Source organism: Schistocerca gregaria, chromosome 4 (genome assembly GCF_023897955.1).
Source record: "Schistocerca gregaria isolate iqSchGreg1 chromosome 4, iqSchGreg1.2, whole genome shotgun sequence".
NCBI classification, from domain to species: Eukaryota; Metazoa; Arthropoda; class Insecta; order Orthoptera; family Acrididae; genus Schistocerca; species Schistocerca gregaria.
This window is the reverse complement of record NC_064923.1, coordinates 481,610,714-481,754,892: the sequence shown is the minus strand read 5'-3', so window position 1 is coordinate 481,754,892 and position 144,179 is coordinate 481,610,714. Positions and strand designations below refer to the sequence as shown.

General features: G+C 42.4%; 1 protein-coding gene and 1 non-coding gene across 5 annotated transcripts; both read left to right on the top strand.

Moving 5' to 3' along the window:
* The first annotated feature begins 45,058 nt into the window (after positions 1-45,058).
* Positions 45,059-116,430, top strand: LOC126267149 (insulin-like growth factor-binding protein complex acid labile subunit). Of its 4 annotated transcripts, XM_049972083.1 has the most exons (6): positions 45,060-45,129; positions 49,442-49,566; positions 68,198-68,344; positions 81,601-81,973; positions 91,171-92,526; positions 112,433-116,430. In XM_049972083.1, exons 4-6 carry the CDS (start codon positions 81,650-81,652, stop codon positions 113,111-113,113), a joined length of 2,361 nt encoding a protein of 786 aa, XP_049828040.1. In that variant the 5' UTR covers positions 45,060-45,129; positions 49,442-49,566; positions 68,198-68,344; positions 81,601-81,649; the 3' UTR covers positions 113,114-116,430. The 4 variants fall into 4 exon arrangements, with proteins under 4 accessions (XP_049828039.1, XP_049828040.1, XP_049828041.1 ...); XM_049972084.1 differs by lacking the exon at positions 49,442-49,566 and having other exon boundaries at positions 45,061-45,129; XM_049972081.1 differs by lacking the exon at positions 68,198-68,344 and having other exon boundaries at positions 45,076-45,129.
* Trnas-cga (transfer RNA serine (anticodon CGA)) lies at positions 77,958-78,032 on the top strand. Its single transcript has one exon. It is a non-coding gene; the product is annotated as a tRNA-Ser (tRNA).
* Positions 116,431-144,179: the final 27,749 nt, after the last annotated feature.

Sequence of the window (144,179 nt, the reverse complement as noted above, 5' to 3'; positions counted from 1 at the left end):
CAGAAAACCACCTTTAGATTTAAAAAATGTCATTGACAGTTACATAAAGTATTATTTGAGTTTTGACATCACATGTCGCGTGCGTCCTCTGCTAACATCGGACGTTAACCTAGTCTCGGGGAGGCTACTCCTTTTACTTATTTCGCTGTCGTGTCTTAATTTTTATTGCGTTGCTTGCCTTGTTTTCGTGACTCCTTGAAAAGGTTTTCGACACCCTGTTAATTTTTGCTCTTAAAGTTCTCCTACAAGGGAGGCGAAATATCTGACCGCAAAAAGATGTTAACGTTTTATAATACATGGAAAGTATATGTACTACGTATAAATAAGAATGTAAATAAAACCACGATATAATTAAAATAATTTCAACAGTAAGAAGACCTGAATTAGTTGACAAGAAAAATAATTTTCAATGTCTTTGGTCCGTAGCAAGAAACCAATATGCGAAATATGAAATAAAAAGACGCTATTTACTACTTTCTAAACGTTGTTTGATGTGCAATAGGGAAATGTGGTTCTCCCTTGAGCAAACACGTTTTTTCTTGTTTTATTAGTCACAGATGTTCATTGTGCATAAAAACTTTGTACAGTGTTCAACTGATAATAGATAAAAACTACTGAAAATGGGGAAACGTCTCCGAAACATATATGGGCATTACAACAAGAAAAAATGCGTTTGCTCAAGACAGAAATACATTTCTTTGTTACATATTAGGAAGAAAACGCGGATAAGGAACGAGCTTACACCACAAAATGATTTTCTGATGTGTTTGCAGGAATGTAATTCCTCAAGCAAAGAAATTCATATGTACTGAAATGTTTGGGTGACGCTGTTCCTAGTATTTCAGACCTCAGGAGTGTAGAGAACTTACTATACTACCTTCGACGAGAATATCCCTACAAGTTTTGCTTTGGTCAATAACAAACTATATTATCATTGCTTGCTCCTACATTTTGTTACTATACTTCGATTTTTTTTTTGTAAAAAGCGTGGTCCTTCATAACCTTAGATTAACCATTCAGGTGCCAAACCGTAAACATGCTCTTAAACTGAAAACACTATCTAATGAGCATACATAACTTGACATCTGTTAGTATATTATGTGCGTTCAATAAGTAATGGAACACATTTTTCATACAGTATGTTGGTGTTATTCAGGATTCCAATACACAGCATTATTCCTCACTTTTTTGGCTACAGAACCCTATTTTTCAACATGATCTCCGCTCAACGCGACGGCCTTATGCCACCATTCCGGGAGTATCTGTTCGCCCACATGGTCTTACTCGACTGATTGACGTTTGAGCCAACGCCTTGCTGCATCAATAACGTCCTCGCCATCCTCGTACTGCTTCTCGCGTAGTGTATCCTACATTGAGCCAAACAGATGGAAGTTGGAAGGTGCGATATCCAGGCTGTAGGGTGGGTAAGGAGGAACAGACCAGTGAAGTTTTCTGAACGCCTCTTGGACGACTGATAGCTGAGCTCTATAATTGGTAAATCACAATCGCTGAGTACACCCACTTTCCTAATGGAAGGACGAGTTCGTTTTCATTGTAGTGGCGACGAACACGCTGAAGTAGTTTCCTCAATATCCTGACTGTGGTACATACACTTCAGAATTGATCGTTGCATCATGAGGGAGGACATCAGACAGAATTAACCCTTTGAGTCCCAGAGGACGGTCGCCATGGGTTTACTGGCTGATGGTGCAGGTTTGAACGTTTTCTTCGGAGGAGAGGTTGTGTAGCGGCACTCTCTGGATTGCTGTTTTGTTTCCGCATCGAAGTAATAAACCGACGTTGCAACACCTGTGACGATGTTCGACAGAATATGGTCACGATCAGCCTCGCAACGCGCAAGCAGTTACGCACAGGTGGTCATTCGTTGCTCTTTATGGTCTCTTGTTAGGCGGTGAGGAACACAGCGGACACACACCTTTGAATACCCCAACTGGTGACGTATCTGTTAGCATATACAACAGAGACGTCCCGATGTGCAGGTAGATGTTTGACTGTCATCCGTCGATTACCACGATTGAGAGAGTCCGCACATTCCCCACATTGCAGCAGTCACAGGCGTGTGCGGCCGGCCGACAGCCGGGCGGTATGAGAGGCTTGGGCGACCTTGTTGCGATGATGAGAGACGCCTCGCCCATCGTATCACCGTGCTTTTGTTAAATTCCAAACTTCCGTGGAAATTCTGCAAGCGCCCATGAATATCTGCGATCCTCTCGTTTTCCGCCAAAAGAAACTCAGTGAGAGCTCTCTGCTTGTAACGCACCTCCGCGACAGACGCCATTTTCAAGGGTACACATACGGCCGCCACCTATCGGAACTTCATGAAACTATAGGGGCTGAAGCGGGAACATTCCACGATGTCGCACAAAAAATTTCGCAATATTTCAATCGTAATCGGCAGAGAAAGAAACTGTGTTATATTAGTTATAGAACGCCAATCGTAGTAAGAGATTTAATGGCCAGATGCTTAGGCCCTGCAACAGATTCTTACCTTGCAACGAATACTTGGATGCATTACAAAAATGAGGAAGTGGATGATGGGCTCTAATAAATTACTGCCAGCAGCTTGCCTTCTCATATTGTTAATTAAGCTTCTGTAGCAAATTGCTTATTTTTCCTCTGTCTAAAATACTAACCACCTTTCACGCGGTAGTAGAAAGCGTTACAATGCGACTTTTTACCAAATACATTTTTCATTTAAAAAGTGAGGAAAAGCTTCAGTGAAATATTTATAAATGAACAGGAAAATTTTCTGAAACTATATTCAGCCCTTTTAATGACTCAAAACAAAACCCCAATTAACATGAACCAAAAACAAAAGAAGTTCAATTGTGTGTGAAATCTTATGGGACTTAACTGATAAGGTCATCAGTCCCTAAGCTTACACACTACTTAATCTAAATTATCCTAAGGACAAACACACACCGCCATACCCGAGCGAAGACTCGAACTTCCGCCGGGACCAGCCGCACAGTCCATGACTGCAGCGCCTAAGACTGCTCGGCTAATCCCGCGCGGCTAATATGAACCATTACTCTTTCTCAACTTTGTCCTCCTCAGCATCGTCATACACCACAATATTTAGATTACGTAAGATTTACTCCCTACATTCCTAAAGAAATACCTTTTAACTGGTCATGGTGAAGGAAAGCTAATTATAATACTGAATATATGGATGATAATTTTCCCTGTACACCACCAACACGTAGATATTGTTAAACAAAATGAAATCTTTATTCTGCAACGATTATTCGGCTAGCGCTTGCAGCAAAATAAACTCAATGTGGATTAAAATTTTTTTCAAATGAGTCATCTCTCTATACAACTATATCAAATCAAAAGCATTCAAATGTAAAAAAAGGGTGACGTTTTTCATGATATACACATCTTTCATAACTATTTCTCCTAATATGTACACCTTTCAGGTAAGGAGCTTGTACGTGAACTAAAAAAGGTCCCAATCTCGAGTCCCGGAACGGACACAGTTTTAATCTGCCAGGAACTTTCATCAAACAAGAAACCTCCAAAATGACTGTTAGCTTTGACATTCTCACGTGGATGTTCCGGCATAGGAAATTTCTGAAGGCTTCTGACGTGAGAAAAAAACGAGGTGTTAATTATGGGCTAAAGGACTTCCGAGGAAAAGAAATATAGCACGAATATTCTCTTATCAAATGTCTGTTCTTTCTGCAGGTAAAATTTCCATATTTGTCCAAATATCACTCTTTATTAGACTACAAATGTAAAGAATACATATTTTAGCGTGTCCGATTTTGATAAATTTAATGCCAGTCACATTTTTGTTATTGTTCTTTACATAATGAGTTTTAGGATACGTCTACAGTCCTCGTGTCATTAAACGTCGCACTGGAGCCATTAATTTCTTCAAATTTAATTTATTGCTCCAGTGGGATCAAACAATTAATAAAGTCGCTGAATACTGTTATTCAGAACGTTTGCTGTTTTTTAAATTTCCTTCCGTAGTCATCACAATGCCTCCAAGCGCAAACTTTCTACACATACCATTCCAGATATCCAAGCGAGGAGATTCCTTAGTTACGTAAATGTTCACTCAGAAGAAAGATTCATGAAACTTCAGACAGACTGGATACCTCTACCGTAATCGTTACTTGCGTTCCGGTTTCAGGAGTGGTCCGCCATTCCAAAAAAGATTACCGACTTTCTCAATGTGAAGGTTAGCTTACTTTTCCGAAAGGTCTCGTCGCGGCATTTTTCAAAGCGACACTAATAAAAATTTTCAGCTTAGCACAGAGTTGTGCTGATTTCAATGAAATTTTAGGTTGACTGTTGCGTGTTGTAATGTGCAGTTCATTCCGTGGACTAGTTTGCTCACAGGATTTTTTAAAGCAGTCATTTGCGCTTCATTAAAATTGATAAACTGAATTCGAGGCTACCATAAACTGAGTTGTGCTCTATGGTTGTGTAAAGTTGCTGTGCTCCTTCAGTCTCAATAAGTTGCAAAATGTTATGTGAGTCAATCTTCACTCTCAAGTATGTAAGGGAAAGGGGTTCAAAGCTACAGCCACAAATGAAATTATAGGTAAAGTGAGCGATATTGCTTTGTACAGTCACTGAATGAAGATGAAAAATGGTTCAAATGGCTCTGAGCACTAATGGACTTAACATCTGAGGTCATCAGTCCCCCAGAACTTAGAACTGCTTAAACCTAACTAACCTGGACATCACATACATCCATGCCCGAGGCAGGATTCGAACCTGCGACCGAAGCTGTCGCGCGGTTCCAGACTGTAGCGCCTAGAACCGCTCGGCCACTCCGGCCGGCTGGATATATTCGGATCTCTGTTTTGTCTATAGTTTCTGCCCTTGATATCTCCCTAACACCATGGCAATTGTTTCCTGAAATCATAACACGTGTCCTCTCAACCTCTTCATTCAGCTAGTTTCTATATATTCCTTTCCTAGCAGATTCTACAGAGGGCCTCTTCATTTCTTATAATGTCAGACCACTTAATTATCGACATTCTTCTGTAACACAAAATTTCTGCATTTCTATTCTCTTCTCCCGATTTCCCACAGTCCATTATTCACTTCTATACAATGCTCTGCTCCAGTCGTACATACTTGGGATTTTTTTTCCACAAATTAAGTCGTAACTCTGATGCAAGTAGTCTTCTCTCAGGAATGCCCTATTTTCCTCCTCTATTCTGCTTCTTATATTCTCCTAACCTCTTCCGTCCAAGGTAACAATTCAATCGCTTCTTCCCCCGGTAGCTGAGTGTTCAGCGGAATATTAATCCAAAGGGCCCAGGTTCGATTCCCGGCTGGGTCGGAAATTTTCTCCGCTCAGGGACTGGGTGTTGTGTTGTCCTAATCATCATAATTTCATCCCCATCGACGCGCAAGTCACCGAAGTGAAGTGCAATCGAAAGACTTACACCAGGCGAACGGTCTACCCGACGGGAGGACCTCGAAACACGACATTATCATTATTATTATTCTGCCATATGGTCCGAAATACAGCATTGATGTTACATTAGCAGCTAATCTCACTTCTGCTGCACTTCGTTGCTTTCGTCTTTCTGTGGTTTCCTCGCAGTTCATATTCTCTGTTCATCAGACTGCTCATTCCATTAATCAGGTCTTGTTATTCTTTCTCACTTTCACCGAGAACACCAATGTCGTCATCGAATCTTGTCACAGATGTCTTTTCACATTTAGTTTTAAGCCTGATACTAAACCTTTGTTTTATTTTCGTCATTGCTTTCTCGACGTACAAGCTGAATCGCAGGAAAGGAAGATTGCATCCTCATCTTACACCTCTTTTAATCAGGCTACATCTCTCTTGAACTTACATAGTTACTATTCTCAGTTGGTTCTCGTATAATATATTGTATATTACCTTCTTTCTTTGTATTATACACTTACGCTAAATGTAAACGAAACTGTCACACTATGAAGATCTTGACTGAACACAACCAAACAGATACTCTTACAGTGTTTATGCCTCTGTGATATATTATTCAAAATTTCATCTTTGTACAAGCTTATTTTCAGTGTTTTCATGAGAGAAAACACCTATTCCTACAGATGGAGAGGAGCATGAGTCGTTGATGGCTGTAATGTGTCTGACGTTACTGAAAATTCTCAAGAGGAGATCGCAAGACACACCCAGTCGACGTGAACCAGAAGCTTATAGCCATATTTCGGGTACTGATTGAGGTCGAATCATTGGCATAAGTTAAACGGGAGTACCATTAACGACAGAATACGCACACTGTTGACTGTTGTAGAATGACAACAGAACGACTGGTGACGAGATGGACGATAGTGTGGCCAGAAGAGTAGGTACTGTTCCTTACAGAGGGTCTGCATCACGGTTAGATATTAGGGCACGATGCTGCGGTGCCTGTGTTGTTATTAAAAACAATGCCATGTTCTCTGCGGCGACTACAGTCGTTATCAAACACATAAATACATGTAATGTAATCACAGTTGCGAATACAAAGAACCACCAGCTGCATAAGGGAAGCTTTACGCTAAAAGCCGCCTTAACTGCTTTGGCTATCCGTGCACGACTCACATCTAGACCCAGACTTCCGTACGTCGTCGTTCCTGCGTCACAGCCTGTACTCGTACACAAATTATGTGATTCCCGTGTGGGGGAGGACACTTTCAATTGAAATTCGCTGCCTTGTAAGGGTGGATAAATTATATGCACAAACGGCAGAAGCATCGTTGCATCGTTCTCCTTAACAACAAAGGCACCGCTGTATTGAAGTTATCCCCAGATACCAGACAATGACTTACAATTAAAAATATCCTTCCCTACAGAGTAGTTATACGTGTCTACGTGTACAGGTTGTGATGCAGGAACGATGAAGTATGGAAGTCGGAGTATGAATGTGAGTCATGCGAGGATAGCCACGGCGATTAAGGCGATTAAGAGGAAAATACGGGTTCGAGTACCGCTCCGGCAAAGATTTTCATTGTCGTCATTCTTTTAGACAGCTGACAGTTGTTCGATTTCGCAACTGCGAAGTAGATTGTGGGATTGTTCGAGTCGCTCTGACGGTTACACGAATGACACCAGCAGGAATCGGGGCAGAGGTTATAGGCAAAGTATCACAACAAGCCGCCGGGAAGCCATTTTTAGAGTCTAGGTAGAGCTCTCAAGTTGCAGAGTGTCGCTAACCATTGACACAATACTACAGACAACAGCAGACATCAAGATCTAACGCCAGGATGGACTGGGACATTGAATAGCATTCTGTCGCGGCCGGCGATGTCTCTCTTTTGTTCCCGGTTGTGATGCAGCCACGTAAATTTCACTTCTTCTTATACTTCAGCTGTGTACCGTGCAGCCATCTCCTGCGTAAGCCGGGTGACTGACTCTTCAACACAGTTTCCGTCCCTCAGGCCCGAGGATCGCGCCAGTGAGCATGTGGCTACAGATACACAAGACGCCAGAGATGTTGATCGGCAACAAAGAGCAACAACATATGCATGAAATAAGATCTTTGGCTGGCCGGTCGATACACACAGTGAAATCGATGTATCACTGCGCGCTGCGCTGTTGCGTCGTCTTCGTGTGTTTGTTACAGAAAGTGCCAGATTCCATGATTTGTCCAAGCTAAGCCCACCATCTCTGGGACAAATCACGGAATCCGGCACTTTCTGCTATAAACTAGCAAAGACGTTGTAACGGTGCAGCCCGTAGTGATACATCGATTTCACCGTTTGGATCAACCGTGCAGCCTTACATCTGGTTTCATGCTTACGTCTCTGACGCCTTGTGCATCCGTGGGCGCAAGGGCAGTTGCGCGTCCCGCGGGTGCTGGTGCGTTTGTCACTCGCATCACTCTGAAGATGGCTGGAAGGTATACAGCCGAAAGATCGGGAGAAGGAGTGAAATTTATGCGTCTGCACTCCGTAAATTTTATGGAACAATCATTGCGCAGCGAAAATATGAAAATGCACAGACCCTCTTTTGATTGTAACAGTCAGATACGAGCTGAAGTGCCTGTAAACGTGCTGGTGAAAGGACATGAAAGGGCAATTCTCGCGTCCCATACATCTTCAAGTCATCAAAGGCGCCCATATCATTGTTTGTAGAACGGGAGGGAGAGAGGGGCCAGACTTGGCAGTTTGGAGTATTTTTAATATTTTGGAAGACGAATGGCGACTTGTAAGTGGCCATGAAAATATTCAAATATTCCCGTAAGAGGTGGTGTAGTGGGGAGCGGGGGGCCATCATCAGTTATCACTGAAACAACCGGTTGTTATTTACATCAGGTTTCTTATCCCCACATATGTTTAAAACAAGAAAACCATTTAAAATAAGCGGTTTCTGAAATAACCGATTTTCGTTTTCGTATGCCTACTATTTCGAGTAATAAACGTGGAAATCGAGCAAAGATTGAAAAATGTTTACTCACTAAAATTTCAAGACGTATAGAATCAAAATATTAAATGAAATACTCAAATAAAAGAAAACTTATTCTGTCCAGTCTTAGCTGCTTTTTTCGAAAAGTCGTAACTGCTCGAATACTACGAATAGTCATCAGTAATCCGCTACTGATTTCTACTTTTTGAAACAATGCTCAAAAAGGGTGAATACTGAAGACTATTTTTCGTGTTATTTTGTCCGTTTTCAAGGGCTACAAGCAGAGAAAGCTATATTTTGTAGGCACAGAAGCAGGTCAGCTACTTGCTACTTTTATTGTCTACTATAAATTATTGCTAACGTTTTAATTCATCACTGTTTCCATAGAATCTTTCCTCTTTCAGTACTCCATGGAAATGGCAGACAAATCTTTAAAAATGAAAGCATTGTTCTTCACTGCTACGACACTTCCAGGCTAGGGTTTGTGCCATTCTGCAATACAACAGATGTCCGACAACGACAGCGAAGTGCAACTCTTGCACACTGCCACATGCACCTTAAGCCACGACACACGGCAGCACGGGAATTATTGTCTCACCAATGCTGTACCAATTCTTACGTCATGAGTTTGTTGCCCGTTTCTGTCAGCATTGTTATTCAAATAGCACAGAGCGCTTTTCCCATTTACTACAAGCGCAGTATTTTACACCAAAGCAAACTTTACAAATAAATATTATTTATTTAAAAAAAGGGTTATTAGCATACGAAAGATTTTAGTAGCGCTTCTATGTCAAACCGATATTTCGTTTTTTTACTCGTTTACTACCGAAAATAAAAAACACCCCTATGACCGAGACCAAAAAAATACCGAAAAATTCCATTTATTCAGAAGTAAAATACCGGTGTGGATTTAACCAGTCAATCATTGTGTGGAGAGTTACTGGATATGACAACAGAAGCGATTTGGGAATTTATTGATGGGAGGCTGAATGCATTCCAGAATGTGGCAACAATGGTAAACCCTGCTAGTACATCCTTTATTTATTCTATCGTTAGTTACACGTAAAGGTAACGTTACGCTTTCAACAACGCTTATCTCAAAAATACATTTGTACGGACATTGTGTCCGCATCTTCAGTAATATAATGCTTATTTCGACAGACTCCACCCTTTGTACCAGGAACACACGAGCCCGTGCAATTTCGGACAGCATTTGCTAGCCAAGACTATGACTCTGATTGTTCCCCGGGTTTAATTCCCAGTGTCAGTGTCTAAATCAAGATTTTCCTTCGTCAGTTGCAACCGGCAAGTTGCTTTCTGAAATGAGTATCTGCAACTAATTCTTAGCCAAATTGCACCCTGTTCAACGACGGTGTTCTGAACTGGAAATTAAATATTGAAAAATGGAGAAATAACCTGATTAGGTTTCACGAGATCCTAATTCCTGAGGTTCAGTTTACCTATCGTTGGATGTCTGTAACAAAAATTGATTGTCAGTCAGCAAATTTTCGGTTAATAGAGCAGTGACTTATAGATAAGACACCACCGTGGTTACTGATACCAAAAGCTTACCACATAAATTTTATTTCTGTGGTGGTCCACAGCCTCGAAATATTTTACAAATGAAAACATTGTTCTTTCTAGGCGGTTTTTAAATGTTCTTTATTATTTTGTGCTATTAGTTAATTTCTACTCTCAGTGGTCTTCAAACATCTGGAATTGAAACATACCAACTTAGAAGAGAATAACATTGTATGAAAGGTTAAACATATTGCATTAACCTAACCACATTATAATGTGACAACTACATCAACTTATGCACATCACTTTCTGCAGTGTGTAACTATTGGATTTGTCTTACACATATCTAGCCACAAGCCATAAATCACAAATACATGCGGACAGAATGCAGATCATGATGCTACAACATCACATGTCACACGATGTTAACTGTAACTATGAGTAATGCAGCCTAAAAACTACAAACAGCTTTTATGATATTGTCATAGATACACTTTCAGCTAACATCGCAAATGTTGTATCTACGAATCCTACATATTCGGTTAACTGGACAAACAATCATACAACACGTTTTAATGAGTTTTATTAGAACAATATGAATACAAATACTTACTTTGATCTGAGAATTCTTGTAGTCTGTTATACATAATTATCCACAAGTACAATTGCTCACATGTGCCACAAGCAAAGGGCGACATACAAAACAATTAGGCTTCTTCAGAATAGACAAACACAAGTAACACTTCTGGTGCTAGCGACCACTACTAACAACTGTCTGTCAACTGAACTGTGGTGACAGCTGATCTCTAACTCAGCTACGTAGAGATTTCTAGTGAAGAGGTTAATGCGGCGGCTAATGATGTGGCTGACCTTGAAGCTGCTATCAAAGAGGCTGCAGCCAATCGGATGCTGCGCTTATGTCTTCACCTAGGGGCCACTACTGTTGCGTTGTCATCCTGGAAGCCGTACAAGGGTAGATGCAGGATCTGAGGCGTCTTGTCACTGCCACCCGACTCCCCCCCCCCCTGTCGGAGGTTCGATTCCCCCTCGGCCATGGGTGTCTGTGTCGTCCTTAGTGTAAATTAGTTTAAGTTAGATTATGTAGTGCGTAGGCTTAGAGACCGATGACCTCAGCACTTTGGTCCCGTAAGACCTTACAACAAATTTCCAAATTTCATCCTGGAGGAAGGTCCCTCAGCATGAGATTGGCTGATTTCTTTCCACAGCCTTCTCTTCTCTGTCGTTCTCAAGTGGTGTGCCGACGGTGACTTTATGCCGTAAAAGCAAATTTTAAATAGCAATGTGGAAGACGTAAATTACATGATTTGCTGATGTACCAGATTTACATCTATATGGATACTCTGAAAATCACACCTAAATGCCTGGGAAAGGTCATCGAATCACATTCTCAATAATTCTTTATTATTCCAATCTCGAACAGCGAGCGGAAAAAACGATCAGTAATTCATAATGTTCTAACACAATATATGTTCCCAAAATCTTGCTGCATATCGACGTAAATGACATGGGCCTGTAATTTTTTGCATTACTCCTTCTGCCTTTCTTAGTAAGTAATCAAAGATGGAAGGATATATAAACAAACGTATTATAACTTTTGTTTAGTACATTCGAAGTAATTTCTAAACTAACTTAAAATTTCATTCAAAGAGATACACTCCATTTTTTTGTTGTTGGCGTACTGTACTATTATATATATATTACACTACTGAAATTTTCCAGAGTGCAGCACTACTTGAAAACAATAATTTAATGAAGTATTTTAAGGTTAAAAAGCCTATACATAATAATACATATCGGCATGATCCAACATATTTGTTAGTTATTAGTTACAATAAAAGTATGTGCACTACATTTTATTTATGAAACAAGTGTGTTACAGGTTAAAACATATGATAATTTCACAATGAGTCCAAGAGTGAAATTATAATAAATGTAAATTTATATCATCCATGCAGAAGAAGCAAAATTTCCTTACATGGGACATTCTATATTTGTATGCGGCTATATGTTTCCCTTGTATTTCTCCAAAAAGTGTTAAACAGAGATTGTAACTACCAAAGTATGTGACAACAGAAGGATAGAAAGAAAGAAAATGCCTGCAAGTAGACACAATCAACAGTCATTGCATAATACACTACTGAACACACAAAGATGCCATAACGTTCCTCTCAAGCCATGTAAAGCAAGTTACATGGTAACGCAGAAACTTACTTGAAGGAAGAACTGATGGTAACCAAGTAGAATAGTTAGGAAATCACTGGCAAAAATTATTCAATAACAAGCATCGAGTGAAAGTATGAGCTAATACACACTACTTGAGAGAAACAAGGCGTCAGTTAAGGTAACATTCAACAACTTTTTTAAAACAGAAGGTACCAAAAAACAAAAATTGTTTCTTTAAAGTGTATGGCAAAAACATTTTTCATCTGTCAGACGACATAAAAAACAAAACAGACGGCAAACAAACGGCGCCAGCAATAAGAAGTGTGGGAAAACAATGCTCGTTCCACCATGTACTTCATGACACAAATGTATACTATGTTGTCATAGTACAATACATCCTTTAAAAACTTTAGGGTTCCTTTCAGTTTAAATCTAAAATACCGAGAAAAGATGGCATTGAAAAATAAACTGAGTATCAGTAACACCGAAAGGCTTGAACCAAAGTTTACAAGGCTGCATGAATTTAAAAAATCGTGAAATGTAATATTTTCAAAACAAATTTTAAAAATTCAGAATAGACGTTTCGTTTTTCATATCCGTTTATCATGATCAGAAGGAGATCTCAATTGCAGAAGCTTGAAAATAACGCAAAATCGAAATTAGCTAATTACATACGTTAAATAAAGAACATTACTATACAGTCTACAATGGACCATGTTTTCATTTTTAGCTTGCTGCATAACCTTAAAAAAAAAAGGACGTTCAAAGTTTTTTTTAGTTAGGGTTATGCTGAGAGCTAATTTTTTTTTTTCGTGTGCTAGACAGTGAAGTTAATTTTTGTTTTTAATCCGTGCTAGGAGGAAAGAGTCCAAAAACCGCAAAGACGATAGGATATGAGGTAGAGAGAGGTATATCTCGTGCTACACATAATCGTGTTTGTCTTTCTCCAGCTGGTAATTTGTTGCTTTATTGATTTAGATAACAAAAGAAAGACATAAAAGTGTGAATAGAGGTACGCAGTACACTTTTCTCTCGACATTCTGTTTCGCGCTGCCTTGAGTTTGCCTTATCGGCAGTAGCAGGAAGCGTGTGTTGGGTCGTGAAACCGTGGCGGAAGTGGATGCGCGTATGTCAGCCATGATATTCTTTGTCTTCAACTGGCTGTTTACCAGAATGATGAGGCAAACGGGTATTTTTAATATGTCCCATCCTTCTCTCAGCTCTGTATACATCTGAAAGATGCAGATAATTTGAATTTGGAATCAGTTACTCAAAATTAAGTAAAAAAAAGACTGTAAAGTAGATGAAACGTAACAAATCGTGTGGACCGGCAGACATTCCTTTTGGTTTAGTGAAATATATACAGAGCAATTCGTGGGAAGTGTTGGCATGTTTCTTTAATAAACTGGTAATTAATGGTGAAGCGCTTTCAAAGGATTGTAATGTATTTGTCATGAGTTCCATTCACAAAACAGGAAATAGGCAGGACTGTAACAATTACAATGGCATCAGTGTAACCAGCACGACAGGATGGCTCTATAGTCGGATTCTGAGAAAGAGAGCTGAAGCAGAAATTGTAGACATCGGGAAGCAGAGTGAGTTCAGAGCAGGCAGATCATGTAATAAATATCTATTCTCCCAACGATACTCGACAGAAAAGATATCTGAAAGAAATTTGGAAACACATTTAGTGTTCATCGACCTCGAGAAAGCCTATGACAATGTCTCATTAGAGACGTTCACGGAAGAATAAGTGTAGGATCTCTCATCTACAAATCCTGGGCGAGGGATTCGTGTGAAATTATTCTAAACGTCTTCTATGGAACCGGAGTAAGTAGATAGTCATCTGTGAGTACATCGTCTTAGATTTACTAATAATTATCAGATCAGAAACATACAATATCTGTAGGAAAGGGAATCAGTTATCACAACACCATTGTAGCACCAATGGCTGCAGGAGTTAAAAACAGTGAAGAAAAATTAGTAGTATTGATTATTACGTGACAGACATACATCTACGGAGTAAGGTTTGTAGGCGTGAGAAAGACACATCGCTCTTAACGGGACAAAATGGAGAGACGTGCAAGTAATTTTGGAAGGGTCTCGATGGAGAGCCGTTACTCTTTCCAGTACACGCGTACTTTAAAATTTCAGACTGCAATACCTTTAAAACTATACTAGATATTTACAAACTGTCTTTAATATGTGGTAAGATAACTCAAAAAGTTTGCTTACCTTATTCATACACATCAAATTTTTCACCCATAATGGCTCGGATAATGTCTAGTCGGAATTCAAATTGTCTCCGCGTATGATTCACGATGTCCTCCGTGATCCGTTCATACGCACTGCGAACCCGTACCTTCAGATCCTGTATGTCTCCAACCTTTGTTCGGTACACCAGATACTTTACAAAACCCCACAGGAAGAAGAATAGTGGTATGAGGTCAGAAGATCGTGGTGGCCATCGAATTGAACCATCTCGTCCAGTAAATCTATCCGGAAACTTTTCATGTAGGAATTGACGGACATTTAGGGACCGATAGGTTAGTGCCCCATACTGTTGGAATAAAACACAAGGTTACAGGAGTTTCAGTTGTGACACAGCATACACTTGTAGCACGTCCAGGCAAACATCACCGTTGACGGCAGACTATATGAAAAAGAATGGACCAAAGATGCAACTATGCATCAGTCAGCACCAAACATTGACCTTGGGCTGCCTGTTTTCATTTCAAGTGTAACATAACGATTCTGTGAACCCCATATACCAACGTTATGACGATTCCGTTTGCTGTATACATGAAACGTTCCGTCATCGGAGAAACAAATCTTTTCCAAAATTGTTTGCGTCAGTCTTTCCTGCAATACCCACTGTAAACTGTTCGCTTCGAAGTCCGTCCGTAGGCTTTAACGCCTGAAGCAGCTGCACCTGCTACGGGTATATAACCGTAACCTCTTAGGGCATTGTTCACTTTTGATCGTTTCATTTCCAACTCTCTGGCCACAGAAAGCACTGATTTTGTCGGACTCCTTGTAAACGCCTCCCTTACCTTGTCCACGCTGACGTCTGAAACAAATCTTTCCATAAAAGACGTAGTTCAAGTCCGTGTAGTTGGTTGGGATGGTGGTTGCTTTTCACATCGTGTTCGAAAGTTTCGTTACACTTGGGTATCGGGCGTCGTGAGTATGAATCGGGTTACACGCTGAGCTTTTTCCTGTAGAGTCCACATTTTATCATATTTTCAATGTCAATTCTGCGTCAAAACTGCGTCACCTGGAAGTAAGAAAACTTTATGAGTAATTTCATCACATGTTGAAAACAGTTTGTTAGTATATAGTACAGTTTTATAAAGTTGTTAAAGTCTTTAGCCCTAAAAATAATATGTCGACATACTGCATACAACCCATCTAACATCTAATCTATCTAATAGATAATATTAAAAGATCTGTGGGGCTGTTTCTGGAAGATGCTGTGGCCTACGTTATGGAACTCTATTGAGCGGCTGCGGATATTATATATGCAGGGAAAGGTCGCTTAAGTTGACGAGAAGTCTAAGATAACGAATTCTGAATTGCTCCGACAACTCTGTAAATGGTGCTATGTACACCATGACATTACTTCCTTAGCGCGCTCTGCAGGCACGTTTGTTGAATTAGACTCGCTTAATCATTTTGTTTTATTGAGAACAGAGACTTGGAAGTGGACGCCGTTTCTATAACAATTTTTGTAACGGTGTAAGTAAGTTTCATCTAAGTAATAGTTTTATTTTGATGAATATTAGTTCTTTTCTTTTAAGTCTCGTAGATTTACTGATAGTTTAATAATGGTTTAATGAAATTATCCTGTAAGACTTTTTGCCTGTTTAAGTCTGCACGCAAAATGTCGACTGCGGTTAAGACGACGAATTATGCAGGAGCTATAGAGGGTTTATAATAAGTTGCGATTAATGACAGTTCAGTGAGGAGCGAGTGGAGGTAAGCACAGTTGCCAGCGTGTACTGCGCGCTTCAGCAGGTGACAACAGCATAATATGGGTCATAGTCGGTGCGGAATCTGGCAGGATCGCGTGACTCCGTGGAAAGCAAGTCTGCCGATCTGCTAACATTGTGAAGCGATTTTAATGAAACTGTTAGGTAGCAAACTCTTATTCTTATAGCTAAATTGGTCAGCTTCGTGGTGTCCGCCTATCATTGCGTGAATGGTCGTAGCTATTGTGATGTTTCGATAGTAAGTGAACTAATGCAAGAAATTCTTGGTTTGCAGTGAAGAACGGGTGTCGCTATAAACTTGTGTTTGGTGCGTGTTAGGTTGGATTACATTGGGATTACATGTAGGTAATAACTGAATTATTCTTTAAGCTTCGAAGGATACAGGTGCCTATTTCCAAACTCGGGAAAATAGAATGTATGTAAAGCGCTCTGCCAAGAACTCGTGAAAAACTAGAATGAAATACTCATAGATTCTTCCTGTCTTAAAAATGTTTTCAGGCATCGAAGCAAGATTTTTGCAAATAATAGCGCGCAAAGACGAGAGTGTTTTACCATATGACTAATTTGTGAAACTTTCATCTCTGCCGTGATATTCAAGAGATTCTATATTTTTTCAGTCAAATAATGTAATTATTGAGGGCCATCGATAGCTGTTGCAATGAGGACTGCTGTGGTTTTTTTAACAGTATAAATGATGAAGTTGCACGTTTATTTATATACTGAGAATTGGCTCTTTCGTAAACTATTGACCTGACTTGCAGTCAGTTGTTAGTTTAATAATACACTATATTTCAAAATTCTGTCGCAGTTTCAACTGCATTACAGTGTTAGTGAGATGAATATTTCTAAACTCTGCTGTGTTCTGACAAAAGACGCACATTTTAACATGTCAACAAGGGAAGTAAAGTATTCCTCAGAATTCGTCACAGTCATTCATGAATGGCTCGTTACTACCCTCCTGGTGTGGTTAACAACTCAAGACCAGTCCTGTCGTATTACATTTGACATGCCTTCTTTTATCAGCATTTCAGCCTCAGTGAGCGTAAATTTCTTGCTGTTTTTTGCCACATTACTTTTCACCTACACCCATATACCCTCAGTCGGATTTAAATGAGCATGATACGGAGGAAGCCTGATTAAACTATGCCCTTTACCGTTAGCCATTTCGTCGAGCTGGTAGCGTGTTTTGCCAACGGCCTTGCCGCAATGGTAACACCAGTTCACGTCAGATCACCATAGTTAAGCGCTGTCGGGCTGGGCTAGCACTTGGATGGGTGACCATCCGGTCTGCCGAGCGCTGTTGGCAAGCGGGTCGCACTCACCCTTGTGAGGCACGCTGAGGAGCTACTTGATTGAGAAGTAGCGGTCTCGGAAAATGACATACGGCCGGCAGAGCGGTGTGCTGACCACAAGGCCCTCCATATCCGCATCCAGTGGCGACACTTTTATTACAAATCACGTAGTCAGATGTACCACACTATTGTTATTAACGCAATGCCAACACAAAACACTTGTTCACAATACGGATGAGTAGACAACATTTCAACGTCAGAAAAAAAAACGATTTCATAAAGAGAGCTGACAAACCTTAGTGCATCTAATGCGCGTCACCACGTGGTACTGTCTACGTATGGGGTGGCAACAGGGAGCTTTACCAGCCGAACCGCTGGCGCCGTGGTAGGGAAAGCCGACTCCTCATTGGTGTTGCCTGGGCAACGGCGTGTCGTCCCCATCTGTCAAAAGTCGCAACTAATTTTAAAAGCACTATAAGACGTCGAATTCATCCTCTGTCCCTCCTCGTTCTGTTACCTTGCTTCTAATTCCTTTGTTATTGTATAGTCGTGCCAATTTGATTTTAGGCTACGTAATAAACATTGGGAAAGTGTATACGAAGAAGACAGGTCGACAGAAATGGAGCAGGGAATCAGGGAAAGAGGCACTGCAGCACTTAAAAAATGGAAATGCTGTCAAATACTGCAAAACTATCAAGAAGAAATCCAATCATTTTGTTTGCGGGTAATCACGGTTCACATCTCGGTTTGGAAGCCGCTAATTTCTGCAGAAACAACTTCTGGGTTTTCCACGTCACACAAGCCACAGATTGAAACATTCGGGTGCGTCATTTTACGGACGTCTGAAGACTGCCTGTAGAAAAGCTTGTACTGACTATCTTGCTAATCATCCAGGCCAAGCGATAACAAAACATGTCATTACAAGACTGTACAACACTACCTTCAAAAATATGCATCTATAAATAATACGATAAAGGGTTTTATAGACGCAGTAGTTGGCCTATTAAATTAAGAAATGTTTAGTTATGAAGACTTCATGCCACCACCAACAATGCACTACGCCATCAATGAAATTCCGTCCATTCTACCTGTGATATCAGCAAACCCAAGTGCACAATTTGATGCATTACCAGTGCTCTCACCTAACTCTACAACACCTCTATTGCACCTCCGTTACCCCAAGCAGAACCTCTACTGGGACCTTCATCTAGCTCTATACGTACTTCTATTTTATTCTGATTATCCAACAGAACTTGGTGCATTATCAATGGCCTCACCTACCTCTAAATTCACAGCTACCTCTGCTTCACCTATATTATCTCAAGCAGCAACTGAAGGAAGTCCAAGAAGACGAAGAAATAAGATGTCATCTCCACAACTAACCAGCACATCCGTGAAAATAGCTCAAGAATAAAAACAGGACAGTTGGAAGTAGCGACAAGTATGAAAAATGAAGGCAGATCAAAAAAATTAAAAGGAAATGCGAACGCAAAGGCAAAACATGACCAAAGGCCCTAAATGTAAACTTGCCTTCGGCGGACATTTCGGAAAGCAAAGAAAGAATCCTAGGTCAGACTTCTGCAACTCCTCTTCAAACTCATCCATTGAATGTGAGTACGCCGACAGTAATTCTGCTGATATCGGTGAAAGAAACTCCATACTTTGTGGTGAAATTGGAAAGACAGAAATGCGGTGGTATCAGTGAAACTTCTTGGCAGTTTAAAGCTGAGTGCCGGACCGAGACTTGATCCAGGGGCCTTTGCCTTTCGCCAGCCAGTGCTCTACCGACTGAGGTAGCCAAGAACTACCTCATCTCCTACCTACCAAAATTCACAGAATCGGTGTACTCGATGCCAAGGGTGCACGCATGCTCAGTCTACGGGCTTAAATCACACAAAAGCAAAGGAGAAATGTTACATTTGTGACTTTTTTGATAAACAGATAAACTTGAAATAAAATATCTTTGTTTTTTAAATAAAACTTCTATTTCAGTATCTTACCCATACAGCAAAGTCATCCTATCCTCACTGTAGGGTAAGTTGATTAGCGGTACTACCTCTGACAAAAAAGGTCTACATAAAAAAACCTTTACTTTAAGGGAATATTTAAGAGCTTAAAGGAGATAAATGAGGTAATAATATTTTCGTAAATGAAGTGATTTCAAATGAAGGGCCAGAAAAATCATTGTACAACTGAACAGCATCAGCTTACCCGACTTTCTCCTATATATCATGAATGGGCCTTACCAAATCAGCAAATATATTAACAAAGAGCTGATGACCACCTTTAGCGCACCTCACGTTTCCAGTGCAAAACAACATCGCTTCTCCTAGACTTTGCGGCCAGAAATTCATACTAAATCAGTCCGATGGGATGTTCATAGTAGTTACCTGCTTCAATCATACATCGTTTGAAATCCTTGAGTTTGAAACGTCCCCTTAGAAAAATTATACAAGACTGTGCTTAAACTGACACACAATATTTTTAGCGCAACGCAATCTGACTTCCAAAAATCCCTACGAAAGAATGGCCCTGACTAACATTAACCTATACGTTTCACAAATCACTTACCTCACAAAAATCTTCGTTACTCAAGCTACTGCAATACAGCGAGCGCCACTACTGCCAGCTAAATAAAAGATTCAAACTACGGAAGGCACTAACTTCTGATAGGCACAGTTAGCAAATGAAAGATTTTAATAGAAAACAAACAATGTATTTACCTTAATAGTCATAATATATATATATCAGTTCATGACATCCATTCTTACAAATTTCAAAACTCCGCCATCTCTCTCCCCACGCCCACCACTGATGGCGGCTCACCTCCAACTGCGCAACGCTACGCGCTGTTAGCATCCAGCTGCCGCTGCCCAACACTACAATGGCAGACAACAATGCAAACCAGCCACTGACTGCACACAGCACAGCCAGTTATTTTTCATACAGAGCGCTACGTGGCGGCGGCGTTGCAAATAAAAAAACCTAAACAGCCTACTTACATAGCCCACATGCTCCCCACAAAAAATTTACAAATTGTTTTGGGCACTGGCCAATAACGATTTGATAAAATTTTTCATAATTACAATAACAAAGATATCAAATGCACACCCTTATTGATACAATGTTGCTAAAATTTTCTCACAGTCCATAAAGACAGTCCTGATCGTTCATCACAGTAAAATTGCAGTGTTTTTCTCAAAGTCTGAGCAATAAAAGAAATTGCACTTGGAAGTAGTGGATTTCTAAGCAGTCTTGAAGAAGTAGTGTTGTCCTTCCAACGGAAAGACAGTGCTGACTCTTGACATGCAGACAGGTAATGGGCCACAACAGAGGAAACCCACAGCAGAGTCAGTCGAAGTTTTGAAGAATATTAGTAGGTAGGAAGCCACAGAATAGACCCATTGTAGTTCTGCTAGAGAGTATTGTAGTGGTGGGTCATCACAGGTGCAGACCCACTGCTCTCCTTGTAGAAGTAATGGTATTGGTTGGTCATCAAAGGTGCAGACCCACTTAAGAAATAATGGTATTGGTGGGTCATCAAAGGTGCTGACCCACTGTAATCCTTGTTAGAGACTGCCAGCAGCCATCTGTTGCGACTGTGCAGGTGCACAATCACCATCGAAGTGTCTTGCAGAGAATATAGCAAGTCCATCAACCACCACTTGTGCATGCACAAAGTTTTTGGAATTGTCCTTAGAACCAGCAACGCTAATATCCAGTCCCTTGCTGAATTATCAACACATGTGCAAACACTAACAGTCCCTACTTCTCACATATTGTCCATATACTATGACCAACAGAAACGTGTGCAGTGAAATGATACTTAATTTGAAGAACTGGTGTCTATACAATTATAAATTTACAACATAAAAATACAATACAAAGGCACAAGATACATCATTAAAGAACATAACAATACAGATAACATTTGTAGTAAAACGGGCTTTACAAAAGAATACAAATAAACATATACATCAGTGTTACAGTAATTATGACATAAGTAAATACATAAAGATCAGAATAACTTTTGAAACATCAACTTCACACATGAGCATTAAAACAGAACAGAATTAATAATGTCTAACATCTTTACAAAGTAAATAACATATTATTAATGCAAATTATATTTGAGGATAACAGTATTCCTCATCATAGTGAATGTAGCTTAGTATTAGAAGAGAAAAAATTCTATGAAACAGTACACAGAGACAGAAAAAAAACAAATACACAAACACATAGTGGGATAACACAAAAGGAAAGGACAGGGTTTGTTTTCAGGGTAACATATGGTACTGCAGTCCAACCCAAAACTTCATTCCATAGATCGTCCCTCTTATTTCAACATTTGCTCCAGCCAAAAAAAAAAAAAAAAAAAAAAAAAATCCTATCCAAGCATGCTTTCTGTATTCTGTTCACATCCTCTTTCAAAAATAGTTTTTCTTCACTGTACACTACCTTTTTGGCCAAACCATTTTCTTATAGCTTCTCAATGCTTTTCTTCCAATTCATCATAGTTAGTTTCTTATATAGTCTACCCCCTCTTAAGCTAACTTAAACCTACTGAGCTCAGATGCTAAACTAAGGGACGACGCAACGCAGCAGCACAAAACAACTAATACAAAGAGCAATGAAAAAAATGGAAGTTGTCAAAGCAGGCAGCAATATTACAACTAATATAAGGCAATATAACTTATACCTAAACATGACAAAGCTCAAGCAGAAAAAATAGTACACTAAAGAAAACAATGCAGATATGGGAAATGTTTATTTACATCTTAATGTCTATATAATTAAAGTGGTGCACCACAAAAACTTATTGTAAAAAAATACTACCATGTACTAGAAAAGAAAATTCTGTATGCAATTTCTGTGAAGGGAAATGTCTTTTTGTGCTCCTTCGCTTTTTTTAAGTACATCATAAAGTTATTATTTACTGGATCTGTAGGCATAAAATATTTATATTAGTACATCCATAAAATTTATTTTAACCAATGCTTCAGTGCATATAGCATCAGCTTAAAAATACCTCAGCAGCGTAATTAACATCTTCGTCGTAATAACAACATCATAACACCTCAGCCAAATCTCAAAAACGTCATAGCTTCCTGCAATAATTTCAAAACCTAAAAAAATTCTCTGCTCATGTCAAAAGTGTCATCTACCTCAAACATAATTTAAAAATCATGATCCCATACCAGATATGCCATTCAAAGCTCTCATAGTATCACAATGGTTCGGAAAAAATATGAACAGTTCACAAAGTACAGACAAAATGCAGTTTGATAAGTGTGAAGTTATCCACCAGCGTAATTCCGTAAACATATGTCACTGACGTTGTAAAAAGATGTTTGTTTCTCTGTCAAATAATCAGATGGCTGTGTAATTCTGTGTTAGAGAAATATGGTACCGACGTATGAAATTGTATAAGCAAATACCATATTAGCTAAGGCTCCTTGTGCTTGCCAAACACATGATACACAAAGTAAGCGTGTACTCCCTGAGGATTAATGTAATTATACCCTCAGGTGTTACAGATTACAGCAATGGAATGAAATGTATCACGAAAAACTTTCTTTGTAATTCAACAATCTTGATAAATAAATGGTTTATGTACCAAATTAATCACTCAAATGCGTGCCCTGTAGTGCTAAATGTGCGTTTTGCTGTAAGATAATTCTGTGGAACTGTCGTAGTCATCGTCCTCTGTAAGCAAAGTTCTGCTAAAGTCAATGTACTTACCTCATCATAAACGAAAGTGAAATGTTTTCCGTATAGATATGGTAGTTATTACGTACCTTAGTGTGATCAAGAAACTACTATAATGTAACGTATTGTTGTGCTACGATAAAGGCTGTCTAGCTATACCACAAAAGTTACTACTAAAACATGTTTTACTTTCCAGAGTAATGCAGAAAAACTGTGCACATATAAAACAGATACACCGCAAAAGCAACAACGTAAATCGTGTCACATATTAGTAGCGTCGTGATAAAATCGTGTAGCTATCAGAGAAACCAAAAGCTAAGTCATCTTTAATCTCACCGAATGTACGTCAAATAAAGAATGTATTTTCAAGTAAACCAAAATGTTGCATTAAAATCTCATTAGCAGTACTGGTAAATGTTCTAAGTATGTAAGCCTTATAGTCGTTACCTAATCGTGCAACTAACAAGCAAGAATGTACAAATAACAATTTCTGTTTAAATACACTCCTGGAAATTGAAATAAGAACACCGTGAATTCATTGTCCCAGGAAGGCGAAACTTTATTGACACATTCCTGGGGTCAGATACATCACATGATCACACTGACAGAACCACAGGCACATAGACACAGGCAACAGAGCATGCACAATGTCGGCACTAGTACAGTGTATATCCACCTTTCGCAGCAATGCAGGCTGCTATTCTCCCATGGAGACGATCGTAGAGATGCTGGATGTAGTCCTGTGGAACGGCTTGCCATGCCATTTCCACCTGGCGCCTCAGTTGGACCAGCGTTCGTGCTGGACGTGCAGACCGTGTGAGACGACGCTTCATCCAGTCCCAAACATGCTCAATGGGAGACAGATCCGGAGATCTTGCTGGCCAGGGTAGTTGACTTACACCTTCTAGAGCGCGTTGGGTGGCACAGGATACATGCGGACGTGCATTGTCCTGTTGGAACCGCAAGTTTCCTTGCCGGTCTAGGAATGGTAGAACGATGGGTTCGATGACGGTTTGGATGTACCGTGCTCTATTCAGTGTCCCCTCGACGATCACCAGAGGTGTACGGCCAGTGTAGGAGATCGCTCCCCACACAATGATGCCGGGTGTTGGCCCTGTGTGCCTCGGTCGTATGCAGTCCTAATTGTGGCGCTCACCTGCACGGCGCCAAACACGCATACGACCATCATTGGCACCAAGGCAGAAGCGACTCTCATCGCTGAAGACGACACGTCTCCATTCGTCCCTCCATTCACGCCTGTCGCGACACCACTGGAGGCGGGCTGCACGATGTTGGGGCGTGAGCGGAAGACGGCCTAACGGTGTGCGGGACCGTAGCCGAGCTTCATGGAGACGGTTGCGAATGGTCCTCGCCGATACCCCAGGAGCAAAAGTGTCTCTAATTTTCTGGGAAGTGGCGGTGCGGTCCGCTACGGCACTGCGTAGGATCCTACGGTCTTGGCGTGCATCCGTGCGTCGCTGCGGTCCAGTCCCAGGTCGAAGGGCACGTGCACCTTCCGCCGACCACTGGCGACAACATCGATGTACTGTGGAGACCTCACGCCCCACGTGTAGAGCAATTCGGCGGTACGTCCACCCGGCCTCCCGCATGCCCACTATACGCCCTCGCTCAAAGTCCGTCAACTGCACATACGGTTCACGTACACGCCGTCGCGGCATGCTACCAGTGTTAAAGACTGTGATGGAGCTCCGTATGCCACGGCAAACTGGCTGACACTGACGGCGGCGGTGCACAAATGCTGCGCAGCTAGCGCCATTCGACGGCCAACACCGCGGTTCCTGGTGTGTCCGCTGTGGCGTGCGTGTGATCATTGCTTGTACAGCCCTCTCGCAGTGTCCGGAGCAAGTATGGTGGGTCTGACACACCGGAGTCAATGTGTTCTTTTTTCCATTTCCAGGAGTGTATATCAGTTCATGACATCCATTCTTAAAACTTTCAAAACTCCGCCATCTCTCTCCCCACGTCCACCGTTGCTGGCGGCTCACCTCCAACTGCGCAACGCTACGTGCTGTTAGCATCCAGCTGCCGCTGCCCAACACTACAATGGCAGACAACAATACAAACCAGCCACTGACTGCACACAGCACAGCCAGTGATTTTTCATACAGAGCGCTACGTGGCGGCGGCGTTACCAATAAAAAAACCTAAACAGCCTACTTACAAGTTCTCTGGATTGACGTATTGTGACAGAAAAGATAGCCGTGAATTACAGAAATATGAACAGCATACACGATGGCTGCACACCGTTGGGATGCCTACCTATGCATATTTCGCACCAGACTATACGGAAAGGAAGTGAAACTGATTTATGTCCCTTACGAACTATGTCTCTGCTTCGGCCAAATTCACTGTTATTCTAGATAATACAGAAATCTAACGAATACATGAAGTTTAATACACTAAATTTGGCCGATTTTATGTAGTTATTCCGTCTTTAATCCCTTCAATTTATATCTAAAATATAGTACACTCCATTTGTAGAGACTCATGAAATGTCGAAAGGACTTAAACAAATTCCTGCTTCCACTGAGTAAACCAAGGGTAACACGACATTTAAAGTGTCCATTCTTCTAGTACCCTGTGCTTCAATGCACAAAATTGTCTTCCTGACTTCTCATTCGTAAACGAGTTTCCAGCTGAATTCCGCAAGTCAAATCACATTCGTACCTTACTGTACGAGTTCAATAGGACATACCTAATTATTCTCTAATTACATTAACGTATACTTCATTGGTCGTCTAGATTTACAGTGTCTCTGGGTTGCAAGGATAGAATGTGGCCCTAACGAGGAGTTCTGATTTTCTGTCCTGTCCTACCACCTGGATTAAATTCACAACAAAAGCTTTCAGAAGCATCATAATTAATGGCTACGCTTGTTTCAGCATCTGCGCCAAAGGAACCACTGCTACGCAGTTCTCGGCAAACTTTTTCAAGAACAGTACATTTCTCCCAGATTAACTTTATCAGGACTGAATGCTGTTATCGCTCAGTCATCCGGGAAAGAACTCTGGGGTTTTCAGTCCCTGTCTTGTGTGGTTCCCTTTTCCTTGTAACAGTGAACAGAATTTTCTTTGTATCGTGTAAGGATCTAAGAAAACTTTATACCACTGTATTTCCAATAAACGGAAATACTCTCACAAGTGAGTGACATGAGCTAAAATATTAATCTCTTTTTACCTCCTATGTATCTACACTGCAGGTTTAATTTACGTTTTAGACATTAATATGTACAATACAGTACTGCTTTTGAACGGTGCAGGTGTTTTATTTGTTCTGTGTTTGGGAATAACTACAAAGAATTAGATAACTAATTCTCAGAAAAAAATCGCTATACGCTGTTTGATTATGACTTCATAAAATAAAATAAAATAAAGAAAAAAGAAAAAATATTGATAAATGAAATATCCTCTTATAGATGAAGATCATACCGATGTTGGAAACAAAAGAACTTAATTGTAGCCAAAATGACGAAAATTGTGTACGTCCACAAACATAATATAAAGCTGGTATTTGACCATGACTCGAACTGCTTTTTGCATGCAGTGCGCAACCAACTGCGCTATCCGAGCTTAGCTGGTGCACTTACTCAATACAATTGGCATCTACTTCGTCTCTACATCTTATTGATTCCACAGATAGTATTTACCCAAAGAAGAGACAAAGCAACTGGTACTCCTGCCTACTATATTGTAAGGCAACCGCGAGCACCCAGAAGTGCCGCTACACGACGTGACATCGACTCAACTAATGTCTGAAGTAGTGCTGGAGAGAACTGACACCACAAATCCTGCAGGGCTGCCCATAAATCCGGAAGTGTACGAGGGGGTGGCGGTATTTTCTGGATAGCACGTCGGAAGGAATCCCAGATATACTCAATGTTCATGTCTGGGGATGTTGGTGGCCAGTGGAAGTGTTTAAGCTAAGAATAGGGTTCCTGGAACCACTCTGTAGCAATTCTGTGAGAGTCATATCTAGACGTATCAGGGGTCCCATATCAGTCCAAGTGCACACGCCTTACACTACTACAGAAGCTCCACTAGCTTGAGCAGTCCCCTGCTGCGTGCAGGGTCCATGGGTTGATGAGATTCTTCCCATATCATACAAGTCCATCCACTCGATAAAATTTGAAACGAGACTCGACCGACCAGGCAAAATGTTTTCTGTCATCAACAGTACAATGACGATGTTGATGGGACCAGACGAGGCGCAGAGCTTTGTGTCTTGCAGTCATCATGAGTACACGAGTACGCCTTCGGCTCCGAAAGCCCATATCGATGATGTTTCGTTAAACAGTTGTTGATGACCCAGCATTGAAATCTGCAGAAATTTGCGGAAGGCTTGCACTTCCGTCACGTTGAACGAATCTCTTCAGTGGCCGTTGGTCCCGTTCTTGCATGATCTTTTACCGGCCGCAGCGAAGTTGGAGATTTCATGTTTTACCGTACTTCTGATATTCACAGTACGCTCGTGAAATGGTTGTGCGGGAAAATCCCCACTTCATCGCTACGCCCTAGATGCTGTATCTCATCGCTCGTGCGACGACTGAAACACAACGTTCAAGCTCTCTTAAATCTTGATAACCTATCATTGTAGCAACAGTAGCCGATCTAACAACTGCATCAGACACTTGTTGTCTTATACAGACATTGCCGACCGCAGCGTCGTATTCTGCCTGTTTACATATCTCTCTATTTGAATAAGAATGCCTATACCAGTTTCTTTGGCGCTTTAGTGTATGTGTCAATGTATGTCTCTAGTGTTTTGCATAAAATAATTTAGTATCTTTGTAGACAGCGATAGAGCTTACCACAACTGGGAAGAATCATGAGATGGACGTAGGGAATGACGTCTGAGGGCAACACAGGACATAACACAGAGACGCAAAGAGGGATTAAATTTCCACAATCGATCACTTTGAATGTATATCTCCTAGCCACTTTAGCGAATACAGCTTCCGGTTGGGACAAATTGGGCTATCCCTAAAAAAGTAAAAAGGTTGACATAAGATAGACAAGTAGGCTGAAGAAGAACTAGGAACATTTTTTAAAAAATGTCATATCGTTTATCAACTTAAAGTGAATTTGATTTCTAAGTTTTTTTCTCTGGATGACTGCTTAACAGTAAGTTTTCAACTTTCAGCCGAATTGGCGATTCTGTTTTTCGTACCGACTGAAGAAGACGACCAGGCCAGTCGCCTAAATAATAGATGAAAAGTGGAACTATGAGATCGACTCAAAACACAAAAACGTGCCATGAAGTGAATTCATGTGCCAGGTCCTTGGATACTGCCGAAACCAAAAAATATTCAGTCTACAGCTTAATAGAAACATGCAGTTTATCTAACCAGATTATGTTTATACGAAAACAAATATATTTCTGTCACATTTGCACATATTGTAGGATATCACGTTTGTCGATGGTGAGGTCTTAGACTGCAGTAGTGGAAGATCGAATCTAGATGTGGTCTACAGATTGTATGGTGAGGTCTTAGACTGCAGTAGTGGGAGATCGAATCTAGATATGTTCTACACATTGTATAAAAACAGCGAAAAAAATTAAATGATAAATGTAAAATTTGAAAATGGGCACCATCTACTATCTCTAAAATAGTATTCCTACTTCTGCATTTTGCATTTTGAAATCACAGTTTCATCGTCAGTGACTAATTTGTGTTGTAAGTACTGTCATTGTGATGTCAACACACAAGGAACATCTGCCCGTAGAGCTGTAACGCGTTTTTAAGTGTAATTTGCGAAATGGTGGTGCACCATATGTAGAATTATAGAATAAAACATGCAAATTTTTGTTAAAAATTATAGTATACCAGCCACTTTTGCTTATTTTTTCTATATGACATGACTGCGATGAAACTTCTACGTGTTGTTTACACTACTGTATTAACACGAGCGGGGCGCAAGCGACGTGTTTTCTCAGTTTTGCGCATGACGTCACGGTGGAAGCAGCTGTGCCAAACAGTATACAGTTCGAATTGTGTGTGATTGTTTTTTCTTGTGTTGTTTTGCGTTTGAAGGAGTATTTTGATTGAGTTCTTTCTTCTGAGGTACTCAGTCAACAGCGGAAACATTCGGAATTCGGGAGTGTTAACGGTTTTTGCTGTAATTGATATTTGATTCGGAACTGAAATGGTTAGCGATCGTGGACAGCGGGATCAACATTGTGTTCGCCAGCTCTATAGTTTGTGGTTTGTCCTGTGAAATTCTTATTGGAGAATCTACAAGTGAGAAAGAAAATTAATTTTTACAGTGCCAGTATGTGCTGTTACGGACTGTTTTTCCTACAACCGGAGCACAAAGGGAACTGACGTAATGTATCACAGTTTCCGGCGTAATGAAACATTATAAAAATGTTGTAGGAAAGACAGTGTAAATGCAGCGGTTGCACGAATATGTTCTCGCCATCTAGCAGAAACAGATTACTTAAGGGATTTACAGTCTGAAATGTTTAATTTGCCCTGAAAAAGAATGCTCAAGCCAGATGCAGTTCCTTCGTGCAATTTGCCGTGCAGTAGTGCGACTGTCAGTGTGTCACCCCCAACAGAAGACAGAACCAAACGGTATAAGAAACGAGAACTACATAAAAGATCTCTGGAAACTCTGGAAAAGCTGTCACCAAATAAAAAAATATCATAATAAGAGCACATGTTCAGATGACGGCTTTTTCTTTCAGACACAGATACAGTTACTTTAATGAATACTATAGCGGCTTTAGAAAGAAGGAATGCTGTTATTACAAACAAGTGTGTGCAACTTCGAGCTCTTAAGTAAATTCACTTCAATGTGATTAAATGGATAGTTTCTGATTTATTTGAGCAGAGGTTTCAAATTTCAAGTGTATGTCAGTGTGGTTGTTATCTGATATTTTACCGCTGTGTGAGGCATAAGCTGCGAAAGAATATAATTCATCAGTTTTAACTGTAATATTTTTAGCAGCAGAAAATCAGTTTAGACATCTCAATTCTGGTATAAACAAAATCTTCCGCCAAAAACTTGACGTAAACGCGCATGCCGTGTCGTCTGCTTGTGAGCGCTTGCTTCCACGCTGACGTCATTAGGCCAGCCAATGGCAGAGCAGAGCGCTTACTGGCCAACCTTATTATTTAGTAACCTCGATTAACACAGACAGTTTTCAAAGTTGGCACTATAAGCTTCAAAGAAGTACACGCATTGTGTGACTGTTTAAGAGTACGACAAAGATAATACATATCTCACATTTTCTTTAACACAACTTAATCTTTAAACAGTTTTTTATTTGCATCGACGGCAGAAAAAAGAACATAGTCTAGTTTTGCCAAAGGTTGAAATTAAACATTAATATTACTATTACACGATATAAATCATACGTGAATTACTTTACAATCACGTGGCTTTCATACAGAAATAAATGCTAGTACATCCTTGATGGAAGCCACAGTGTCTATTCTTAACAAAATCCAGACAACGAAATAAATTATAGTTGATTCGACTGTGGGTTCTTGATGAAACATACATTTTGTTAACTAAACGAATTACTTTTTAGCCTTGTTACACAAACCTCTTTATTACCATACGGCTTAGGTTTCGTATTATACGTGAGAACCAGACAAAGATAAACATTTCAACTTTTTAATCTATAGATTCTTTGCTTAGACTGTAAAATTGATCTAAGTTGGCAAAATTATACGTGGATTTACTAAAATCATCAGGACAGCATTTACAGTAACCATGACTATGAAACTGGACTAGAACTATTCGTAGTAATGGAACTTTTTTTCCTTCATTTATGTGAATGAGTGTACCAAGGTTCTAGTTTTATGTAGGGATTCTAATAAACGTGGGGACACAAACATTTGTTTCTTAGTTTCTAAGTGAACTCTATGTGTAGGACTTCTATATCTATTACATATATGTGGTTTTCATGCACCTAAGTTCAGCAAAGGATGAATCTGGCTTCCCTTATCCTCTACTTCTATGGTATTCTCTGAGCCCAAAGTAGATTGACCACCAAGTCAGCCAAATTTAGCAAGACTGACTCTTTTGGCAGATGATCTTATAAACCCCACTTTTCATAATGGCTTGTTGCTTATCTTTTGAATTGAAGAGGCATCTACCTACAGGTTGTGGGACGTAAGAAAGCACAGAGACACCTATTGCTTTAATATTTTGATTAGCATGTTCCAAGTTTTACATGTAAATGCTCAACGGTAACATTTCCTTTTTCGCTTATGTTGTTCACTGAATGCAAAAAATGGCTCTAAGCACTATGGGACCTAACATCTGAGGCCATCAGTCCCCTAAACTTAGAAATACTTAAACCTAACTAACCTAAGGACATCACACATGTCAATGCCCGAGGCAGGATTCGAACCTGTGACCGTAGCAGCAGCGCGTTTTCGGACTGAAGTGCCTAGAACCGCTCTGCCACAGCGGCCGGCTCACTGAGTGCACCAGGGACCTGATTGCGTCTTCAGTTTTCACTGAGAATCTTGTCAACAACGTTGCAATGAAAATTGTCTGTTTGTGGCTATTGTTTTTATATTACTGAGTGTGAAAAGGGGGTTGATAGAAGATGGTGGATCTTGTGGTAGAATGCTGCATGTTTGAAGGCTATACGATCTCGAGAGAAAGAGGTGAAGAATGTGTCAGTAAAGGAATTTTTCTGGAAAATTTTAAATTTATGGTTGCTATTTTCCATCTAGAAGTTGATGTCTAGGAAATTAATGCTCGGTCCCACTAACTCCACATGGACCTTTTGCAAGTAAGCCAGTAATTCATTTTTCCATGAAATTGTGGAGCTGCCGTATAGAATACATATTATGTCACTCGTATTTACACAGTCGTATGTTGTTTAAATCAAAACTATTTCTGCTTTGAATGGAGCTGTTATAAGCTAGCAGATGGTGGCAGATGGCTTATTAATGGGCTCTCCCTTATCCCCTTTGCTAGCAGAAATGTTCATGGACAGTGGCAAACTTCTTATGAGAGAAATTTTGGCAAAACGTGCTGTGTATTGGTGCAGAGATGTTGACTGTAGTTACACCGCTGGTGAATATGCAGGTATCGAACAGCCTCTCTCCTATCTGTATGTTTGCTACTGTACAGGGTGAGGCAAAAGTCTGGGTACACACCTATCGAAGTCGAACGCTGTGAGGAATCGTAATAACGTTGGGTATGAGGTGTCTGTCCGTGAACGGGCAAGTTACAGGAGCTATGACGACAGCGACCGCCATCTTGAAATCCGTCATCTTGGATTAAGGTTACATGTTTCAGATTGGAAGGGGATCATGTGCCACATTGATTAGAACACCTTCTTCCTCAAGAACACATATGTGAAATCTATCGTAAGATATCTACACTTCTGCAGGAGTTAAGACCTGTTAATGTTTGAAATTCCAAGGTTGTGATCGATTCTGTTTATTGTAGCAGGCGATCCACAATGGCAATTACAGAGCAAAAACGCACTAAAATTGTGTTAAAGAGTGATGGACGAAGTACCAGAGTAATTGCTGCTGACTTCATTGCCAAGCATCCTGAGAGAAATGACGTTTCGCATATAACATTATCCAAGCTACTGGACAAATTTCGTGCAACAGTTTCTGTAGTGGACAAGCCAGGCAGCGGACTTCCAAGAACAGCCTCCGACTAGCACACTGTAACAAAAATTGTGTCAACGTTTGTGGGAAGTCCACATCGCAATACACACCGGTTATCAGCAATACCCGGTGTCAGTCAGCGTACAATCCTGCGTGTGTTGCACACACACCAGTGACACTCGTAGAAGTTATAGTTGCAACATCATCTCTCGGAGTATGACCCTGATTGGTGGCTGCAGTTTGCAGAATGGGTTCTGGATGAGTGTAACAGTAATCCAGACTTCATACAGCAGCTGTTGTTCACTGACGAAGCTAATTTTTCTGTGCAAGGAGAAGTAAACAAACACAATCATCGTTACTTGTGAGATGCAGATCCCTCGTGGGTGATCTCCGTAAAGTGATGGTTTGGTGTGGAATTTGAAACACAAGAATCGTGGGTCCGGTGTTTATTTTGGAACTTTGAATGAGGAGATGTATCTTAACATACTCCTTGATTGTATGTTTCCAAAGCTTCCTCTGGAAAAGCGGTGCACCTCCCCACTCTGCTACCGAAGTCAGACTGTTACTGGATGAACAATTTTGAGGTCATTGGATAGGTAGGAGGGGTCCACGTCACCACGATCCCTTGAGCTTACTTCTCCAGAATTTTATCTGTGGGGACATTTGAAATCAATTGATTGTGAGATCAGAATCAACAATGTAGCCCATCTTTCCCGGCGTATTGAGGAGGCGCGTGCCTCTGTTGACTCACGGATCCTGAGACGTTTCCAGTAGGACTGGCAAAAAAGACTCCGACTGTGCTTCCAGAGCAATGGTGGTCATATTGAGCCTGTGCTGGAAAGCCGACTCAGACAAGTGTCCTGAACATAAACAGGTCATAACTCCAGCATAAATAAAGAAGTTTTATAACAGATTTCACTTGTGTATTGCTCAGAAAGAGGCAGTTCAGAATGATGTGCCTTAAGACCTCCTTAATATTTGAAATATGTAACTCAAATCCAAGACCGTGGATTTCAAGACAGCCGCCGCTGTCGCTATAGGTCCTTTAAGTTGCAGCCCCGCCTACAGACTCCCCATACCACACGACATTATGGTTCCTCACACCGTTCGACTTTTATGGAGGCGTATCAAGACTCTGTAGTTACCAGCCCCGCATCACGAACAAACCGATTAACTTGTGCAGGAACCCAGCCGCCAATAAAATAGACGATTCTTCTTATTATCGTAGCAAACGTAACAAAGGAGCCGACAAACATGTGCGATGGTCTCCAGAAACAGAGGGCGACATTTAGAGGGTTAAATATGGAGTTTTCTATGAAATGTTGGCAATGAGAACAAAATCCATTGTTTCTGATGGCCGTATATAAATCAGGTACCATTGTGTATGCACATCATGAGTTAGTAATCTTAGTGCTCGTTATTATGTTTCCTAAACCTGTCTCAGGGAAGAACAAATCTAATATTCTTTTTCAAACATGCTTAAAAATCTAGTTGGAGATTTTGATAAGAAATAGATCCGCATACGATGTGTCATAACTGTTGAAATACTTCGTGAGTGAACATACGTAGCCGTCCACTGTGGCCGAGCGGTTCTAGGGGATTCAGTCCGGAACCGCGAGATTGCTACGGTCGCAGGTTCGAATCCTGCCTCAGGCAAGGATGTGTGTGATGTCCTTAGGTTAGTTACGTTTAAATAGTTCTAAGTCTAGGGGCCTGATGACCTCAGATGTTAAGTCCCTTAGTGCTCAGAGCCATTTTTTTGAACGTACGTAACCAGGAGAGTAAGTCCTTTGCCGCTGTCATGAATAAATGAAAATGTCTTATTACGCCACGTCATTATTAACCCCATAGCCAAAAACAACGTATCCCACCTTTTATACATTCTGCACTACAACAGATCCAGTACTGTAATAGTTTGGCCTTTTCAGGTAATTTTCCTCACCTTGTGAGGAGGTTTGTGAGTTTCGTGAAAAGTTGGATAGTAAGTGTGAATGTAATTCCAAGACACCACATTGGACAGTATGAAGAGCTGAAACCCGAAGTTTGTCCAAGTATTTTGGATATAGCCGAATGATACAATGAAACTTATGGTACACACACAGTTTATATTAAATTACGCACCGTCTAAAATCTCCACTGTGTTTCGGTGAATAGGAAAAAAGTAAACTGCAGATGGAAACCCATGACCGTAACCGTCACCCACCAAGGCAACAGAGCATTACATTCATAGAAGGCAAGGCCTGCCTACCTAGCAGCTAGTCCCATCGTCCCCATTGGTGACCATGGAAATCAGTCGGCGTCACTAAATAACAGACAACATTGCGAGACATTCCACCTACGGTCCGCCAGCGTACAAAGCCACGTTTTCTGTTGAATGGGTGACATAGTGGCAGGCATAGGATATAACTTAGACACTCTACAGCGTCTTTGGATGATGTTTTCGCACACTGGTTTCTATCTTGGATTTTTTCCTCAAGTGAACCTCTATACGCCCTCTAAGTTTGTCGCAACCTTTCTTGAACACCCTGTATATACAAGGTATGAGGGATTTAAGTGGAGGTGTTGTGATCATTGGTGCCTTAATAGGTACCCACTTCAGTGTGCTGATGTTTCTTTCTCTGTGTCTCACAGTCTTCCCAAAAATACGTCACATAATTTACTACGTCATGTTTTCTGCGTGTTCCGAAGTGCACCACTAAGTGGACTACTCCTGTCAGCATAGACTAATCGTTTTGCGCCCACTTGTCTACAATTCAGCACTGCCCAGGGTAAAATAAGCATTAGTGGCTTTCTGTTCTCACATGTATTTGGAGACAATAAACAACATAAAACACAATACTCCTAATATCAATAATGATTAGTCTTCAAATGAAGGAGTACTGATGTAAGGTTGTTCAATTCACTGCCTTCAGTCACCAATAAAAATAGCTGCACTTATGCCCGTAACAAACTGTGCATATATCCGTCGGTATAGCGCCTTGTAACTAGCAGCTTCATGTGAACACTGTCTGGTGTGTCAGAAGGAATATCTGGAGTAGCTTATTAGGTCAGTAGACACCAGGGCGAACGACATGTCTCAAGCGAGGCTCTTAGGATACGTTCACCCAGTCAGACGCTCTTCTCTGAGATTTTACCCACGGCAGTTAAACTTCGGCACTTTTACTTCTACCTCTATGTTGCGTCTTGTGGCTCGAGCTGTCGACGTCTACCAATCTGTGTGCTGTCTGTACTCAAGTTGCTGTCACTGCTTTTTGCCTAAGGGACACATTGCAGTGACAATTTCATTTTGGACCAGTTTATTATTATTCTTGATGTCACGGTTGCTTACCGTAAATCACTTCATTTTTCTTTTGGATTCTGACTGAAACTGGAACTTTAACTTTGTCACTGTTGTGGCCACGTGGACTGTGGTGTCTACCCTTTTCCATGCTACAGGTAAATTTTCCCTATCAACTGGTAGCAAGTCAGTTTCACAGTTACAAAATATTAGTTTAAATCTTGTCTCAAAGTAGGTACTTTCTTTTATAGAGCAAATCTGTAACACATATTCCGTACACGTAATTGCTTTTTCGAGACTTGTTTTATTTCTCTTTTACACCATCTGTTTAGGTAAGATCACGCACTGCAGCAGGCGATGTTTTATTGCCTTCCCCCTGTTTAGCCGTGGCAGTCACCTCAAACATTTCGCAGATCACCATAACTGTTGGTACCGTATTTTGATTGCATATCTCCTAATCCAAGAACAGTTATCTTCTCGAAGTTTCATGCCGAGAAGTAGGCATTCACGAATTATGATTCTGAGTGTTTCTTTTCTTTACCGGATTAGAGCCTCGAGCTGCCATTTAGCTGTAACTGTACACTCTGCCATGGTTACCGATTTAATGGTGAACGTACGTATGTGCTTTGAATACTGCTGTACAATTAACGAAAGAGTTTGTTGCGCCAATTTTTTTTATCGGCTGTTGTTTGATTTTGGAGCTTCCACTTTTAAACTGCCCTGAAAAGTGTGTAATGGATCGTGGTGTGTAACTACTTAGTTCACCATCGAATTTTTCAACAGGGTGTAGGCATTACTATGACGCAAATTTTCAAATCATGGTTTACGGCTTACAGAAGCAGCAAACAATTGTGCGACTTCGAGGAAATTTGGAGTCACAGAAGAAGTTAATGTTCGGAGGTGGCGAAAGCACAAAGAACGTCTGAAAAGAGCGAAGTTGACTAGGAAAGTTTTCAATGGCCCACGGAGTAGACGTTTCTAAAATACTGAAATGGAGGTAATGACATTTGTGAGCGAGAAACGTAATGAATGAATGACAGTTTCCCGCGATGTCATACGAAATAAAGCATTTAAAAGGGTACAGGGACACGCTATCCAATGTAAAACCAGCTCTTGGTGGCATACAAGGAAGATGCGACGCAAAGGTCTTGTGTTGTGATGTCGAACATTCCTTGTCAGTCTCTTCCAGCATCGTATGTGGAGAAGCAGGTCGAGTATCAACGATAAGTTATACGATTCAGAAAGGCATGTTCCTACGTCTTAGGGAAAATTGGAAACGCTGACGAGACTCCGGTTTACTTCGACATGCCATTGAGTACAACATTCGAAGAGAAAGGTTCCTTAGTATAGTGGTTCGCACTACAAGCAATTAGAAATTGCGAATCAGCATGGTATTGTGTGTGATTGCCGATGGAACAAAGAAGCGATCCTATGCCACCTCCATCGTTAAAATATTCCAAAGGAAAAATTGCCGCCTTGTGTCATATTTAGTTGTAAAGGAAACGCTTGGATGACCAATGAGTTTGATATAGATTGCCTCCGTACAGTCCGGAGCAAGAGGCATGTTGGTCTCCTAAAGAATCGTGGAATGTTGATCCTTGACGTTTTTTTTGTTGTTTTTTTTTTTTCTACTGACAGTCATCTCAGCGTAGCACTTGCAACCAACGTCGTCAATTATTTGCTTGACGTATTCCAATATCTGTCTTCCTCTACAGTTTTTGCCCTCTACAGCTCCCTCTAGTACCATGGAAGTCATTCCCTCGTGTCTTAGCAGATGTCCTATCATCCTGTCCCTTCTCCTTATGAGTGTTTTCCACATATTCCTTTCCTCTCCGATTCTGCGTAGAACCTCCACATTCCTTATCTTATCAGTCCACATAATTTTTAACATTCCTCCATAGCACAACATCTCAAATGCTTCTATCCTCTTCTGTTCCAGTTTTTCCACAGTCCATGTTTCACTACCATACAATGCTGTACTCCAGACGTGTTGTTGTTGCGGTCTTCAATCCTGAGACTGGTTTGATGCAGCTCTCCATGCTACTCTATCCTGTGCAAGCTTCTTCATCTCCCAGTACCTACTGCAACCTACATCCTTCTGAATCTGATAAGTGTATTCATCTCTTGGTCTCCTTCTACGATTTTTACTCTCCACGCTGCCCTCCAATACCCAATTGGTGATCCCTTGATGCCTCAGAACATGTCCTACCAACCGATCCCTTCTTCTGGTCAAGTTGTGCCACAAACTTCTCTTCTCCCCAATCCTGTTCAATACTTCCTCATTAGTTATGTGATCTATCCATCTAATCTTCAACATACTTCTGTAGCCCCATATTTCGAAAGCTTCTGTTCTCTTCTTGTCCAAACTATTTATCGTCCATGTTTCGCTTCCATACATGGCTACACTCCATACCAATACTTTCAGAAATGACTTCCTGACACTTAAATCTATACTCGATGTTAAGAAATTTCTTTTATTCAGAAACGCTTTCCTTGCCATTGCCAGTCTACATTTTATATCCTCTCTACTTCGACCATCATCAGTAATTTTGCTCCCCAAATAGCAAAACTCCTTTACTACTTTAAGTGTCTCATTTCCTAATCTAATTCCCTCAGCATCACCCAACTTAATTCGACTACATTCCATTATCCTCGTTTTGCTTTTGTTGATGTTCATCTTATATCCTCGTTTCAAGACACTGTCCATTCCATTCAACTGCTCTTTCAAGTCCTTTGCTGTCTCTGACAGAATTACGATGTCATCGGCGAACCTCAAAGTGTTTATTTCTTCTCCATGGATTTTAATTCCTACTCCGAATTTTTCTTTTGTTTCCTTTACTGCTTGCTCAATATACAGATTGAATAACATTGGGGAGAGGCTACAACCCTGTCTTACTCCCTTCCCAACCATTGCTTCCCTTTCATGTCCCTCGACTCTTATAACTGCCATCTGGTTTCTGTACAAATTGTAAATAGCCTTTCGCTCCCTGTATTTTACCCCTGTCACCTTCAGAATTTGAAAGGGAGTAATCCAGTCAACATCGTCAAAATCTTTCTCTAAGTCTACAAATGCTAGAAACGTAGGTTTACCTTTCCTTAATCTTTCTTCTAAGATAAGTCGTAGGGTCAGTATTGCCTCACGTGTTCCAGTGTTTCTACGTAATCCAAACTGATCTTTCCCGAGGTCGGCTTCTACTAGTTTTTCCATTCGTCTGTAAAGAATTCGTGTTAGTATTTTGCAGCTGTGGCTTATTAAACTCATAGTTCGGTAATTTTCACACCTGTCAACACTTCCTTTCCTTGGGATTGGAATTATTATATTCCTCTTGAAGTCTGAGGGTATTTCGACGGTTTCATACATCTTGCTCACCAGATGGTACAGTTTTGTCAGGACTGGCTCTCCCAAGGCCGTCAGTAGTTCCAATGGAATGTTGTCTACTCCGGGGGCCTTGTTTCGACTCAGGTCTTTCAGTGGTCTGTCAAACTCTTCACGCAATATCATATCCCCCATTTCATCTTCATCTACATCCTCTTCCATTTCCATAATATTGTCCTCAAGTGCATCGCACTTGTATAGACCCTCTATATACTCCTTCCACCTTTCTGCTTTCCCTTCTTTGGTTAGAACTGGGTTTCCATCTTAGCTCTTGATGTTCATACAAGTGGTTCTCTTATCTCCAAAGGACTCTTTAATTTTCCTGTAGGCAGTATCTATCTTACCCCTAGTGAGATAAGCCTGTACATCCTTACATCTGTCATCTAGCCACTTCATTGACTTCGTGACCATCAATCCTGATGTTAAGTTTCTCGCTGTTCTTATTTCTACTACTTCTCATTACCTTCGTCTTTCTCCGATTTACTCTCAAACCATACTGTGTACTCATTAGAGTGTTCATTCCATTCAGCAGATCATTTAATTCTTCTTCACTTTCACTCAGGATAGCAATGTCATCAGCGAATCGTATCATTGATATCCTTTCACCTTGTATTTTAATTCCACTCCTGAACCTTTTTATTATTTCCATCGCTGATTCCTCGATGTACAGATTGAAGAGTAGGGGCAAAAGGCTACAGCATTGTCTTACACCCTTCTTAATACGAGCACTTCGTTCTTGATCGTCCACTCTTATTATTCCCTCTTGGTTGTTGTACATATTGTATATGACCCCTCTCTCCCTATAGCTTACCCCAAATTTTTCCAGAATCTCGAAAAGCTTGCACCAATTTATATTGGCGAACGCTTTTTCCAGCCTGACAAACCCTATGAATGTGTCTTGATTTTTCTTGAGCCTTGCTTCCATTATTAGCCGTAACGTCAGAATTGCCTCTCTCGTGCCTTTACTTTTTCTAAAGCCAAACTGATCGTCACCTAGCGCATTCTCAATTTTCTTTTCCATTCTTCTGTATATTATTCTTGTAAGCAGCTTCGATGCATGATCTGTTAAGCTGATTGTGCGATAATTTTCGCACTTCTTACCTCTTGCCGTCTTCGGAATTTTGTGGATGATGCTTTTATGAAAGTCAGATGGTACGTCGCCAGACTCATATATTCTACACACCAACGTGAATAGTCGTTTTGTTGCCACTTCCCCCAATGATTTTAGAAATTCTGAAGGAATGTTATCTATCCCTTCTGCCTTATTTGACCGTAAGTCCTCCAAAGCTATTTTAAATTCCGTTTCTAATACTGGATCCCCTATCTCTTCTAAATCGACTCCTGTTTCTTCTTCTCTCAAATCAGACAAATCTTCACCCTCATAGAGGCTTTCAATGCATTCTTTCCACCTATCTGCTCTCTCCTCTGCATTTAACAGTGGAATCCCCGTTGCACTCTTAATGTTACCACCGTTGCTTTTAGTGTCACCAAAGATTGTTTTTACTTTCCTGTATGCTGAGTCTGTCCTTCCGACAATCATATCTTTTTCGATGTCTTCACATTTTTCCTGCAACCATTTCGTCTTAGCTTCCCTGCACTTCCAACTTATTTTATTCCTCAATGACTTGTATTTCTATATTCCCGATTTTCCCGGAACATGTTTTTACTTCCTCCTTCCATCAATCAACTGAAGTATTTCTTCTGTTACCCGTGGTTTCTTCGTAGCTACCTTCTTTGTACCTATGTTTTCCTTCCCAACTTCTGTGATGGCCCTTTTTAGAGATGTCCATTCCTCTTCAACTGTACTGCCTACTGCGCTATTCCTTATTGCTGTATCTATAGCGTTAGAGAACTTCAAACGTATCTCGTCATTCCTTAGTACTTCCGTATCCCACTTCTTTGCGTATTGATTCTTCATGACTAATGTCTTGAACTTCAGCCTACTCTTCATCACTACTATATTGTGATCTGAGTCTATATCTGCTCCTGTGTACGCCTTACGATCCAGTATCTGATTTCGGAATCTCTGTCTGACCATGATGTAATCTAACTGAAATCTTCCCGTATCTCCCGGCCTTTTCCAAGTATACCTCCTCCTCTTGTGATTCTTGAACAGGGTATTCGATATTACTAGCTGAAACTTGTTACAGAACTCAATTAGTCTTTCTCCTCTTTCATTCCTTGTCCCAAGCCCATATTCTCCTGTAACATTTTCTTCTACTCCTTCCCCTACAACTGCATTCCAATCGCCCATGACTATTAGATTTTCGTCCCCCTTTACATACTGCATTACCCTTTCGATATCCTCATACACTTTCTCTATCTGTTCATCTTCAGCTTGCGACGTCGGAATGTATACCTGAACTATCGTTGTCGGTGTTGGTCTGCTGTCGATTCTGATTAGAACAACCCAGTCACTGAACTGTTCACAGTAACACACCCTCTGCCCTACCTTCCTATTCATAACGAATCCTACACCTGTTATACCATTTTCAGCTGCTGTTGATATTACCCGATACTCATCTGACCAGAAATCCTTGTCTTCCTTCCACTTCACTTCACTTACCCCTACTATATCTAGATTGAGCCTTTGCATTCCCCTTTTCAGATTTTCTATTTTCCCTACCACGTTCAAGCTTCTGACATTCCACGCCCCGACTCGTAGAACGTTATCCTTTCGTTGATTATTCAATCTTTTTCTCATGGTAACCTCCCTCTTGGCAGTCCGCTCCCGAAGATCCGAATGGGGGACTATTCCGGAATCTTTTGCCAACGGGGAGATCATGATGACACTTCTTCAATTACAGGCCACATTTCCTGTGGTTTCCATTGCCTTCTGCATCCTCATGTCGTTGATCATTGCTGATTCTTCCGCCTTTAGGAGCAATTTCCCACCCCTAGGATAAGAGAGTGCCCTGAACCTCTATCCGCTCCTCCGCCCTCTTTGACAAGGCCGTTGGCGGAATGAGGCTGACTTCTTATGCCGAAAGTCTTCGGCCGCCAATGCTGACTATTTATCGAAATTTAGGCAGTGGCGGGGATCGAACCCGGGACCGAAGAAAATTTGATTATGTATCAAAGACGCTACCCCTAGACCACGGTAGTGAAGCTAGAAATCCTGAAATTTAACACAAATGTTGTTAGTATTCCAGTAGGCAGGTTTCGCTACTACAAGTGTTAGATGTGGTGGTGAATAATTTAAACAACATCTGAAGCAGTTGGACAGCAACCGGTTACTTCAAATTGGTCGAACAGTGACTCATACCGAGAAGTTGATGAAGTGCTCAGTTTCTCTAATTGCAGACTGGATGGCGACTGCTTGGGCACGCTTATCCAGTGCATCAATTGTGATCAGCTTTAAGACATGTCACGTAACAAATGCATTAGATGGGAGTGCCGGCGATGTACTGTGTGAATAACTGAAAGGTATACATGACAAAGCCAGTGGCACTGCAGATTCTGTGGACCGTTCTAGTGGAGAGGCATCTGTTTCTAAAAGAGGTCTTTTGTCTGATTCCCTTTCCTGTGTACCGGTACTATTATTGTCTTCTGTAATAAGGTAAGTTGTAAAATTGAGGCTATTATGTGCACACATGTTTTTCTGTAAACCCTTGTTGAAAAGTGGGAAGATGGTGGTGAGTAGGGGCGTCGTGCATTCAAAGTCGTCTTTGATTTGGATTCGGAGATATAGTTACAGGCACGACATCGAACTGAATACTGATAGCAGTAGAACAGCGCAGCCATCACTATCTGCAGATCATCTCTTAGCTGATGTTCAGTAAAAGATCTATGTTTGTACGCCAGGAGACATTTATAACGTGCTTAAGGCCTGCACCTAAATGTGCGCCGCACAGACGATACCTGTAAGGAAGACTCCATTTATCCTAAAAATTCTTAGCTGCACTTTGTACATTTTTATAAGTAAGAAATTTTTCTGATGCTTAATAAACTGTTTTATGTTGTGTTTATATTGAGAAAGTTAACTGTTGTCGCCACATAGTATAGTCAGTTGCAAAGTTAATGGACCTGCTGGAAAAACGACAACTAGCAAATTAAAAGCATTGATACTTTTAATTTAATGTATAGTTAACAGTTGGCTTCTAACAGCTTTGGATGCCGCAGACCTTCAAGAAGCGCGTACATTGAACAGGCTCCATCATTAGGTGCATGAATGGTAAAATATTGCCGCTTAGGCGATTGAAAGATTACCTCCATGTAATTTGCTACGAAGGATGTTACCCGGAGAGTGGAAGTTTAAATTAATTCAGAAAGGAAAAGAAGTTTCTGACACACACTACACAGAAGAACCAAAAAAAGTGGTACAACTGCCTAATATCATGTAGGGATCCCGCTACCCCAACACGACGTGGCATGGTCTTGACTAATGTCTGAAGTGGTGCTGGAGGGAAATGTCACCATGAATACTGCATGGCTGTCCATAAATCCGTAAATGTACGAAGGGGAGGAGATCTTTTCTGAACAGTATGTTGCAAGGTATCCCAGATATGCTCAATAATGCTCATTTCTCGTGAGTTTGGTGGCCAGTGGAAGTGTTTAAAATCAGAAGAGCATTCCCAGAGTCACTCCGTAGCAATTCTTGACGTGTGGTGAGTCGCATTGTCCTTCTGGAACTGCCCAAGTCCTTCAGAATGCACACTGGACGTGAATGGATGCAGGTTATCAGACAGGATACTTACGTACGTGTCAGTTGTCAGAGTCGTATCTAGATGTATCAGGGGTCCCCTATCAATCCAATTGCTCCCGCCCCAGACCACTACAGAGCCTTCACCAGCTTGAACAGTCCCCTGCTGACATGCAGGGTTCATGGATTCATGAGGTTGTCTCCAGACCAGTACACGTCCATCCGATCGATATAATTTGAAACGAGACTCGCCCGATCAGGCAAGATGATTTCAATATTCAACAATCCAATGTCGGGGTTGATAGGCCCAGGCGAGGCGTAAAGCTTTGTGTCGTGCAGTGATCAAGGGTACACGACTGGGCATTTGGCTCTGAAAGCCCATATCGATTATGTTACATTGAATGGTTCTTATGCTGATACTTGTTGATGGCCCAGCCTTGAAATATGTAGCAATCTGCGGAAGGGTAGCACTTCTGTCACTTTGAACGATTCTCTTCAGTCTTCGTTGGTCCCGTTCTTGCAGAATCTTTTTCCGGGCGGTGCTATGTCAGAGATTTTATGGTTTACTGGATCATGATATTCATGGTACACTCGTGAAATGATCGTACGGGAAACTCCCCACTTCGTTGCTACCTCGGAGATGTTGTGTTCCACCGCTCTTGCGCCGATTGTAGCACCACGTTCACACTCACTCACATCTTGACAACCTGCCACTGTAGCAGCAGTAACCGATCTAACAACTATGCCAGAGACTTGCTGTCTTATATATGGATTGCCGACCACAGCGCTGTATTCCAGCTGTTTAAGTATCTCGTAATACGCTTTTCTATACCAGTTTCTTTGGCACTTCATTGTAGCTGTGTAAAATGTGCGGTTCATTTCCCACAAATTTTATGCAACTGATTCTCTTGGAGAGAGCTAGGTCAGTACTTGGTGTGCCTTCTATGGAAGTGCGGCTAGGGAAGTGCGTGGATGTTGGCTGTGGCCGCAGCGACGGGAAGTTCGCCGCTCCCATGAGCGTTTATCTGGTACGTCGCGAGGCCTCGATACCGCGTCACTGAGATAACGCTCTCAGTTCTCGGCCAGATTCCTCGGGAAACGGACGGCCCGTCACGTCACATCACAACGTACCATATGTTCGCAGTAAGCAATACTTGTATTTATACATTGTTTTCCTTAGATCTGCAATCCTTGTGTTCTTTGTAATCATTTGAAGCAGCTACTCGGCTCCGGCCAGTGTTCAGCTGTTCGTTGATAGACTTATATTACTTGTGATGTCTTATATATTTGCGAGGACGTAGTTTTTATTTGCGTTACAACGCAAGGATGGGTTTGTCATCTGTTTACTACTGTTTCCCACACACGTATTTGTGTTGTACATAGTTTTTATTTATCCACGAACATAACCTTCGAAATTACGTCTGTTTCTTATTTTCAAAACACATGGGAAGGCGTTTGTTGTAATCCCTAACTTACGATAAAACGCTCAATGCACTCACACGGTAAAAGAAAACTATCTTGCCTGTTTTTCTCATTTATGGATAGGTGTTTACAGGACAAAGGCTTTAATTTCTAAATGAATTCGAAGGACATGAAATTTACGCTCTTTACATGTTGTGCATACGTGCTTGACATCACGTACGAAATTCCCATGGAGAGATAATTCCATAATCATTACTCGTCACATCACGTTCCGGCAGCTGACAAGACAGCACAGTACTGCCGAAGTAAAAATTTTGTAACTGCGACTTCACTTGACGTACGCCATGTTTCAACAACATGCCGTATTATCTGTCGATATATCAGCTCGAACATAGCATACTCTTCTCCGAGCCAAATCGATCTCCTCTGCCGACGTAACAAGATAGTGGTTGGAGAAACAGAACGATTTCATTAAATACGGTGTCACAAATCGCTGAAACGGACCGTACAGTCGGGAGCGGACCGCCATTCAGCACGACTTGTTTCGTAACACAACTACGTAGTGATGGTTCCAAAGAAGCCCACGTCAGCGGAAGTGTGAGGTTAGCGCACGCGGGAATCACGACCTTGATAGCTGATTTCTGAATAACCGCCGCTTAGTCGACAGAAAAAGCAATGTACTAGACACAAACTCGACAAACCGAGTCTTCGTTATCGGGGACATAGTGACTGTTAACAATTATCGTGCAGTTAAGCCACCATAGGTCATTTCTTATTTTATCTATTACTAGTTTCACTAATCAGTCGCGAGTGTCTCTAGACGTTCATTGCCCTGATGGCAGTATGTTAGCTGATATACAACATAACATAGGCGACTCACGACGTTTTGAGTTGAGGATTGGGCCGTATGGTCTTTAAACATTAAACGACTTGTATTCAGGGCAATGAAAGTCTGAAGATACTAGCAGCCGATGGCCGAAGCTAGTAATAGAACAAATAATAAGCAACATGTGGCCGCTTCTCTGTTGATTAAGAAACATTTTTTTAATAATATAATAGTTTGAACTAACAACGTTCCACAATGTTTCACTTCTGTATTTGGCTAAAAAAGACCTTTAAAACCCGACAATGCAGGACCGAGGAAAGTTCAATATAAACATTTATAGAATAGTGTGTATTTGGACTAGCATGTGACTATGAACAAATACCACCTTGAAAAATTACAGATCTAGGAAAATTTCTAGTAACGCAGAAAATATGGTTATTAAAAATTTGTGTTTAGGTACTGGTACTGTTTATTTTATTGATAAGAATATTACTATTCAGTATGAGTCTTCTTACTTATACAGAACTCCCTGTGAACAATGAATGAAATATTTGCAAGGAAACTAACCAAATCAAGGTTCGAGACCGTATTTCTGAAGATACATCGTAACTGATGAAATTTTCTCGTGCTACCAGCCAACTCGTGGTGTCGTGTTTTGGCAACGGCGTGTATGAACTTGTAATCTTGAAGATGACGTATAGGAAATTTATCTAAACGTTGCGACAATACGATGCCACGGCTCAACTTATAACTCGAGAATATTTCATTATGAAATTTCCCGAGAAAACCTTCATTCCCACACTTTTTAACTACTATTTATTACGATTAAAAGATATCGAAAAGACATCGACGGCCATTTTGGAGATAACTGAGTTAGTTTCAACAGAACTGATACGTTTTCTTGAATCTCGGAAGCCCTCTCACATCCATTCTAACCTACACTTACATGTCACAGTCTTCTTTTGTCACGTTAGCAATTTTTTAATAATTTTATAGCGTATTGCACTGTTTTATTCCCTTGTTTATATTAGTTTTGTGTATTTTACTGATTTCTTCATCAATTCATAAACGAACTACTGCAAAAAAATGATTATTTATTTCTTCGGGTGGAAAGCAGCATCTACATCTACACCTACATTTATAATCCGCAAGCCACCCAACGGTGTGTGGCGGAGAGCACTTTACGTGCCACTGTAATTACCTCCCTTTTCTATTCCAGTCGCGTATGGTTCGCGGGAATAACAACTGTGTGAAAGCCTCCGTGCGCTCTCGAATCTATCTAATTTTACAATATTGATCTCCGCGGGAGGTATAAGTAGGGGGAAGCAATATATTCGATTCCTTATCGAGAAACGCACCGCCGGCCGCAGTGGTCTAGCGGTTCTAATCGCTCAGTCCGGAACCGCGCGACTCCTACGGTCGCAGGTTCGAATCCTGCCTCGGGCATGGATGTGTGTGATGTCCTTAGGTTAGTTAGGTTTAAGTAGTTCTAAGTTCTAGGGGACTGATGACCTCAGATGTTAAGTCCCATAGTGCTCAGATTCATTTGAACCATTTTCGAGAAACGCACCCTCTCGAAACCTGGCGAGCAAGCTACACCGCGATGCAGAGCGCCTCTCTTGCAGAGTCTGCCACTTGAGTTTGCTAAACATCTCCGTAACGCTATCACGGTTACCAAATAACCCTGTGACGAAACGCGCCGCTCTTCTTATCCTCTTCTGTATCTCCTCCGTCAACCCGATCTGGTATGGGTCCCACACTGACCAGCAATACTCAAGTACAGGTCGAACGAGTGTTTTGTAAGCCACCTCCTATGTTGATGGACTACATTTTCTAAGGACTCTCCCAAAGAGTCTCAACCTGGCACCCGCCTTACCAACAATTAATTGTATATGATGATTTCACTTCAAATCGTTCCGCACGCATACACCCAGATATTTTACAGAAGTAACTGCTCTCAGCGTTTGTTCCGCTATTATATAATCATACAGTATAGGATCCTTCTTTCTATGTATTCGCAATACATTACATTTGTCTGTGTTAAGAGTTAGTTGCCACTCCCTGCACCAAGTGCCTATCCGCTGCAGATCTTCCTGCATTTCGTTACAATTTTCTAATGCTGCAACTTCTCTGTATATTACAGCACCATCCGCGAAAAGCAGCATGGAACTTCCCACACTATCTACTAGGTCATTTATATATATATTGTGAAAAGTAATGGCCCCATACCATTCCCCTGTAGCACACCAGAGGTTACTTTAACGTCTGTAGACGTCTCTCCATTGATAACAACATGCTGTGTTCTGTTTGCTAAAAACTCTTCAATCCAGCCACACATCTGGTCTGATATTCCGTAGGCTCTTACTTTGTTTATCAGGCGATAGTGCGGAACTGTATCGAACGCCATCCGGATGTCAAGGAAAATAGCATCTACCTGGGAGCCTGTATCTAATATTTTCTGGGTCTCATGAACAAATAAAGCGAGTCGGGTCTCACACGATCGCTGTTTCCGGAATCTATGTTGATTCGTACAGAGTAGATTCTGGGTTTCCTAAAACGACATGATACTCGAGCAAAAAACATGTTCTAAAATTCTACAACAGATCGACGTCAGAGATATAGGTCTTTAGTTTTGCGCATCTGCTCGACGACCTTTCCTGATGACTGGGGCTACCTGTGCTCTTTTCCGATAATTTGGAACCTTCCGTTCCTCTAGAGACTTGCGGTACACGGCTGTCAGAAGGAGGGCAAGTTCTTTCGCGTACTCTGTGTAGAATCGAATTGGTATCCCGTCAGGTCCAGTGGACTTTCCTCTGTTGAGTGATTCCAATTGCTTTTCTATTCCTTGGACACTTATTTCGATGTCAGACATTTTTTCGTTTGTGCGAGGATTTAGAGAAGGTCTTCCTCTGTGAAACAGCTTTACGCGTGTCATCCTCTGTTTCAATGCCATCATCATCCCGGAGTGTCTGGATATGCTGTTTCGAGCCACTTACTGATTTAACGTAAGACCAGAACTTCCTAGGATTTTCTGTCAAGTCGATAGTAGCACCATCAGTGTTTCTTATTTCACTAATCGCTAGATACACTGCCCAGTAAATTTCAAGGTAGATTCTAAAACAGTGTAGCGTTTCAAGCTATGATACGAACTACTACAGTGAAATGAACTCACAAACAATACGACAGGGCAAAATTTCTTCTTTTTAGGTTCACCATCTACGGAAAGCAGAACAGAGTAACGCCCAGGCAGAGCCAGCATACAGATAAAATAACAGTACAGAATCGGTCTGTGAGATATCCACTGAGGAAATTCGGGACACAACAGTGAAAAGGTACTGTAAATGCGCATTCCACAAAATGCAAATGAATACAAATGCCGGAGTAGAACACATCACTGACAACATCTGCATTGTTAACTCTTCTTTCAAAAGTGAGGTTTATCCACAGCTTCCAGATTACAGCGTACACCGAATTCCAGTGTAATCTGACACTGTTGTTGCTTTATCTCAGTTTTTGAGAGGGTGCTACTGTACACTTGTGTGTATATGACATTATCAGTAGTACACGAATTTTTGGAATCAACTCTCCTAAATACCAGAATTCTTAGCACTATTTTGTATAGTCGGTTAGCTGTCATAAGCCTAGCACGTCTGCTTCAAGACTTTAGTGATATCATTTCCAATACGAATCCTGGTCTTGATATGTGTACTCTCATTCTACCACATTTTTAATGTTTTAAAAAGTGGAGTGGTGTTAAAAACATTCAGTGGCACCACACACGTATGAGCCTAACGTTGTGACCACCTGCCTAATAGGGTGTTGATTCATTACTGTAACAAATTGCAGCTCCGATTCGGAGTGGCATGTATTCGACAAGTCGTTTGTAGTTTTCCGGAGGTAAGTGCCAGCAGATGTAAGTACATAAGCCGGCTGCGGTGGTCTCGCGGTTATAGGCGCGCAGTCCGGAACCGTGCGACTGCTACGGTCGCAGGTTCGAATCCCGCCTCGGGCATGGATGTGTGTGATGTCCTTAGGTTAGTTAGGTTTAGGTAGTTCTAAGTTCTAGGGGACTAATGACCACAGCAGTTGAGTCCCATAGTGCTCAGAGCCAGAGCCGTAAGCACATAAGCAAACTAACTTCATAAATTTCGGGCCGGTGGTATGTGGCTGTCCCCCCGTACTATGTTACCGCCTGCCCCCACCAGCTTGGGTACATTATAGTGCGGTGCATGTTCCAGGCAGCCGATCACCAGGATGAAAGTGTGTCCGTATGCAACCATCTACCTGTTGTAAGAGGAAATGTGATTCATCCAACCAGGTGACACATTTCCATTCATCCATGGTCCAACCTCAATGGTTCCGTACAAATTGCAGTCGTCGTTGACAATATCGTCGGGATGCCACGCAAAGAAGTAGGAGTCGCCTGCTTGCGAGCCCCTTATTCAACCGTGCTCCCCAAAATACTCTTGATTGCACCAGCGTTGTACTCCAATATCAGGCATGACACATATCGCCGCCTTCCCTGCTTTATAGAGTGGGCAAGCCCCAGACTTCCAAGTTTTCTGATGATGCATGGAAGTCCAACAACTTTTCTACTAGAATGAGATGTTCACTCTGTAACGGAGCGTGCGCTGATATGAAACTTCCTGGAAATTTAAAACTGTGTGCTGGACCGAGATTCGCACTCGGGACCTTCGCCTTTCGCGGGCAAGTACTCTACCAACTGAGCTACCCAGTCACGAGTTGCAACGAGTTCTCACAACTTCAGTTCTGCCAGTACATCGTCTCTTACCTTCCAAACTTCACAGACGTTTTTCTGCAAGCCTTGCAGAACTAGCACTCCTGGAAGAAAGGATATTGCGGAGACGTGGCTTAGCCACTGCCTGGGGGATGTTTCCAGAGTAAGAGCACTTGCCTGCGAAAGGCAAAGGTCTTGAGTTCGAGTCTCGGTCCGGCACATAGTTTTAATCTGTCAGGAAGTTTCTATTTTTCCACCACTCTTGGTAACACCATCCTTAAGCCATTTTCCATGGATACTCATGACAGTATCTCACGAACAGTGGATCAGCTTCGTCATCTGTGGGGTACTGGTTCAAAAATGGTTCAAATGGCTCTGAGCACTATGCGACTTGACTTCTGAGGTCATCAGTCGCCTAGAACTTAGAACTAATTAAACCTAACTAACCTAAGGACATCACACACATCCATGCCCGAGGCAGGATTCGCAGCTGCGACCGTAGCGGACGCTCGGCTCCAGACTGTAGCGCCTAGAACCGCAAATGTGGGGTACTCTTCTGGGCCGTAACAGTCAGCACTTTGTCCAAATCACGCTCTTCAGAGTATATGAATCGATCCCCATACGTTTCTGCAGATCATATGCACATTATCACACTAAGTATCATTCTGTCTCTGTGTGGGCAGTTGTCATAATGCTTTAGCACACTAGCGTATATGACAGAAAAAAACATAAGAACCTGTGCAGTTGTTACGGCCGATAACTTTGTGTAGAGATATAATTTACACATGTAACTTCAAATTCAAAAGATACACTTTTTCTGAATATTACTGTGAAAGAGAAATAGGAGAAGATCTATTGAATTCCTTTTAGATTTATAATCATCAGTAGATGTCAAATTTATCATAATTCTATTACGGACTTCACTAAAATTTTCATCTCTGTTTGCAATAATGGAAGTACGTGTTTTATGATTTATTTGTCTTCATTTTATAATAAGAAATATTAAAAGATCTGATATACATACACACATTTTATAAGCCCCTGTTATATAGGCTGCCTGGCATAACAGATAAATTGTGTGGGAACAACTGCAACCTTCCTTATCTACTATATTTGCAATGCAGCCTACATGTCAGGGGCAAGAAACAGTTATCCAGTGCTTTAAGTATAGGCTGCCCATCAATGCAGGAGTGTTGTGCTGTTACAGTAGTACTGGCCAACTTCATTGGCCTGTTTTGCATCACAGCCTGTACATTATGGGGAAAAAAATGTTTTCAAGCCCTTGACGCATAGGCGGTGCTGCACAAGAGGCATTTTGTGGGAGTAGTAACAGCACATGTTATCGACCTCTTTTGTAGGCACTACATGGGTAGGTGGGAATGCCTGGGGGAAAGTTGAGATGGAGAGATGAGGAGATGGAGAGAGAGAGAGGCAGGGGACAGGGTAGGGAGAGAGTGGCCAAGAGGGATACACAGAGAGGGAGGGTGGGATGAGGTGGACAGAGAGAGAGAGAGAGAGAGAGAGAGAGAGAGAGAGAGAGAGAGGTGGAGGAGATAGACCGAGAGAGGGGAGGTCAGAGGGATGGGGAAGAGGAGATAGACTGAAAGAGGAGAGGGAAGAGGTGTGATTGGGGAAGGAGGAGATGTGCAGACAGGGAGATAAGGAGGTGATAGGCAGAGAGGAGGAAGGAGATTGACCAAGACATGTTTTATAATGTGCGACATATTTCTACTCACGCAATGCATTTTGGACAAGGGAAGTCTTTATTAAAAGTAAATTTCTTCCAGTTTTTCTCTTAGTTCGATTTATGGTTGTCTCCCTATAAACCCAGTGTAAGGTACCGAATATGAAACAAATTCATGACATGGGTTGTGGATCACCATGTCCAAAATTTGTACAGAGAGAGGAGATAGAGAAGTCTCTTGGCGAGGAGAGTGTTTTTGATAGGCGACATATGCAAGCTACACATTTTTCACTGCTATCACTACTACCGAATTTAATCAATAATTAGTCATGTGCTCATTGTCGAGTTTTGTGGGTAACTCTTGATTCACTTATTAATTGTTTTAAGGCCTGTTGCGGGTAGCTGCAGCGTCTTTTTCTCTTTTTCAGACTTGTGAGGTATCACCGGTCTGCAAGTGATTTTTTTCCCTTGAAGAAGCACAGTTTTAAAGGAGGCAACAAAGAACAGGAGCCGAGAAGTACTACCATTTTAGATTATTATCAAGAAAGCAGGTCCAGTTTACTGTCTCCATCTGAAGGATGAACCACAAGGCAGACAGAAGTGTCACACATAACTTCACTATAAGTGTCTGTCCTTTTTAAGTTACGAAGTAGTTATGACAGTGATGTGGTAAAAGTTACGGTACACCTCGTAATATTACACCTCATAATATCGTATTGGTCCTCCTTCTGTCCGGAGTACTGCTGCAGCTCGACGTGGCACAACCAAGTCATTGGAACTCCCATGCACAGATATTGATCCATACTGCCTCTAGAGCCATCCATAATTGCCAAAGTCTAGTCAGTGAAGGACGTTTTGCACGAACTGACCTCTCGATTATGTCCCATAAATCTTCCATGGGAGTCATGTGGGGCGATCTAGGTGGTCAAATGATACGCTCGAATTGTCCAGATTGCTCTTTAGACCAATCGCGAACAACTGTTGCCCCGTGACATGACATTGTTGTCTGAGAGTATGAAGTTCATGAACGGCTGCAGATGATCTGCAGGTAGCCAATCATACCAACACAACTGAATGACAAGTTCAGGTTGAACGGGGAATCCAGTCTATTCCATGGAAACACGGCCCACGCCATTATGAAGCCACCACCACCAGCTAGCACAGTGCCTTGTTGACAACTTGGGCCTATCGGTTCTTGGGGTCTGCGCCACACTCTAACCCTACCATCAGGTCGTATCAAATGAATCGGGACTCATCTAACCAAGCCATGGTTCCCAGTTGTCTAGGGTCCAAACGATAAGGTCGCAAGCCCAGGAGAGGAGATGCAGGCGACGTCGTGCTGTTAGCAAAGGCACTCGTGACGGTCGTCTGCTTACACAGCGCAGTAATACTATATTTTGATGCACTGTCCTAACGGATACGTTCGTCGTACGTCCCACACTGATTTCTAATATTATTTGACGCAGTGCTGCCTGTGTGCTAGCACTGACAACTCTAAGAAAACGCCGCTGCTCTCGGTCGTTAAGTGAAGGTCGTCAGGCACTGGATTATTCGTGACGAGAGTTAATGCCTGAAATTTGGTTTTCTCGCCACACTCTTGAGACTGTGGATCTCGGAGTACTGAATTCGCTAACGATATCCGAAATGGAAAAGCCCACGCGTCTAGCTCCAACCACCATTCAGCGTTCAAGGTCTATTAATTCCCGTCTTGTTGCGATAATCTTGCCCGAAAGCAGATCCCCCAATGTATTACGCTTTTATACCTTGTGTATCCGATGCTAACACCATCTGTACATGCGCATATTGCTATACGAGGACTTGTCGCCTTATAAGACTACAGTCTGCTACCGCTGTACCATAACCTTAAGCAGGTTGTGCAATAAAACAATCTTATTAAAGCAATTATGGTATAACGCAACAGAGCAGTGTTATCCTCTGAGAGGAATTTTGTTGTGTTGACCGTGTTGTACCTAACGGAGCTGGCTTATCGGAAGTGAAAGTCAGAATTACGGAAATATTTGAACAGTAACAAACAAAATTTTGCCTATCTGCACTGTTTAATGGGTAAAGAAAACGGTCGCCAGCCTAACTAGGCAAGAGAATGATTAACATTCTCGTCCAAGAAAACAGTTATTAGTAACTTTTATGGATAAACACAACCTATACTTTGTTACACGCGAGTGCAGTGAACTCTTGACACATATATATGTTTTAAGATTGAAGCTAACAACTAGAGCAGCACAAACTATTTGCAAAATTATGACAGATACCGAAACACACTATTACTTTCAGGGCTTACACAAACTGGATGGTCTTTATAACGTTATTATTACTATTCACTACAGAATCATTAACTGGATATAGGTTAAGTCTCTCTCAGTTAAATACTTTACTATTTAAAATGAAAGTTAATTGGAATCCACTAACAGGTTGCTTCTCACTATCATTTGAATAAACAAATAATGTTTTTCATAATTAGTGGACTTCCCATTACTTGTTACCTAGCATTAACACATTCGGCAAACTGTGGGTCCTGTTATATTATTAATATGTATTTCCAATACACAAGACAAACACTTAGCAGACATGAGTATATAACGTTTCACACTGCACTTTTCCACTTTTACTACACTGAGAGACAAAATTAACATATATGTAAGATGCTGACTCACCTTCTGCGATTTACAACAGGCAGTCAGTAATGGGATCATTTACTAAGCGAAACTTTATAAGCCTCAATCTTACGAACTCTTAAACTGAAGTTGGCAACAATACATTAATAAGCAGTTTTATTAGGAAAATTACTTTCAGCAAGCATTTCTAACTTTAACTTTCTTTTTACTATGTTCAAGAGGCATTAATTAGCAAAAACACTGGGCTTTAATGTTCTTTCAGTAAGGACTCTCGGAAATCACTTTAGTTCCAACAGAGAGGAAACTGAGACGTGTCATGATAAGGAGAAAAATCAAGGTAGGTACATAAATTCAGCTACAAATTACCTTATATTTGAGCAAACTAACACATCCATGAAGCTGACCCATCACTGTACATTGCTATAGTGCTCCATTACAGTGATTGCGCAATGTGGTGGCGATTGCATGTCGGTAGGTGGAATTGCAGGTAGAATTGCTGGACTCTGTCATTTCTTGGTGGCGATGATAGTTACAAATTCCAGAATAATTCCAGCTATTTATCCATCCATCCGAGGCATCGGAAAATAGCTGAAAAAGCCTCTCTCATAACCAGCACAATATGCATCTTTTACATTGCAATGCACAGTTTTGTAGCTCGTCCCCGACTCTTAGCTCGTCCCCGACTGGTGGCTCGTCCCCGACTGACTCTTGTTCCACCTTTTCTACCTAAGCCAACCACAATTTGCGGGCGCTACTCAGTTCCGTTCCCGAGGGGAATCACAACAACTTTTACATACAAACTAACTAAGAACCCTAAGTGAGGATAAGCAGTTTACGTAACAGCAAACAAATAGTTTAAACAAAACAGACCATTTGCACATCTTAGTATTTCTACAAAAAATTATTCACACAGAAATTACAATTATATACAGTAAGTTTTGTTACTCCAAATGGGACACAGAATTTAAATGACAGATACACTACTTTGCATAGAATCAAGCCACAACATCAAAGTTTTAAACAAGGAAAGGAGTATACAATTTTGTGTTATCGATTCAACAAACACATTTACAGAAGCTTAACGATGTAATATTAAATGAAACAAAAGCAAAATAAATCATTGGAGTATTAGAGCTATGGTGTTACACATGCCCCATGTTTTGTTGAAGTTTCCTGTCAGGGATACTTCAAGGAAACATCTATAACACCTAAGTGGTGTTGGCTACAGAAAAAATTATACCATCCAACTTAAGTTAGGACCAACAAAATACATATTACAGACATACAGTACATACACTAAGAATTTTCATACATTTCTCCCAAAACATTTTCAAAATTAAGACATTAACAGTAATGACATGCCCACACTGGTTTAAGGAGACTAATTTTCATCATTACACAAGATATCTTTAATCTTTCTGGTTCTTCCACATAGATACTACATCACTGACAGACAAGCAGTATACAAAATAATCTGCCCGTTATTAGAACAGTTAGAGTATTCCAAAAAAAATAAAAAATAAACACATATACAAACACATATACAATAACATACAACATTTTAACTTAACAAAGCAGAAATTAGTCTTTCAATATTTTCAAAGAAAGTAAATGTTTACAGACACCCAAGCATATTCATGATCACAGTACATTTTACAAGATTCAACAATTAATAAATATTGAAAATTTCAATTTGCATCCACATATGCAGAAATGTTTAAATGAACAGCTATGAGAAAGTTTTTCAGCTGATTATTTAATTACAAAGCAACTTTTCAAGGTTTTTTTTCAAAATTTTTAGCTTTAAAGCTGCTCTTCATTAATAGCAGTCCAAAACGTTTGTTGCACATAAACACACTAACCTATTCAAAACCTATCTTTAATCATCACTGCTGTGTTTTAAAACTAGGCAGTCCAAAACTTAGGTAATTCCAAAAAAAAACCTAGCATCAAAAACATCTACATCCATTTGAATAAGAATGTATATATATCTTATATAATAACTTTCCACTGACTTTAAAAAGAATAGTCAGTTCATAACACATTTATCAAAAAACCTAACTTACTTCACTGCTTGCCTCAGCATTAGCAGTCTATGTTACTCATTCTGCCCAATATTGGTTTGGCAGTCTTTGTATGTATACACTTAGACACAAAAAACAAAATTTAGATTTAGCACACTAAAAGACACATTTTTAAATTACCACAGTGCCCAATCCTATAGGTTAGGCAGTTCGTGACCACTTATCAATTCTTTGCCCCACATTGGCAAGTCCTTTGTCTACTGCTCACATAGCATTTTAGGTAGTCCTCATCCTCAGGACCACAACATTTTTATTCTTTTGTCTTGTTTTGCTGCCCAACAACATAATTTTGACCAGTTTATTGTCATCATCTTTAAGTTTTTCATAATAATGTCACATCTTGGTTACCAATTGTATTAACAGTATAAGACATAAAACCTGTAACTTTGAAACAGTAATTAGACACTGGTAACAGAACCATTTCTTTTCAAATAACAACATCAGGTAACATATACATTAATCAAGAAAAATTTTAAATGACATTTTTGGCATAATGACAATGTTCAGGAGTTATTTGGGAGTCCCAGATTTGTGGTTTTTCTCCCCACTTTCTTACTCAGTATAATTCGTTTAAGGTAAATATTTACTTTAATTATTTTTTCACATATTTTGGTCATGAGATATGTCAAGATCAGGACAATAATTTTACATCCTATTGTAAGTGCTTTCTGCCCACTTTTGCTGGCACTAGACACATACCGCTAATGTCTACTTCACATACTCTAGTCAGGTTTATCTCCTCAGTTTTAAAAACGCACACAGTTTTTCAACACCATATTTACCCTCTTTTCAAAAACATTTACATTTAGTCATATTCTAGTATTCATTTACCTTGTTTTCAGTATTCTTACCTTTCCTCATCCATATTTCTCTTTCAATTACTTTTCCATTACAATACTTTCATTATTCTTGGTCATTTTCTAGTGTGCCCAATTTAATTATTCATTTACTTGTCCACAAACAATACACAGAATCTTACATTATTTCCACAGTCTTTGGTTTATTCTGATAGAGAAGAAGGACAGAAGACAGAAAAAGTTCTGAATGATGAAGAGGAAGGTTGGCAGCACGAAAAGAAATGGAAATAGTGTTGGCAACGACTTGGGTCCCTGGTGCTCGTCAAGCACCTGACAACGCAAAGACTGCATCTCCCCTGAGGCTTGAACAACCCTCATCTGAGGACATATATCTTTAAGTAAACTACATACTGCAAACCTAAGCCCTTTCTGATTTTTAAGTACATTAGAAATAAATTATTATCTTACAGAGTTCTTTGCACTCTCAGTAAGTTACCATAAGCATCATTATTCATAAAGTTTATAAGTCTGTCACACTACTTGCCTCTATCTTCATAATTAGACTGGCAACAACAAGTATTCAATTCAAAATAAACAGTTTCTAAGCAAAATAAATAATAAAATAAACACCAGCCTGCTCCAGGTCTCAAGATCAACAAAACAGTAATCCACTTTCAGGTAACACTCAGATACAATAAAAATTTAGTCATGCATTATATTAACAGTGTATATACATTCAGCAACCTGCCCCCCAGTCTCTTTATTAGCCAGGCAGTCTTTTATGGTTCATAAACAGTTACTTAAATCTGGTGGCTTTTTAGGCCTTTTATTTTCTACATCTTTCACTAAGCTATTCAGATCTTTCCAACGTTTTGTTTCATCAGGTGGTTTTTTAGGTTTTGGAATTTCCAAGTCTTCAGCAAGGTACATGATCTCCTGTTCTGCTATTATCTTACCAGATGGTTCTTTTTGTTCCTGTACTTCACACTTATTCAAAACATTTGTTAAGGCTTGCCCTAGTATAGGATCATCTGGAGCTTCCTGCAAATTATGCCCCTGTGCTATATTACTTAGTGATTCCTTCAGGCCGGCCATTGTGGTCTCCCAGTTCTAGGCGCGCAGTCCGGAACCGTGCGACTGCTACAGTCGCAGGTTCGAATCCTGCCTCGGGCATGGATGTGTGTGATGTCCTTAGGTTAGTTAGGTTTAAGTAGTTCTAAGTTCTAGGGGACTAATGACCACAGCAGTTGAGTCCCATAGTGCTCAGAGCCATTTTTTGATTCATTCAGTTTTGGCCCAGTTCTGCTTTCTGTATCTTGCTTTGGAAAAGGTCACTTATTTTCTCATATCCTCTTTCAGTAAATGTATATTCACTTTCGTTTACACCTGAAAATTCATCTTCACTGGAGTCATCACTACTCTCTTCCTCACCATCAGATTCACTTAAGTACTCGACTTTTGAACAATAAGGTAAGTTAGCATATTCTTTCTTATCTGTATTCATAGACCCTTCATCGTCTGAACTATCACTGATTTCATTTTCTTTATCAGATTCGAGCAGGAAAGCAACTTTTAAACAGTGAGGCAGATTATCACTAGATGTTTCAGCCATTTCGTTTTTTGACTCATTTTCTACACACTGCACACCGTTTGGACAGTCAGGCACTTCTGTTGTATCTCTTTGAACGATTTCAGCCTTAACTTCATACTTAGTATAATCGTCATATGCTTCGATAACCTTCATTTCATTTTCCCCTTTGTTATCATTCTCAGGTAATCGTGCGAAATTCCTACTAGGCCCTTCTGCATTAAAATCATCAAACACATTTCCATTAACAATAATTTCATCTGCACTGCTTATAATGTCTTGTTTACTACTGTCCTCCTTTACATCACTTTCACCTATTGTTAATTGTGCACACGTCTTTTGCGTGGTATATTCTACCTACCTTTCCTCTTTATTCATCATAACCTCCCCCACATCTGCGTCTTTTACCTCATACACATCATTAACAGTACAAATATTCTCCTTTTCACTCCCCTTTTCTGGCTCCATTTCATTCTTTAATGGTGCCTTTTAGCACGATTTCGATATCCAGTTATCTTTATCATATGACATATTAACTTCATTTTCAGTTTTACATTCGTCTGTTACTGAAACCGGCCAACGGAAGTGTCCGATCCCGCCTTTTCTGTTTCTCTCTACGGCAGCCATCTTGTTCCGACGTCTGCCATTTGTGTGTGCTGTCAAGTGTAATGTACGGTGCTCCAGCAAGCGCTGACCCGAGCACGAACGGTCACGTGATTTCGCACTAGGAACGCCACTATGTATGACTCCGCGCACGTCTTCCATAGGCGCGTCCTTAACCTTCCTGCCCTATGTTTTACATCTTTCTTTCTTGAATTTATGGTTTGACATCTTTTCTTTGGGCCCAAAACCGGTTTCCGCGTGAATCCGGCCTGTAACACACGCGGTTTTCAGTTTTCCATTTCGTCCCTATTTTGGAAATTCCGCGCCATGCCTCTCGCACGACCTCTTTGAATCGTGTTTACACGATATCTATTGTTTTGAGGTCGTTCGTTTTGGTCCTTGCTTTCGCGCGAATAATTGTTATTATTATGAGGACGAGTTTCGCGATTTCTTCGCCAGTGATCTTCATCCTCTACCCTTTCCAAGAACGCAGAAAAACTTTTGTGGGTACTCCCAACATATCGCTTAGAATCCTCAGGCAGTTTCTGCCAAAGAACCCAAACGATCTCGGCTTCAGTCCTCCTAGCCTTCAGATGCATCAACTTCCTGTACCATGATTCGCAAAACTCTTTCATGGTTTGCCTATCTCTGACATCATACAGCCTGGCCATTAGAAACTCACGCCACAACTGGTCTTGTTTTTGTTCCGACCAGCATTCGTCAATAAATTTTTGCAATAAAGGTTTCAAAAGACATCTGGTTTGTATCCAGATTCCACCCCCACATTTTTGCTTCTCCCGTTAATGCACTGATTACAACATTAATATTTTCCTGCTCAGTCAAATATTCAGGAAAATTTCTTTCGCAATTCTTTACAAAATCAAGGGGGTGCCATCCGTTATGCCTCTTTGCAGGGTCTAATTTTTCCTCGCCCTCTAAGATTTTACTGAAAGGCATTTTTTCAGTACAATGTGTAGATCCTGATTGTATTTTTCTTTCCAAGTCATACATTTTGCTTTGGATTTGTGAAGTGTTATGTTCACATTTCTTTTCGCAAGTAACAATCTGTTTGGTTAATTCTCTACTTGTTTCTGTTACAGATTGTTTAATCTGTGCAAATTCCGCATTACATTCTGTTTGTATTTCGGATTTAATACCGAATACCTTTTCGTCCACTTTAGTGATGACTAAGGGTTCTATTTGATCTTGAATTTTAATTGCTTCAGTGTCAAATCTTTCGTTAATGTCATCAATTTGGCCTTGTACATTGGCAATATTGCTATTGATGACAGTAATTTCGCTTTTAATACTTTTGATTTCATTACTCACTGTTCCTACCCTTGAGTTGACTTCTTCAATTTGTTTGCCAAGTCTGGTACCCTGCATTTCTATTTGTTTACATTGTGCTGCATTTTGTTGCCCCAGTGCTACGATTTGTGCATTAATATTGTCATTTTGCGCAGCATTTTGATGACCCTGTGCTGCAATTTGTGCAGACAACATTTTTAATAATTCTATCATATCTGGATTCTTTTCACTTTTAGGTTCTGCTACATATTTATGTGCGAGTCCTACTTCCCTTTCAGGTTTTTGGTGATTCAAATATATCCCGCGATTCATTAACATAGCCACTATCTTCCACAACATCGCTCATATTGTCTTGCTTAGTACGCGCGACATGCATAGCTTCTATTTGTTTATTGACATCGGCGTGGTATCGTATGTAATTTAACTCGCGCATAGTGCCACCTGTTGGTGTGCTACCTGAACTACTCCCGATTGCATTCTGCTCTCGTGTACCTAGATTCATTTCTAGTTTCCTGTCCATTTTAGTTGCTATTAAGTATTGATATCTTTTATTTTCAATTTAAACTGAACTTTCGCTATCCGTTCTGTCAAATAAGGTACAGATTCGTGCCGCAGGACGTTTTAGGTTCACTGTATGTTTGTAAAATGCTAACTTCTTATAATTTTTCCGGCTGTATATGCTAAATGAACAACGTCCTGTCACGCGGCGCCACGTATAACACTACCGCCTGCTACCGCTGTACCATAACGTTAAAGCAAGTTGTGAAATAAACCAATCTTATTAAAGCAATTATGGTATAACGCAACAGAGCAGTGTTACCCTCTGAGAGGAATTTTGTTGTGTTGACCGTGTTGTACCTAACGAAGCTGGCTTATCGGAAGTGAAAGTCAGAATTACGGAAATATTTGAACAGTAACAAACAAAATTTTGCCTATCTGCACTGTTTAATGGGTAAAGAAAACGGTCGCCAGCCTAACTAGGCAAGAGAATGATTAACATTCTCGTCCAAGAAAACAGTTATTAGTAACTTTTATGGATAAACACAACCTATACTTTGTCACACGAGAGTGCAGTGAACTCTTGACACATACATATGTTTTAAGATTGAAGCTAACAACTGGAGCAGCACAAACTATTTGCAAAACTATAACAGATACCGAAACACACTATTACTTTCAGGGCTTACACAAACTGGATGGTCTTTATAACGTTATTATTACTATTCACTACAGAATCATTAACTGGATATAGGTTAAGTCTCTCTCAGTTAAATACTTTACTATTTAAAATGAAAGTTAATTGGAATCCACTAACAGGTTGCTTCTCACTATCATTTGAATAAACAAATAATGTTTTTCATAATTAGTGGTCTTCCCATTACTTGTTACCTAGCATTAACACATTCGGCAAACTGTGGGTCCTGTTATATTATTAATATGTATTTCCAATACACAAGACAAACACTTAGCAGACATGAGTATATAACGTTTCACACTGCAGTTTTCCACTTTTACTACACTGAGAGACAAAAATTAACATATATGTAAGATACTGACTCACCTTCTGCGATTTACAACAGGCAGTCAGTAATGTGATCATTTACTAAGCGAAACTTTATAAGCCCTAATCTTACGAACTCTTAAATTGAAGTTGGCAACAATACATTAACAAGTAGTTTTATTAGGAAAATTACTTTCAGCAAGCATTATTAACTTTAACTTTCTTTTTACTATGTTCAAGAGGCATTAATTAGCAAAAACATTGGGCTTTAATGTTCTTTCAGTAAGGACACTCGGAAATCACTTTAGTTCAAACGGAGAGGAAACTGAGACGTGTTATGATAAGGAAAAAAATCAAGGTAGGTACATAAATTCAGCTACAAATTACCTTATATTTGAGCACACTAACACATTCATTAAGCTGATCCTTCACTGTACATTGCTATAGTGCTCCATTACAGTGATTGCGCAATGTGGTGGCGATTGCATGTCGGTAGGTGGAATTGCAGGTAGAATTGCTGGACTCTGTTTTTCTTGGTGGCGATGACAGATACAATTTCCAGAATAGTTCCAGCTATTTATCCATCCATCCGAGGCATTGGAAAGTAGCTGAAAAAGCCTCTCTCATAACCAGCACAATATGCATCTTTTACATTGCAATGCACAGTTTTGTAGCTCGTCCCCGACTCTTAGCTCGTCCCCGACTGGTGGCTCGTCTCCGACTGACTCTTGTTCCACCTTTTCTACCTAAGTCAACCACAATTTGCGCGCGCTACTCAGTTCCGTTCCCGAGGGGAATCACAACAACTTTTACATACAAACTAACTAAGAACCCTAAGTGTGGATCAGCAGTTTACGTAACAGCAAACAAATAGTTTAAACAAAACAGACCATTTGCACATCTTAGTATTTCTACAAAAAATTATTCACACAGAAATTACAATTATATACAGTAAGTTTTGTTCCCTCCAAATGGGACAAAGAATTTAAATGACAGATACACTACTTGCATAGAATCAAGCCACAACATCAAAGTTTTAAACAAAGAAAGGAGTATACAATTTTGTGTTATCGATTCAATCAAACACATTTACATAAGCTTAACGATGTAATATTAAATGAAACAAAAGCAAACTAAATCAATAAAGCACTATAGTTATGGTGTTACAACCTCAGTGGGTATTGGTTTCGGATTAGTGACAGTATCACAGGGCAGACGCGGTCAGGCCAGTAAAATTCTGGCTTTGCGTGGTTCCTCTAAAACTTCTCGGATTAACGAGGGCTATAGCTTTAAACAAATCAAGATCGCGTCTGTTTTCAGTTTTAACGAAATTTTGCTACTTTTCTGCGTCCCATGATTCTGATGTCGAAAGGAGGTTTAGCTATATCTGCTTCTTACTTTGACTCCTTGAGACACTGAAAATGTTTAGGATTGACTAGAAGAACGACTCTGGAATTGATGTTCACAAACTGGATGACAGCACATCTAGCCGTCGAAATATTTCTGAAGCAACGTTTCGCACACGAGGGGCTCCAAGCGCTGACATGCTAGTGCCCTTCCTACTGACCGATTGTTTTCGACAATTGCCCATACGCATGAACTGATGATGCAATCTTAATTCATCTGTAGGCAGCATTCCTGTCAAACAGACCTTTTCTAGAAAGAAACTCGAAACGAGTCGGCCCTTTAAAGAGCCTCTTCAGTGTAAAACTGAAACTATCCTAGCGTTTGTGAAACGATCACAGATCGTCTGCAGTATAAATCTACGGTAAATGTCTGCCAGCTTCTAGCTTCAGGAAACGGCGCGCTCCAGTTGCATCATCCGCATTCTTCCGGAAGAAAAAAAAAGTTTTGATCGTTCCCCATTTGGGTCATTAACAATTAGTTGATTCCGCCATTTCGCCTTTCATTAGATGTTTTTGATAATTTCAGCTTTTACCGTTTCTTTACTTACACCTGTTCTAGTGTAATCGCTGAGACTAACCGTGAGAAAATTGTGCTGTTTCAGCGCAGCATGATGGACTAAAGTTAACTAATGCGCTGCCAGATAGGGAAATTAATTACTATGGAGACGTCATGTGATATTATTTTGGAAACGCATAAAGAAATAAGATGTTCTCCACGACATGGGATAGTGACAAAAATTTGAACCCTGGACTGGGAGATAGCCTGTTGCTTCCAACTAATATCATTCGAGTAAGGCTGATAAGAAAGATAAGAGAGAGTAGAAGCCTTGTTAGGGCTCTCGAACAGTGCTTTCTCTCTGGCAGTTCGTGAATGTAACGGGAAATAGCGAGGTTCGTACTAATTATTAACTTCACGCAGTCCGTCTCCAACATGCCTTTTGACTCCGCACTTCACAATACTGTGAAACTATGGAGCACATAACTTACGAACTCCGTGTATTCATTCGTAACTATGAAATTGAATGCAAAAGTAACTGTCCATCCCGCTTTATTTTCCTATCCTCAGTATGTTAGCTTGAGAGGCTACAACTTCAATTAAACATTTGTATTCAGGTTACGTGATGTAAAGCAGTCCTGTTGTTACGTGTTTGCCACACGCCATAAGCATGTTTTGTTTGGCATTTCTATTCGCTATAAAAGCTAATCATTATTTACTTAAATTCAATGAAGTATCCAACGGTAATTAGATTTTATGATCTGTAATGGGCACTTTCCCAAATCGTAATGCTGTGACCAATTTTATCGATGTTCTTGGAACATATTGAGATACAAAAAACGGATCCTTATTCCTTTCTCCAAGTAACAACTGTTTTGTATACAGAGGCAGACTAACTTAGATGTTAGTGGAACGTATTCCTCCACCAATGTTGCTGATAATACATTTCAACTCAGAGATATCGTCGACACTTAACTGCATCAACAATTATGTATAACTCAAAATTTTTATCATTGCTTTCCTGAACTTATGGAAGAACCCCCTGAACGTTTTGTTATGTCTGGGCACTTTTTCAAATTGCAGTTAATTACGATTGCCTCAAGAGTTCTATTTTTGTCATTGTGTAGCGATAAAGAAATACCGAAACTGAAAGCTTTTCTTTTCAGTTGATACATACAGGATGACAGCTATTGAACTATACGAAATAAATAACTTAGTTACAAACTACAGCTTGCACTCACTTAATTCAAGCTGTAAACGTCACTACAGATGTTTGGATTTAGATTGTGACATGTTCTATATGACTGCCATCAATGACTATGAAATGGCGGAGACGAATAGCGAAATTCTGTATGACCCGCTCAAGTGTGTTTCAGTTATTTAGGGCTATTGCTGTGCACCTTGTTTTTAATACAGCCCCACGAAAAGAAGTCGCATGTGTTCAGATCCGGAGAATATAGTTGCCCATCGAGGTCCACGCCATTGGCCTCTGGGTTCCCCAGAGAAAGAATGCGTTCCCCAAGCTGCTTCTCCAGGGCGCCAACAACTCTTCTGATTCGATGGGGTCTAGCTCCGTCTTGGATGAATGCGGATTCTCAGTCCCCTAAATGCGACCATTTTGCTTATTGATGAAACCACCAAAATGAAAGTGGGCTTCGTCGCTAAACGAAACCATATTTCTATCAAAGTCCTGCTCGTCATTTCTGTGGAAAATAGTGTTGGCGAAACACAGCCGCTGTTCCAGCGTCCTGGGCCTTATTGGCTGATGGGTCTGAATTTTGTATGAGAAGAGGAGGAAGTCTCCCAGTTGATTTCCACCTGTTGTGAAGCTCGTCTGAACAGTTTCCTGCGGTTGTTTTGAAACACAGTGCGTGTCTTCTCGATGTTTTTGGGCATTTTCACACTTTCTTGACCGCCGAAATTGCCGTCATCACGAACACTACCCGTTCTCTCAAATTTGCGAATCAAATTCTTGAATGTTACCACATTTGGACTGGTTGTCTTAGGTTTGAACTCGGTCAGAAACTTCCTTTGAAGCGCATTTGGGCTGTTATTGCTCGCAAAATAGGCCTTCAGTAGCGCTATACTCTCAGGCACGCTGTAACGTGACATTTTCACGTACAAATGGCCGACAAGAGCAAGGCACTTGCGCATACCAATTCCCGTCATGGCCTGCGGCCAACCGTGCCGTTTGAACGTCCTAAGGCAACCTTTTAGGAGCTATGATGACTTTGTTTTATATAATTCCATAATTGTCACCCTGTATCTGGAAACATATGCAATGGTTACACATTATATTGCAGGCACATTTAACAATAACGTGAGTATGAAACTTGCTTGTCATTGACACCTGTGAGATAGCAATATATGTTAAGTCTTATCTTACGAACCTAAAGAATCCGATATCTACAAGCATTATCTACTCTCACCGTCAGCAAGAATACCTGCTTTGTAATTTGTAGACCACAATTGTACTCACATTTTTCGTATGTATGAATAATAATAATAGACCTCTGATGCAGCTTGTGAGAAACAAGTTCTTGTATTTGAAAGGCTATTAGCGCCTACACCTATATAGATACTCCGCAAGCCACCATAAGTTGTATGGTGGAATGCACCGTCTTCCACCACTAGTACTTCCCTTCCCTGTTCCACTCGCAAATGTAACGAGGGAAAACGACTGCCCATACGTCTCCGTACGCGCCCTAATTTCTTCGTGATGCTTACTTACGTTGCCAGCAGGTGAATCTTTCTTCACTCACCAGCTAATGGTGGTTCTACAAATTTTCTCACTAGCGTTTCGCGAAAAGAATGTCGTCTTCTATCCATGGATTCCATTCTTCATAATAAAATATAAAACTACAACAACATTATGGAGTGTCATATCGCCGTTACATAACATTAAAACGACTAATTTTCAAATTAAATATGCTTATTTTGGTCAGTGGTAATGTCTGGGGCTTTTGTTGGTGAAGACAGTAAGTTCTGAAAACAAGTTAATGGAGAAAGGTATGGGTAAACTGAGAGTTTAGGCTGAGTTTTCCAGTGAGCTAGGAAGTCTCAGCTCCACAACATGGGCTACTAGGACGGAGGTCTGAGTTACCATTCTGAAATGTATTCCTCAGGAAAGAAGATTAAGGGCTGACGTCCTATCGGTGACGAGTTTCAGGTGGAGCAACACTGTCAGGAAGATTGATTGAGTTTTCTGCCTTGTTAAGGAATTTGGAAACTGGCTGTCACATTACTCAACTGCCGAAAAAGTAACTCGAAAGGTATGATTTACTGACTGTTGGTAAAATGCTTTTCTTTCTAAATTAACCTAATGGCATGAGTCTCTATACCTAATACATCACCAAAGTAACGATGTTTGACGCCAAAAAAGCGATTTAGGTAAAGAAATTGTTGTGGGTTTCAGTGTTTTCCTGGGACTTCTGTGAATGGTACGTCAGTATATGAACACTACACTGTGAATAATTAAAGGCAGCTAGGGGGCAAGATATGGTGTTAAGAGAGACTTTTTCACTTGAATAGCACTAATTCTTGATAATCTTTATACCCTCAGTGATACTTTAAGCGAAAGGAGGCCACATCCTGCCACACACAGTTTCGTCAGTAGGGGTTCATTCTCTCCCTTCCTTCACAGTCAAATGATAGGAACTGCATGTTATTACACCTCTACCATTTCAGCCAGCTTGCTCTATGTCGTTTCGGCAGCGAATTTTAGAAATGTATATCAATATCTTCGAAACGATAAAGGGCTGTCCACAACTCAAAGAGAAATGAGACACGTAAAATCCTCATCAAAAAGGTAGAGGATGTCCTGAAATCTCTGAAAGGGAAAGGAAGAAAGACAAGGGGCCAATGAAACCTCCCTGTAACACCTTCGTTACGCCAATGGTTCTGTGTTGTTTGCCCTTAGTGTAACAATAACTAGACGAAAGTAATAGAGAAATTTTGGAATTATGCCTGAAAATCAGTTACAACACTGAAACAAGGTGTAATGAACACTTCGAAAACAATTGCACAAATTTATAGTGATAACAGCAACTGAGTTCTCCGTAGGTGCTGAAAAATGTACGCCGGCCGCGGTGGCCGTGCGGTTCTGGCGCTGCCGTCCAGAGCCGCGGGGCTGCTACGGTTGCCGGTTCGAATCCTGCCTCGGGCATGGGTGTGTGTGATGTCCTTAGGTTAGTTAGGTTTGAGTAGTTCTAAGTTCTAGGGGACTTATGACCTAATATGTTGAGTCCCATAGTGCTCAGAGCCATTTTTTTTTAATGTACGATAATCGAACAAAAAAAATTCTTTTCTCTTAGTTGCACATTCCTTAAGAATGAATAATGAAGTTACAGTACAAGTTGATGGACTTTTGTATTTAGAGCAGCTGAAGACAACCACCGTATGATAAGTAAAAGTAATAAACAAAAATCGAGCGAGGTTGCGCACTGGACACGCATTCGGGAGGACGACGGTTCAATCCCGCGTCCGGCCATCCTGATTTAGGTTTTCCGTGATTTCCCTAAATCGCTCCAGGCAAATGCCCGGGTGGTTCCTTTGAAAGGGCACGGCCGATTTCCTTCCCCGTCCTTCCCTAATCCGATGACACCGATGACCTCGCTGTCTGGTCTCCTTCCCCAAAACCAACCCAACCCAATAAAAAAAGAGTAGAAAACAGCCTGCAATGCATTTGGTAAATCATACAGACAGCTCTTAACCGAACTTGCGATGTGTCCTTAACAGCTACATCTACACCTCGCAAGCCACCTTCGATAGGTATGTGGCATCTGGTTACTTTGCGCAATGCAACACTTCCTCCACTTCTTATTACAGTCGGGAAAGAGTTGCGGGAAAAACGGTATCAGTAATCTTCCCCTATCAGTAGGTATCCCTCTTAACGTTATCTTCATGGTCTTTTCGCGTGATATATGTTGGAGCAAGCCAAATTTTGGTTCACTGTTCTAGGAATGTACGCTGTTCGAATGTTAGCAGTAAGCCCCACGGTGATTCGCAACATCTCTCTTGCAGCTTTCGCCACTGGAGTTGATGAGCATCTTCGTAAAGCTTTCGCGCTAACTAAATGATCTTGTGATGAAACCAGCTGCCGTTACATATTGATTTCCTATTCCTATGTCTCCCTATCTGGCAAAACATACAAGCGTGAAGAGTAGCTAATTTTCCAAGTGTCGGTCGACAGAGGGTTTCGTTAGACGCCTCCTGCGGGAGAGATCTACACCGCAGGAGTATTCTTTCCGTGTGTCTCGGTCTGGCACTACCTGTCCTACTATTATTTTCATGTGGTCAACCCACGTGACACTACTCCGTACGCGTTTCCAAGATGTTTAATGAGAGTGTGTATTTCAGTTATTGTTCGACAGCTATGTAATCAAACAATAACGGATTCTTAAATTTACCCTCTTGGTCAATTTTTTAATGCTTCCTCTGATATCATATCGGGGCCAATCCTAAATTGGGTGAGCTCTTGATGATAACTGTCTCCGTAAGTTGTTAGAAGGGCACGATTAAACCATAACAACTCAACCCCGCTCCTAAATTGGGCGGATAGTAAACACTACTCAGTATTATTTGGGCGTCCGCCACCACACACCCGTGATCAGGTGAAATCAGTCGTGCGCGCTTGTGTGCTTGTGTACGTTTGTGTGTGTGTGTGTGTGTATTTGTTCATATTTCTAGGTTCCGTTCTCTTCTCTTCTTTTGTTATAGCCTTTGTAGGAATACTGGTATCTCCTTCACGTTATCCTCTTCTCGACCCCCAACATCTTCGAGCTTTCCCTTTTCCCCTTCCACACTTCTTCTGAGCTCTTTCAAACGCTTTTCTCCTCTCTGCTCCACTTTCGGCTCTCCATAGTTGTGCTGTATTGAGTACCTGCTTTTCCAGTATTCCTTTCCTTCCAGCTAAATCCCACCTCTGAACAACCCGTCCTGAGTTAAACAACTCGCCCAAGGAGATGGCACTGATAGAGGCTACCAAGACGATACATAGTGAAAACGTAAACAATCTTGAAAGTCTAACAGCAGAAAAACTGTAAATAGACTCGAAAAAGTGGCAGCCAAATTTGCCATATAATACCAGTTTGTAAATGTGGCAAACATCTCGGTTTCTCTTTTACATATATTTGTACTAATAAGTAGATGTTATAATGGAATGTCTTAAACACACCACTGCACTGAAGAATACGGTTTAAGAAGTTTCCAGGATCACTGTGATAGCCTGTGTTATAAAAATTAGTTTTGAAATGTGTTACTTAGAACGTTCTAGACCTTATCTTAGCAAACGTTTTACTGCTCTGACGTTATAACAATTACAGTAAAAGTATTAGCGAAAGTTTTATTGCTCTGACGTCCTAACTATAACTAACGACATTTTGTGAAAACGCAGGACTTAACAATGTCATATACAGACAGGAAGTGAAATTTACCGTTTTCAATAAGATAAGATACATTAAAGCTAAGTTTTAAAAAGTTAGGTTTCGTAATGTTTCCATAACAGCAGTACTTGCCAAATTAATGTTGTATTAGGTTTATCTTTCAAGTTCAGTTTATCTGAGGGAGACTTCCACAAGAATTATTTTAAAATTGGCTTTTTGGGCGTCAAGTGAGATTGTATCACTTAGTACTTACGAGGCAATTAAAACTGTAAATGGGAGCATTCAGGCTTTAAGGACTAATGTATAGCAAGAAGGCAGTAAGAACAGCTGCATATACAAGAACTGTAAGTTCTCACTAAAAATAAGAATTGTAATTAGAACAGAAATTGTGAGCTTTAACAGTAAATGACACTACTTCAAATTAAGGTCTAAATTCCAGCCATATAAACATAGAAAATTTTAAGATTACTAATTACAGTAATACAATACATTAACACACTGAAGAGCAAACGAAGCTGGTACACCTGCCTAATATCGTGTAGGGGCCACGCGACCATGCAGAAGTGTCGCAACTCGACGTGGCATGGACTCGACTAATTTCTGAAGCAGTGGTGAGAGAATTGACACAATAAATCCTGCAGGACTCCATAAATCCGTAAGAATAAGAGGGGTTGGAGATCTCATCTGAAAAGAAAGTTGCAAGGCATCACAGATATACTCAATAATGAAACTTCCTGGCAGATTAAAACTGTGTGCCCGACCGAGACTCGAACTCGGGACCTTTGCCTTTGGCAGGCAAGTGCTCTACCAACTTTTTTTTTTTTTTATTATCAGATTGACTTGGTATATTTCACGAGAATTCAGACAACCATAGTCAAATCATCATTTAATATTAGCTGCAAAAAGAAAATCAACAAATTAGGTGAAACACAAATAAAACATTTCTTCTGAAGGGGAAGACCAACCCGTTACCCTACCCGTATGAATTTTGGGTGTATATATATACATGCAAAAGAGAGAGAGAAAAAAAAATTACGAAAAAATACAACAAGGGAGGGGACTCGAGCTCAGGGAAGAAACAGGAATCACAGGGGAACTTAACCAACCCCTTGACGGTTAAACACAAGAAAAAGCATATTCGCAAAAAGCGTTCGGTATTGTGGTAACCGCTGCCATTTCCAATGCGCAGTTGACAAATAATGGTGAAAAACGCGGGGATCTGGGTCATTACCGCCTTCAATGACGTAATGGACATAGTAACCCAAGAGCCAGACAATCGTGTTCGTTTTCGTCTGAGGAAAATAAGAGATGTCCGGATGTAAGAAGATGTCGTCTGGGAATGCGGTTTCAGGCCCTGTAGTAAGAAAAGCTAATTGACGGCGGACCCAGAGCCAATGATCCCGTCCGCAAGCAACTAGCCTGTGAAGTAAGGTGTCAGTTTGATGAAATTCCTCACACTGATCAGTCGGACGAAGGCCAATACGAAAAAGACGATCACCAGTAGGTATCAGACGGTAAATGACCTTATACCACGTTGAAACAATCTCCATCGGCAAAATGGGAAGACTAAGATGAGACCAGACCGTTTTCCATGACGTTGACGGGGAAGCAAGTTCAACAGAAGAAGGGAAACATGCTGTACCCCAACGGATTTGTAGCATGTTGGTAGTAATATGCGTCATAGAAAGTATATCAGCACCCAGAATACCGACAAGTACAAAGTATTCACGAATGTGCCGCAATTTAGGATTAATCCGTCCAACATCAACAGGAGGGGTCAGACTGGCCGGCCGGAGGCGGGAAAGTAAACGAGAGGTGACTGAATGCGGAGCCCGCGTACAGGTTAAAACATTGCGGCGGGCAAATAAGATGGACGTCTTCACTTTGATATCTGAAAGACCCAATCCTCCAAGCTTCCGAGGCCTGGCCACAACTTCATACCGGACACGGAAGACATGGCGGCGCCACAGAAATCGACTAGACAGCTGTTTCAGCCTGCGGGCCATCATCGCGGGAAGCGGGAAGACCTGCGCAACGTAGTATATTTTACTGAAGACATAGGTCTCTAAAACCCGTGCCTTGTGAAGGAGGCTAAGGGAACGGCGGTCATGTTCAAGGATCGCCCCGTGAACACGACTCGTAACCTCACGCCAATTTAGTGCCGCCATTTTGATCGGATTACGATCCACTATGATCCCCAAGGTCTTATGGCGATCGACAACCGTCGCCCAAGGAATGACGACATGATCAAAGCCTCTCAACGGCAGGAACGTGCATTTGCGATCATTAATGCGAGCACCAGCAAGACCACAAAATGAATCCAAGGTATCCTTAAGCCGCGGTATATCCTCGGCATGTCGTACTAAAACCATGACGTCATCGGCGTATGCACGGACTGCAAAAATTTCCCCCAATATATTCCAGCCACGTAAGTGCATGGTGAGATGGCGAAGTAAGGGCTCTAAGGATAGAACAAAAAGTGACATGGATAAGGGGCTTCCCTGGGGTAACCCCCGTCTGATCGATATCCGGGGGGTAGGGTGACCGTTCACAATCGCCGAGACACTGATACCGGTAAAAAGATTAGTTAAGACTTGTCGAGCATCATTATTAAAGCCGACAGCGGTGAGCACTCTCGATAAAAAATCATGGCTGACGCGATCGAACGCTTTTTGGAAATCAAGAAAAAGCAAAGCCCCTGGGATATTAGCGGCAGCCGCCACCGAGATTACATCGCGACATTCGAGAACGGAAGTCAGTATCGTTCGTCCAGGCACACAGCTTTGGTGGGCGGCAATAATGGTATCGAGCAGCTTAGAGAGACGGATATTAATTGCTCGAGCGACAAGTTTATAATCAAAGTTAAGGAGAGTAATAGGACGGAGGGAATCAATTGCAGGTCGACCTGTGGATTTCGGGAGGAGGACCATTCTGCCTTCCTGAAAAGGAGCAGGAAGTGAGACTCCCCGCATCACTTCATTTACCATTGACGTTAAGGTGTCACCAATGAGCGGCCAAAATTGAACATAGAACTCCTTAGGAATACCATCTAATCCAGGCGACTTGCGGGACTGCGATCCTGCAACAACATCATATATGTCATCCTTCTGAAAGGGACGCAGAAAGGCGTCGTTTAATTGAGGAGTGACGACGCGAGGCAGCAAGGAGGTAAAGTCGTCAAGAGAGGTTTCCGCCGGGACATGAGTATCGTACAGATCAGTAAAATAGGTGTAAACGAAGTCAGAAATGTCACGGTGAGAGGTGAACACGCGGCCGTCAGCGGTTGTGAGGGAGGCAAGGCACCCACGTTTCCGGCGCGACCGTAAACGGACTAGATGGTAGAGTGACGTCAGTTCCCCTTGTAGAAGGGAACGTGGTTGAGACCTCGTCCGCAGGCCCTCCATTTGAATGCGTTTGAGCTGCAGCAATTTGGCTTTGATGCGCTGTATATCAGTAACCCGGAGGGGAGCATGCGTAGCACTATCGTACAGTTGACGTAAGACAGAATAGTAAAATTCTTGCGTTCGTCGATCTTCTGCCACCTTCGCAGCCCCAAAACGCATGAGAGCCCTACGGATGTGTGGTTTTGCATACAGTGTCCACCATGCCACGATAGACGGGTACCGGTCCATAGTACGAGAACAACGAGTCCAAATGTCCTCCAGGACGATACCAAGGGAGGTATCTTGCAAATACGCGATATTGAGCATCCAAGGAGGACGAAACAATTTTACCGGTTGTCGCTCGTAATTAAACGTAACGGCTACAGCGCAATGATCAGTAAAACAGGCTGGTATCACATCAACAGCCAGAAGTTGCCCACACAAGGAATCGGAAAGGTAAAAGCGATCGAGGCGACTGCTAGACGTGGGAGTAAAGTAGGTATGTCGCACAAGTGTAGGATAGCGAGAAACCCACACGTCACGCAGGTGCAAGGAGCGCACAAGGTCGTCGAGTTCTTTACTGAAATTAAAATTAGGAGACTGATCTACCGGCCGTAGAACACAATTGAAGTCCCCACCTAAAATTATCTTTGTCGGGGATTTACGAAGCAGGTAAATGACTTCTTCTTTATAGAAACTCGAGCGTGCGGTAGTACAACCCGAACCAGAAGGGGCATAAAGAAGGAGTAAACTGAGATCATAAAACGTGCACCCGATCCCCCTTCCACTGTCGAGTACTTCGAAATTCATCAACGGAATGCCTTCTCTATAAAACAAGGCAGTGCCCGTAGAAAGTTCGGAAGCGACATTAAAAAACGTCGAGAACCCAGGAATGGAAAACTGGTCGAATAGGACTTCCTGTAAAAAAACAACATCTGCCCCAGACTGATAGATAAACTGTCGCAAAGCGGCGAGCCGAAGCTCAGAACATATTCTGTTAATATTCAGAGTAAGAAATGTATATGCTTGCATGGAACTTCAACCTAGAAAGAAAAACAAAGATCGGTAGAGAGCCGTCAGCTGACGGAGCAGCATACAAGTAATCATACCAGAAACAAGCGCTGAACCACAGAGAGAAAAACTACGAAACAGAACCCTCATCTTCCCACTGCTTTTTCTTCGGCCGTGACGCGGCTCTCCGTGGCTGTTTACGGATTCGACTGCGGCTCCGCGGTGCCGACGCTGCAGCGTTCGGCTGCGTAGGAGCATCATGTAGACATTCCGTGTCAGATTGCGAGAGAGAGGCCTCTACATCCCACTCGTCCGCAGACATGGGTTCACGGTGGGACAGTTGGTGAATAACAACGGGATCCACTGGCTCTGGAGAATCAATCAGTTGTTGGATGGGAGGAGGCTGTGACCCAGAGGGGGCGACAGAAATTCCAGAAGGGGGATGCGAAACAGAGTCAATAGGAGAAGTGTCAGAGAGCACCGGAGAAGACACGTGGCAACCAGAAGCAGGTTCCGTCACGGGCGTCTCCGAAGAGGCTGCCGCGGTAGCAGGAACAACGTCAGATAAGGTGTCAGGGAGCTTCTGCAAAGGCGTGATAGCACCTGTGGCTTCCTCATCCACGATTTCCGACTGAGAAAGAGAGTCCTTTACCGGAGGCCCATCGGAAGGGCGAGCCAATAAGGAAGATTCATCAGCCGCATCATCCTGTGTTCGCCGACGCTTGTTGTGAGAAATCAGCGCGGGAACATCGGAATTAAGGGCAGCAACATCCCTACTCAAGGACAACGGGGGAAAATCACGGCCGTTGTCGGGCAACGGATCACTGCGTCCCTCAGTAACAGTGAGCGATTCAGTCCGAGATCCTTGCGGGAGAAGATCAGCTAAAGTCAATTTTTTACGCTGTTCGTATGTAGGTTTTAATACCACCACACGCCGCGGACAATTAGTACGGAAATGACCAGTTTCATTACAATAATAACATGTTCCTTCCTGGCCACTGTACGTGATATGGACCCTATAACCACATACCTGTAGGTGAGAAGGAATAGGTTTTTTGACCACCATTTCCACCGACCGAATACCACTATATACCTGTAAGCGGTGCTGAGCAGACCAGCGTTCCTTTCGAATATGGCGTACGTCCCCATAAGGAAGCAAAACGGACTTCAGAAAAGAGTCGTCAACCTCGGGCGGAAGGTTAAATACCCGAACATTCGTATATATCACTTCTGCATTTGCCAAGAGAACCATACTAGTGGAACCATCACGGTGCGTAAAGGGTACCTGAGAACCATGACGAGAAAGTAGCCTGTCAACCTGGAGCGGGTCAAGAAACTTAACAAAAAACACATATAATTCGCTGTCGAAATATGCGGTATGCACCTGATCAGTAGTGACCTTAACTGTATCGACTAACCAGTCATGTATCTCCAAAGAACCGGGCTGGACGTGACGCGTGGATTTGTCAAAGGTAAAACTGACTGTACCTGTACGCGGAACTTTCGTGGGAACCATGGTGGACATCACGGCGAGAGACGACGCCGCGACAGGAAGGGCCGCACGAACACCAAACACCAGCCGACAACCAGCGATGCGACGCGCACGGAGACCAACACGGCACTAAACTGACAGGAGGAAAACACGCTGCGCTACGGTAGAGGCGGAACTAAGAGCACGACCTAGTCGTCCGACGCGCGAAGCGAGAATATGAGCTACCGAAGCATGGCTCACGCCCGGTACTCACAGCTTTACTTCTGCCAGTATCCGTCTCCTACCTTCCAAACTTTACAGAAGCTCTTCTGCGGAACATGCAGAACTAGCACTCCTGAAAGAAAGGATACTGTGGAGACATGGCTTAGCCACAGCCTGGGGGATGTTTCCAGAATGAGATTTTCACTCTGCAGCGGAGTGTGCGCTGATATGAAACTTCCTGGAAAATTAAAACTGTGTGCCCAACCGCGACTCGAACTCGGGACCTGTGCCTTTCGCGGGCAAGTGCTCTACCAACTGAGCTACCGAAGCACGGCTCACGCCCGCTACTCACAGCTTTACTTCAGATACTACGGATACTGGCAGAAGTAAAGCTGTGAGTACCGGGCGTGAACCGTGCTTCGGTAGCTCAGTTGGTAGAGCACTTGCCCGCGAAAGGCAAAGGTCCCGAGTTCGAGTCTCGGTCGGGCACACAGTTTTAATCTGCCAGGAAGTTTCATATCAGCGCACACTCCGCTGCAGAGTGAAAATCTCTTTCTGGAAACATCCCACAGGCTGTGGCTAAGCCATGTCTCCACAGTATCCTTTCTTTCAGGAGTGCTAGTTCTGCATGTTTCGCAGAAGAGCTTCTGTAAAGTTTGGAAGGTAGGAGACGGATACTGGCAGAAGTAAAGCTGTGAGTACCGGGCGTGAGCCGTGCTTCGGTAGCTCAGTTGGTAGAGCACTTGCCCGCGAAAGGCAAAGGTCCCGAGTTTGAGTCTCGGTCGGGCACACAGTTTTAATCTGTCAGGAAGTTTCATATCAGCGCACACTCCGCTGCAGAGTGAAAATCTCATTCTCGATACTCAATAATGTTCAACTCTCTGAAGTGTGGCGGCAAGCGAAAATGTTTCTGGAGCCACATTGCAGCAATCCTAGGGGTGTGGTGAGTCGCAGTACACAATAGACATGAATGGATGCAGGTGATCAGACAGGATGCTTTCGTACGTGTCACCTTTCTTAGTCTTATCTAGACGTATCGGGGTTCCCATATCACTCCAACTGCACACGCCCCACACCATTACAGAGCCTCCACCACTTTGAACAGTCCCCTGCTTACATGTAGCGTCCATGGATTCATGAGGGTGTCACCGCACCCGTACACGTCCATCCGCTCAATACAATTTGAAACGAGACTCGTCCGATCAGACAACATGTTTCCACTCATCAACAGTGCAATGTCGGTGTTGACGGGACAAGGTGAGGCTTAAGGCTTTGTGTCGTGCAGTCATCAAGTGTACTTGGGTGGGCCTTCGGCTCTCGAAACCCATAACGATGATGTTTCGTTCAATGGCTCGGACACTGACACTTGTTGATGGTCCAGCATTGATCTCTGTAGTAATTTGCGGAAGGGTTGCAATTCTGTCACGTTGAACGATTCTCTTCAGTTGTCATTGGTGCCGTTCATGCAGATTCTTTTTCTAGATGAAGCGATGTCAGAGATTTGATGTTTTACTTGATTTATGATATTCACGGTACACTCGTGAAATGGTCGTACCGAAAAACCACCTATCATCGCTACTTCGTACATGCTGTGCCCATCGCTAGTGCACCGACTATAACAACACGTACAAACTGGCTTAAATCTTGATAACCCGCCATTGTAGTAGCAGTAACCGTTCTAACAACTGTGCCACACACATCTACATCTACATCTACATTTATACTCAGCAAGCCAGCCAACAGTGTGTGGCGGAGGGCACTTTACTTGCCACTGTCATTACCTCCCTTTCCTGTTCCAGTCGCGTTTGGTACGCGGGGAGAACGACTGCCGGAGAACCTACGTGCGAGGTCAAATCTCTCTAAATTTACCTTCGTGATCTCCTCGGGAGGTATAAGTAGCGGGAAGCAATATATTCGATACCTCATGCAGAAACGCACCCTCTCGAAACCTGGCGAGCAAGCTACACCGCGATGCAGAGCGCCTCTCTTGCAGAGTTTGCCACTTGAGTTTGTTAAACATCTCCGTAACGCTATCACGGTTACCAAATAACCCTGTGACGAAACGCGCCGCTCTTCTTTGAATCTTCTCTATCTCCTCTGTCAACTCAACCGGGTACGGATCCCACACTGATGAGCAATAGTCAAGTATAGGTCGAACGAGTGTCTTGTAAGCCACCTCCTTTGTTGATGGATTACATTTTCTAAGGACCCTCCCAATGAATCTCAACCTGGCACCCGCCTTACCAACAATTAATTTTAAATGATCATTTGACTTCAAATCGTTCCGCATGCATACTCCCAGATATTATACAGAAGTAACTGCTACCAATGTTTGTTCCGTTATCATATAATCATACAATAAAGCAGCCTTCTTTCTATGTATTCGCAACACATTACGTTTGTCTGTGTTACGGGCCAGTTTCAGCTCCCTGCACCAAGTGATTTTCCGCTGCAGATCTTCCTGCATTTTGCTGCAATTTTCTACTGCTGCAACTTCCCTGTATACTACAGCATCATCCGCGAAGGGCCGCATGGCACTTCCGTCACTACTAAGTCATTTATATATATTGTGAAAAGCAATGGTCCCATAACACTTGTTCCCCAATATAGGCGTTGCCGACGGAAGCGCCGTATTCTGACTGTTTACACATCTCTGTATTTGAATACCCATGCACATACCAGTTAGTTCTCGCTTTAGTGTATATCATTTAACATAAGCATGCTTAACGTAAGAACACCAATTGTTTTCAGTTTAATTTTATTAATAATTTCTTTAACCGTATGAAATTTAAATTATAATTTGTATCTTATATCTGCGTGTATTTATTTGTAAATAAGTAAGTTGTTGTTGTGGTTTTCAGTCCTGAGACTGGTTTGATGCAGCTCTCCATGCTGCTCTATCCTGTGCAAGCTTGTTCATCTTCCAGTACCTACTGCAACCTAGTTCCTTCTGAATCTGCTTAGTTCATTCAGCTCTTGGTCTCCCTCTACGATTTTTATCCTCCACGCTGCCCTCCAATACTACATTGATGACCCTTAATGTCTCAGAATATGCCCTATCAACCTATCCCTTTGTGTCACAAATTTCTGTTCTCTCCAATTCTATTCAACATGTCCTTATTAGTTATGTGATCTACTCATCTAATCTTCAGTATTCTTCTGTAGCACCACATTTCGAAAGCTTCTATTCTCTTATTGTCCAAACTATTTATCATCTATGTTTCACTTCCGTACATGGTTACACTGTATACAAATACTTTCAGAAACGACTTCCTGACACTTAAATCTATTCTCGATATTAACAAATTTCTCTTCTTCAGAAACGCTTTCCTTACCATTGCCAGTCTAGATTTTATATCCTCTCTACTTCTACCATCATCAGTTATTTTCACCCCCAAATAGCGAAACTCCTTTACTACTTTAAGCGACTCATTTCCTAACCTAATTTCTTCAGCATCACCCGACTTAATTCGACTACATTCCATTATCCTCGTTTTGCTTTTGTTGGTGTTCATCTTGTATCGTCCTTTCAAGACACTATCCATTGCGTTCAACTGCTCTTCCAAGTCCTTTGCTGTCTCTGACAGAATTACAATGTCATCAATGAACCTCAAAGTGTTTATTTCTTCTCCATGGATTTTAATACCTACTCCGAACTTTTCTTTTGTTTCCTTCACTGCTTGCTCAATATACAGATTGAATAACACCTGGGAGAGGCTACAATCCTGTCTCACTCCCTTCCCAACCACTGCTTCCCTTTCATGCCCCTCGACTCTTGTAACTGCCATCAGGTTTCTCTACAAATTGCAAATAGCCTTTTGCTCCCTGTAACTTACCGCTACCACCTTCAGAATTTGATAGTAAGTAAGTAAAACTGCAAAATACTACTCAGAAAAAGAGAGCACAGTGCTCCACCTCCACGTTTCTTGGACCACGGGCAACACCGCCAAAGGCCACAGTAGCAGCAGTGGAGAAAAATAATAAGAAACAAACAAAAGAACCTCGATTCCAGTATTAACTCTTTCCCACTCTCTTATTTAATACGTTTGCTTCTCCAGACATGGCACACACCAACCCAACAGTCTCTCTTCGTGATAATGGTGATCGATGGACGTGAGTCACCGATTAGCAACGGATGGTGACTTTCGGCGATTCTCGCGGCGGCGAGGGGAAATGTTTCCCCTGGTGACGGCCGTGCTGGTGGCGCTGGCGGCTTGGCCGGCTGGCGCTGCTGCCGGCTACGTGCACCCCGTCAACTGCCTGTGCCGGCCGGCTCCCTCCAGCCCGCAGACGGCTTTCTGCAGCCACGGCGGCCTCTCCAGGGTCCCGCGCTGCGTCGCCTCCGACGTCGCCGATCTGCACCTCGCCTACCCGCTGGTGCACTCCGTGCTGCCGGACGTCTTCGTCGGCAACGAATTCTACAAGCTTCAAGTATGTCGACTTCTTTCGTTGTAGCGTTCCTTCGTCCCGAGGCATCGAGTTAGCCTTATCCACTCTTGCGACGAGAAGCCATGATCGGTTCGTGAGGAAAATTAGACCCCCCATCGAACCTTTGACAAATTTGGAAACGTTTGTTTGGGGCGGTTCCTTGTTCCTAACTAAACACTTTAAGCGTGTTCCAACTTTGGCTACACTAATTGCATGAGTTTTGAGGTTATGTGTGTCCGTAGAGTGGAGACAAACTGAAATATGACGTGAGGAACGGATAATAATGTCGCTTTTTGGATATACAGGGTGTTACAAAAAGGTACGGCCAAACGTTCAGGAAACATTCCTCACACACAAAGAAAGAAAATATGTTATGTGGACATGTGTCCGGAAACGCTTACTTTCCATGTTAGAGCTCATTTTATTACTTCCCTTCAAATCACGTTAATCATGGAATGGAAACACACAGCAACAGAACGTACCAGCGTGACTTCAAACACTTTGATACAGGAAATGTTCAAAATGTCCTCCGTTAGCGAGGATACATGCATCCACCCTCCGTCGTATGGAATCCCTGATGCGCTGATGTAGCCCTGAAGAACGGCGTATTGTATCGCAGCCGTCCACAATACGAGCACGACAGAGTCTCTACATTTGGTACCGGGGTTGCGAAGACAAGAGCTTTCAAATGCCCCCGTAAATGAAAGTCAAGAGGGTTGAGGTCAGGAGAGCGTGGTCCGCATCTACCAATCCCTCGGTCACCGAATCTGTTGTTGAGAAGCGTAAGAACACTACGTACTGATGTGCTTGATGCTAGTACTGTAGAGCAATGAGTCGCATGTCAACACAAGCACCGAAGTCAACATTACCTACCTTTAATTGGGCCAACTGGCGGTGAATCGACGAAGTACAGTACATACTGACGAAACTAAAATGAGCTCTAGCATGGAAATTAAGCGTTTCCGGACACATGTCCACATAACATCTTTTCTTTATTTGTGTATGACTAATATTTCCTGAAAGTTTGGCCGTACCTTTTTGTAACACCCTATATATGCTTTCCATAGGCTGTTGTGGGATTTCGGTGATGCTGATTACAAAAACAAGCAGCTTATTTCTGCTCCTGAGACTGTCATGTGCGATCAGAACATAGATAGGTTGACAATATCTGAGCTGCAGGGCAAAATTTATTGGGTTAGGAGCACATAAGCAACTGAATTAAGAAAAATACAAGCGAGTAATTCTAGATGTGGCAATGCTCTCGTCTACAAGACTAAAAACCCATCGTTCGAATTGGCAGATTCTTTGTTAAGGAATATTGTTGACATGAGGGAAGGCTATTTAAAACGTCGCAGCAGTGATCCCCATTCACATATGTTACAATTTCGAAATATTTCCTCTGTACAGATCTGTCTTCAAGAGAGTAGTTCGCAAACTATTCTCTTCTTAAAGTAGCCTGCTTCGAATAATTATTGCTGTTAATGTTAATAATTATTACTGTTAATGTTAATAATGATTGGTGTTAATGAAAAAGCGTCATCACCAACTACAACCGTATCTTATAGCGAGCCGAGTGTTCTCGATTGTAATAAACGCAATATGATATTTAATTTCAGTTCTGGCTACAGTGCTTCGTTCATTGCAGTATCTTTATTCCTTCTCGTACAATTAACTCTGTTTAGAAGAAACGTGAACAGTTCTGGTGACATTCTAAGGTAAATGAAAGAACTTCTTGGGTCTTCCATTACAAATTATTTCAGCAAGGATGCTGAGCAACCGAGCTGACGTCTGTTCTTCATCCAGTCACGAATCGAAACATTTTTCTATTTTGTCTTATGCAGCGATTCCACACAACAATCTTTAACTCCATCACAACTCGTGCGACTTGCAGCAGCCAAAAATTTCATTTCAGACACGACTCAGGAACCCAGGGAACGGCGAAAGTGAAGTGTATACTGATTTCGCCGTGTCTACAGTAAATTATGAAACCATTTGCGTGCAACTCATTTCACGCAACGAGTGGTGCAACCCAATATCACAGTGTAAACTAGGCTTCAGTGACTCTGAATGAGGGCAAATTGTTGGTGCTCACATGTTGGGTGTTTCCTTAACAAAGGTAGCCAAAGTATTTTGTATTTCAAGAGGCAACATATCGAAGATTATTGCCGCATACAGGTTAAGGGTAAAAACACCATCCCCTATGCCACAAGCTGCGCACTGCGCGGCAGGTTGGAATTCGGAAACGACACATCTGTGGCGCAAGTGACCGTAACAGGAAAACGTGGTGCCGAAGCCACAAAACGTGGACTATGAAACAATGGAAGAAAGTCATTTGGTCGGGTAAGTCTTGCTGCATACTGTTTCTAACTCCCGGCCAGTCCGAAGAGTGAAACAGGAAGGGATTTCGTGATGGTTCGGGCACCCTTATCGTTGTATTCCATGTGCCCCACGGGCACTCTGCAACGTCGCGTTATTGCTAAGGTATATGTAACGGTTTTGTCTGATTATGTTCATCTGTGGTAAAATGTTTATCCCCAGCGGTGATGCTGTATCCCAAGAAGACAGAGACGCTGTTGACAAAGGTCACATCGCCCAGCACTGGTTTTGTGGGCACGAGGATACGTTCTGCCATCTCTCCTGCACACCACAGCCTCCAGATCCAAATATAATTGAGACTTTGTGACGTACTTTGCCGAGAAGGGTACGTGATTGCTATCCACCTTCACCATCGTCACCTGAAGCCGTCTCCAATGACCAGGAAGAGTGGTATAATATTCCCCATGAAAACCATGTAGAACCTGTATTTATCCATTCCGAGACGACTGGAAGGTGGTTTGGGTGTCAGTGGGTTTACTACACCGCATTAGGCATGGTGACGTGCGTTTTTGGTGTTCCCATATTTTTCTCCACCCCCTACCTTGTCATACAATATTGCTCGAGGGAAAACGCTGGGAAGATAAAGTCTGTAAACTGCAGAGCGAGCTGCACTTGCGATGCGGGAAGTGGCTTTTCCCGGAAGAACACTGCAGCTGTCCCACATGATGACTAAACGTCAATGTTCCGTGTAGTAGCGCAGATTGTTCGAGCAATGACTGATGCCCCTGCCAGAGACTTCACAGCTGAATAACAGGCGAGCTGCTAGTGGGGCAAAGGTAGTCCCAATTGGGACTAATTGGGAGGGCAGTCCCCCGCAACTTCCTTACAACCAAGAGAAGCTTCCAGAAAACCTTTATCCTAGACGGGAAAGGAAACTACTTTTTATTCTGTTGTGAGATGAAATGTCCTTGACAGAATTTGAAATCAGAAAACTCTGTTAATAAATGTCGCCACCGTTATTTGGAACAGCGGGATAGGGTTAACATCGTCACCAACCCAGTACCATCGGTTAACGATCTTTAATTTTCTAACTGCTTTCAGAAAGATTTTTAGATCAGACCACTGGACTGGAAGATGTACTTTGTTAAAAGTCAATACAGTGCTTGCACCTTGTTCCTAGTAGCTTTAGCAAAGATGAAAACAGGATAAGAGCTCACAATATCTAGTCAGAACAGTTCTATTCCACGAAAAGAAACTCGTTTTGTTGGGTTAATATCCTCCACAGCGCAATCGAGCGAGGTTGTGATTATATTTTGGTAATTTGATAGAGTAATTCGTATCAACCACATTAATAATCTTCATCACTTTAGAACGAGCTCAGTTTAAAACAGGCGTGCTTCCGAAGAACTGACTTCCGCATTGAAACACGCACTACCAGTTTATTATTCTTTACTGAATTCGTGGAGATATTCTAATTATTAAGAAGGATGTAACATCTCAGTCCTCTTATGAGTTACTAAATCACATTGTAGAAGCTAGGCACTCGGATGCTTTGCAATGGATAACCTGCGTTGGGCAGGGCGGATACTGTGAGCAGTTAGTGGTGCCACTTGCAGACCGGTGACGTAGCAGATTTTCTTATATCACCTCCCATAAAGCCACGAATAGCAAAATGCTGCGCTCCAAATACTGTTCTAGCAAATCACAGAAAAGAGGTAACTGAAGCAATACAACAACAATTAAAAGTAACGCTTAGAACACAGAGAAGTAGTCACTGAAGACAGACACACGTCTGACTGAGACAATGTAACCAGAATCCAACGCACGAAAATATTAAAAAGGAATAGCAAAATCAGACATTGTGGGGGAAGGTGATCCTTTGACTGGCTCTCCTTGAGAAATGCTGTTCTAGCAGAAAGTGCCATTTGCATAGCATTCTGCCTCACTTCCCAGGGAAAGATGGTAATGTTTACTTCTAGCGGATGTATGTTGGCTTTGGCTTCTCATGCAAGCCTGGTGGGCAGAATAAGGGGGAGTGGTAAGCCGTCTTGGTATATTTTAGCACTGTTGAAACTCATTTCCGGCAGCTAAACTTTAACACATTTATGTTGTGTTCCATTAGTGATATTTTTGTGGACAGAATCACTACGAGTCACTTGCAAGGAGCAGCAGTCTAGCAGAGTATTAGAAGTACTGACCATAGCAATGCTATGCTAATGCTTTTGTAATGGCTTTAGTAAGGTGGATGTCATAAACTTCAAACTACGTAGTTACATGTTTTACTGCAATCCTCAAAGTCTTTGTGAACTGATTATAATACGGATTTCAATGTAATTTTTATATTTCCAGCTAACTTAGTTTCGTCGCTTGTGGGCGATTGCCAACCAACAGGCATATGTACAAAATCTTTGTCACCTAAGACCTGTATGTCTGTCAGGAGTGTCTGTGAAGGTAGGAGCTTTTTCTTCAACATTCTTAATGCTCTTAGGCCTAATTGTTGTCCTAAATTTACTGTTCAACACCATATCCAGCTCGTTCACGCCTCTACAGCCTCATAGACGTTACTTCCTTCCTACCATCCATTCTAAACAGCACATTTGCAAGCAAAAATCGAAAAATGAATAATCGGAATTCGACACCTCTTCTTTCCGTAAAAGGTGAAATGCTTCGTGCATAATGGTCGATCACACATTTTCTGATACTGAAATCAGTAATACCATCGACACACCGTTTTCAGTACAGAGAACTCACGACCCTTTCACTCACAATGGTTGCCGACAAAGGGTTTTGAATACGCACATCAAATAAAGTTTTACATCACCTCGGTTCCGAAAGTTCCGGAACCTGTACAGAAAATTGGAATAGAGATCAACATAAACATAATTTCCGCTCTTTTCATTGCTCATGAAAACCACAGATTGCATGTTATACCACCATGTAGCGACATCTTCAGAAGTGGTGGTGCAATTGCTGTACACACCGGTACCTCTGATGCCCAGTAGCACTGATGCATGCCTGTATTCGTCGTGGCATACTATCCACAAGAACGTCAAGGCACTATTGGTCCAGACTGTCCCACTCCTCAAAGGCGATTGGGCGTGGATTCTTCAAAGTGGTTGGTGAGTCACGTCGTCCATAAACAGCTCTTTTCAATCTATCCGACGTATATTCGACAGGTTTCATGTCTGTACAACATGCTGGCCACTCCAGTCGAGCGATGACATTTTCCTGAAAGAAGTCGTTCACAAGATGTGCACGATGGGGGCGCGAATTCTCGTCCATGAAGACGAAAGCCTATCCAATATGCTGCCGACATGGTTGCACTACTGGTCAGAGGGTGGCATTCACGTATCGTACAGCCATTACGGCTCCTTTCATGACCACCAGCAGTGTGCGTCGGCCCCACATAATGCCACCCCAAACAGGAGGGAACCTCCACCTTGCTGCACTAGCTGGACGGTGTGTCTAAGGCGTTCAGCCTGACTAGATTGCCTCCAAACACGTTTCCGACATCGTCTGGTTGAAGGCATACGCGACACTCATCGGTGAGGAGAACGTGACGCCAATTCTTAGCGGTCCATTCGTCATATTTACGGGTCCATCTGTACCGCGCTGCGTTGTGTCGTGGTTGCAAAGATGGACCTCGCCATGGACGCCGGGAGTAAAGTTGCGCATCATGCAGCCTATTGCGCGCAGTTTGAATCGTAACACGACATCCTATGGCTGCACGAAAAGCATTATTCGAAATGGTGGCGTAGCTGTCAGGGTTCCTCCGAGCCATAATCCGTAGGTAGCGGTCACCCACTGCAGTAGTAGTCCTTGGGCGGCGTGAACGAGGCATGTCATCGACAGTTCCTGTCTCTCTGTATCTCCTCCATGTCCAAACGACATCGCTTTCATTCACTCCAAGACCCATGCCCTTCCTGGCACAATGTAACAATGTGGACACGATCGAACCGCGGAAACTGACCGTTTGTGCAAGATTGAAATACAGACAACCGCTTTCCTGGTGGAGTGACTGGAACTGATCGGCTGTCGGACCCCCTCCGTCTAATAGGCGCTACTCATACATCGTTGTTTTCGTCTTTTGGCGGTTTTAGTGACATCTCTGAACAGTCGAAGGGACTATGTCTGTGATACGACAGCTTCAGTCAACGCCTATTTTAGGAGTTCTGGGTACCAGGGTGATGCAAAACTTTTTTTGATCTGTTTGCTGCGAACTTTCAGCCAGTCCGTTTCAGGAGTAGAACACAAGCATTTTCTTTGGTCATTTTATTTACAATAACACTCCCCTGGACTTGCTGCGTTCTGTAAGAACTTACAGCAAGATAATTGTACTAGGCACGGGAAGACAACTGCCTTAATGGGTGACCTTTCATCTCACTCGCTAGGTTTCGACCACAACATTTTAAGACACTATAGGGAAAGACGAACCCATCAGCTCCAGGCTGAATAAAGACCAAATCCACTGGATGCCTGTATTCGTCTGAATGCCTGAAGACTGTACAGCGTGGTTGGGACTAATATATTACATAGTCTGTGCCATAGCAAAATGAACATTGATGTTCTGTCGTCGTGGCGTCTTGGAGTTAATTAAAGGTGGAGTCTGAATCAACTGCACTAGAAAATCGGCGATGGCCCAAATCTAAGTATTCATATTGTTATTATTATAATATTAATACGATTTTAGATCAGGATAGTTATTGTTACGAATACTGCTGCGGTTACTACTACTACTACTAATAATAATAATAATAATAATAACAATAAGCATGAAAATTTTTCTTCCACACTCCAGAAAAATACTCTGCATTTTCATTTCATCGAGCACTAGAGCTTTAGTGTATTTATTCACAGAATAATGTTAGGTAAAAACCATTAGTATATGATTAGCCTACAATGAATAAGCTGCCTTAGGCAAAAATTAACATATGAGGACAATAAGTCACATTTAGTGTTAAAAATGTTCAAATGTGTGTGAAATCTTATGGGACTTAACTGCTAAGGTCACCAGTCCCTAAGCTTACACACTACTTAACCTAAATTATCCTAAGGACTCGAACCTCGGGAACCACATTTGGTGGCTGGATCAGTCCTGCACATAAACATTTCTTCTTCATTTACTTGTTTATTTATTTCTTGTTTAACCAGTTCAAGAGGCAGGGATAGATCTCTTCCTCCCAAACCGCATAGATAGTAAAAAGCGAAAGGGAAAAACGGAGAGAAAATACTGATTCAGAGAAACGGAATAAAAGTCTATTAAGAAGGAGAGAACGCGAATGGTAACTTGATTTACTTGTTTCACATGAGTAGCATTAAAACTATAGAGCTTTAAGAAATACAATCACATGTTAATTAGTTCTGGGAATGTTTGTTTGAATCTGTTCGTTTTCTTCGTGTTCAATAGTTGGCACCTTGTTGCTACTGCCCTTTCACTGAGTGTAGAGATGCATGGTTGTTGGTTGCGTTGCCTCCACAGGTGCAGTCGACATACATTGATTGACGCAAAGAAACTCGCAACACAAAAAATTAATATAGAGTAATGAAATTTTGGAAATTCAATTGTCTAGGTAACATCTTTCAGTGAAAGAAATTACAAGATCACAGGTGAAATGCTGGTGCACTGAAAACAGGTATAACCGACAGAGAGTTGAATGCAAGCATGCAAACGCGAATGCATTGTGCTGCACAGTTTTAGGATGTCAGTTCCATGTCTGTTGCACTTAGTCTATCAATACAGTGACCGTTAACACTGTTTGTGGATGACACTGAAGCTTTCGTCCAGTGATGTCCCACATGTCCTCGATTGGAGGCGGATTTGGTGACTAAACAGGCCAAGGCAACATCTCGACACTCTGTAGAGTGTGTTGTGTTCAACAGCGGTATGTGGACGAGCATTATCCTGTTGATCTTGCCGGAACCCACTCCGACCGCCCCCTCCCCGTGAGAGTACTCCTGCTATCTCATGAAATCGCATCCCAGACCATAACTCAAGATTGTGGTCCACTGTGTCCACCACGCAGACAGGTTGCTTGCTGCGCCTCAACTGACCTTCTAACCAACAAACACGCAGCCGACACTGGCACCGATGCGGAACCAGCTTTCAGTAGACAATGCAACGGATCTCCACCCTGCCCGCCAATGAGCTCTTGCTTGACACCATTTAAGACTGAAATGGTGGTGGTTTAGGGTCAGTGGAATGAACGAATGCTCTGTGGCGTATGGTTTGGAGCTGTCCTTGAAGTAACCGGTTTGTAACAGTTCGTTGTGTCACTGCGGTGCCAACTGCTGCTCATATTATTGCTGCAGATGCAGTAAGATGCGCGAGAGCCATTCGCCAAACACGATGGTCTTTCCTCTCGGTAGTGCCACGAGCCCGTCTGGAGCCTGTTCTTCTTTCGACCTTACGTTCTTGTGATCACCGCTGACAACAATTATGTAAATTGTCTACATTCCTGCAAGTCTTTCTGCAGTATAGCAGAAGGAACATTCAGTTACTCGTAGCTTTACTTCACGACCTCGTTCAAACTCCGTGAAGTGCTGATAACGGCGTCTTTATTGGTTTAAAGGCAACCTTGATTGATATCAACTCGCCACGCTAGTAGAGCCACGCTTATGTGACTGGCGCAAAATCTGAATAGACAACATTTTTCAGGTGTAGAAACACGCGTACCAACTTCCGTTTGTGTCGAACAATTCCTTTTAGTGTTGTGATTTTTGCCGTCAGTGTCTTTAAAATTTCCAGTTTAATTTAAAAACGTGAATTTATTGGAGCACGTCACATTTTATCACAGCACGTTAAATTTTTAGTCAAATGATAAGAAATATGAAATGTATGGAGGCAGCACTTTGGATGCGTACTGAAAATGCTTTCTGTCCAACAGGTGGTTCTCCTCGACCACAACCGGGTGCGTTTTCTGCTGGGTGACGAATTCAGAGAGACGCCCAGTTTGTCCGCAGTGGACCTGTCGCACAACATACTGGAGGGTCCGCTGCCAGTTGACCTCTTCACGAAGAACAGCGTCATGCACCATCTGGACTTGAGCCACAATCTGGGACTGGGGATAGTCCCTGACAACACCAGCAGCGCTGCCTTAGTGACCAGCGCCACGCTCCGGTCCCTGGATCTCAGCCACTGTGGACTCGTCGACCTGTCCACTGACACTCCAGCCCTCCAGCGGCTCACCGCCTCCTGGAACTCTATTGAAGAACTTCTGCCGGAAACTTTCGCCTCCATGCCGCAACTCGTTGCAATAGATCTGTCTCACAACGTACTTCGCTCGCTGGCGAATGAGACATTTAAGGATTTGACAGCGTTGTCGGATCTCAACTTGTCGTACAATCTGCTGGAAGGCCAACTGCCGGGAGATCTTCTAACGTCTTGCACCGAGGTGCGTCACCTCGATCTGAGCCACAACACCCGTTGGGGCGCGAGTATTGAGGGCGACGAGTTGCCACTCGTGTCCAGCAGCAGCCTCCTGTCGGTGGACGTCACCCACTGCGGCCTGGTCCGGCTCTCCCTCGACACACCCGCCATCCAACGTCTGAACGCCTCCTTCAATTCTATAAGTGAAGTGCACGATGTGACGTTTCGCGCAATGCGCAACCTGTCAGTACTGGACCTGTCGTACAATAAACTAAAGACCTTCAGTCTATCGCCCCCGAGTATCCGCGTCTTGAACCTGTCCAATAACGCTATCGAAAACTTGGACCAAGACACCTTCGGAGAAATGCCACAGCTCTCAGTGTTGGACTTATCTTCCAACAAGATAACAGCTATCAGTTCCGTAATCCTGCCCGAAATACACTTTTTAAATATGTCTGGCAATGGTCTGACGTTTTTTACCGACTCCGTGATAAGTGAAAATGCTTCTAAAATGATTCTGGATCTGAGTTACAATAAGTTAACAGAGGTTGCGATATCTTTAGATTATGAAGAACTACTATTAGGTGAAAATCCGTTCATTTGTTCATGCAAAATGCTAAAAGAAATAGGGAAGTGGCTCCGACGGACAGCCGACAACAAAAGTAGAAGATGCTGGGAACCGAAGGCGTTGAGAGGACTTCTTTGGACACATTTTCTTACTAATCAGTATTGTATGTATCTCGAAAGACATATTCCAGAAACTGCTACTTCGTCCAGTGAATACACTAATTCCTCTACCATTAACGTTACAACTGCAGCCGACACAACGCCTTCGTCTCTTACCAGCCAAGTAGTTCATCAGGAGGAGATGAAGGTATGTACATCACTTAGCTTACCTGTTGAGAAACGTGGATTTGTTTAACGTGAGGTGACCGTTAACACCTCTTCCTTCCTCTTCTTCATCTTTAATCTTCTCACTAGCCCGGGCAAATATTTTTAATTTTAAAGTATTTACTGAGAATCTTTTTTTTTGTGTACTCGCCGTAAATGAGATCGGGTCAGTGTAGGAACTGTCCACAGCTCATTACTTCTCGCTTCGAGTGCCACCAGTTGAGCTACTCATCCTTCTCTGATAATGTCTTCAAATTAAATATCTGATGAGACACGGTAAATTCACTTATTTGGTCTTCACGGCTTGTAAACTGTACACAGTACTATGTTCCACATTCCTGAAACAAAATTTCCGTTCAAAAAGTCTAGAAAGCAAATGTTCGCAGGCGTCTCTTAAATTAATCAAACTGTTTTACGCAACAGATACTTAATACATTGTCTCACCTACATCTACATTTACATCTACATTTATACTCCGCAAGCCACCAAAAGGTGTGTGGCGGAGGGCACTTTACGTGCCACTGTCATTACCTTTCTTTCCTGGTCCAGTCTCGTATGGTTCGCGGGAAGAACGACTGTCTGAAAGCCTCCGTGCGCGCTCTAATCTCTCTAATTTTACATTCGTGATCTCCTCGGGAGGTATAAGTAGGGGGAAGCAATATATTCGATACCTCATCCAGAAACGCACCCTCTCGAAACCTGGCGAGCAAGCTACACCGCGATGCAGAGCGCCTCTCTTGCAGAGTTTGCCACTTGAGTTTGTTAAACATCTCCGTAACGCTATCACGGTTACCAAATAACCCTGTGACGAAACGCGCCGCTCTTCTTTGAATCTTCTCTATCTCCTCTGTCAACTCAACCGGGTACGGATCCCACACTGATGAGCAATAGTCAAGTATAGGTCGAACGAGTGTCTTGTAAGCCACCTCCTTTGTTGATGGATTACATTTTCTAAGGACCCTCCCAATGAATCTCAACCTGGCACCCGCCTTACCAACAATTAATTTTAAATGATCATTTGACTTCAAATCGTTCCGCATGCATACTCCCAGATATTATACAGAAGTAACTGCTACCAATGTTGGTTCCGTTATCATATAATCATACAATAAAGCAGCCTTCTTTCTTTGTATTCGCAATACATTACGTTTGTCTGTGTTATGGGCCAGTTTCCACTCCTTGCACCAAGTGATTTTCCGCTGCAGATCTTCCTGCATTTCGTTACAATTTTCTAGTGCTGCAACTTCCCTGTATACTACAGCATCATGCGCGAAAACCCGCATGGAACTTCCGACAGTATATACTAGGTCATTTATATATATTGTGAAAAGTAATGGTCCCATAACACTCCCCTGTGACACACCAGAGGTTACTTTAACGTCTGTAGACGTCTCTCCATTGATAACAACATCCTGTGTTCTGTTTGCTAAAAACTTTTCAATCCAGCCACACAGCTGCTCTGATATTCCGTAGGCTCTTACTTTGTTTATCAGGCGACAGTGCGGAACTGTATCGAACGCCTTCCGGAAGTCAAGAAAAATAGCATCTACCTGGCAGCCTGTATCTAATATTTTCTGGGTCTCATGAACAAATAAAGCGAGTTGGGTCTCACACGATCACTGTTTCCGGAATCCATGTTGATTCCTACAGAGTAGATTCTGGGTTTCCAAAAACGACATGATACGCGAGCAAAAAACTCTTCTAAAATTCTACAACAGATCGACGTCAGAGATATAGGTCTATAGTTTTGCGCATCTGCTCACGACCCTTCTTGAAAACTGGAACTACCTGTGCTCTTTTCCAATCATTTGGAACCTTTCGTTCCTCTAGAGACTTACGGTACACGGCTGTTAGAAGGGGGGCAAGTTCTTTCGCGTATTCTGTGTAGAATCGAATTGGTATCCCGTCACGTCCAGTGGACTTTCCTCTGTTGAGTGATGCCAGTTGCTTTTCTATTCCTTGGACACTTATTTCGATGTCAGCCATTTTTTCGTTTGTGCGAGGATTTAGAGAAGGAACTGCAGTGCGGTCTTCCTCTGTGAAACAGATTTGGGAAAAGGTGTTTATATTTCAGCTTTACGCGTGTCATCCTCTGTTTCAATGCCATCATTATCCCGGAGTGTCTGGATATGCTGTTTCGAGCCACTTCCTGATTTAACGTAAGACCAGAGCTTCCTAGGATTTTCTGTCAAGTCGGTACATAGAATTTTACTTTTGAATTCACTGAACGCTTCACGCATAGCCATCCTTACGCTACCTTTGACATCGTTTAGCTTCTGTTTGTCTGAGAGGTTTTGGCTGCGTTTAAACTTGCAGTGAAGCTCTCTTTGCTTTCGCAGTAGTTTCCTAACTTTGTTGTTGTACTACGGTGGGTTTTTCCCGTCCCTCACAGTTTTACTCGGCACGTACCTGTCTAAAACGCATTTTACGATTGCCTTGAACTTTTTCCATAAACACTCAACATTGTCAGTGTCGCAGCAGAAATTTTCGTTTTGATCTGTTAGGTAGTCTGAAATCTGCCTTCTATTACTCTTGCTAAACAAATAAACCTTCCTCCCTTCTTTTTATATTCCTATTAACTTCCATATTCAGGGATGCTGCAACGGCCTTATGATCACTGATTCCCTGTTCTGCACATACAGAGTCGAAAAGTTCGGGTCTGTTTGTTATCAGTAGGTCCAAGATGTTATCTCCACGAGTCGGTTCTCTGTTTAATTGCTGGAGGTAATTTTCGGATAGTGCACTCAATATAATGTCACTCGATGCTCTGTCCCTACCACCCGTCCTGAACATCTGAGTGTCGCAGTCTATATCTGGTAAATTGAAATCTCCACCTAAGACTATAACACGCTGAAAAAATTTATGTGAAATGTATTCCAAATTTTGTCTCAGTTGTTGTGCCACTAATGCTGCTGAGTCGGGAGTTCGGTAAAAGGAGCCAATTATTCACCTAGTTCGGTTGTTCAGTGTAACCTCCACCCATAATAATTCATAGGAACTATCGACTTGTACTTCACTACAGGATAAGCTATTACTAACAGCGACGAACACTCAACCACCGGTTGCATGCAATCTATCCTTTCTAAACACCTTCTGTAACTTTGTAAAAGTTTCGGCAGAATTTATCTCTGGCTTCAGCCAGCTTTCTGTACCTATAACGATTTCAGCGTCGGTGCTTTGTATCAGCGCTTGAGGTTCCGGTACTTTACCAATGCAGCTTCGACAGTTTACAATTACAATACCGATTACTGCTGGGTCTCCGCATGTCCTGACTTTGCCCCGCACCCGTTGAGGCTGTTGCCCTTTCTGTACTTGTCCGAGGCCATCTAATCTAAAAAAACCGCCCAGCCCACGCAACACAACCCCTGCTACCCGTGTAGCCCCATGTTGCGTGTAGTGGACTCCTGACCCATCCAGCGGAACCCGAAACCCAACCACCCTATGGCGCAAGTCGAGGAATCTGCAGCGCACATGGTCGCAGAACCGTCTCAGCCTCTGATTCAGACCTTCCACTTGGCTCTGTACCGAAGGTTCGCAGTGAGTCCTGTCGACGATGCTGCAGATGGTGAGCTCTGCTTTCATCCCGCTAGCGAGACTGGCAGTCTTCACCAAATCAGATAGCCGCCGAAAGCCAGAGAGGATTTCCTCCGATCCATAGCGACACACATCATTGGTGCCGACATGAGCGACCACCTGTACCCTGTACCCTTCATGGCATCCGGAAGGACCTTTTCTACATCTGGAATGACTCCCCCCGGTATGCACACGGAGTGCACATAGGTTGTCTTCCCCTCTCTTGCTGCCATATCCCTAAGGGGCCCCATTACGCGCCTGATGTTGTAGCTCCCAACTACCAGTAAGCCCACCCTCTGCAACGGCCCAGATCTTGCAGACTGAGGGGCAACCTCTGGAATAGGACAAGCAGCCATGTCAGGCCGAAGATCAGTATCAGCCGGAGACAGAGCCTGAAACCGGTTTGTCAGACAAACCGGAGAGGCCTTCCGTCCAGCTCTCCGGAATGTCTTTCGCCACCTGCCACACCTTGAGACGACCTCCCACTCTACCACAGGTGAGGGATCAGCCTCAATGCGGGCAGTATCCCGGGCAACCACAGTCTTAGTCTGATCGGGGGATGCGTGGAACGAGCTGGCCGTCCCCGACAAACTCCCATCCGGACCCCCACAGTGATGCCCATTGGCAACAGCCTCAAGCTGTGTGACTGGAAACACAACCTGAAGCTGGGAGCGAAGGGATGCCAACTCAGCCTGCATCCGAACACAGCAGTTGCAGTTCCTATCCATGCTAAAAACTGTTGTACAAAGAACGTCTGAGCTAATCTACAGACAGCGCAACCAAATCAGCACAAAATTTAAGCGGTTATTAAAATACAAGATTTTTTAGTAAATGCAGTAATGCTGCTAGTTGCGCACTGCTGACACTGCTCGGCGGCGGAAGGAGACTACACGATTTTACACTATTCAGGTACTAAAACGCGATTTTACAACTCTCAAATACTATAATACGCCCGAAATTTATGAATTAAACAATGCAAATACCAAAAATACCAAAAACACGCAAAGAAATTAAGAATTAAAATATGTAACAAATGAGTGGGCTAGGAGTATACGACTTGCTGCTGCAGCTACTTAGCCAACGGCGGCAGGGAGCACACTGCTCCCTTTGCTTCCAAATTTAGCAGAGACAAATATGGTTATAATACAGCGTGAAACAATAATCAACATCATTATTGTGCTAATTTACGTAAAGAAGTTAATGAAACATACGTACATTATAAGCAGTGTCTTTTGCGCAAAATACAGTAAGTCATTATGAAAACAACTACATTTCCATGCAATACATTTGTTTTTAATTTAATTCAAACTACTTGAGAACACTCCATGAACTATTAGTTGCGTAAAGTAGTACTCTGTGTTTTATAATTTTGTGCGTTTCAGCGCAATAGTAGGCAGATGTAACATGCACAAAAACCAATTTCTACACTGTACCGAATTTTTGGATTTTTATTACATTAAATAGAAACTTGAGATATATAAAACATGTAGTATAGATATGGGAACTGACATCCAAGAGATATTACTCTCCTTTAAACAATGCAGAATTCGCCTCCAGGGACCTTCCTGCCCACGGAAAGCAAACAATTCAGTTCTCCTTCCTCCCTTAATTATGCTTATTCGATCACAAATTGAACTGTGTGGTAGACGTGATATATCTGTCTTTTCTTCCTCGTCGAAGGAACCTTTTTTTCCCCTTGGTTGGTATTATTTATACTTCCCTGAATTGGAGCGTACTGAATGAATGACTCATTCAGCTCTTTCTATAATACTCCAGGCGACCTCATAATTTGCATTTCTCTTCTTAGTTTCACTTTTAATTTCCTGTATCGACTTGTCTAATGTTCTAATTCATTCCAAACAGTGGAAAATCCAGGACAGAATGTAACAATATTATGAAAAGGATAGTTGCTAATCATCATATGGCGATGATTTTGAGCTGCAGGTAGGCACAAAAAAAGAACTGTCACAAAATGAGTTTTCGGCCAACAAGGCCTTTGACGCAAAAAGACAACAGGCATACATACACACATACGCACGCACACACACACACACACACACACACACACACACACACACACACACACACATACTTACTAACGCAAACGCAGTTCACATACACGTCGCTACAGTCACTGGCAACTGAAGCCATATTCATTTCAAAATAACTATTTTTGCTATCTTTCTTAATATTTTCTTTCTTTGTAACATATATCATGAATGGTTGAAAAGTGAGAGTAATTATAGTTTTGTGAAACATCATGTTTCGATTATTACTCGTATTTTATTTCATAAACACCTATGTGTTTTCTCATAAATGTAAATAGTCTTCAGTGTTCAGTTCGCCTTGGAAACACAACTGCGACATAGGAAGTTGAACGAATTTACACTTTCCGTGCCTTTTCATGGTCCACCCCGAAAGCTGAGTGGTCAGCGCGGCGGTGTGTCTCGCTCAGAGGCCCGGGTTCGATTCCCGACTGGGTCGGAGATTTTCTCCGCTCAGGGACTGGGTGTTGTGTTACCCTCATTATCATTTCATAATAATCAGTTGAAAGCAACGGGAAACCACCACTGGAATCACTTACTTAGACGCTTATGCGGTGGACATCTCTGACGAGGTTTCCCCTATGACCAGACCATCTGAACTACCCAACACGACACGCGCCCCATCCTCACAGCTTTACTTCCATCAGTACCTCGTCTCCTACTTTCCAGAGTAGAGCACTTGCCCGAGAAAGGCAAAGGTCCTGAGTTCGAGTCTCGGTCCGACACACAGTTTAAATCTGCCAGGAAGTTTCATATCAGCACATACTTCGCTGCAGAGTGAAAATCTCATTCTGAGACGTCCCCCAGGCTGTGGCTAAGCCATGTCTCCGCAATTCCTTTCTTCCAGGAGTGCTAGTACTGCAAAGTTCGCCGGAGAGCTTCTGTGAAGTTTGGAAAGTAGGAGACGAGTTACTGGCGGAAGTAAATCTGTGAGGACAGGGCGTGAGTCGTGTTTGGGTAGCTCAGATAGTAGAGCACTTGTCCGCGAAAGGCGGTCCGGCAAACAGTTTTAATCAGCCAAGAAGTTTCATGTCAGCGCACATTCCGGTGCAGAGCGAAAATCTCATTCTGGAGTTATTATACATTCGATATTAGGTTCATTTTAAGTACAGCTGTTTCCATTCTGTATTCATATTTTTGAAACATCATAGGTAAAATAATTATAGATAAATTTTGTACACCGAACATATATCTAATTTTGAAAGGCTTTCTTTCTAACAATGACCATCTCTGATCCGGTGTAGTCGCTTTTGAGAGCTTTTATTGAGTCTCAATGTAGACTGGCCTACTGTAGAATTATCTAGTATTTTTCACTGATCGCTTCCCATTACTTTATAAAGCAGAATGCAAGTTTCTCTCTGATATCCTAGACGAGTTTCGCATTTTTCCTAAGAGTGAAAGTGCTGTGAGTACATGATCTGTCTCGTGTAATCACTTTTACAACACAACCAATCTGTTTTGATATATTTTACATAGTGCCTGGATTATTCATTGGGAATATAATGCATGTTTTGAACACCTTTAAAAAAAAAGGATCTACATACAATGGATTACACAATGTATTCTGTTTCAGTCACTATACACAGTTAAATCTGGCAATGTAAGATTGCAATGTTATGCTATCAATAACAATTTATTGTTTTCTAATTTCAATGCTGCATTTTTCAGAAATTTATTCAGCCTTTAATGTGGAATTGTGCTTAAAGTGTTCAGGGAGACCGAAATATGCCGCTTAAAACTAAAACGAAAATTTCTCCATCATCAGGGAAATGTGCAGCAAGTTGATCTGAAACCGGCTCCTGGAGACCCATGCTATTTGGAGATGTGTGACATTCAGAGTTAAGAGGGCACAGATTTGTCTCAGTTTTATACGACAGTAGTCCATCTTTCTGATGCATTGGCTACAACTGTGCACATTAATTTTTTCTGTGGTTTAGGTGCTACAGAAATATTTTTTCCTCATGTACACACAAGTGAATGATTCATCATGCTCATGTCCTGCCACCTTTTGTCTGTCACTATAAGAAAAGGCAGCAAGTGAATGTAGCATCACGCCGTATCTTGTGACCATCCACTGGGATATCTCTTAAGATTTTAAATTCCTTACAATACCAAAGGCCGGTAAACAGTAAAAGGCTGCCTGAGGCACACCCAAAGTCTTTAAGCTTTTAAGTACTAATTCGACAACTGCACAGAATTAAACCTGAAGTTTAAATGCACAAAGCTGTTTAAATACAGTTCAAACATTTTGCCTTCAGACGGTAAAACAAAAAATAAAGAATACATCAAGGAGCAGCCATCAAGCAGACACCAGTGTGAGAGGTCAAAGCAATCAAAAAATTAATAACAATTAACGCCGATGTGCCACTGAACATATCGAAATCGAAGTAATAATAAAGGGGAACAGTACTTTTGTCAGGGTTACCAGCTTCACGCAATTTTATGTGCCATGTGGACATAAATAAAATAATATTAAACACTTCCAGATGGTCTCCAAAACTATATTTATTTGGTCACGAACTTGCTTTCGGTTTCTCAGGCCATCTTCAGTTGACAAGTGAATGTCGCGAACTCAGATAAACATGATGTGCGACTTACATAGACATTATAGGTACATAAGACACAAAAATGACAGAGTGCTAAAGTAGGAAAACATGTTTTTTAACATAAAAATTATTACATTAACTAAAAAAATGGGAGGGGTAAGCGAAGTTTTCATGTGGAGGTACATTTGACAACAAATGAGAAATAAGATGAACTCGTAATTTGAATCTAGTACTTGTAACGAGCCGGCCGCGGTGGTCTCGCGGTTCTAGGCGCTCAGTCCGGAACCGCGCGACTGCTACGGTCGCAGGTTCGAATCATGCCTCGGGCATGGATGTGTGTGATGTCCTTAGGTTAGTTAGGTTTAAGTAGTTCTAAGTTCTAGGGGACTTATGACCGCAGCAGTTGCGTCCCATAGTGCTCAGAGCCATTTGAACCATTTGAACTTGTAACTAAAACTTGATCATCAAATGGAAATTGAGTATGGTCCTTGCATTCTGTGTCATGTGTCTGATTTCCATTATTTTCAGTAAGGTCACCTTCCCCATTTTCTTAACGGAAAAGATGATCTGTCCTACCAGACTGCATAAATATGATGTTCTATAACAGCCCGTGGTGTCATCCTTTCCTGCACCGTGTGACCTACTAGCGAAAGAGCTAGATTATATCCTCACAAAGAAAACCTAAGTTTGGTATCAAAAATTCTATGGCTGTTGTTCATAAAACTAAAGGTATGAATATCCCACCCATTCTAAACTTTTATCGTTCGATGTCACTAGTTTAATTAGAAACGTTCCTACTAATGGAAGTATAAAACTACTGACGAAACTTCACACAATTGTAAAGTAAATCTTGCAGAATTACGTGACATAATCGATGCTACTCACGCGTATGTAAAGGAGATATAATTCCAGCTTCAAAACACGTGTAATAGTCAATCTTTTGGCCTATCTAGTGGTTCACCTCCAAGCCCTATACTGTCTGACAATTTCAAACAAATTTTCTTATAGAAAGAGCCGTTCAACTACAATATTAAGTACTGTTTCAGACATATAGTTATGTGCTGTGGTTGTGGACCAGTACTACAAATCAGTTAGATACATTACTACAGCTTTTAAATTCACACCGTAAAAAAATTCAGTTTACGATGGAACTGGGAGGCTCTTCTTTAATTTGCTTGGACCTTAATATAGATAATTCACACCGTAAAAAAATTCAGTTTACGATGGAACTGGGAGGCTCTTCTTTAATTTTCTTGGACCTTAATATAGATATTAGTACAAGAAGTCACTGAAAAGAACACAGCTACTGATTCAGTAATCCCTGCAAATTCCCAGCATCCCCATAGCCACAAACATACAGCTTTCCATTCTATAGTGCATCGCCTCATATCTCTACCATTATCTGAGTCAACCTACGAAAGAGAACTGCAGATCATTAAACATATTGCTTCCAGAAATGGCTATAGCTCTGCTCTAATTCGCAATATGCTACAAAAAAACAAAATGCATAAAATTGCACTGTTCCTGTGCGATGGGCAACAGCAGATGCTCAGCAGTTACAAAGCCTTGTGCAAAATCATATATATCAGTAACATTTCAGACAACCTAGCAAAAAAGAGTTTCGCAACGACAGACCCGGCTTCTATGATACCAACTTCAGATCAAAATTTTCTTTCAGTAATGAAGACAAATTGTAATGCTTGGCACAGACTGGCGTATATAATATCACTTGTAAGCAGTGTGAAGAAGTGTGCATTGGTCAGTCAGACAGACGTGTGGTATTCAGACTACGTGAAGATGAGAGCAAGTGGAGATTAAGGAAGAAAGATTCAACCTTTACTGATCATCTTTCAGTAGAAAACCATTCATATGATGCAGAAACGTCTTACATTCTGTTAAAAAAAGAAAAGCAGAATGATGACTCTTCTGGAAATCAACAAACACATGACACAGAATGCCAGCCTAATATTAAACGATCAGTCTCAGTTTCCGTTTTCCCTTTGGTAAATGACGTTTTCCATACAAATGCTAGATTCAGACTAAAATTCGTCTTATTTCCCATAAGTTATTAAATGTACCTCCATATAAAAACATTGTTTACAGCTAATGTAATTATTTCCATTCGACGAAAAAGTTTTTTCCCATGTAAATACGCTATGATTATCGTATCTTCTTCACAAATAATATCTGTGTACGTCGCATATAGCGTTCATCATGTTTATCTGCTTTTGCGACAGTCGGTTCTCACCTGAAGAAGCCAACAATCGGTGTTTGGCCAAATCAATATAATTTTGCAGAACAGAAGTGTTTTCTTTATTAATATTAATATCATTTTCTGCCAAGCAGAGATGGAGAAATCCGTTCATGTTATAGACAAAACAGATTAAACACGGACAATGTCCGCTCGCCAGCTCACTGACTGAGAAAGCAATATTCCGCTAAAAATGAGACAGAACTTCTTTTCAACTTAACAAGAAGTAACACACTTGCTTATTACAAGCACAGAAGCAAAACCAGTGCACCCACACAGATCGCGACCACATGATATCAGAGGGCGATATGTCACGATGACCAGGGTGGCGGAACCTTTAAGCAGAACAGAACGATTTTCCATAAACTTCCCCTCCAGACACCCAATGGCTGTAAAGCAGATGCTCACCGTAGTTTTCGCGTGCTCCTGGATGGTATTAAAACCGCCACAAGCCGCCTGTGCACCAGGGAAGACAGCATATTCAGCGACTCGGAGTCCAACCTGCGACTCGCCGATGTCGAAGCAGAAAGCAAGCTGTCAGTCCCAAAAGCTTGGCCGCCCCTTTAACAGTGCACGACCGCCTCGATACTCCAGATGTACTTAACTGCAGAAGCCAGTCCGTCAGCCGTTACACGGAGCCCCCAGCAAAACGTCGCCCACAAGTAACAATACTTCAGTGGACGCTCAATCCTTCCCATAACTCATGCACGAGACTTTATACTCACGAAGCACTACATCGCTGTTCCCTAACAGGACTCCCGAGGCGCAGTTACCAGGCAACGGCCTTGAGGCGCAAGCTAAAGCGGCAACAATAAAGTGTTTCTCACGCCTCACGCTTTTTTCTGAAGTCAGTGCTAAGCGACGTTGGAATAGATCTAGAGAGTCTCCCACTGGATAGTGAATGAATGGAAGCGAGTCATGTGGAGAGATGAACTACCCTACACACTGTCACAATCCGATGAGTTTTGGGTTTCACAGATGTTTGCAGCACCTTACCTGCCAGCATGTGTAACGCCAGTCGTGAATTACGAAAGAGGTCCTGTTACAGCACGAGAGTGTTTTTCGAGGTTATGGTGTCGTGTCCCTATTGTGCTTGAGAAAATGCTAAACACTGTGTACTTTGTACGGTAGAAGAACAACATCCGTGAGGCAATGCTTTGTGTATAAAAACATCCCTGAATTGTGCTGACCTGGCTGGAGTGCCGACCTGAACCCAAGAGAACAACCTCGCGATAAGTTGGTGTGTCGACTTCACTCCAGACTGCAGTGTCCGAAACCACTACCTTCTCTGGTGTCAGCTCTTGAGGAACAATGGACTGCGGTTCCACCGTAGACATTTAGACAGCTTAACAGTGTGCGTCCAGGTGTCCTGCTGGGTTGTTGTTTCCATTTTGTGCACAATAATTCGACAACCGATCCAGGCGTCTTCAGGTGCTGCGAGGTCTGCTGTTGTGTGTACGCGGTGCTTATTTGAAGTCTAGTACCTGAAGAAGACCGCTACGTTCATCGTCGAAATATTTCGCATTGAATAGAAACAATAAACCAGAAGAAGAACCAGTAGAAAATTATCAGTCAAAAGAGCCGAGAAAACCTGAGAGATCAACTTCATACACTTCTTTGAAAGTGCATCCAGAAGAGCTCAGGCCGTCATAAGCCAAAGGATGGACACACCACATTTTTATGCATGAAACGTATTCACAGTTGCGAATATGGACAACCAGCAGCCGTACGATGGGATAACGATAGTGAAAATTTTATCGGATCGGGACTCAAACCCGGATTTCTCGCTTATCGTGAGCATTCACCTTACCAGTAGGCTATCCAAGCACGCCTGATGGTCACGTCCTAGCATCCATACGTCGTCAACCACGTGTCTACAGCAGTAGTCGTACATCCATTATGTGAATACCCGTCAGAGAGACATTTTAATTGCATTCATGTCTGAAGGAATATTGCATCGTACTTCGGAACAACACAGGCACTGCATTATCGTACATCTACGCTGACAGCGACCAAACGGCTTTCAATTAAAATGCCGCTCCTCTTTGGGACAATGCATAATGAACATACAGTTTGTAGGCACTTGGTTCCCTACAAATGCAAATTTTGGTCTGACCGTGAGCCGTGCTACGACAGCCTAGTGGTAAGGTTGTAACATCCCAACAGTTTAAGTTCCGTAACCTCGCAATAAAAACGGAGACTAACCTCTCAATAAAATTGAGACTCATATATAACCTTTCATTAATTAACTGTCTGTGAACCTAAACTGGTAAATCTGGACGTCAGCAATGCTGCGTCATGGTCTTGAAAAATCATTCTGAATAAATTAGAGATTCTTACCTCAATGAAGTCGCCGGATAACGCGTATATATCTGCTCCTATAAGAAATATTTCTGGCACAGCCCAGTTCAATGTTGGTCGCTAGATTTGTCGTGTATAAAAGTAAACAACTGATTTTTCTTTAAGATAATCTGGATGACCATGGATATGAGAAATTACTGAAATCTTTCAATTCAGATGAATGATTGTCAAAAGTTATTTTTATAGGGAAGATTGTAATTAAAATATTTTTAAACATTTACATAGGACTTTATATTATACTACATCGCCCAGACACCGCTGTCGCTCTCCACGATCGGCCCAACCCCCCGACTGCGAGCTACTACTACTAATGCCGACACTGCTCTCTGGTCTGCGATTCTACTGTAGCTTACACATCTCAGGCAGCGCGTGAGCAATCCATCGAAATTACATCTGCTCGAGTGCGCTAGCAATAAATTCCCTATCATGGACCTCTTACAAGGTGACTGCCCGCGATAAGCAGGAAATCCTGGTTTCAGCCCCTGTCCGACACAAATTATCATTGCCATCATTCCACCATACACCCCATGTCATCAAAAGTATATGGACTCCCCCAAAAACATACGTTTTTCATATTAGGCGCATTGTGCTGCCACCTACTGCCAGACACGCCATATCAGCGACCTCAGTAGTCATTAGACATCGTGGGAGAACTGGATGGGGCGCTCCACGCTACTCACGGACTTCGAACGTGGTCAGGTGACTGAACGTCGCTTGAGTCATACGTCTGCACGCGATATTTCCACACTCCTATACATCCCTAGGTCCACTGTTTCCGATGTGATAGTGAAATGGAAACGTGAAGGGGCATGTAAAGCACAAAAGCATACAAGCCGACTGTTGACGGACAGAGACCGCTGACAGTTGAAGAAGATCGTAATGTATAATAGGCAGACATCTATCCAGACCATGATACAGGAATTCCAAACTGCATCAGGATTCACTGCAAGTATTATGACAGTTAGGCAGGAGGTGAGAAAACTTGGATTTCATGGTCGAGCGGCTGCTCATATGCCACAAATCACGCCGGTAAATGCCAAATGACGCCTCGCTTGATGTAAGGAGCGAACAGTGAAAAAACGTTGTGTTTTTGTGACGTATCTCGGTACTCATTGTGGCGATCCGATGGCAATGTGTGGGTATGGCGAATGCCCGGTGAACGTCATCTGCCAGCGTGTGTAGTGCCAACAGTAAAATCGGAGGCGGTAGTGTTATGGTGTGACCTTGTTTTTCATGGAGGGGGCCAGCACCCCTTTTTGTTTTGCGTGGCACTATCACAGAACAGACCTACAATGATTTTTAAGCACAATCTTGCTTCCCACTGTTGAAGAACAATTCGGGGATGACGATTGCATCTGTCAACACGATCGAACACCTGTTCACAAATCACGGCCTGCGGCGGAGTAGTTACACGACAATAACATGGCTGTAATGGACTGGCCTGCACAGAGTCCTCACCTGAATCCTATAGAACACCTTTGGGATGTTTTGGAACGCCGACTTCGGCCTCACCGACTGGCATTGACACCTCTCCTCAGTACAGCATTCCGTGAAGAATGGGCTGCCATTCCCCTTGAAACCTTCCACCACCAGATTAAACGTATGCGTGCGACAATGGAAGCTGTCATCAGGGCTACGCGTGGGTCAACACCATACTGAGTTCCACTGTTACCGATGAAGGGCGCTACGAACTTGTAAGTCGCTTTCAGCCATGTGTCCGGATACTTTTGATCAAATAGTGTAGCTGCTGGTTGTCCATATACGCAACTGTGAATATTTTTCACGCATTTCGTGAGTTCTGTATAAGCCACAGTGCCATTTGCTTCGAACATGCATACAGCTCCGAAGGAATATTGCAATATACTGCAATATTGTCCCCATATTTATTTTCACTGACCTGTGTGCTAATAGTTTTGACAAGATATCGTACGCTGTTACTCTCTTATTGGATGGGTTATCAACCAATAGTTTCCTTTCAAGTCGAAATCACCCCATATTGTGTATAATTTACGGACTCCCAAACAAAATATTTTATCATATCACAGAAATCACCCCTTGAAGTTTATCCGAAGATTATCCACCTGCTTAGACAATCAGTAAACGCACATGAGAGTCGTGAAGACCGAGAGAAACGGTCTCTTATAGTACTGACGCTGGGAGAAGTATAAAAGGCAATGTGACGTCTGGTTCCTTATTACCAGATTACGCACCACTGTACACTGAAAGACATAAAAAAATCTACTTCGAAGGAATAATCTGAATCAGTTGCAAATCGGTAGATGTGATGTCCTGTTTCAGGTTATCATTGCCTGTAGCTCCATATGACCCTCTCAGTGTCCTTTGTTTCTGTTTAACGAGGTCATAACTCCTTAATGTACTATATTTTTGCAATTTATTCTGTTTTAATTTGCAGTTCATAACCGATAACTTATGATCAGAGTCCACATGTGTCACTGGAAATGTTTTGCAGCATAAAATCTCGTTTAGATATCTCTTTATTGCCATTTCATGATATGCCTGAATCCCTCCAGTATCTCCAGGTCTCATCAATGTATACAGCCTTTTATTATTGGCCTGAGTTCGATGAGGAAGAGAGACCTAAAATTTTTTCAGATACAGTAAGTGCACTGAAGCCACATTTTGATGATCAGATGCCGACCTGCCACCAAATGGTGACGATACAGATTACTTTGTTTCACCCACGGTTTCAAAACTGTTTTTCTTAAGCCGTGTTATAAGGCTGCAAGTGATACATCATTGTTTGTATAGACTTTGAACAATCCGAGTTGTTACATCAACGAACTGGGCAATTTCATCCACAGTGTGGTCATGGCATATCCACGCCATTCTGTCACCTCTGCGCTGCCATCCATCTCACTGCGCTGATTCCATGAAACCGATTGGCACATGCACTATCTTGTCAAATATATGCGGACACCTAATACTGAACATAATGCGATGTGTGTCCACATTTCGACTTGATGACGCTTCATTTTAGCTGGGGACCATTTAAATGAGGTGTCTAAATGTCTGGCGGGGGGGGGGGGGGGGGGGGGGCGAGTGGCAGGCAGTTATTCTTCAGGTTCCGAAACCAGAACGGGTAGTGACGTTGGGGTTCTGGGGATACGTCGGCGCTCTAATGCATACAAAGTGTCTCAGTGGGTTGAGGTCGGGACTCTGGACAGGCCAGCCCATTTTAGGAATACTCTGACATAAACACTCATCGTCTCTGAACTGTTCCTCTACTGTACGCGGTGCATAATGCCGTGCAGCATGATTCATCACTCCAGATCTCTTGTTCAATTCACTGTACAGTTTACAGCACCTAAAGCGCCACAGAAATGCGTGGCTTATGACGAGCTACTCGACCACTGTACCCGTCCATTTTAACCCGCTAGGTCACAGTTATTGTGCTATCCGGACTGCTCGTACCAGTTTGGAACTAATGAGTGATTCCTTTCGTTGATTTCACATGATTTTGACAACCATTCTCCGGAATGCTGGATAGGCCCTGTACGTCAGTACATGAAGTCTTCCTGGCTTTTGTTCAGCTGTGGTTGTTTCGCCGTGTTTCTACTTGACAATCACATCATCAGGAGACGTCTTGGCCAGCTTTAGAAGGACTGAACTGTCGGTGATCGATATTTTATTCAGGTGACATTCGATCATTAGTCCACGTTTGAGGTCACTGAGTCTCCTGACCAATCCGTTTCGCTTTTACTGCTTCTTATACGGCGGGTCTACTTATCGTTAGATCTAGTGGTTTATTCCGCGTTACGTACGTCTGATGCTTTTGATCGGTTAGTGAACAGTGTGGCCACAAATGCCCATTATTCCTTATAATAAACATACACCCCTGGACTTAAATAAATGACACGAACAGTGGTTCCTTTGAAGTGTTTTCTTGAGATACGAACGAAAGGATAATAATCGCCAGGTTCTCTGCGACACACATGATTTTCTAGGCCTTCAGTGGTAACGTCCCTTATGAAATCTGATACAGAATATCACATGAGATTATATCTGGGCTTCACAGTCGCCAGGCAAGGTGGTTCGTAAGGGTATGGTTTCACAGAAGAGTTACGATACCACCGGCGACCTGGATGATCCTGTGAGACAAGTTCTCATTCGAGTTGCACGAGCAATTCTCCGAAAAAAATCGCTGGCGGAGTAAACGAAGTTGAGGAGATCGATTCTTTGGATAACTAATAATTCGTATGTCAAGATCTCTAAAGATCTATCATTTACATTATATACTTAAGTTTAGTTGGTGGTTACAGGAAACAACGGGACTTTGTGGCTTCCCTGTTCATAGCTACTGCAGCCACGATTTACGTGAGGGATGGAAGGGTCGTGTTAGTGACTGGTACCACTTTTGTACCATCTGCAGCGCTCGAAAGCAACCAGATTGCTCTTTTATAGGGATACTAATCATTTGTCCTGTATGCTTACACAGAATGTAACAGGTACAAGTGTAGATATTTGAATTGGTGATTAAGAAAGCTGTAGTGAATAACATTATATCACTCATTAAATCATTTGCAGTCTAATAATGGCAGCTATTACAAGTCGTATGTTTTCAGTTTGGTTAATACCTACAAGCAAGTGTGGCAAGAGCAAGCAATTAATGTTTAATCTACCCCGGGCGGCAGATCAGGTGTTGAAGTTTGGGTACGGGGACGAAAAACAGTCGACTAATTGCGACCATGCAGAAAACATCAAGTCACAAAGTTTGTGATGTATTTGTGGCAAGACAGTTCGACTCAGAGAATAAACAAGCAACACACTGATATGTGTACACATTAAGGTACTACATATAAAAGTATCTGCACTTATAACCATTGCACCCTGTATAATTAGTTTGGATGTAATTCACATCCGGCGTAGCACACGACGGGATGATAGGCGAAGATATGTTCAAAGTTTTTTGAAGTAATGTTTTGAAAACCACCAGGTTTATCAGTACAACTTCATTCCTCTCCCGGTTTCACTTCAGAAAACCATCATCACTGAAGGGAAAGCTGGAAATTTACACATACATACCTGTACAATGATACTTCGCTATGAATTTGCCTCTATCTTGACTCGCAGAGTATTTGCTAGTCATTACAACAACTATTGTCAGAAGATAAAAGGATCACCTTCTTCTGAGTTGTTATAAAGATAACCAAATATGATGTACTTTTTGTGTGTTCTCTTTATGCTACCTTTGGCCCTTTGTCATGATATACTAGTAAGACTTAATTTAATGCATATGACTACCATATTTCAAGTTGTGATCGTGAGCTTCTGACATAATGTGTAATAATTAGCTAATGAAGTGTGAGCCAAGAGAGAGGCCATATTAAAATGCTATTGTACCGATATGTATGTGTAAATCACCAATGTCCAGCTTTCCCTCCAACGATTATGTTTTTATGAACCGAAATCGGTAGAAGAATGACTGTTGTTGCAGGAAGAATAAAATTATGTTGTTGCAGCTGGTGCTTTGCAATTCATTTTTCAAATACTCGACAGCTCTATACTATTGTTTCAACTAAAATATCATATATCCAGAAGTCTCAATCATTGATACTACGTTTTGACCACCGTCTGAGCCCATGAGTCACGAACACTCATTTAAAAGAGGAGGAGGAGGAAATTAGTGTTTAACTTTCGGTCGACTACGAGGTCATTATAGTCATAGCACAAGATCGGATTAGGGAATGGTGAAGAAGTAAAGCAGCTGTGGCCTTTCAAAGAACCATTCTTTCACTTGCCTTAAGGGGGGTAGGACGTCAAACGGACAGACCTGGAGCAGGAGATGCACCACAGGACATTTTAATTTCCACTGTCTATCCTTTTATAAATAAATTCATAAAACTTTGTCAGCATGACCAGGAAGGATTCAGGATTCACAATCATAGCAGTGGAAGCTCTAAAACATAACGAAACGATTTTTTTTACATGTTAAATTTCATCATTTTTTTCACTTACTAATGGCAGTATTTGTTGATATAGATACACTTTTTTTCGTAAGTAAGAGAGATTCTTCGATGAATTTTGCACAGCATACAAACCACACGTAAAGGTAGATGAAACTCTAGAATTTTCCAAATCTATTAAAAACTGTGGTAAAAATTGAGGTAAGTAACTATAAAATTTGTGTTTCTTCTATTAATGGAGTTTAAAATATAACAGCTAATTCGGTTTTTCATAAATTAAATTAATTCTAGAGTTTCATACACCTGTAAGTATGATATGTATTCTGCGCAAAATTCATCGAGGAATCTCTCTAACTTATAAAGAAAAGTGTACCCACAGCAACAAATGCAGCCATTAGTAAGTGAAAAAATTATGAAATTTCGCACATACAAAAATTATTTTGTTATGTTTTCGAACTTCCACTGCAATGAGTGTAAATCCTGAACCCTTCCTGGTGATGCTAACAAAGTTTTATGAATTTATTTGTAAAAGTATAGACAGTGGAAATAAAAATGTCCTGTGATGCCTCTCCTGCTCCAAGCCGACCCGTTTGACGTCCTACCCCCTTAAGCGATTTTAGGAAATCACGGAGAAGCTAAATCTGGATGATCGGAAGCTGGTTTGAACTGCCGACCTCCGGATGCGAGTCCAGTGTGATAGCCACTGAGTTACCCCCCTCGGTGACACTCATTTACATGACACACTATTTTATTGATTTCATCGCCATTTGTGTGTCAGACTGTAAGCGTTGTACCCTGCCGCATCAGACATCAAAAGTTTTTCACAATATTCACTAACTCCTGATAATAATTGCTCTATTTGAAACTTTTTGGCAGATTAAATCTGTGTGCCGGACAGAGAGTCGAATGCGAGACCTTTGCCTTTCGAAGGCAAGTGCTCTACCAACTGAGCTACCCAAGCACGACTCACGCCCCGTACTTACAGCTTTACTTCTGCCAGCTGTGAGGACGGGGCGTGAGTCGCGCTTGGGTAGAGCAGTTGGTGAGCATTTGCCCGCGAAATGCAAATGTCACGAGTTCGAGTCTCGGTCCGGCACACAGTTTTAATCTGTCAGGAAGTTTCATATCGGCGCACACTCCGCTGCAAAGTGAAAATCTCATTCTATTTCACTATTCTGTCGACGCCCAGGCCTCGGAGGAAGACGTCGAGGAGGGCATGAGCGCGTACAACGCGACGATGGTGGCGCTGGTGGTGTGGGGCCTGGTGGCGTACCCGTGCGTGGTGGCGCTGCGGCGCGCCTCTCGCTCGCTCTGCCACTGCGTGAAGCGCCACCGCTCCAGCGTCGCCCCGTGCGTCGCCAGGTGCGACGAGGACGGCGGTGGGGCCGCCGCCGCCGGCGGCGGCGGCGGCCCGTCGCTGCGGCCTGCACAGCCCTCGGGGCGGCGAACGCCGCTGCCCTCGCCGCCCCCGCGGCCCACCTCCCTCGCGCTGTCCCCGCAGGCTCCTCCCACGCTGCGGCTCCCGCCACCCCCGACGCCACAGAGACCGACGCCGCCCTCGGGCTACGACGTGCTGCAGTTCGAGGCGCCGCGCTTCCGCACGCCGCTGCCGCACTACCAGCAGGTCGTCACGCCGACGCCGACGCCGACGCCGACGCCGACGCCGACGCCGACGCCCACGTCAGAAGACTGCTCCGAGACGCAGCCGCTGTGCTTCGAGCTCAGCGAGCGCGCGCCGCCCAACGTCTACGTGCGAGACCCAGTGCAGCCGCGTATCCCCGAAAGGGTGGATGAGCCGGTCTACGCCGAGATTTACGATGTCGTGCGCACTGATGTTGCCCGAGGCTTCCGTGGCAATCCTAGTGTCTAATCTGCCGTCTCTGCCACTCTCTGTGAGCTGCCTTATTTGAAACTTCTTCTTTATCCTCCATCCAAATACCAAACCTGTGCATTATTTAACTTTCATAAAGTATTACCCTAAAAATAAGCTATTCTTGCTCTCAATTTCATTAGACTTTTCCCAACTAAATGAAAATAAAACGAAGTCCTCGTCATCCTAGGCAGTACCATTACAATTCTCCGGCTTGTCGTGATGTGTCAAATGAGCAAATTCCTTTTCTTTCGCTCATTATCCCCTTCGACGTTTTGCAGATAGCCGCGCTGTCTAAAGCACCTGGCACGGTCCGTGGGTCTCCCCCTGTCGGAGGTTCGAGTCCTCCCTCGGGCGTGGGTGTGTGTGTTGTCCTTAGCGTATGTTAGTTTAAGTTAGACTAAGTAGTGCGTAATCTTACCACAAATTTCCAAAATTTTTGCAGATATTTCACTTCCGTTGTTAAAAAAGAGTATGCCATATTTTAGAGGTGGTAGTACAGACGAAAACAGGAAAAAAGTCGACTAAACATGGCATCTAAAATGTATCCCTTAAGAGCTGCGAGCACTCGTTCATCTTCGCTGCTGTAAAACACATCTCTCTATTACAAGTTCTTTTCTATTAGGAAGCACCTACAGAATTCAATAAACAAATTAGGACCCATTCCTCTTTTCTTGGCCATGGATACAGCTTGAAGTAAAAACATGCAGCTGTACACTGTATTCAGAATTCAAGATAACTGCAGCGCATAAATTTTCAGATGAAATCAGATTTTGTTTTGATCTGTATGTGAAATACTTTAACACTGTAATTTTATCTTTGCACATATCAGCATAGAGGATGTTTTTTTGGCGTACAAGATGCGAGCTCGACGGTTGCTTCCAGTATACCATATTTGCCTTTGTCTGTGCGCAATAATTGGCTGGAAAGTGCAAATATAATACTGCAATGTAAAAGCATTTCAAAAATATATCACAGTTCCATTACAACTTACATAGCCCTGTGTGCTGCACTTACCCAAATCTGTGAACCATAGTGAATACAGTTTACAGGAACAACACTAACAGGTGTTTACTGTACGATGTATCAATGGAATGTGTCCTCATTTATTTGCTAGATTTTATAGATCGTTTGCAATATAAAGAGCTTACAGCAAACGAGATGTTTTTCAGCAGCGGATTAAACAAGTGCTCACAGTTCTTAAGGAAAAGATTTAAGAGCCTATGTTTAGCACCAATTTTAATCTTGTTTTGGTTTTATACCATGAATACTTTATTCATTTCTTCTCAGCATTTTCTAAGCTCTCATACCATATGACGATATGGATTACTGTTTTGAAGTCTGTGAATGACAGACAGATATGCTGGTTTTCCTTCGTTATCCCTTCTAAGGGCAAAGCCACCATATTTGCTCTGTCCGAACTAACATAACATTCTAACGCTACGTTTTCGTATATTATTCCTATCTTCGTCTACTCACTAGTTTGAAAATGTGAGATATCAGATTAATATTGTATCTGTTCCTCTTCAATAGAGCAGTGATGAAGTCTTCCTCACAAACTTTGGACATGAGAGCAGTTGAAACGAACTCCATGATGAGAGACTGAAGACCACGGTTGCTCTGACACGCTGCTCTGTCAGCCTGTGCTGACAGAGTTTACTTTGTGCCGCATGGAAGGGCCTGCAGCCACTCAACACTAGTCCAGTCGTTTTCAGCTTACCTGTCTTGGAGCCGCTACTTTCAAATTCAATTACCTCAACATCTGGCCTCACAAGGCTGAATCATGCAGTTAAGTTTGCATCCAAATCAGATCCCCACCTATAGTACTAACTCCTTATTAGTTCTTGCTAACTTGCCAGAACTTCTTCTTTTGTCAATATCTGCCTAAATTATTTCATTTAACTTTGTGGCCGAATGCCCTTCCAGGCCACACAGTAGTAGTAGGAAGGTTCTGCGCCACCCCCATGTGAATTGTGGAAGCTGTGTTGTCGTGTATTAGCTGTGTGTTTATCACATCTTCTAAAGCGGAAATTGAGATTTTACCTAAACGAGCGTGGAAAACCGCCTAAATTCACATCAGGCTGAGCTGCGTATCAGAGTTTGTGACACTTGCACGGAGTACCACTTGCGTGCAAATGGAACACTTCAAATACTTCTTGCTTTCACATTCTTGCGTTCTCCAACTCACAACCGAACAGTTACATTTCAACATAACCTAGACATAGGGCTGAGCTACAGATCAATCCGTCACGACCCTGAATGCTTTCAGGTTAGTTACTTCTGTCAACTCACAAAAGGGGATTACATGGGAAAAGAGGCTTATGGCAGCAAGAGCCCCAGGCACCGCAGAAGTGACACTCCGCGGAAGTGTTCCAAACTTGTACCAGACTAACGGCTATTTGATCATTTTTCCTTCATGTGGAGTCACAGTCTTATACTAAACTTAGGGAAGGGCCTTTTATTAGCCGCGTGGATTGTATCCGGGGCACACTCATCTCCCTGTTATTTGATTTCGATATTCACCCATGGAAATACGCACATGCACATGTTCTTCACAAGTGCTTTATTCCATAGCCTTATTAGCGCAGTCTGTGTGGCGCTAAATCGTACTCTCTGCGCTACAAGCACCGACTGACTCTCACATTATTTCAGTATCTTGCACTTATCATCATTTTCGTAGTACATAATGATGTATGTTTAAAGAATTACGGTTGTGGAGAGGTAATGGCAGGTCAGCATTTCCTCACATTTCTTACTGCGATGAGGCAGTATTCCGCCTACCACGCAGGGACAGAATGCAACCAGTGCCCTCGAAGTCGTCAATTCTGCAGACAAGGTTCATTTTCTGTGAACAACTACAGTGTGAGTATGCAAAGTAGCTTCGTTTAAATACGCTCTGTCTCTAGTACTGAATGCCACTCTGAATAGAACTTGAGACACAGTTATTGGCACCGCATCTAAATACAGGATTTTATTAGGGATCCTTGTCTAATCTCCTCGTAAAAAGGTATGAAAACTGTAATTACCTGGTGTATCGCAGAAAGAACCGTCCACTGCGAATAAAATGTTTCCTTTGTCAACAGCTATGGACAGTACCAGTGCACTATCAAAAATGGTTTGTTTTAGTTTATATATTTGCACACCTAAAATAAGTGTTTCTCAAAGAAACCAGACTGCTTTATTAGACTTATGTAGTGTTTGATACCTATTTTACTGTTTGCACTCCAGTATAAAATAAGATGGAGGATTGTCTGTACAGTGCATCACTGTTTAATGTATTTATAACTGTAATAAATTTTTCGTATTTATACCACCAAGTTCTGTCGATTAATTTTTTTTTGTTCATAAAACACAGCTAACAAGTTACGATTTTCACATTATGTTTATTTTTACAAGCTATCCCATGAAAGTACAGGTAGTTTTCCACGTATAACACGATGGGTGTAGCATCGTTTCTGTTTTTATTCTATTTCTGAGTTATTCAATAGTCATTTAAGAACAGTGGAATATATTTCGTCATTTGTTGAGTAGCATTATCAGGTATATTATTAAAAGTTATATTGTTCCCGATCCATCGCCATTTAGAAATCGATATCTGCCTGTAACTGAATCGTCGTTTATGGAACGTCAAACCCTAACTTTCTTACAATTTCTTGAAATAATGATGTGAAAAGTAGTCTGAAGCGTAGCAGTATTAGACACTAATATACGGCGTACTTTTCTACTGATTAGTTTGCAAATGTGAAGTATGAGATCAATCGTGCAACAGATATTGCATTTTTCCCTCTTTGGCAGAATAATAGTGAAGACTCCCTGTGAAACTTGTAAGTCTATTTTCAATAGGCTTTGGACGCCAGATCAGATATAATTAACCCATTGATTACAGCTGAAGACTACGACTTCTTATCGGCCGCCGCACGGTGGAACAACTCGCTTCCGATCCTGGAAGCTCTGTAACAAACATAGGTGAAAAAGCAGCGCGTAGAATTGCGGTTTGGAGGGGGGGTGGGGGGAAGATATAACACTATCGTCCGTTACTGTTATACTATAGCCTCAAAGCTGGAGGCAGTTCGTATAATGAAATTATTTTTATTAAAGCAATTACAGTATAAAAAAGCAGAGTAGTGTTAGGCTCTGAAAGGAATTTTCTTGTGTTGACCGTGATGTACCTAACGGAGGTGGCTTATGGGAAGTGAAAGTCAGAATTACGTAAATATTTAAACAGTAACAAACAATATTTTACCTATCCACATTGCTCAAAGAATAAAGAAATCGCTCGCCAGTCTAACTAGGCATGAGAATGATTAACATTCTTGTTCAAGAAAATAGATATGAGTAACTTTAATGGGGAGAGACAGCCTATACTTTGTCACACGAGAGTGCAACGAACTATGTCACTAGCAGAGGCTGCCGTTAAAGAAACTTTTAACAGTTATACACTCCTGGAAATGGAAAAAAGAACACATTGACACCGGTGTGTCAGACCCACCATACTTGCTCCGGACACTGCGAGAGGGCTGTACAAGCAATGATCACACGAACGACACAGCGGACACACCAGGAACCGCGGTGTTGGCCGTCGAATGGCGCTAGCTGCACAGCATTTGTGAACCGCCGCCGTCAGTGTCAGCCAGTTTGCCGTGGCATACGGAGCTCCATCGCAGTCTTTAACACTGGTAGCATGCCGCGACAGCGTGGACGTGAACCGTATGTGCAATTAACGGACTTTGAGCGAGGGCGTATAGTGGGCATGCGGGAGGCCGGGTGGACGTACCGCCGAATTGCTCAACACGTGGGGCGTGAGGTCTCCACAGTACATCGATGTTGTCGCCAGTGGTGGGCGGAAGGTGCACGTGCCCGTCGACCTGGGACCGGACCGCAGCGACGCACGGATGCACGCCAAGACCGTAGGATCCTACGCAGTGCCGTAGGGAACCGCACCGCCACTTCCCAGCAAATTAGGGACACTGTTGCTCCTGGGGTATCGGCGAGGACCATTCGCAACCGTCTCCATGAAGCTGGGCTACGGTCCCGCACATCGTTAGGCCGTCTTCCGCTCACGCCCCAACATCGTGCAGCCCGCCTCCAGTGGTGTCGCGACAGGCGTGAATGGAGGGACGAATGGAGACGTGTCGTCTTCAGCGATGAGAGTCGCTTCTGCCTTGGTGCCAATGATGGTCGTATGCGTGTTTGGCGCCGTGCAGGTGAGCGCCACAATCAGGACTGCATACGACCGAGGCACACAGGGCCAACACCCGGCATCATGGTGTGGGGAGTGATCTCCTACACTGGCCGTACACCTCTGGTGATCGTCGAGGGGACACTGAATAGTGCACGGTACATCCAAACCGTCATCGAACCCATCGTTCTACCATTCCTAGACCGTCAAGGGAACTTGCTGTTCCAACAGGACAAAGCACGTCCGCATGTATCCCGTGCCACCCAACGTGCTCTAGAAGGTGTAAGTCAACTACCCTGGCCAGCAAGATCTCCGGATCTGTCCCCCATTGAGCATGTTTGGGACTGGATGAAGCGTCGTCTCACGCGGTCTGCACGTCCAGCACGAACGCTGGTCCAACTGAGGCGCCAGGTGGAAATGGCATGGCAAGCCGTTCCACAGGACTACATCCAGCATCTGTACGATCGTCTCCATGGGAGAATAGCAGCCTGCATTGCTGCGAAAGGTGGATATACACTGTACTAGTGCCGACATTGTGCATGCTCTGTTGCCTGTGTCTATGTGCCTGTGGTTCTGTCAGTGTGATCATGTGATGTATCTGACCCCAGGAATGTGTCAATAAAGTTTCCCCTTCCTGGGACAATGAATTCACGGTGTTCTTATTTCAATTTCCAGGAGTGTAGAAAAACAAAGCTATTTGCATAAGTACAACAGATGATGGCATACACTTTTGCAGGGGCTTGGTCAAACTGAAAGGTTTCAATAATATTACCATTAAAGTGCACTTTAGAATCATAAATTGGACATGGATTTAGTATCACTTTTCAAACACTTTCCTATCTAACAAGAGATTTGAATAAAGTTCACTGCAAAATTATAAATTGGGAATAGGTTTAGTCTTTCTTTTACCAATTACTTTTCTAACTGACGTGGGAATAAAAAAAAGTTCACTAGCAAACTATTTCTCACTGTCCTCCGAATAAAAGAAGTTACTGTTTTCATAGATAGTGGTCTTTATATTAGTTGTTATCTATTATGTGCATAAAGGACAAACTATGGATCCTGTTACACTATTAATATGGACTTTCAATACACAAGAGAAACAAGTACTTAGCAAGAATGAGTATATAACTTTCCACAATTGCAGTTTTCAACTTTTACTGCCGTGAGACACAAAATTGACATGTTTGTAAGATACTTACTCACCTTTTGCGATTTACAACATGCAGCAATATGATCATTTACTAAACAAAATTTCATAAGCCTCAGTTTTAAGAACATTGAATTTTGAAGTTGACAGCGAACTGTTATAATACTTGTTTGTACTACTTTCTTACTTTAAACTCTATTTTTCTCATTAATTTTTAGCAAGCCCACAAATTTTTAATAAGCAGTTTTAGTTGCAAAATTACTCTCAGCAAACATTATTTACTTTAGCTCACTCTTTTGCAACATTAACTTTAAATTTCCTTTTACTATGTTCAAGAAGCATTAATTAGTAGAACACTGGGCTTTAATGTTCTTTCAGTAAGGACACTCGGTAATCACTTTAGCATGGGAACGATCCTAAGTGGAAACGTGGCCGAGGATAAATCGAGGTATGTTTTCATAAATAGTCGTTTGGTTTACCTTATAATTGAAAACAAATAAATCATCTACATGAGCTGATCCTTCACTGTACACTTCTACAATTCCTTGGTTCCTTTTCAGTGACTGCGCAACTTGGTGGTGCGTGCATGTTGGTGGGTGGACTTGCAGGCGGGAAAGCTGGACTCTGTCATTTCTTGGTTCCCATGATAGATACCAATTCCAGAATAGTTCCAGCTCTTTATCCATCCATCCGACCATTGGCACATTGGAAAACGGCAGGAAAAGCCTGTCTCGGCACCATCACAATACACAAATTTTACAAGAGCATTTGACAGTTTGGTGACTGGTCTCCGACTGACTCTTTCTTCCACCTTTCTATCCATGCCAACCAAATTTTGTACGTGTTATAAAGTCCCGTTCCCGAGGGGAACCATGCTACATATAAAATAACTAAGAACTCTAAGTGAGGACCAGCAATTACATAACAGTAACCAAACATATTAAATAAAATATATCAGCTACACATAATGGTTGTTGTTGTTGTTGTGGTCTTCAGTCCTGAGACTGGTTTGATGCAGCTCTCCATGCTACTCTATCCTGTGCAAGCTTCTTCATCTCCCAGTACCTACTGCAACCTACGTCCTTCTGAATCTGCTTAGTGTATTCATCTCTTGGTCCCACTCTACGATTTTTACCCTCCACGCTGCCCTCCAATACTAAATTGATGATCCCTTGATGCCTCAGAACATGGCCTACCAACAGATCCCTTCTTCTGGTCAAGTTGTGCCACTAACTTCTCTACTCCCCAATCCTATTCAATACTTCCTCATTACATCTACATCTACATCCATACTCCGCAAGCCACCTGACGGTGTGTGGCGGAGGGTACCCTGAGTACCTCTATCGGTTCTCCCTTCTATTCCAGTCTCGTATTGTACGTGGAAAGAAGGATTGTCGGTCTGCTTCTGTGTGGACTCTAATCTCTCTGATTTTATCCTCATGGTCTCTTCGCGAGATATACGTAGGAGGGAGCAATATACGGCTTGACTCTTCGGTGAAGGTATGTTCTCGGAGCTTTAACAAAAGCCCGTACCGAGCTACTGAGCGTCTCTCCTGCAGAGTCTTCCACTGGAGTTTATCTATCATTTCCGTAACGCTTTCGCGATTACTAAATGACCCTGTAACGAAGCGCGCTGCTCTCCGTTGGATCTTCTCTATCTCTTCTATCAACCCTATCTGGTGCGGATCCCACACTGCTGAGCAGTATTCAAGCAGTGGGCAAACAAGCGTAATGTAACCTACTTCCTTTGTTGTCGGATTGCATTTCCTCAGGATTCTTCCAATGAATCTCAGTCTGACATCTGGCATGTGATCTAACCACCTAATCTTCAGCATTCTTCTGTAGTACCACATTTCGAAAGCTTCTATTCTCTTCTTGTCCAAACTATTTATCGTCCATGTTTCACTTCCATACATGGCTACACTCCATACAAATACTTTCAGAAAAAACTTCCTGGCACTTAAATCTATACTCGATGTTAACAAATTTCTCTTCTTCAGAAACGCTTTCCTTGCCATTGCCAGTCTACATTTTATATCCTCTCTACTTCTACCATCATAAGTTATTTTGCTCCCCAAATAGCAAAACTCCTTTACTAGTTTAAGTGTCTCATTTCCTAATTAAATATTGGTTTTACTACAAAAAAAATATTCACACAGAAATTACAGTTATATACATTAAGTTTTGTTCCCTCCAAACGAGGCAAAAATTTAACTAATAAAGACACTACATAGCACAGTATTTTATCGAGACATCAAAGTTTTTACAAAGATAGCAGTATACAATTTTGTGTACTCGATTCAACGATATAATAATGAAAAAAAACATAAAGCAAAGAAAAGCCTTGGCAAAGAAAGAACGTCCATTAAATTTGCGCAGATATGCGCACGCAAATAAATTTGAACTCATAACTACACTACTGAGGTAGTATAACAGCCATTTACAAAAGCGGAGCCTAACAGAGGAAATTTTGTAGCCAACGGTTTCGGATAATATTAGTTGGTATTGTATCGGCTTGTGGCTAGAGTGCCACCAAAGCGTTAGACAAGTATACACTAGTAGTCTACACAAGATTTCGCGCTAATAAAGTTGGAACGTGAACCATTCTCTGTTTCTGTTCTGTCCAGGTTTCGTAGGGAGTTGGCCCACAGTGTGCAGAGTCGACCTCTGCAGCGATCAAGTTGGTGCACTGATGAGGCTCTAGACTCGTATTCGGTTGGGCACCGATTCAAACCCCCGTCCAGCTATCCACATTAGATTTACCGTGGTTTACCTAAATTGCGTAAAACGAAAGCGATTACGATTTCTTTGAAAGAGCATAACCGGTATTTTTCCCCATGTTTTCCCGATATAAGCTTGTGCTTCTGCTTTAATGACTTCATTGTAGACGAGGCCATAAAACGTACCTTTCATCGTACCTTGATCGTATGCTATATGGGAAGGCCAGTGGTCACCTCACAGATGACCTATCTATCGTCAGCTTTCACCGAACAAGGGGGCGCAGTGTTTAGTACACTGGACTCACATTCGGGAGGACGACGGTTCAAACAAGCGTCCGGCCAATTTGATTTAGGTTTTTCGTGATTTCCCTAAATCACTTCAGGCAAAAGCCGGGATGGTTCCTTTAAAAGGACAGAGCTGACTTCTTTTCCCGTCCTTCCCTAATCCTATGGGATCGGTGACCTCGCTATCTGGTCCCCTCCCCCCACATCGACAAATCAGGCTTCGTTGGCTTTCAAACCTTGGAGGCGAACTGCTCATTCAGTTATGAACAAGTATAGTCTTTAGGGTTTCATTTCATGTCTCTGTTACCCATTCTGGGTTTTTATTTCTTTGTTCCATTCCTCATTTCACAAAAAAAATCACGTTGTACGTACTCCAGAGTAATTGGCTACTGTCTCAATAGGCGCAGACGGATTTCGAAATATAGGAAGTTCATTGCCGCAGCGTACATCAAAACAAATTCGCAATGTTTGCTCACTGTCAAATAGATACACAGACAGCTTGGTGAGTGACTGTTAATAACGGAGGAAACAATCGTTCGTGATAGAGGTTGAACATTTGACCCCAGTAACTACACACAGTTAGTTTGGAATGTACTCGTCATATACACTGACAAGCTCTCGTATTCCTAATTCCATATGCGAGTATCAGTAAATAGTGGGTGTGTGACGGGGATATTTTTTCGACGGTGGTACGCCCAGCTCCATATGACGGCTCAGCTTGCCGCAATGCGCATCGACCCATTTTTATCACAGCGGGTGCTAGTCCCGTGCTCAATACTTGGTATCTCATCGCAGATACACGTTATCTTATCGGAAACATAGCCGGGATAACATGGGCGACGGCACCGCTTCGCCTGACAGCGAAATAATCACACTGAACGAACGGTGTTCATTGGCGGCCAGTGGTCGTTACCGATCGTCATATGGTTGTTATATTGTGGTGCATTCGAAAGCTACGTACTTGCTGATGAAATTAAATTCATAGCACAGAAATCCAGTGATGTGTAGAACACTGCATAGTACAATATAAAGCAAAATGTCGACGTGACGTCACTGTGAGTGGAAATCTCTGGCAATATTTGAAAATTTTCATGATTCCTTGTATGAGACAAGCTATCGTACCTACAAAGAAACCTTTGCCTGTTCAAATTAAGTGCACAACAGATGAATGTGGCTGTCCGAAAAATTTACTAAAGCAATCACAAAAGTAAGTAGGCTGTTTAGGTTTTATGTTGGTAACGCCTCGTAGCGCTCTGTATGAAAATCACTGATTGTGTTGTGTGCTCTGGCTGATTCGCATTCTTGAAATATTTGCTATTGTAGCGTTGGGCAGTTGGATGTGAACAGCGCGTAGCGTTGCGCAGTTGGAGGTGAGCAGCAGTGGTGGATGTGGAGAGAGAGTTGGCGGAGTTTTGAGGGCGGACCATCTGGACGTGTGTCCGTCAGAAAAAGGAAATTTGTAAGACTGGATGTCATGAACTGATATACGTGTAATCATTTTGAACACTATTAAGATAAATACATTGTTTGTTCTCCATCAAAATCTTTCATTTGCTAACTATGGTTATCAGTAGTTAGTGCCTTCAGCAGTTAGAATCTTTTATTTAGCTGTCAGTATTCGGGCACGCTGTATTGCAGTAGTTTGAGTAACGAAGATTTTTGTGAGGTACGTAATTCATGAAAGGTATAGGTTATTGTTACTCAGGGCCATTCTTTCATTCTTTTGTAGCTATTATTGAAAGTCAGATTGCATTGCGCTAGTATATATATATATATATATATATATATATATATATATATATATATATATATATATATATGGAAATAAGAACACATTGACACCGGTGTGTCAGACCCACCATACTTGCTCCGGACACTGCAAGAGGGCTGTACAAGCAATGATCACACGCACGGCACAGCGGACACACCAGGAACCGCGGTGTTGGCCGTCGAATGGCGCTAGCTGCGCAGCATTTGTGCACCGCCGCCGTCAGTGTCAGCCAGTTTGCCGTGGCATACGGAGCTCCATCGCAGTCTTTAACACTGGTAGCATGCCGCGACAGCGTGGACGTGAACCGTATGTGCAGTTGACGGACTTTGAGCGAGGGCGTATAGTGGGCATGCGGGAGGCCGGGTGGACGTACCGCCGAATTGCTCAACACGTGGGGCGTGAGGTCTCCACAGTACATCGATGTTGTCGCCAGTGGTCGGCGGAAGGTGCACGTGCCCGTCGACCTTGGACCGGACGGCAGCGACACACGGATGCACGCCAACACCGTAGGATCCTACGCAGTGCCGTAGGGGACCGCACCGCCACGTCCCAGCAAATTAGGGACACTGTTGCTCCTGGGGTATCGGCGAGGACCATTCGCAACCGTCTCCATGAAGCTGGGCTACGGTCCCGCACACCGTTAGGCCGTCTTCCGCTCACGCCCCAACATCGTGCAGCCCACCTCCAGTGGTGTCGCGACAGGCGTGAATGGAGGGACGAATGGAGACGTGTCGTCTTCAGCGATGAGAGTCGCTTCTGCCTTGGTGCCAATGATGGTCGTATGCGTGTTTGGCGCCGTGTAGGTGAGCACCACAATCAGGACTGCATACGACCGAGGCACACAGGGCCATCACCCGGCATCATGGTGTGGGGAGCGATCTCCTACACTGGCCGTACACCTCTGGTGATCGTCGAGGGGACACTGAATAGTGCACGGTACATCCAAACCGTCATCGAACCCATCGTTCTACCATTCCTAGACCGTCAAGGGAACTTGCTGTTCCAACAGGACAATGCACGTCCGCATGTATCCCGTGCCACCCAACGTGCTCTAGAAGGTGTAAGTCAACTACCCTGGCCAGCAAGATCTCCGGATCTGTCCCCCATTGAGCATGTTTGGGACTGGATGAAGCGTCGTCTTACGCGGTCTGCACGTCCAGCACGAACGCTGGTCCAACTGAGGCGCCAGGTGGAAATGGCATGGCAAGCCGTTCCACAGGACTACATCCAGCATCTCTACGATCGTCTCCATGGAAGAATAGCAGCCTACATTGCTGCGAAAGGTGGATATACACTGTACTAGTGCCGACATCGTGCATGCTCTGTTGCCTGTGTCTATGTGCCTGTGGTTCTGTCAGTGTGATCATGTGATGTATCTGACCCCAGGAATGTGTCAATAAAGTTTCCCCTTCCTGGGACAATGAATTCACGGTGTTCTTATTTCAATTTCCAGGAGTATATATATATATATATATATATATATATATATATATATATATATATATATATATGTGTGTGTGTGTGTCAGTTTACTGTTGATCAGAATAAGTAAAGAGAGAAATGTCTGAGTACGTTCAGTTTTGCTCAGCTGTTGGAGAATCAAATAACGTAAGAGGTTTACCAGCACTTTCATTTTTAATTTTTCTAAGGGGATGTTTCAGCTTGACATTTTTCTTTTTCTGCACTCTTGTCCATCACAGTACCAAAAACTCCCGTTTGGCTAGGTTACTCTTAAGCAGTGTGAAAATATTCTTTGATATTCGATCTGAAGTTTTCCCGGCGTATTTCCAATTTGAACAGTTCTCGGGTATCCGATCGGGTAGCGTCGTAATTTGTCCACAATATTTCGGCAGACGTACACACTGCCTTTTCAGGTGGTTCCTGACGAATGCTGTGCCGTTCCTCTCGGCGCCCTATATATACTAGCCGTTACCCCCTCCACCGATACTCTCCTGGTTTCTACGGTGCGGCCGGCGCGGCGGCGCGGCGGCTACTGGTGACGGTGGGAGAAGCGGCGCCTGGGTCTGAACTGGGGTCTGCAGTCTCCCTGCTGCCGTCGTCTCCATAAAGTTGTAGCCAATAACTCTTTTATGGAGAATTTCGAGGAGGAGGCACTAGAACAAGCCAAACAAAAACCAACTTGCTCTTCCCCTACGTGGATGACACTTCCGTTGTTTGGCCACATGGACGGGACAGCTTAAACGAATTTCTCGAACACCTCAACTCGCTGCACCCCAACATACAGTTCAAGATGGAGGGGGAGCAGGATGGTGCCCTACCGTTGCTTGACGTCCTGGTGAAACGGAAACCTGACGGCAAGCTGATACACAGTGTATACAGAAAACCTACACACGCCGATTTGTACCTAATTTCCTTCAGTTGCACCACAACTCCCAGCGTCAAGGCGTTTTGCGCACAGTTGTTCACAGGGCACGATCGATCTGCGATCAGGAGAGCCTTCCAGCAAAACTGCAGCACCGCGAGACAACATCTCGGAAAAATGGGTACAACCAGAAGCAAATAAGACACGCACTCAGACAAACTGCGTCAAGAGAGCAAGAAGAAGAAACAGAAGAACACAAGTCTTTGGCGTGTATTCCTTTTGTAGGATACACCTCAAGAAAAATCGGTAGAATCCTGGGGAAACACAATGTGAAATGTGTATTCCGACTCCCTGCAAAAACCGTGACTCTACTGGCTACAGTAAAAGATGACCTAGGCCTTCGAAAACCAGGTGTTTATCAAATTCCCTGTCAGTGCAGAAAATCATACACTGAGGAGACAGTCCGCACTGTAGAAGAGAGGTGCCGCGAACACAAGCGCCATACGGAATACGGAATTACGCCAGGCCACTAAATCAGCCGTGGCTGACCATTGTATAAAGTCTGGCCATACTATGGACTATGAAAACACAAAAATACTCTGTTAATCCTCCTACTTCTGGGACTGCGTTACTAAAGAGGCCATCCAAATTCCACTACAGGACGATGTAATTAATAAAGGCAGCGGCCTTCAACTTAGTCAGGCTTGGAACCCTGCACAGCTTGGAGAGAAAGATGCGTTCCCAGAGATCGACGACCGCCTCCGACAGCGGCAGCAGGGAGAGCGCTTCGCCGGCTGCAGCGAAGACACCAGGAGAGGAACGCAGGAGGGGGTAACGACTAGTATATAAATGAAATTCGTTACACCGACCACGTCATAGATCAAATCAATTTAAGAGATTTGTACACACACTGTAACTGAGTAATTTGTTAGATGTAATTTGTTAGGTCACAGTGCACACTGCACAGAATGAACACCAGTAACATGATTCCCATGTTATAGATACGGACATTATGACAGCCAGTGTGGTGATTGGGCATGGCTCATGATCAGGTGGAAGGACTTGGAAATATTACGGTAGTGTTAGCCATACTTCTGTTAAACCCACATTGTTTCTCCTGTTGCATCCTTGCACATTGGACAAAGTCTCCAAAATGACTTAGTCAAAAACGAAGGGTGTTACTATTCAGTAAGCATTAATTATTTAGTAGACCAGGTAGCTCAGTTCACTGCAGATAATAGAGAATTGCATAGGGAGTTACCTGCTGTGAGAAAGAACAGCCTCTCGCCAGGTTTGGCTGTTCCTACTTTAGAATCACCTGCTATCAGCCTAGTTAATCAATTTCCAGGCAAGATTGGGGGGAAAGTAGAGGGTTTATAGATAACCTAGTCACAGCTGCAAAGCTGGGAATTTGGACAGAAGAGCGGTTGTAGGAGATGAGCAAGCTACGCTTGACAGGAGACGCAACAGTTTATGTTAGATGACTGTGTAGCGAACTAACACTCAGGACGTGTTGAGCAGCCCTCGTGATCACGTGTGTTCTCCATGCAACTTTGAGAAGATTCAATATGGACGTGTGTTGACACTGGACCATTATTTCCTCCCACCAAAATTGGCCCCTTCACTGATTCTACTCATTTCCTATCTTTATTTGGTTGAGAGAAAATCGATTGTGGTGTGTGTGAAAGACAGGTGGAAGACACATTTGCTTGTTCTCTAGACATGAGAAACACCTTAGAAGCCTTTGTAAATTGTAAGGATGATTTGGAATCTGTTACATCACCGACATCAGTATTCGCAAGTGGAAATATCAGTTTCCTCTTTTTTTTAGAGATTTCAAGTAAAGGTCTTCGCAGACGAGATATGTTTCTAGTTACTCAATGGTTTACAGCACGCTCCACCTAGCTAAAGTTTCGGGTTTGTAGAGAAATAATTTACTGGCTATATCTTCGGAATTATAGCGTGCAAGCGATAGGTAGCATTCTGGTGAGTGCTTGATATCGAGAAGTAGCGCGAAAATAGTATGATATTCTGGCAAACCATGTGAAAATAAGCATGTTCTTGTAATCCCAGATTCTGGAGATGGGCGTAGAAAGCAAGCAAGTAAGCAGGTAGGAGCCAGAAACAGTAATGCCTTTGTGCTGAGTGGAACCATCCCAGCCTTTCTACAATAGTTTGGAGAGTGACTTCGGTCTGCTGAGGGCGCTCTGCTTACGCATTGGACCAGTGTGTGCCTCTAGGGGCATTAGCTGCGATGGAAGACCACTCAATCTAGTAAGAAAATCTAGTGCTGCGAGGACTATAGACAGTGTAGGTGCTTATGCTGTCTGTCTTCACGGTGTATGTACGAGTGTCTGGTGGGCGATAACTATATGCAGAATGCAGAAGTGGGGATTTTGTATGGCGCAGTATACGAATTGTGTGTTTACTATATCGATATGGTATGTGGAGATCAGTTTCACGCAGAAATAGTCAAGCTTCTGTTGTCAGTGGCAGAACAGTGTAATTGAGGAAGTGTCTTTCCATATTTGACGATCTATAGACTACCTTTGCAGGGTTTAACTGTCAGTGCAATATGGCGATATCTACAAAGTAGTTTTGCTGCTGAAAGGCTTGTCTGCAGATAAAATATGACAGACAGTGCTCCTGCACCGGCAGCAGCACCAGTATGGAAGGTAAATTAAGTAAGAGCCAATCAGAATGCTCCATTCATTCACAAGACATCTTTTGTGCTGGGACATAAGAGCCTCTACAGACTGGTTGGAACAAGATGGGGACGAGGTAGCTACAGAAAGTTCTGAGAGTAAGGTGATGTATTCTTTGTTTAAATGTTGAGAGACAAGTTAAAGCAGACAATCCATCTCTGGCATGATGATGTCCCTCATCCGCCATTGTGGTATTAGGACATCTCCAGAGCAGTAGCTGTAGGATACCAAAAATTCCAGCCACGCTACACAAACATCTTGCGTCTATGCATCAGCCTCACTAGACAAGTAAACACAGGCATGCGGTCTGGCGCACCTCGCATGTGGCACAGATGTCCTGTTAGGATCGCCATGAACAACACATCCTGTGCTACAGTGGGAAGCATTGCAAAATATTTCTAAGGCGTTATTTACATAGATAACAGTATACTGCTGACAACCTTTCAGCTGCACTTGCGATGGTGAGGCACTAGGCAAACATCTCTCACTCAGTGCTGGACCTGCAGCCATGTGTCAGCAATGGTGAATATGTGCACACCCAGACATATCTTGCATGTGGCACCTGCTTGAGCGCACCACCTTGGGGGCTCTGCAGGGAACAGTTCGCTGATGTGCTGCGGGCAGTTCGAAAGTGTTTCTATGTGCAGTGACTGTTTGTGCAGTATATAATTTTTGTCTGTATAAGCGTTGTGAGCGTGTTTGCAGAGCCTTATACAAGCATTATTCTGAAAATTTGTGAGATGTTTGCTCGTCTGTACATCAATGTACTGTATTATTTCGATATTTTATGAGTAGTCTGCCGGTCTGCAGGCCGTGAAATACATTATTTTGACAGTTTACTATTAGTGAGTTTGTTTACAGAGCGCTATACATGCATTATTTTCATAATTTACGAGTTGCTTGCATGTCTGTACATCAGAGAACTGCATTATTTCGGTAATTTGCGATTAGTTTGCAAGTCTGTAGGCTATTTATTGTGACGCCAAGCATGCCAGGGCCAGTGTTTTGTATCAGCGTAATAAATGTACTACGTGAAATCAATCCCTATAAATTGATCCTCTCCCCAGCAGCTGGACACAGACTGAGTCCTTTCTCCGCCATTTTCCCCAGAACGCCATCGGACTATAGGGCCCTCTGGTGACAGTACTGTGTACTTGGTCACTAGGACTCTGTACCTCATCGTGAACACACTGGATGGAGCTACTGTCTATGACATATCAAATTGTTTAAATAAACACAGGCTGAGTCCTTTTCTCGCCATTTACATGGAACAGGTGGTGGATGGATGACTTCGGTTAGTGGAGGAAGCCCAAGTGACCTATTTTCCCACCATTTTCTTACGTTAGTGGCGGTGGCCCAAGTAACTTTTTTCCCACTAAAATTAGAACTTCCCGCCATTTTCTACAGGAGTGGAGGGGGAGGAGGGAGGAGGAGGGGAGGGAGTCAGGTTAGTGCAGATAGCTCAATTGACCTATTTTTTCAGCCAAAATTGGAACTTCCCGCCATGATATCATTGTGAGGTTGCCACTTCTATTGCATCCATCTTGGATCCGCCATCTTGAATAAATTTGGCAACAATGCAACTTGGGATGGTTTTGGCTTTGCCCTACTACTAACATCAACCACTCATGCTCAATGAGGTCGAGCATTACGTCCATCAGTAAGAAATGTGAATGCACAGCGTCCCACAATAACCGTACATGACAATCCAAAACCGCATCATGATACTTGACAGAAGCTAAACCTTTCCGATTCTTCTGTACAACTTCATGAAGAGATGTTTGAGAAATCAATATAACCCTTGCCCATACCTTTAGCGATCCTACTTGATATCGGCTCTCTCCACAATATTTTGTCCTGAAATCGTATTCCACGCTCCCTTCAGATGCGAATCTATCGAGAATCACTCTCCAGCCCAAATCGGGATTCATTTGTGAGAAGAACATTGGACCACCGTTCTACCATCCGGGTGGCATGTTGATGTCTCCTCTCTTGACGTTTCCTTCTGTGAAGATGCGTCAGAGTTACATATACAGCAAGCCACTGAAATAAATGCTTGTGTACAGCGTTTGCATCGATACAACAGATCCAGTGGGTGTTGCTAGGTCAGATGCCAGCTACCGCGCTGTACTAAGGCGGTATCGTTGTAGTCTCACCGCCCAATAACGTTCTTTTCTTTCTGTTGTTACACGTGATCGGCCTCCCCTAGTCTTTAGGATACCGTTTCGGTCTCTATAGAATGTCGCCAAAATCTGAGAAACAACACAACGATTCTCTTTAAGCCATCGGGCCACATCAGTTGGCAACTGTCCTGCTTCCATTCTTCCTACGTCTCCCCACTGAGTCTGGTAGGCGTCTTCCCTGTGACATACTGCATCGTCTGTGCCTATGTACACAACGATTGTGGATGTGGGACTACCCCGTTTGATGGGTGCCCTGACGTCATAGCTGGCGTGGTTGTCCGCTGACACGAATGCTATTTTCCGTGCAGAACACGATCTTGTGGACATCTGTTGACAGTTTGCATGTTTATATCTTGAATTAGACATGAGAAGGGGAAATAGAGGTTTGTTGCTTTAATTTTGTACACCAGTGTCCTTGTTCTCAGTCAAACTATTGCACTGAAGGCGAATTCTAAACATAAGAAAAATCACAGAAGGCAACTGGTTACACAACAGAAGTCGGTGTCTGAAGGCACGGAATGGGTGCTGGCAGAAGTAGCGGTCATCAGCAGCGCGTTAAGTGCAAGCATGTGAGCATCACTCCAAGTGACAAAAACAGGTATGTCGGAGCTTACCGAGGCTGACCACGAGTGACGCGGAGTCGGGGCCCAAGCAATCTGAGAACTATCCCTGAATACATAAGCATGGATTTTTAAAGAATCTTGGAGGCACACCGTTTCTCTCTTCCTGCAGTTGAGCCACCAATCCACCAGCACTTACGAAGCCTCGGCCAGTCTGACGAGTCGCTGTGCAGTTCCAGGGCGCCCCTGACTAACCACATTTATATTCCTCCCCTACTCCTACTCTGTAGGTAGGCTTGCTTCTGGATTTTACATTAACGAACTCCAAGATTGGCTGGAAGACCGTTCAGTTCAAAGCTAAACGTCATTGCCACTCCTATTACGGTCACGGAGAACAGTGTTTCACATCACTTGGTGCCGCCCTCCGTCCTTCTGTGGGTGGGGACTGCTGTAGTAGCACTGTAAAATGGGTAAACCAACTGATGTTGCAGTTCTCAGGAGCAGGTGTCAAGCTTAATACCTCTGCCAAGACATGCGTTTCCGTGGCCATCTTCGACACTGACGTCTTACAACAGCGTGTAGGCAGTGGATAGAGATATCAGTTAATTCTATGAAGTGAAACTTCTCCCCTAGAACACCTGCTCAGAGCGTCTGCAGTTAGCAGGGTTCCAGTGTCACTAGTGATCTCTGGTAAACCAAACGCTACCACTTTTGCCTGCTCTCTGCATTGTGTCTCTGATTTCCAACCTTGGGGTGCCCTTGATGGCTCCCAACAGCCTATAGCATAACAATGTGAAGGTCTTTATGTCGTCGGAATATTACAGGACGCCAATGGGACGTTCTGGCATTGCAACCCTATTTTCAGAGAATGGGTCACGGTAGATGTATTCCACCTATGATCGAGTAGTGGTTATTGCGAATTGTTATGAGTAGGAATGACCTAAGGGTATGGACTGGCTACAGCTCCGTCGGTGCAACATATTGATAAGCGGCACAACTTCCTGACAGTACTAGGATTAGAATTATACAAAACAATAAAATGGAAGCCATCTTGCTTATTCGAAAAATTATTCACTAAGCGTGACAGATGAAAAAGGTAAAGTAGAAGTTATGCTAAGTTTTCCTATTTATGTTACAAGATAATGTGACACAGTGAGAGTAATGAAAAAGGTATATGGATAATTATCTTGTAGTGTTAATGTGTTTAGACATCTGAAACGAATCCACTGGTCTTTATTTGTCACAGTTATGGGCAGTGGCTAAGTGACTTAAAATTTGCTTGCCATGCGTTGAGAAGCTCTCATTTTAGGCTCGCAAAGGGCGATACTTGACATCGTGCTTTGACTTTGATAAATGAATCTCAAGTGTTTTAATGGTCCTCAGCAATATTTAACTCATGTTTCAGTTAGCACGAGTTGACTCCCTCGCACTCGTAGAAGGAAACGGCGCACCACTCCCAATTTATTGAACGATTTAACTTTAAACTTGGCTCTTGTCGTATCGTATCGTGTTCCAGTGTTAAGACCACTGAACGGAAGAGACAAGATGGAAAGGCACACAAAATGTTGGCATCGGAGTCTGGAGGGTACTTTACATCAAGAGTCTGTAAAGAGCGAATCGACTTCATTCTCTAATGAAAAGAAAACGGTACGAAAACTTCTCGCTGCCATTCTCTCAAATACTAACAGTTTGAAACTGAACTGCTCAAAATTAGTTTTCTGCGGGCTTTCATATCTCCGAACGTGTCTGGGTTTTCATACAAGGGGATCAGGGACTGGAAGAATCAACTTTATACTCATATATGTAATTTGATCTGTATAGGGATAAAGGAAAGAGGTAGCCATCAATGCTTATCTAAGGAAAGCGTGAAAAAACAGGTAAAATATTACTTACTTTTATCTAAAAAGTAGTGCTTGGAAATATCTGATGAATCAGTAACATTGATTTATTTTTTACTATCTCTGTATTACCATTATTAGTACAGCTTAAGGAGGTACTGCTCACAAAGTTTTGTTACGTAAATGCGAAGAAAAACTCATTTTTTAAAAAATGATAGAGCCTTTTCTTATGTCTTGGAAATACATGGTGGTACTACGATGCTACCAGAAGGACATAATGCTCCTCTTTCAGATTTTACATACATTATATATCGTAGCCCTCCATGATCTCGTCACCTTTCTCAGCTAGATCGTTTCCAACTTGAGTTATAAATATATGGAGAGAGATGATACCTTCACCTTAAATCCACTGTGTAAGAATTAACTGGACATACGAATCAGCTTTGGAATAAACACTCTTGTTTTCCTAAAAATAAACTGGTCTAGGATTTGATTGATTTGTGTTTTAATGATAACAGTATTTTGGTCTAATGGATGTCCCACATGAGTAAACGTATTGAATGTTCTCTTTTTTTTAACCAGAACAGGAATAAGGATAAAAGGTGACTAAGGCGCCAGTACAGGAAACAGGTACCACAAATAGCTGTTTAGTTTTCCTAAAGCCTCACGAATGACATTTAGATCGACAACCTGATAGTAATAAAGCTCAGAAAGAATTCTGAAATTGAAAGACGGTGTGTTTGTTTCATAAAAGGCACAGCATCACGTTTCGAGATACACAATGGTTAGGAAAATGCAAATATGACGAACTGCATTCTCTTGTATTTTCAACCAGTAAATATGTTTCACCATTCACTTCGCATGCTGGGTAGTCCCTAGAATATGGTAAATACTTGTAGATTTGGTACTTCGAAAAGAAAGACCGCAGTTAATTCTAATATTCTATATAATCCTCTATAGTTACTGTTCTTTCAAATACAATCGAGGATTCGAGACACAATGACGCGATCCAAGCGTTCCTTCACATTTCCGTGCTGAATTAGCCTGTTCAACATCAACTGTAGAGCTAGCGTTTGGAAATTTTTTCAAGGTTAGCCATGTCTAGTCTGTGTTTCTACAGCTTATTATGTCCCTGAAACCGTTTCTGAGGATTATTTCATTTATCTACCACCTGAAAAGTAAATACAAGAGGTCTGTATGCAGAAAGTCTGTATCCAGTTAGTTCGTAGATAGCAATAAATAATTAGAGAAGAATAGACACCTCATCCATAGCATAATCACAATAATCTATGGGAGAAACCTCAGACCCATTCGAGATACACACAGGCATACAATGTGAAGGACTCTCGCCGCTTTTCCTCTGCATGGCCTCGGACAAAATTATCAAACAAGGGTAAGAATAAGTAAATGAGATTCTATTAGGAAGAACTCGTGTACACAAAACAATCATAAGTGCTAGGCATCTGCAGATGACTTCGCAATACTCGCCACCATTACACAAAAAGTGCAAGAAGCACTAGAAGAAAAACAGGAAGTCTATGCCAAAATAGGTCTACAAATATCGTATAAGAAAATACTAAACAAGGAAGAACAAGAAGTGTGTATACAATACGAAAAGGTCAAGTGGAAAAATTCACGTATTTAGCGGAGTGTATACGAATAGGAGGATCAAATAAGGCATCCAACATAGAACGAACAGAAAAACTTCAGAAAGTGTACAGACTCACATGGATACACTACAATAAAAAAAACATATCAGGAGAGGCCAGTTTCAGGCGCTACAATACAATTGTACTACCAGAAGCATCCTACGTGCCAGAAACCACTACTCGGAACATCAGGTTTCACAGAGACTGAAAAAACAGAACGTAAAATCCCTAGAAAATTTTTAGAAGTAATACACTGAAATGAAACACGGATGAAAAGGACCTCAAAGAATTATGCAAATATACAAGTACAAACATACTTACAGACATGATCAGAAAATGCCAGCTAACGTTCTATGGAGACACATATAGAATGAACAACAACAAACTCAATAGGACGATTTTTAAAGTAGTAAACAGATCAATAAAAACAACCAACTGGCTTCAAGAAACAGGAGACCTAAAACAAGCAGACCAGAAATAAAACTATCGTCATGAAGTTTGAAGGAAAAATATAGAAAAAATGGGGAAATATGGACACAACAAAGGAAACACGAACGTAGTCAAAGAATGACGAGGTTCCGCGAAGAGAAAAAGAATAAGGAAACAGAACAGAACAAATAGCCACGTAACATTGAAGTAGAAAACTGTCTTATGCGCTAACATGTGTGATAATCAAATAAAGCCCGTAAAGCATGAGTGGCCAAGAAAACTGCACACGTTCAGGCTCTCACATGCGTGTGGTTCTCTGTCACCAGCCTGCGTACTTCCATCACTACAACGCATCGCTGTCTGACCAGTAAGCGGGGAAAGTGTGAATTCGCCGTATTACGAGCAGACTGTGTATGTAGTCACGCAAGGAACTTGGAACGGCTAACTTGTGGCTTGGTTTTATATTTCATATATGTCAACAGCTTAGATCATAAACAGAACCAATCTTCATTATATTTAATTACTTTTAGTACACTGAAGACACAAACGTTGTTCTGGTATAAACTGTCGGCATACGGACAGACGCACACAATTTCAAGAATTTCCATCACTAATATTGTAATATGATCGCGACCTATTTAATTTCATAATCGAAAAAAGTCGTTCACACACATATGTTGATCAAAACATTGTGTCACATTTGTGAGCTCGTGCTGTTGATATGAAAATTTCTCTTTGTGAAAACAACATAGACAGTTTTAACGTAACAGAATTTGTCGTGTAACCGGTAATTACATTGCAAATATTTCCACTGAAATGGCATAGGTTCTCGAAAACAACTCAAAAAAGGTGCAAGATTGGTAATGTCTTCAAAAATTTAGAAAACTATTCTTGTTTTCCCTCAGTCACACAATATTTTTTTAAAAATTCGTCTTTTCTCATACACCAGTGACCTTGAGGAAACGGACAGTGTTTTTGTCAGAAGTTATCAATTTAAAAAAAATCAGAAATAAATTGTTTTAGAGAGTGTGCAGTTAACTTCACTTACTATGAGAGGTCTGCAATCCATTCTCGCTGTTTTCATTTTCGTTTCCACTTTCCTGAAGAAATGGAGCAACTGAGAATCTTATATCCAAACATCTTTCCCCATGACATAACCAACATATTCTGCAGTAATATACGAGTTTAACTTCTCCATACTCGTCATTCATTTCATTAAAACATTGTTGCAACTGACTAATAATCCATGGACTTCAGAAAACTTACTATTCATATCACCAATTACATCACATGCTCCGAGGCTGCAAATTTAGCTCAAAAGTGCATCTTGATATACAGAATAATGAATCCAGTGGAAATTGCCTTTTGATTTTTCTATTTTTTTCAGTTTGTGGCTGTTAAGTAAACGATTAATTTTTTATTTATAGTGTTGAAATTCCGATCTCCAGAAAAATTTTGGTACCTGTTGAATACGCGACTGAATAATAAATACTGAGAATTTTCATCCTCCTATTCGATAGATTCTTTTTTAAAAAATTTGTGACGATAGATCGCTAGAGTGTCTCCTTTTGCGCAAAAATCCACAGGACCTTTGAATTTAGTTTGTGAAACGAGTAAGTAGTGGAAGTCTAACACTACGATTCACCCGAATAATTTCGTGCCAGAATCCGTAGGAAACGGTGTCGCATCGCATCACTAAATTACATGTTGCTCTGTACCGAGCAGTTCCGAAAAGGACCGAGCAAAGCCGAGATGTACTGAGTAATGCCGAAACTGGCCGAGCTTCTGACTGCAAGTCCACGGCATATTGTGCATGCGTGCATCTTTACACTCCGTGGCAACCCCTGCTACAAACGAACTGAAGATGAATTCAAATGGAATGATTTGTATGAACGAATTTACACTATCAACGCCTACAGTCCTCGTCCGTAACTGAGTGGTCACTGCAGCTGACTGCGGTCCAGGTGACACAGCTTCGACTGCTGGTACAGTCAGAGGTTTTTTCTTGGTGGCGGAACTGTTACGAGGTGCAAGTAGCTTCATGAGGTCAACTGATGGACCGATAAGTAGAGATTACAAGGTCAAGAGAACCGACAACATCTGAAAGAGCAATACGCTGACTACTTGTCCCTCCATACAGCATGCGATGTGGGGGATGACGCGGCAGTCAGTGAGACCTGATTGTCATGTAAGAGTCAGGATGTGAAATCTTACCTTACCTATCTACCTATCTACCACGTCCTAAAATATTAACCTTTTCTCCTGAAACAACATCTATACAATTACTGTGACTTTTATATTCAGCCATTGTTTAGTATTAGCATGCTATTGTTAAAAGCTGCAGGTTAGAATATCTCTCCTTCGAAGATTCACCCATTTGTTTCAGGGTATTTACGCCCTAGTTCACACGTGATTTATGTTTTGGTGATGGATTAAGTGATTAATTTTAGGTTGGTGCATAAGTTCGCAGAATTTTTTCATAAATTTAATAAAAACACAACAGATACGCATAACAGAGACTTTAGTTATCAACAATACAGGGTGATTCAAAAAGAATACCATAACTTTAGGAATTTAAAACTCTGCTACGACAAAAGGCAGAGCTAAGCACTATCTGTCGGCGAATTAAGGGAGCTATAAAGTTTCATTTAGTTGTACATTTGTTCGCTTGAGGCCCTGTTGACTAGACGTCAGCGTCAGTTGATGCTAAGATGGCGACCGCTCAACAGAAAGCTTTTTGTGTTATTGAGTACGGCAGAAGTGAATCGACGATAGTTGTTCAGCGTGCATTTCGAACGAAGTATGGTGTTAAACCTCCTGATAGGTGGTGTATTAAACGTTGGTATAAACAGTTTACAGATAACGTCAACTACCCGAGGCGATGGATCGGGCGCCAGGCAGCCCGTGACAGAGCACTTCATCACTGGCCTCCAAGAAGCCCTGATCTTACCCCCTGCGATTTTTTCTTATAGGGGTATGTTAAGGATATGGTGTTTCGGCCACCTCTTCCAGGCACCATTGATGATTTGAAACGAGAAATAAGAGCAGCAATCCAAACTGTAATACCTGATATGCTACAGAGAGTGTGGAAGGAGTTGGAGTATCGGGTTGATATTGCTCGAATGTCTGGAGGGGGCCATATTGAACATCTCTGAACTTGTTTTGAATGAAAAAAACCTTTTTAAATACTCTTTGTAATGATGTATAACAGAAGGTTATATTATGTTTCTTTCATTAAATACACATTTTTAAAGTTGTGGTATTCTTTCTGATTCACCCTGTATATTCTCCTTCATTATTTACAACAGCCTGCCAAGGCTGGGGTACCTTCCCACTTCCCGGCTGAGGAAATCAAGTGGTTTTGAGACAAAGAACTCGATGAGCCATGTTCGGAGAGCATTTTCATGTGGAAAGAAAGGTACTTGAAGGTTGGTCGATAGAGAGTGGAAAAGATGAGAATGTGTTGGTGCAGTATATAGGATGAAAAAGGTGAGTGCGGAATGACATCTCAAATCGACTCTCTGTCACTCCGACAAAATGTGGGTGGGCGTTATTGTAGAGTAGATGACGTGACGCAGTCTTCCTGGTCGTTGTTCTTGGACTACGTCTGCGATACGCCTCGGTTGGTGGCAACAGATATCAGCAGTGATAGTTTCACTTAAGGGAAGTAACACGACCAGATGCCGCGAGAATCAGCCGAGCGGTCTAGGGCGCTGCAGTCATGGGCTGTGCGACTGATCCCGGCGGAGGTTCGAGTCCCCCCTCCTGCATGGGTGTGTGTGTTTGTCCTTAGGATAATTTAGGTTAAGTAGTGTGTAAACTTAGGGACTGATGACATTAGCAGTTAAGTCCCATAAGATTTCACAAACATTTGAACATTTTTGAACACGACCAGATACATTACATTATCTTTTGCGGATGCGCCCAGGTATTTACGGGGAGTTGCAGCTTTCTTTGGGCTCAACCATTGCTTTCTTTTCATTATCTTTCCAGAAAGACATCATTTCTCGTCATCACTAACGATACAGGATTGTCGAAACTGTTCACAAGCCAACTGATGTCAGGCAAGCACAGATGCACCTTCAGCCAACGACTGGTATTTGTGACTTTGGCTTAGAGCATGTGGCACCTATACATATGATTTTTGAACCACCCTCATTGCATGCAAATGTCGCACGATGGTAGAATGATCACAGCCGATCACATTTGTCGTTCTTGAGTACACTGTACACTGCCATGGATCATTTCGCATTAATGGATTTAAACTATTTTCGTCTAACGTGGAGAGTCACCAGTGTCAAAACGCTCCTCCTTAAAATTTAGAAAACCATTTTCTGTGCTCTGTCCAATGGAATTATGCCCATACGTGTCACAAATGTTTTTGGCTGTTTCCGCTGCAGTCACCCTCCTATTGAACAGAAGAATATCTCGGAAATGTAGCGATTTCTCCACTTAGCACCTCATTTTCTATCGACCACAGCTCCACTTACTATATCCAGCTGACAAAACGACAATATGTAAACTCAGATAGCAACAGTGACCTACAAATAAAAAGTTACCCTCAACAATTATTCACCACTGGCCATTAAGATTGCTACACCACGAAGATGACGTGCTGCAGACGCGAAATTTAACCGGCAGGAAGAAGATGCTGTGATATGCAAATGGTAAGGTTTTCAGAGCATTTATACAAGGTTGGCGCCGGTGGCGACACCTACAACGCTCTGACATGAGGAACGTTCCAACCGATTTCTAATACACAAACAGCAGTTCATCGGCGTTGCCTGGTGAAACACTGCTGTAATGCCTCGTGTAAGGAGGAGAAATGGGTACCATCACGTTTCCGAATTTGATAAAGGTCGGATTGTACCCTATCGTGATTGCGGTTTATCGTATCGCAACATTGCTGCTCGTCTTGGTCGAGATCAAATGACTGATAGCAGAATCTGGAATCGGTGGGTTCAGGAGGGTAATACGGAACGCCATGCTGGATCCCAACGGTCTCGTATCACAAGCAATCGAGATGACAGGCATCTTATCCGCATGGCTGTAACGGATGTTGCAGCCACGTCTCGAACCCTGAGTCAACAAATGGGGACGTTTGCAAGACAACAACCATCTGCACGAACAGTTCGACGGCGTTCGCAGCAGCATGGACTATCAGCTCTGAGACCATGGCTGCGGTTACCCTTGACCTGCACCACAGACAGGAGCACCTGCGATGTTGTACTCAAGGACGAACGTGGGTGCACGAATGGCAAAACCTCATTTTTTAGGATGAATCCAGTTTCTGTTTACAGCATCATGATGGTCGCATCCGTGTTTGGTGGCACAGCGGTGAACGCACATTGGAAGCGTGTATTGGTCATCGCCATACTGGCGTATCACCCGGCGTGATGGTATGCGGTGCCATTGGTTAAACGTCTCGGTCACCTCTTGTTCGCACTTGCGGCGCTTTGAACAGTGGACGATACATTGCAGATGTATTACGACCCGTGGCTCTACCCTTCATTCGATCCCTGCGAAACCCTACATTTCAGCAGGTTAATGCAAGACCGCATGTTGCAGGTCCTGCATGGGGCTCTCTGGATACATATGTTCGACTGCTGCCCCGGCCAGCACATTCTCTGAATCTGTCACCAATTGAAAACGTCTGGTTAATGGTGGCCTAGCAACTGGCTCGTCATAATACGCCAGTCACTACTCTTGAAGAAGTGTGGTATCGCGTTGAAGCTGTGTGGGCAGTTGTATCTGTACACGCCATCCAGCCTCTGTTTGCTTCAATGCCCAGGCGTATCAAGGCCGTTATTACGCTCACAGGTGGTTGTTCTGGGTACTGATTTCTCAGGATCTATGCACCCAAATTGCGTGAAAATGTAATCACATGTCAGTTCCGGTGTAATACATTTGTCCAATGAATACCCGTTTATCATCTGCATTTCTTCTTGATGTAGCAATTTTAATGGCCAGTAGTGTACCATAGCAACCGGAATAGCAACTCGCGAAAGGAAAAGGCTACGATCTTACGTACCAACGTAATAACTAGTTTGGCAGTACCGTTGGCCGCGAGGAGCAAGCGCGGCCGCGCCGCACGTCACGTCGCGTGTAAGGCGGCAGGGAGGCGAGCTGCGTGGAGCGCGGAGCACGCACAGTGGCAAAGACTCTGCGGGCGGTCTGGAGGGGCTGTCAGCCCATCTCCGGCCCCTGCGGGACATTAATTGCGTCGCCTGGCGCGGACAGCAGCGCCATCGCCGGTGATTTATCGTGGGGCGGCGGCGGCGACCCCGGGCCGTCTGGCACCTCGCTCGCAGCCGCCGCCTCCTCCGCTCTCAACAGCTGTTCCCGCACCCCGCACAGCATCGTGGGAAGATCCGCTTCATCCGCATACCAGCATCGATCTGAAGGAGCGCTCTTCGTGACAGTAACCTCACACACAACGAAACACCTCCTTGGCTTGACGTTGTGCTAGGTACGGTTCTTAAGAAAGATACGAGGTTGTTTTTGTGTGTGAATTACAATATACAAGGTTTCCGGTTGATTGTGTGGAGGATAGAATGTTAATGGGTTTGCCTTTTACACTCTTCAGCCTATTATACCACAACACTGCTATACGTCATCACATACACCTCAAAACATAACAGCCGGCCTCGTTGGCCGAGCGGTTCTAGGCGCTTCAGACCGGAACCGCGCGACTGCTACGGTCGCAGGTCGGAATCCTACCTCGGGCATGGATGTGTGTGATGTCCTTGGGTTAGTTAAGTTTAAGTAGTTCTAAGTTCTAGGGGACTGATGACCACAGATATTAAGTCCCATAGTGCTCAGAGCCATCTTGCTGTGACCGCTGAAGATGCATTAAAATAAAGCGAAATGTATACCATCTAAATAAGACTTTTTTTACAGTGAAAAGCGTGGCAAGTAACCTAAATTACTTGTTAATGTATTTATTTGAAGCTTTAATTCTGTTACAAACAGTGTACACTTCAACTAGAGTTCGGGGAAAGAGTACCACGTTTATAGAAGATACCTTCATATGTCGTTCTCCAGTTGATGGGCGCATTTTAAGAAAAATTACTCTTAGTATCGAGCTTTCAGACTATGATACACATACAGGAATACCAAATAGCATCAAGAACAAGTCATATCCCAATGTGCTAAACAAGACGTTACACGAGGGGTGACATGATCACTTAGGAGGTAACGGTGATTCAGTGTTTGAGAATATGTCGAAACCTAGTAGTCTATGGTCACAAATTTGTCTTATCCACTGACAGTCATCGTTAATTACGGTCGTTATCAGATTGATCTGTCTCCGTAAAGTTAATAAATACAAGAGACAAATAAAATTTATAGTCATCACCACATACGGTAAAATGATAATAAACTCTCATGGCATGTGGCGTAGGCCTATCTTTAACACACTGTGGGACAGTTGTTAACGACAGCCTTGTACCACAGACAATGTGTGTTTCTTAAAATTTTACCGTTTGTTAATATTATGTGACAATGTCACCCATGTGTATAAATTTTATTGGTCTGTTTCGTTAAGTTTAAGGAGACAGATCAACCTAATAATGATCATAACTGTCGGAAATGCTCACTGAATAAAACGATTTTGTGACGACAGAATGTTTTTGTTTCCACATCTCATAATCTTTAGAGCTACAGGAGGTAGCCAAAAATAAACACTGCGAGAAATGCACGATTGAACATAAATGCATGTGATAGCCAATCGTGCAGGTTGCGCTGTTGTATTCGACAACAAACGGCACCTGTGTAATGTCCTCAGTGCGTTGCAAGTGCGCAATAGTGGTCGGAACAGTGTGCTGTGTAGTTGTGACTGCACTAGGACGGAGCTAAGTGAACTGAAAAATGTGGGCAAATAGTGGCGCTCGTATGATGAGTTCTCCCGTAGTGATGTATTTGGTCATCGTATCGTTTACCACACACAGGAAAAGCAGAATAGCGTCATACGCTATGCCTCATCGCCTGAGGAGGATGTGTGTAAATGATAGTGGCAGACAGCCATTGAAGAGGTTTGTGACGAAAAAGGAGAAGGTGACAGCAGCAAAAGCCACTGCAGAAGTGAATGTCTTACTCGCGAGTTTTGTTAGCATCATTATAACAAAAACGGACTCCATAAGCGGGCAATCAAATGGCGAGCGGGAATTCCAAAAATCACTCACTAGTAGTCCGCCCCCGGTAGCTGAATGGTCAGCGCCACAGAATGTCGATCCTAAGGGCCCGGGTTCGATTCCCGGCTGGCTCGGCGACTTT

Excerpts from the sequence above, each read along its gene's own strand:
- LOC126267149 (XM_049972082.1), top strand. The coding sequence starts at position 81,650 with ATGGACGTGAGTCACCGATTAGCAACGGATGGTGACTTTCGGCGATTC. Across the intron at positions 81,974-91,170 it reads ACGAATTCTACAAGCTTCAA|GTGGTTCTCCTCGACCACAA; the intron begins GTATGTCGACTT and ends TCTGTCCAACAG. Across the intron at positions 92,527-112,432 it reads TTCATCAGGAGGAGATGAAG|GCCTCGGAGGAAGACGTCGA; the intron begins GTATGTACATCA and ends GTCGACGCCCAG.